The sequence below is a fragment of the Hippopotamus amphibius genome, chromosome X (genome assembly GCF_030028045.1).
Source record: "Hippopotamus amphibius kiboko isolate mHipAmp2 chromosome X, mHipAmp2.hap2, whole genome shotgun sequence".
NCBI lineage: Eukaryota > Metazoa > Chordata > Mammalia > Artiodactyla > Hippopotamidae > Hippopotamus > Hippopotamus amphibius.
In genome coordinates, this window is record NC_080203.1 from 82,310,587 (window position 1) to 82,454,765 (window position 144,179).

Here is a 144,179-nt window from a genome sequence, read left to right on the forward strand (position 1 = left end):
AATCATTTTGACTAGGAGCCTCTGTTTCCTCAGCTATAAAATAGGAGAGAAGCTCCTCTGTCTAGGGCAGTTGCAAAGATAAAGAAGTATGTGAGAAAATACTTTGTAAACAGCCAAAGAAGTATACACATATGAAAATTATGATTTGCTTATGAACCCATAGGTTTATTGTTATCGTACAAAGAGCACAAGTGGAGCTGTCTGAAGACCTGGCTATTTCAAGCCTAGCAAGGGGCTTTTCCATGGGAGTGAGGGACCCAGTTGGGGGGGGGACTCTCCTTGCTCTAGAGCCAGGCTGGGTCAGGTGGGGAGGAAAGGAAGGGAACTTTGGTCAAACTGTGTTTCTGGGATTGAAAAGAGTTGGGTTGGGGACCCTTCATACTGCAATAGACAGGGAGGGACTAAGTCCCATGACACTCCTAGGCCCCTGTATCCTGTGGGGCTCCTTAGCCCTGTTCATTCCCCTCCCAAGATGGGGCCAGGACTGACTCCTCAGGAGGTGTTTGCTCAGGAAGCAGTTCTTCCTCATTCCCTGACTTCCTGGACTTAGCCACCTTCCCAAGGGCTCTTGCTTGGGCCTGTTACTGACCCACTGCCTTTCTAGGTGACTTTGAACTGCAAAGCACAGGAGTTAAGAGAGTAGACTCCGGAGTCAGACAACTTGATTTGAAGCCCATCGCTGACACTTGCTAACTCTGTCATCTTGGGAAAGTGGTCTATCTGCTTTGAGACTCATTTCTTCCATTTGTAAAATGGTTGTAAGTATAGTCCCTACCTTATAGGGTTGTTTTGAGAAATAAATGGTGGTTTATATAATAATACCTAACTTCTTAAATGCTAGGCACTGTGCTCAGCACTTCTTATTTTTCTCAAGTTACAAATGAAAGAAATTGAAGCACAGAGAGATTGAGTCACTTGCCCAAGGTCACACAACTAGCAAGTGGCAGAGCTGGATTCCAATCCAGACCATCTGGTTCCAGAGCCCAAGCTTGCATCTGCTTTGCTGGTTTGGTGAATGTCCATCATTCAATAAATGATAATTATTTTTATTGCTGTTAACAATCATAATCACTTGTGAAAGGGCAGAATCCCAGAGGAGCTAAAATCAGAGCCTAGAACAGTGATAAAATTTTCATGCCTCTCAGGGATCCTGTGCAGCAGTCCTTGCATTGTACAGAGGAGGAAATTGAGTCCCAGGAAGGCAGAGTGGCTTGCCCAAAGATATACAGCAATTGAGGGCAGAGCTGGGGTCTATCCTTGTTCTGTTGACTCCCAAACCCATGCTTTTTGTACCCTCTCATGCCTCTTTCCCCAAACCTCAAGCCTAGAAACCACTGATAGAATATAAAGTAGGGATACAAAGGTGTTCCAGAAGGTGCAGTAGGATGGGGTCCCCCAGCCCCTCCCCCTAGTACTCACTTCCCACTGGCACATCTATTGGGGACACATCTTTAGCAGACTGCTGATGTGCTCCTACACTAGGTGGACATTATCTGACACAGTCAGGGTAATCCCATAGTACATGAAAATGCTATCCTAAAAAGATACCAGAACTGTAACATGAGCCTGGGGGGTGGAAGAAAAGGAGGGGGGGTGGGGAAGAAGGAGGAGGGAGGGGCAGGCTACCAGGAGATAAGGAGGGATCTCAAGGCTCCTGGAGACTTGTAGAATGAGTCACTCTACAAACAAGTTCCCAGAACCAGCAAAATGCCAACCCTCTTCAATTGCTCAGCCCACTACCACACACAAAGATAACATGTGGACAGGCAGGACTCTGACTGAGGATGCATTGGATGCACAAGCCTGGCCTTGGTTCTTAAAGGAAAAGCCACAAAGATTTAGCAGTATAGTCACAGGTCCAATTTTGAGGGGCAGTGGGGAGTGCCATGGGAAACAAATTGAACCTAGTGTCATAAGCTCTGGCTTTGCTTGTCCATTCCTGACCCCTGCACCATGGACACACGTGGACTTAAGGTAAACTATCTAACCTACCTGAGTCATGGATACCTTATTTGTAAAATAGGCTGAGGATTATCTTTCTCCTGGGTCTACAGGGAGGATTAAACCAGATAATGTCTACAAAAGTCTTTAAAAATTGTGAAGTGATCTATAAATCCAAAGACACAATGATGGTGAAACATTCCAGTCTCAGGTTTAAAAAAAATGCTGAGTCTGTTTCCTCAAGAAGTAATATCGAGTCTGCCTGCAAGCTTGAACTTCCCAATGTGTAGCAGGTTGGTGAGAGGAAAGCAATAAGAGAACAAAGGTGATCAACTGTTCCAGTCTGCCCAGGACCAAGATTTTTAATACTAAAACTGGGAAAATCCTGGGAATGCTAAAATTGGGAAAACCCTAGGGAAACCAGGGCAAGTTGGTCACCCTAAAAAGAACCCTGGCCAGAAGGTCAGGAAGAAGAAAGCAGATGAACATTTGAGTCCCTACTGTGTGCTGTGTACTGTCTAGGCTAGGGGTTGCCAACCCCCGGGCCATGAGGGAGGAACTGGGCACACAGCAGGAGGTGAGTCTAGAAAACAAAATTTGACCTGTGTTTATAGCTGCCCCCCATTGCTCGAATTACTACCTGAGCTCCGCCTCCTCTCAGATCAGTGGCAGCATTAGATTCTCATAGGAGTGCGAACTCAACTTTGAACTGCGCATGTGAGGGATCTAGATTGCACGCTCCTTATGAGACTCTAATGCCTGATGATCTAAGGTGAAGCCGAGGCACTGGGGAGCAGCTGCAAATAGATTATCACTAGCAGAGAGGTTTGACTACACAGGGACCATAATAAATCAATTGCTTGTAGACTTGTATCAAAGCCCTATCATTGAGTGGCAAGTAACAATTAAGCTGCATCTGGTGGTAGGCTTTATAAGTGGCAAGTGAGTTGATGTAATTCAATTGTACAGCAGCACCTGGTGGCAGGGTTTAAATCAGAATCTGACACTTATTTTAGTTGGCGCATGGCTCACCCATTATTTTATTTACCACTTCCATCCGCGCCTCTTTTCCACACTGCACACTTGTCTCAGTCACATTTTTGGTAAGCCCACAAGCTAACCCTAGCCAAAATGAGTAAAAAACAAACATTGCTGGAGAGCTTCTTTGAAAAGGGGGAAAGACCCAATGATGAGACAGCAAAAGACTCTAAGACTGCCAACAAAAAGAAAGCTGCATTTAAAAGAAAATACCGTCATGGGAGGGAGGGGGTATAGGGATATATGTATAAATACAGCTGACTCACTCTGGTGTACCTCAAACCTGGCACAACAGTGTAAAGCAATTATATTCCAATAAAGAGCTTTAAAAAAATAAAAGAAAATACCAAGAGTCCTACTTAAATTATGGGTTCATTACAACAGATGATTCACATTCTCCAAGCCTGCTTTGTATAATATGTGGCAACCAGCTATCCAACGAAGCCATGAAACATTCAAAACTGCTTTACCACATGGAGACCAAGCACTCTGCATTAAAAGACAAGACTTTGGTGGTTTTCAAAGGAAAAAAAAAAACATGAACATAAAGAACAGAAGCAATTACTGAAGGCCACCACTTCATCAAATGTGTCTGCACTGACAGCATCATTCTTAGTGGCTAACTGCATTGCTAAAGCTAAGAAGCCCTTTACTATTGGTGAAGAGTTGATCCTGCCTGCTGCTAAGGTGCTAAGGACATTTGTCATAAACTTTTAGGAGAGGCTGCAGTTCAAAAGGTGTCACGTGTTCCTCTTTCAGCTAGAACCATAACTAGATGAATTGATGAAATAGCAGAGGATCCCGAGGCACAATTGTTAGAGAGGATTAATGAGTCACCATGTTGCGCAATCCAGGTTGAGGAGTCTACCGATGTTGATAACAAGGCAACAATGCTGGTTTTTGTGCAATATATCTTTCAGGATGATGTGCATGGGGATATGTTATGTGTACTTTTGCTGCCAACCAACACCACAGCTGCAGAACTATTCAAGTCTTTGAATGATTACATATCAGGAAAACTGAATTGGTGATTTTGTGTCAGTATATGCACAGACAGAGTGGCTGCCATGACTGGACGGCTTTCTGATTTCACTACTTTGGTCAAAGAGTTCACTTCTAAATGTGAGTCATCCATAGAGAAATGCTGGCTAGCTGAAAAATGTCACCTGAACTTAACAATATTTTGAAGGGTGTAATTCAAATTATCAACCACATTAAAGTACCTGCCCTTAACTCACGTCTGTTCGTGCAGCTCTATGAGGAGATGGACCAGAACACACATGTATTTTCTTTTTTTTTTTTTTTTTGGCAGACGGGCTTAGTTGCTCCGTGGCATGTGGGATCTTCCTGGAGCTGGGATTGAACCCGTGACCTCTGCATTGGCAGGCAGATTCTTAACCATTGCGCCACCTAGGAAGCCCAAATGTTAATCAAAGACCTAAGATCCTTGTCTTTTTTTTTTTTTTTGGCACATGGGCTTAGTGGCTCTGTGGCATGTGGGATCTTCCTGGAGCAGGGATTGAACCTCTGTCCCCTGCATTGGCAGGCAGATTCTTAACCACTGCACCACCTAGGGAGCTATTTTCTTATACACAGAAGTTAGATGACTTTCTAAAGGTAGATCACAGGCCAGAGTTTGTGAGTTACAAGAGCCACTCCAGAGATTTCTTTTAGAAAAACAGTCACCACTGGCAGCACATTTCCGTGACACAGCAGGCGTCACAAAACTTGCTTACTTGTGTGACATATTCAACTTGCTCAATGAACTCAATCTGCCACTTCAGGGGAGAATAACAACTGTGTTCAAGTCAGCAGATAAAGTGGCTGCATTCAAAGCCAAACTAGAATTATGGGGCTTATGAGTGAACATTGGGATTTTTGACATGTTTCAAACACTAGCAGAGATTTTGAAAGAGACTGATTCAGGGCCTTTTTTCTCTCAGCTGGTGCATGACCAGCTATCTCAGTTTTCAAAAGAGTTTGAGCAGGACTTCCTAGGTGGTGCAGTGGTTAAGAATCTGTCTGCTGATGCAGGGGACATGGGTTCGATCCCTGCTCCAGGAAGATACCACATGCTGTGGAGCAACTAGACCCATGTGCCGCAACTACTGAGCCTATGCTCTAGAGCCCATGGGCCACTACTATTGAGCTGATGTGCTGCAAATACTGAAGCGCAAGTGTCTAGAGCCTGAGCTCTGCAACAAGAGAAGCCACCACAATAAGAAGCCTGCTCACTTCAAGGAAGAGTAACCCCCGCTTGCCGCAACTGGAGAAAGCCCATGTGCAACAACAAAACCCAACACAGCCAATAAAATACATAAATAAATAAATAAATTTATATAAAAAAAAGTTTGAGCATTATTTCCCAACCACAAAAGACCCCCAAACTGGGAAGAAATGGATCTGAGGCTCATTTGTGAATAAGCCAGGTGAATTGACTTTGTCCATGCTAGAAGAGGATCAACTGCTTGAGAATGCAAATGAGGATGGCCTTAATAGTATGTTTGAGACAACTTCAAATCTCCATATGTTCTGGATTAAAGTCAAAGCAGAATATCCTGAGATTGCCACAAAAGCACTGAAAAGCCTGCTTCCATTTCCAACATCCTATCTTTGTGAAGCCGGGTTTTCTGCAGTGACAGCAACCAAAACAAGATTATGGAGTAGAGTGGACATAAACAACACACTTCAGGTGTCACTGTCTCCCATCACCCCCATATGGGACCATCTAGTTGCAGGAAAACAAGCTCAGGGCTCCCACTGATTCTGCATTATGGCGAGTTGTATAATTATTTCATTATATATTACAAAGTAATAATAATAGAAATAAAGTGCACAATAAATGTAATGTGCTTTAATTATCCCAAAACCATTCCTCCCAGCACAGCCCCCCCGCCCCGTCTGTGGAAAAATTGTCTCCCACAAAACCGGTCCCTGGTGCCAAAAAGGTTGGGGACCACTGGTCTAGGCATTTTCCTTTGTATTCAAATTCCAGCCACTTACCTTGGACAAGTCTCAGGGCCTCAGGTGGGATAAGACCTCTGAAGTCCATCCCAGTTTTAACATTATAGGAATCCTTTCCTTCAAATTCAGGTGGCATTTGAAGCCCAGGCAGGTAAAGCCCACCCAGTAGACTGGAGGCAGAAGAGTATGGCTGTGCCTCCCAAACCACTAACCCTGATCCATCCCACTCTCCCTTCTCCCCTATGTTACCCTTCTCTAAGGGATCTCTAGTAGAGCTGTATTCACATTGGTTGAACTCCTGCTGGAGTTCTGTCATCTGGATTTTCCCCATGAGCATCTGCAAGGACATTTCATCAATCTGAGAAAACATGTTTAGATCTCAGGAATCAAGGTAGGCTAGAGAGGGCCTCACAGGTGTGTAGGTCAGCTTCCTGAAGTAGAGTGTAGGGATGGAACCTGGGGCTGATGTATGATGGGGAGGAGGCTTACTTGGAATCCTAGCTTAGCTCAACTGGGAGCAGTTTCAAAGGCCCTCATTTTAGGATGGGGATTGAATACCAGGACTGGGTAGCTAAGGGCAGAGGCAGAGTAGAGTTTTGGTTGTCTCAGGAACATAGCCTTGCCCTAGGCACAGGAGATGGAGATAACCTGAAGTGGCCCAATATCCATTCCCAATTTTCTAGACAGCGACTTCAGGGGTAGCTCTATTTCTCCCCAAAGTTTACTGGCCCAGGACCAGCTGAACCTTCCCTAAAATGAATTCCTCTCCCCAGACTCTCAATGGAAATGGCCCCAAACACCTCTGGACATACTTTTCCTCCCTCTGCTTCCTCTGGGCTGGCAGATCAAGGCCCTATCCATCTCAGCTCCCTGTCCACCATCATCCCCACTCCCCAACCTGAGTCCCAAGGGCCAAGAGTAAAGAGGGGGCATAGTTGGGCAGTTTGCCTGGGAGTATTACACCCTTAGGAGCAAAGATGACAATTTAGGCTTTTTTTAACTTATTTTTTTCTTCTTTTCTATTTCATTTTCTTTTCTTCCCTCCCTCCCTCCCTTCCTTCCTTCCTTCCTTCCTTCCTTCCTTTCTTTCTTTCTTTCTTTCTTTCTTTCTTTCTTTCTTTCTTTCTTTTCTTTCTCTCTCTCTCTTTCTTTCTTTCTTTCTTTCTTTCCTTCCTTCCTTCCTTCCTTCCTTCCTTCCTTCCTTCTTTCTTTCTTTCTTTCTTTCTTTCTTTCTTTCTTTCTTTCTTTCTTTCTTTCTTTCTTTTCTTTCTCTCTCTCTCTCTCTCTTTCTTTCTTTCTTTCTTTCTTTCCTTCCTTCCTTCCTTCCTTCCTTCCTTCCTTCCTTCCTTCCTTCTTTCTTTCTTTCTTTCTTTCTTTCTTTCTTTCTTTCTTTCTTTCTTTCTTTCTTTCTTTCTTCCTTTTCCATGCTGTGCAGCTTGCAGGGTCTTGGTTCTCTGACCAGGGATTGAACCGGGGGCCACGGCAGTGAAAGAGCTGATTCCTAAACACTGGATTGTCAGGGAACTCCCACAGTTTAGTCTTTCTAGGGGAGGACTGGGCTCAGGGAGTGAGGGATAGTCAGTGGAGTTAGAAACCTTGGGCCAGAGGCCAGATCCTGCCATTTACTTATTGGCTGGATGGACTTGGGCAAATCAGTGGTATCTCTCTGAGTCTCAATTTCTTCCTCAGTAAAATGGGAGGAATGACAATCCATTAGCTTAAAAGTGTTGGTGTGAGCAACAAAGGTGTAATAGACATGGATTTTGTAAATTGTCAATATCTCTATATACTTTTGGCATTTATTTGTTTCTCCCTTCTAAGTCAATTGAATAGAACACATTGGTTGAGTGCCCACTAAGTGCCAGGTACTGTAGGAACTACAAAGATGAAGAAGGCAGGATCCCTGAAGATACCCAAAGGCCAAACATTATGTCAAGGTAGTGGAACTATGGATATTTTTTCCTTCTTTTCTCTATTTTCTACATTTTTCCTATAATATGGTTATTTTAATAAACAAATGATAAGCTAATATTGGTTGAATATCTACTATGTGCAGAGACTATGCAGGGCACATTCCACACATTATCTTATTTGATCCTTGTGACAACTCAAACCCCTGATAGGATTGTCACAAAGATTAAATAAGATTCTTACAAATCTGTTAAATAATTTTACCAATACAGATTTGTATTTGTACTGGACCAAAGAGGTTAAGCCACTTGTTGAAGATCATACAGCCAATAAATGAGCTGTAGAGCCAGAGTTTCAATCCAGCCAGACATGTCAGATTCCAAAGCTTGTGCTCCAAAGCCAAACCTACCCTCCAGGAGTAACCACTCTCACGGGGTAAGTGAAATATACAACACACTCTACTCTAAGACTCACTATGTTAAGTTCCAGAAAAAAGGTACAAATTTCTGTGCACACAAAGGGGAACAAGAAGTAAACTCAAATGGGATGGGTGTGGTGAAAGAAAGAAAGAAAAGAACAGAAAAATCTAAAAATAGCTTGGAACCAGCCCTTTAACTGGAAATATCTAGGACTTCTTTAAGCATACTGATGGTAACCTAAGGAAAGAGGTAGGTCCTTAACAATCAGAAAGAGCTTGAGGGCTTAGTCCCTAACATCTGGTGGCTCATTCAATTGTTAATTTATTTAAATACTCCCTAAGCACCTGCTCTGCTGTGGGTTAATGTTGTGGCAGAGATGAAAAAGGATTATGACAGTTTCTGATCTTATTTCAAGTCTAGCTGGAGGAAGAGTGGCAAAGATGGCAGAGCAGAGTTCACCTCCTCCCATGGGCACACCAAAATTACAAACATCTAGAGAGCAACTACTGATTAGAAAAACTGGAAGACTAGCAGAAAAGATGTCCTACAACTAAAGATATAAAGAAGGAACCACAGCTCTATGGTTAGGAAGGGCAAAGACACAGTATAGTCAAGACCCACACCCAAAGGTGGATGACTCACAAATGGGAGGATAATTGCAATTGCAGAATTTCTTCCCAAGGAGCAAGGGGTCAGTGCCCCACATCAGGCTCCCCAGACTGCAGGTCCTGCACCAGGAAGACAAGCCCCCAGAACATTTTGCTTTGAATCCCAGTGAGACTTAATTTGGGGAGAGCCAGATGACCATGGGAAAGAGAGACTCAACAATTTTTTAAAATAAAAAAATTAACTTTAATTTTTTGGTTGTATGGGTCTTAGTTGCTGCAGGTGGGCTCCTTAGTTGCAGCACAGAGGCTCCTTAGTTGTGGCGAACTCAGTTGCGGCATGCATGTGGGATCTAGTTCCCAGACCAGGGATCAAACCCCAGGCCCCTGCATTTGGGAGCACAGAGTCTTAACCACCACACCACCAGGGAAGTCCTGAGACTCCACTCTTAAAGGGCACACAAAAAATTTTGCATGCTTCAGGACTCAGGGCAGAAGCAGTAATTTGAATGGAACCTGGGTCGGGCCTACTTGCTGATCTTGGAAACCCTCCCAGTGAGGCAGGAGGCAACTTCAGTTCACCCTGTGGACATAGATAATGGTGGCAGCCATTTTGGGAGATCATTCCACCATGTGGACACTGATGCTTTCAAGTGCCATTTTGGAAACTTCCTTCTAGCTTATTAGCACAGAGACTCAGCCCTGCTCACCAGCCTTTCTGCACCAATACTGGGACACCTCAGCCAAGCAACTGTCTAGGCAGAGACACAGCCTCACCCACCACCAGGCTTGCTGATTGAAGACCCCTTGAGCCCAAAGCCATCCTAGGAGCTGGCTCTGTACACCAGAGGGCCCAGGACTTGGTCCCACACACCAGTGCACTGGCACAAGCACCAGGACCCCCAGGGACCTGCAGCCAGAGACCCTAGGACATGGCTCCACCCACCAGTGGGCAACCACTAGCCCCAGGACTACCCTCCCCCACCAGTAGACTAACACCAGTCCCAGTGTCCTGCAGTCAGAGACCCTAGGACCAGCTATGGCCAAAAGTGGGCTGGCAATAGCTCCAGGAGCCAGCCTTACACACTAGTGGAAGGGCACCAGCCCCAGAATACCCAGGACCACCACAGCCCTGCAGCCTGCCATACTAGGACCTAGCCCACCCACTAGTAGGCCAACACCAGCTCTGGGACACATTGTACCTCTCAGCAAGCAGCACCAGGATCCAATCCCACTCACCAGTGGGCCAACAGTAACTTTGAGACACCCCAGACCCTGCAGCCAGCCATGTCAGAAACTGACCCTGCCCACCAGTAGGCCAACACTAGATCCAGGACCCCCAGCCCTGCAAGCACCTACTTCAGAACCTTGCTCTGACCACTAGTTGGCCAGCACTAGCCCAGAGATTCTCCCTCCTCAACAGAGCCCCACAACCAGCAGCCTCATGACCAGACCCTGCCAACCAGTGGCTCGCAACCTCCACACAAGGCAGAGGCTGGCAACCAACCAGACTGGGGACGAGCCACACCTATCAGACCACCTACAGTAGTCAGCCCACCACAACAGAAAGACCTACTTAGCCCAAGTAGGGAGCACCCCTAGAGCATATAGCTCTGGTGACCAGGGGGGAGTGTGCTGCTGAGTTGCATAAGACATCTCCTACAGAAGGCCACTTCTCCAAGGTCAGGAAACATAACCAATCTACCAGATACACAGAAACAAAAACAGCAAATTAAGCAAAAATGAGTTGACTGAGGAATATGTTCAAGATGAAAGAACTAGATAAAACTGCAAAAGAACTAAATGAAGTGGAGATAGGCAATCAACCCAAAAAGAGTTCAAAATAATGACAGTAAAGATGTTCAAAGAACTCAGGAGAAGATTGGATGAACAGAGAGAAAAGTCAGAAGTTTTTAACAAAGAGTTAGAAAATGTAAACAAGAACCAAAGATGAAGAATACAATAAGCAAAATGAAAAATACACTAGAAGGGATCAACAGTATATTAAATAATACAGAGGAATGGATCAGTGAGCTGGAAGGCAGAGTAGTTGAAATTATTGAAGCTGAACAGAAAAAGAATGAAATGAAGACAGTTTAAGAGACCTCTGGGACAACATCAAGCACATTCATATTCCCATTATAAGGGTGCCAGAAGGAGAAGATAAAGAGAAATAGGCAGAGAACATATTTGAAGATACAATAGCTGAAAACTTCCCTAATCTGGGAAAGGAAACACATCCATGTCCAGGAAGTACAGAGAACACAAACAAGATCAACCCAAAAAGGACCATACCAAGACAAATTGTAATTAAAATGGCAAAAATTGGAATCTGCCTGCCAATGCAGGAGACACAGGTTTGATCCCTGGTCTGGGAAGATCCCACATGCTGCAGAGCAACTAAGCCCATGTGCTACAACTACTGAGCCTGCACTCTAGAGCTCATGAGCCACAACTACTGAGCCCATGTGCTACAACTGCTGAAGCCTCCATGCCCTAGAGCTCTTGCTCTGCAACAAGAGAAACCACCGCAATAAAAAGTCCACACACTGCAGCAGAGTAGCCCCTGCTCGCCACAACTAGAGAAAGCCTGTGTGCAGCCATGAAGACCCAACACAGCCAAAAATAAAATAAATAAATAAATTTAAAATAAAATAAAATAAAATGGCAAAAATTAGAGGCAGAATATTAAAAACAGCAAGGGAAAAATAACAAGTTATGTACAAAAGAAATCCCATAAGTCTATCAGCTGATTTTTCAGTAGAAACTCTACAAGCCAGAAGGGAGTGGCATGATATATTTAAAGTGATCAAAGGGAAACATCTACAACCAAGAATACCCTATGTGGCAAGGCTTGCATTCATATTTGATGGAGAGGTCAAAGTTTTACAGACAAGCAAAAGCTAAAAGAGCCAACCAAACCAGCTTTACAAGAAATGTTAAAGGGACTTCTCTAAACAGAAAAGAAATGGCCACAACTAGAAACAGGAAAATTAGGGAATTCCCTGGTGGTCAAGTGGTTAGAACTCCATGCTTTCACTGCTGAGGGCATGGGTTCAATCCTGGGTCAGGTAACTAAGATTCCACAAGCAGTGTGGTGTGGCAAAACAAACAAACAAACAAACAAAAAACAGAGAGAAGAAAAGAAACAGAAAAATTACAAAAATTACAAAAGGAAAAATCTCACTGGTAAAGGGAAATATGCAGTAAAGGTAGTAAATCAGCCATGTATAAAGCTAGTAGGAAGTTTAAAATCATCTATATCTGAAATAAGTATTTAAGGGCTACACAAAACAAGAAGATGTGAAATATGATGTCAAAAAGAGTAACCATGGTGTAGGAGCCATAAAAATGAAGTCTTGTTAAAATGTGCTTGAACTTGAGAGATCAACAACTTAAAATATTCATATATATATATGAGGGTGAGTCAAAAATTATCCACACTCTGGGTATACTAAAACTTCTGTTGGCCGCACTGTCTTATCAGCACTTTCCATTCAAGGCTACTGTTTCCCCAGTCACTGCTGTGCAGTGTGAATGTGTTATATCAGTTCAGTTGTAACTGTGGTGTGAACAAAAATGGATGCCCCACTTGTGATTTGCATGAAAGAAGAGCAGTGTGCAGTGATTAGCTTTTTTGTGGTCTGAGAGTGTGCATGTCCGCACACTTCTGCCCACACTGTCAACACTCTGCAAAAACTTTGTTTTGAGGTGTTAAAGCATCCTCCCTATAGTCCTGATCTTGCTCCATAAGACTTTCACCTGTTTGGTCCCCTGAAAGCAGACCTACGAGGATGAAGGTTCACTTCTGATGGAGAAGTGAAGACAGTGGTGCATTCGCGGCTCACAGTTCAGCCTAAAACATTTTTAAATGAGGGAATATGAAAGCTTGTTGACAGATGGACAAGGTGTATTCAAATGCAAGGAGATTATGTCAAAAAATAATGTATTTGTCTTTTCTAAAAGTTAATTAAAATAAATTCTACAGCCAGAGTGTGGCTATGTGCAGTGTGGGGAATATAGTCAATAATTATGTAATATTATTGTATGGTGACAGATGACAACTAGACTTATCCTGGTGATCATTTTGAAGCATATAGAAATAGCAAATCACTTTGTTGTGTAACAGGATCTAACGTAGTGGTGTAGGTCAAGTATACTTCAAAAACAAGCAAACAAGGGACTTCCCTGGTAGTCCAGTGGGTAAGACTCCATGCTTGCAATGCAGGGGGCCCGGGTTTAATCCCTAATTGGGGAACTAGATCTCGCATGCCTGCCACAACTAAGAGTTCACATGCCACAACTAAGAGTCCGCATGCTGCAACTAGGAAGTCTGCATGCTACATAATAGCCCCCATGCCACAACTAAAGATCCTGCATGCTGCAACGAAGCCAAAATAAATATAAATAAAAAAACCAAACTCATAGAAAAAGAGATCATATTTGTGGTGACCAGAGGTGGGTAATGGGGGGAGGAAGAATTGGATAAAGGTTGTCAAAAGGTATAAACTTCCAGTTATAAGATAAAAAAGTACTAAAGATGTAATGTACAACATGATAAATATAATTAACACAGCTGTATGTTACATATGAAAGTTGTTAAAAGAGTAAAGCTGAGTTTTCATCACAAGAAAAAAATTTCTCCATTTCTTTAATTTTGTCTTTATATAAGATGATGGGTGTTCACTAAACTTATTGTGATTGTAAGTCAAATCATTATGCTGTATAACTTATACAGTGTTATATGTCAATTATATCTCAATAAAACTGAAAGAGAAAAAGTGTAGCCGAACAGACACAGTGACTTAAACAGAGAATTATAAAGCAATGCAAAAAGGCAAAGGTAAAGATATATACCCATGATATTAGCAAAGTACCCAGGCTAGTAGAGGGCAGGGGAACTTCCCTTTAACCTAGTCACACTCCAAAATTGGTTTTGGAGTACGGAAGAGGACAGGGGTGGAATAGCTGGGATGTGGCTTATGGGGATGGTTTACTGCTCCCAAAATGAGTGGCTACAACATACCTAGAGGTTCCAGAACTCTTAGAATATCATGGAACATAACAACGATGTTAATAGAATCTATCGGCTGAGCACACGTTCAGTGTATATGCCAGGCACTAAGCTAAGCACTTTACCCACATTACCTCATATCATCTTACCAACAATCCATTGAAGTGAGGATGATAGCCCCAATTTGCAGCTATATATAATACGTGTGTCTAAAATCACAACCCACAGCACACATGTCCAGCGGAAAAAAAAAATGGAGAAAAGCTGCTTGAATCTTTCATCTTAACACATGTTGATGACCTGTGGCAGTAGTTTAATAGAGATTTATGGAAGTAAAAAAAACACAAAGAAAAGTCAATTATTTAACTTAGTTATGTCAACCTAGGCAAACGAATTACATTCAGGATTACACCTGGCAGTGAAAGCCACTGATACATTGGTCATCTCACCAATCCCTCTGATGATCTGGTTTCCTCTGTCCCCACTCCAAGGCTGTACTGCTGGGGCTGGGCACTTGAGTGAAGATACTGACCTTTCCAAGTAGCAGGGAATCAGCAGACTGCTCTCTAGCTCAAGGTATCACATAGCCAGACTCCTAGCTAGAACTTTCAATCCCTTTGTCTACACCAGGGCTAGGGTAGTGTTCAGAAAGTAAAAAGTCTTCTGAATGATAATTTACATTCCAGCAGCTGTGGGTTCTAGTGCCAGACTTAGTCCCCAGCTTGCTGAGTCATCTTACGCTAGGCCATTGGCCTTTCTGGTCATCACTGCCTCCCCTTCTCTAAGCTTAGGAGTTAAACTGGCTGATCTTCTAAAGGTCCTTCCAGCTACAAAAATCCATGCTTCTAGGAGAGTTTGCCTCAGAAGTTTTAAGTATGAGTGAATCTATGTGAGCATGCTTCCTCATCCTTTTTGAAGTCTCTCTGGCTAGCCAGAGACCAGAAGGTAGAAGTGGGAGGGGGAACATAATTCTATGTCAGCCTTGGACTTCAGAGAGGAACAAGTAAAATTGTCTGAGAGTGGGTAGTTCCTACTAGGCAAACAGCAGCACTAATAAATCCGGGCCTTTGATCAAAAAATACTCATGGAAAGAAGTGAGTGGCTCAGATTCTATTGTGGGTACTAGGAGCAAATGCAAGTCTGTTTTCAAGTTGCTTAGGCTAGGGTAAGGATAGCTGTTCAGGACATCAAAATGCAGGCAGGAAGGAGAGCAGAAGAGACAGCATATTTTCCAGCAATTAGCAGAGAAAGCCCCAGACTTCCCTAAAGAAAATTCCTCATCTCAGAAAAGAAAGCTTCCTTTCAAAAGGCCTAGCAAGAGCTTGTGATGCCAGACGACTAAGCAGACATTTCCAGGGGCAAAAGTTTTTTTTTTTTTTTCCCCCAATAGGGGTTTGGGTAGAGTGTTGAGGATTCCTGGGAAATGATAGTGCACTGAGGAAATGTAAGCTCTAGAATGGCACAGTGGATTTGTTGTGTCTTTTCTGCTTCAAGTTACCCCACTCACCTCTCCTACCCAACCTCCTCCTAGTCAAAGCAATGCCCCAAAAGGAGCCAAGACAATCTTACAGATGCCTCTTCCTGGGGCTCCCCCATTCCTTATTATCATCTCTTTACCCTTGGAGATTATTTTTCTGATTTAGAGTATATTCTGAGGAGGGTCATTCTAGTCCACTTCATGCCAAAGCCTTTGGGTATGATATGTTCAGAATCATATGTCTATACTCTCATTATCAAGTTACTGGCTACATCTTGGGCCAAGGAGTTAGAGAGAAGATCCCAGAGTGGGGTGGAAGGGAGTCTGTATCATCCTCCTGGATTTTTGGAAGGCCTGAAACCATTTCACGACCTTTGAGTGAATTTAACCAAATGCCTGTGTCTAGACCATCCTACTGCACTGAGTCTTTGTTACCTATCCAAGGAAATAAAGATACTACTTTTGTAAAAATATTGGCTTGGCCAAAAATTTTGTTTGGGTTTTTCTATAACATCTTATGGAAAAACCCGAAAGAACATTTTGCCAACCCAATATAATAAACAGAAACCTCAATTAAATGGAATCAGATGACCAGAAAGGGGAGTTCTCACACCCTATGACATAGCAGAGCCCAACAGGGAGAAAAAAAGACTCCCTTTTCTTGCCTGGCAAGAACTCAGCCAATGAAGTCATGGGGCTGTTTGTTTACTACAGCCCTCCTAATTTCCTTCCTCCCTCCGTAAAAGAGTTCCCCTCATCAATTTTGCTGGGGACTTGCATGTGGTTCACCATGGCTGCAGACCCCAAATTGCAATTCTTTGCTGATCAGGAATAAAGGTTTTTTTTTTTTTTTTTTTTTTTGCTAGAGAATTAACTGGCAGTCTGTTTTGGATCAACACTTCTGTCACAGGCCTCTTTGCCAGGATTGAGCAATTCATGTAAAGTGCCCAACACAATGCCTGACATGTAGTACATACTGGTGGTGTCTTTTTAAACTAGAGTGACATCCTGGTTTGCCCAAGACTTTCCTAGTTTTAGCACTGAAAGACTCACATTGTGGGAAACTCCCTGAGTTCTGGCAGACCAGAATGGTTGGTCATCCTATTTTTAATCCTCTCTTCTCAACTCTCCAAATGGAGGCACAGTCTAACCATTTAACATCCTCATTTGTTTGACTCACAAACCAATCTACTTTTGTATTTCTCTAATCAAAACTCTAAAAATTTGTAAAAAATATACATACATTCAACAAATTACAATGTTCTTCCAATGTCCATTCCACCTAATAACTCTGTGTTCCAGGACAGTGCTTCTCAACTGAAGTGATTTTACCCACAGAGGGTATTTGGTATGTCTGCAGGCATTTTTTGTTGTCACAATCTGAAGAGAGAAGAATGCTACTGGCATCTAGTGGGTGAGGGCCAGGGATGCTGCTAAACATCCCACAATGTATAAAGCAACTCCAACAATAAATTATTTGGGTCAAAATATCAATAGTGCTAAGGTTGAGAAAGCCCGGTCTAGTGGATATTAGTATTAGCTTGATAGTGCCACAAATAAAGACTCTGAGGTTGAGTGAGATAAGTAGCTCTAGGTCAAAATGCTGGAAAGTGGCACATATAGGATTCAAACCCACACTTGTCAACTCTGGATCCAGTTTTCTTACAATATTGCAACACTCCTGAGAAATGTTTTGTTTCTCACCTCATTTGAGATTATTGCATCCCTGGAAAGATAAGTTACAGTCTTTGTTAGAGATGGGAAGATGGAGCCTCCAAAACTCAGGTTATTAGCTCCTCAATAAATTTTAGCTTGTACCCTATGGCCTACCCATGCCCCCCCCCCACCCACACACACAACACAAGGCACAGGATATGATGGCATTGAAGGTTTGGTCGTTGATGGGGACCCCTGAGAGGCCTTGAGGTGAGTAACAGCTGGGGACCAGGGTGGTGGTGCAGAGGGAAGAGTGAGAAGTCCATCCTGGCCATAATAGGAGTCAATTATGGGAAGGCAGCAAGCCCATCTCTCCAGCCTCTTAGCATCCTCAAGAATGTCTCCAGCTCCTGATTCTAAAACTAGTTCCCAAGAAAGGCCAAATCTTGCACTATAGAGCTTATATGGGTGGCCTGTTGAGATAATCTAGCCCCAAATTCTCATTTTACAGAGAGAAAAAATGAAGTCTAGAGAAATGTCTGGCTCACTTTAAAGCTCTTTATTGGAATATAATTGCCTTACACTGTTGTGCCAGATTTTGCTGTACAACAAAGTGAATCAGCTGTATTTTTACACATATCTCCATATCCACTCCCTCCCGCAACTCCCTCCTACCCTCCCTATCCCAGCCCTCTAAGTCATCACCCATCCTTGAGTTGATCTCCCTATGTTATTCAGCAGCTTCCCACTAGCTGCCTATTATACATTTGGTAGTGTATATATGTCAATGCTACTCTCACTTGGTCCCAGGTTCCCATTCCACTCCCCCCACCCCATGTCCTCAAGTCCGTTCTCCATATGTGCATCTTTATTCTTGCCCTGTCACCGGGTTTATCAGTACCATTCCTTTAGATTCCATATGAGTGAGTTAGCATACGGTATTTGTTTTTCTCCTTTCCTGGCTTACTTAGCTCTGTATGACAGTCTCTAAGTCCATCCACCTCACTACAGATAACTCAATTTTGTTCCTTTTTATGGCTGAGTAATATTCCATTGCATATATGTGCCACATCTTCTTTATGCATTCACCTGTTGATGGGCATTTAGGTTGCTTCCATGACCTGGCTATTGTAAACAGTGCTTCAATGAACATTTTGGTACATGTTCCTTTTTTGATTATGGTTTTGTCAGGGTATATGCCCAGGAATGGGATTGCTGGGTCATATGATAGTTCTTATTTTAGTTTTCTAAGAAATCTCCATACTGTTTTCCATAGTGGCTGTACCAATTTACATTCCCACCAACAGTGGAGAAAAGTTCTCTTTTCTCTGCACCCTCTCCAGCATTTATTGTTTCTAGATGTTTTGATGATGGCCATTCTGACCACTGTGAGATGATACCTCATTGTTGCTTTGACTTGCATTTCTCTAATGATTAGTGATGCTTAGCATCTTTTCATGTGTTTGTTAGCCATCTGCATGTCTTCTTTGGAGAAACACCTATTTAGGTCTTCCAACCATTTGTGGATTGGGTTATTTGCCTTTTTGGTATTAAGCTGCATGAGCTGCTTGTATATTTTGGAGATTAATCCTTTGTCCATTGCTTCAAATGGCAAATATTTTCTCCCATTCTGAGGGCTGTCTTCTTGTCTTGTTTATGGTTTCTTTCCCTGTGCAAATGCTTTTAAGTTTCATTAGGTCCCAGTTGTTTATTTTTTATTTTATTTCCATGATTCTAGGAGGTGGGTCAAAAAGGATCTTGCTTTGATGTATGTTGTAGAGTGCTCTGCCTATGTTTTCCTCTAGGAGTTTTATAGTGTCTGGCCTTACATTTAGGTCTTTAACCCATTTTGAGTTTATTTTTGTGTATGGTCTTAGGAGGTGTCCTAATTTCATTCTTTTACATGTAGCTGTCCAATTTTCCCAGCACCTTGTATTGAAGAGGCTGTCTTTTTTCCATTGTATATTCTTGCCTCCTTTGTCAAAGATAAGTTGCCCATATGTGTGTGGGTTTATCTCTGGGTTCTCTATTCTCTTCCATTGATGTGTATTTCTGTTTTTGTGCCAATACCATACTGTCCTAATCACTGTGGCCTTGTAGTACAGTTTGAAGTCAGGGAGCCTGATTTCTTCAGCTCCATCTTTCCTCCTCAAGATTGTTTGGCTATTCAGGGTCTTTTGCATTTCCATACAAATCATAAAATTTCTTGTTCTAGTTCTGTGAAAAATGATATTGGTTTTTTGCTAGGGATTGTGTTGAATCTGTAAATTGCTTTGGGAATTATAGTCATTTTCACAATGTTGATTCCTCCAATCCAAGAACATGGTGTATCTCCCTATATGTATCATCTTTGATTTCTTTCATCAGTGTCTTATAGTTTTTTGCATACAGGTCTTACGTTTCCTTAGGTAGGTTTACTCCTAGGTATTTTATTCTTTTTGTTGCAATGGTAAATGGGAGAGTTTCCTTAATTTCTCTTTCTGCTCTTTCATTGTTAGTGTATAAGAATGCAAGGCATTTCTGTGCATTGATTTTGTATCTTGCTACTTTACTAAATTCATCGATTAGTGCTAGCAGTTTTCTGGTAGAATCTTTATGGTTTTCTATGTATAATATCATGTCATCTGCAAAGAGTGACAGTTTTACTTCTTTTTTTCCAACTTGGATTCCTTTTATTTCATTTTCTTCTCTCATTGCTGTGGCTAAATCTTCCAAAACTATGTTGAATAATAATGGTGAATGTGGGCACCCTTGTCTTATTCCTGTCCTTAGAGGGAATGGTTTCAGTTTTTCACCATTGAGAACGATGTTGGCTTTTGGTTTCTCATATATGGCTTTTATTATGTTGAGGTAATTTCCTTCAATGCCCATTTTCTGGAGAGCTTTTATCATAAATGGATGTTGAATTTTGTCAAGTGCTTTTCCTGCATCTATTGAGATTATCATATGGTTTTTATCCTTCAATTTGTTGATATGATGTATCCAGTTGATTGATTTGCCTATATTGAAGAATCCTTGCATCCCAGGGATAAACCCCACTTGATCATGGTGTATGATACTTTTAATGTGCTGTTGGATTCTGTTTCCTAGTGTTTTGTTGAGGATTTTTGCATCTATATTCATCAGTGATATTGGCCTGTAATTTTTTTGTGTGTGACATCTTTGCCTGGTTTTAGTATAAGGGTGATGGTGGTCTTGCAGAATGAGTTTGGGAGTGTTCCTCCTTCTGGATACTTTGGAAGAGTTAAAGAACGATAGGTGTTAGCTCTTCTCTAAATGTTTGCTAAAATTTGCCTGTGAATCCATCTGGCCCTGGGCTTTTGGTTGTTGGCAGATTTTTAATTAGAGTCTCAGTTTCAGTGCTTGTGATTGGTCTCTTCATATTTTCTATTTCTTCCTGGTTCAGTCTTGAAAGACTGTTACTTTTCTAAGATTATGCCCATTTCTTCCAGGTTATCCAATTTATTGGCATATAGTTGCTTGTAGCAGTCTATCAAGATTTTTTTATTTCCGTGGTGTTGGTTGTTACTTCTCCTTTTTCATTTCTAATTCTGTTGATTTGCATCTTCTCCCTTTTTTTTTCCTGATGAGTCTGGCTAATGGTTTATCAAATTTATTTATCTTCTCAAAGAACCAGCTTTGAGTTTTATTGATCTTTGCTATTGTTTCTTTTATTTCTTTTTCATTTATTTCTGATCTGATCTTTATGATTTCTTTTCTTCTGCTCACTTTGTTTTTTTTTTTTTCTTTCTTTTTTTGTTTTTTGTTTTGTTCTTCTTTCTCTAATGTTTTAGGTGTAAGGTTAGTTTGTGTATTCAAAATTTTTCTCCTTTCTTGAGGTAGAATTGCATTGCTATCAACTTCCCTCTTAGAACTGCTTTTGCTGCATCCCATAGGTTTTGGGTCATCGTGTTTTCATTGTCATTTGTTTCTAGATATTTTTTGATTTCCTCTTTGTTTTCTGCAGTGATTTCTTGGTTGTTCCATAATGTATTGTTTAGCCTCCATGTGTTTATATTTTTTGTTTTTTTTTTCCTGTAGTTGATATCTAGTCTCATGGCATTGTGGTCTGAGAAGATGCTTGATACGATGTCAATTTTCTTGAATTTACTGAGGCTTGATTTATGCCCCAAGATGTGGTCTATTCTGGAGAATGTTTTGTGTGCACTTGAGAGGAAAGTGTATTCTGTATTTTTTGTATGGAATGTCCTATAAATATCAAATAAGTCAAGATGGTCTAATGTGTCATTTAAAGCTTGTGTTTCCTTATTTATTTTCTGTTTGGATGATCTGTCTATTGGTGTAAATGTGGTGCTAAAGTCTCCTACTCTTTTTATATTACTGTCAATTTCCCCTTTTATGGTTGTTAGCATTTGCCTTATGTATGGAGGTGCTCCTATGTACATAGATGTTTCCAATTGTTCTATCTTCTTCTTGATTGATCCCTTGATCATTATGTAGTGTCCTTCCTTGTATCTTGTAATAATTTTTACTTTAAGGTCTAATTTGTCTGATATGAGTATTGCCACTCCAGCTTTCTTTTGACTTCTATTTGCATGGAATATCTTTTTCCATCCCCTTACTTTCAGTCTGTATGTATCCCTAGGTCTGAAGTGGATTTCTTGTAGACAGCATATATAAGGGTCTTGTTTTTGCATCCATTCAGCCAGTCTGTGTCTTTTGGTTGGAGCATTTAATCCATTTATATTTAAGGTGATTATTGACATGTATATTCCTATTCCCATTTTCTTAATTGTTTTTGGTTTGTTTTTGTAGGTCTTTTCCTTCTCTTGTGTTTCCTACTTAGAAAAGTTCCTTTAGCAATTGTTGTAAGCTGGTTTGGTGGTGATGAATTCTCTTAACTTTTGCCTGTTTGTAAAGCTTTTGATTTCTCCATGAATCTTAATGAGATTCTTGCTAGGTGGAGTACTCTTGGCTGTAGGTTTTTGTCTTTCAAGACTTTAAGTGTATCCTGCCACTCCCTTATGGCCTGCAGAGATTCTGAGGAAAGATCAGCTGTTATCTTTATGGGTTTTTCCTTATATGTTATTTGTTGCTTTCTCTCTTGCTGCTTTTAATATTTTTTCTTTGTGTTTAATTTTCACTAGTTTGATTAATATGTGCCTCAGTGTGTTTCTCCTTGGATTTATTTTGTATGGGAATCTCTGCACTTCTTAGACTTGATTTACTATTTCCTTTCCCATGTTGGGAAAGCCTTCCACTATAACCTTTTCAAATATTTTCTCAGATCCTTTCTTTTTTTCTTTTTCTTCTGGGATGCCTAGGATTCGAATGTTGGAGTGCTGAATGTTGTCCCTGAGGTCTCTGAGACTGTCTTCCATTCTTTTTATTCTTTTTTCTTTTTCCTGCTCTGTGGCAGTTATTTCCCCCTTCTCTCTTTCAACTCACTTACTTCTTCTTCTGCCTCAGTTTTTCTGCTGTTTATACCATCTAGAGTATTTTAAATTTCAGTTATTGTGTTGTTCCTTACTGTTTGTTTGCTCTTTAATTCTTCTAGGTCCTTATTAAATGTTTCTTGTATTTTTTCTATTTGGTTTTCAAGATTTTGGATCATGTTTACTAACATTACTCTTGTTGCCATGTAGACCTAAATCAGACTCCATGTTAGATCTGTTTCTTTGACTTTAAACTTTGATTTTTGTTGCTTTTGTTATTGTAATCATACATGATGGCCTGCCTCAGAGAACATTGCCTCTCAGCCTGAATGTTGAACTAAAGTGCCTCTGTTCAGGTCACAGGCAGACAATTTGCCCTGACTACCTGTGTGAATGGCTGAAATTAACATATGCCCTCACCAAGGCTGACCATTCCTGGAGATCTTTTATAAGACTGATTGCCCTTTATCTTTACTTCCTCACAGCCTCTCCCTCTCTATTCTGCTCTTTAATTTAGTCCTTCATGGCCTCTCCCTCTCTGATTCCATAAAACAAACTGGCATCCAGACCCCAATAAGATGGTTTTTTTAGGAGACATTAGTCTGTCATCTTCTCAGTTTGCTGGCTTTCTGAATAAAATCATATTCCTTGCCGCAATACCTCATCTCTGATTCATTGGCCTGTCACGCAGCAAGCAGAGTGAGCTTGGACTCGGTAACACTCTGAATTCTTTTTCAGGCAATTTGTATATTACCTCTTCATGTATTTGGTCTTGTGGGTTTTTAACTTGCTCCTTTGCCCACAAGGTGTTTCTTTGTTTTCTCATTTTGTCTAGTTTATACTATTTTCAGTTTCCTTTCCCTATGCTGCCTAATAGTAATTCCTCTTGTTTCTGCTTTCTGCCCCCCTGTGGTGGGGTTGGTCCAGTATTTTGAATAGGTTTCCTGGTTGGAGGGTCTGGTATCTGCTTTCTGGTGTATAGATCTGAGTCTTTTCCCTCTGATGAGCATGGCCATGTCAGGTGCTGTGTTTTAGTGTATCTGAGAGCTTAAAATGGTTTTAGGTAGTCTGTGTGCTGATGGGTGAGTTTGTTTTCCTGTCTTATTTGTAGTTTGCTATGAGGTATCCATCACTGGCAGTTGCAGGCAGTTGGGCAAAGCTGGGTCTTAGACTTTGATAGAGGCCTCCATGAGAATTCTCTGCAGGTAATCTTCCCTGTGGCTGAGGACTCTCTAGTGGTCTAGCGCCCTGGACTTGGTGCTCCCTCCCCAGATCCTCCAACTTGACTTCTGTTCAAGGAATCCATACTCCAGAGGTTGCTCATCCTGGCAATGAAAGGGATTAAGAAAGACTATCCAAGCCCCAGACTAATGGCAAAAGGTTAGGTGAAACAAATACTGAATCAAGGAAACACGTACGTGCCTAAGAAACACAAAAACCAAACCCAATAGAATATTAAGCACTAGAACAACCTGAGGAAAGTACCCCAGAATGCAATGAGACAATCAAAGAGAAAACCAACAATAATTCAAAACAAACAAAAAACAAAAGCAAGAAAAAAAACCCCAAAAAACAAAAAAACAAAACCTGGGAAATTGTGAAAATGAGGACCAAATGTAACAAAGAGCTAGAGAACAACCAGAGAGACTGAAGATCCACAAAATGAAATCAGTTATAATTAGAACTAAGATAAAGACAAAATCTAACAACAAAAACCAAAGGATTGTGTCATCTGAAGAATAAAGCAAGGAAACAGAGTAGACCAATAATATTGATTAAAAATATAATAAGATAAAAAAATAAAAAGGGACAGAATACAGAGCAACAGGAGCATAGTATGACTGGAAATATATAAAAAAAAAAGAAAAATAGAAATATATTAAAGATAAAGAAGAAAAGAAGACAGGGGAGATAAACTCAGCACTACAAAAAAGCTAGCCAGAAGTAGAAATATATAAAAAGACTAAAAATAAAAATAGAAGTAGAAAAATATAATAAAAATATGCTATAAAATGCAAAGATCCCTTAGGGCTAAGATTGTAATTAAAAAAAAAAAAAAGCTAGAACTGACCACAGAATGGATTAGATCAATAGAATTAATAATAATAATTCTGTTTCCATGGGGTCTCAGCTCTAAGTGTCCTTGTACATGCCTTGATCCTCAGGCTACCTTCACCTCCCCACTGTCCCTCTTCTGCCTCTGGGTTGGACTCTGGACCTGCTCTGGGTCCTATGGGGTCCACTTACGCTCTGATGTGACCCAGTTCCTGTGTGTGCTTGCTCCACATTCCACAATTCCCAGAGTTAGTACTTTTTCATTTGTGGGAACATTCATCACCTACTCAGATATTCCAAAGACACAGGGTCTACCTGACTGATAATGGTGATTTAGTCTTCAGCATGTATATCTGATTTAGTCTTCAGCATATTAGAACCTCTTCCTTAGTCCCTCTGTCCCTGGTGTTCAGCTTTGATTTTGTCCCTGCTTCTGCATATGGACTAACTGCCAGAGTCTGGTCCTGAGGCTGCCTTGGAACTCTTTGGGTCTGCCTCAGTGAGGGTTTCCTTTATTGTTCACCTGCAGATGCAGGTGTGTGAGGAGAGAGAGGCTTTGATAGTGGCTCCCCTCCCTGCAAGTGACTCAACAGTATCCCCCTGCTTGGATCATGGGAGCCCTGGGGATGATGCCGAATATGCAGGGATGCTGGTGGCTGCTTGTATAGGAAATCTTGCCTTAGTGTGGTTCTTTACTGATGCCTGGCACAAGACACCTAATGGGCAGCCCTTGGTGCCTTTTTGCATTACTCTGTGACCAGCAGAGCTTCCTTTATTGTTCGTCTGTATAAGTCAGCGTGTTGGGAGCGAGAGGGTACAATAGTGACTCCTTCCCCTGCGTGTGAGTCAGCAGTAGCACCCTACCTGGGTTGTGGGAGCCCTGGCAGCAGTGGCAGTGCCTATTGCAGAGGGAAGCTGGTGGGCTTGAGTGTAAGCAGAATGTCTCCAGAGCTGGGCCACTCTGCAGACTTCTTCTGGCTCTCAGCTGCAGATACACAAGGCCAGTCCTGTCAGGTGGCTTTTTCTATCCCTTTTCAACTGCAGCAGCCATGCCCAGAGGGTGCCTCCCTTTGTTCATCACAGGCACTGAAAGAGAGACTACAACAGTGGCTCCTCCCCCCTGCTTGTGACTCAGCAGTAGCATGCCACAACCATGGCCCCCCAGCTTTCTGCAGTAGGCATTCTGCACTGCAGATTTCTTCCCTCCTGTCCCCTCAGCCCATCTCCCCACAGCCAACAATGTTTCCCACCCTGAACCAGTTCTCTGGTTTCATGTTCCAGCTCCCACACCCCCTGTACAGCTGTGAACCTGTAGCAGGAATCAGCAGTGGCAGAGAGGACACCAAGCCTATAAGCAGGAAGTAATGTTTACTGTACCTGCACAGGCTCAGGGGATTCATATCTAAAGGCTGAGCCCCAAACACAGCAGGGCATCCCCTTATATACTTTCATTAAACTCCTATGCATTGGAATTTTTTTGTCTCCCAAATAAGGTAACAAGCAAAGGATCGTATATCCTGATTGGGTACTTCCCTTCTATGGCCTCTGGGCCATTGCTAAGTTACAGAGTTAGGCAGGAGTTACATAGCAACAGATTTATTCAGGAACCATGCAAGAGTGGCTTCAGAGTTAATGGGCACATAAAGATAATGGCAGGATCCAACTGCATTCCTTTCTAGTTGAGTTATGGCCTCTGGGCCCTAGTGTTACTTTGTTCTGGGGCAGCTCCCACCACAAACCCACGTTTCAGTCCGGGGCACACATAGCCATGGTATGGACCCTCCATATGTTTCTCACTCTTTCCCATCTGCCACAGATTGGCTGCTTCACCCTCTTTGGACAGTCCCAAATGCCTCCCTTCTGACCCAGGGAAATTTCCCATCAGATAAGGGAGGTTTCCCAGAATTCGGCAATCTCTCCTCTGTTTCAGCTCCCCCCACCCCATGGTGTAGGACCCGTCCCTTTCCTTTCTTCTCCTCCTCTTTCTCCTTTTTTTTCCCCTCTGTCCTACCCAGTTATGTCAGGATCTTTGCAGTCCTTTCTGATGTCCAAGGTCTTCTGCTGGTGTTCAGCTGGTTTTCTGTGGGAATTATTGCATCTTTTGATGTATTCTTGATGCATCCATTTATCATAAAGGGATGAACAGCTAGAGGAAGAGGTGGAGGGTGAGGTCCAGGAGGCTCCCCAGTGCAGGAGCTTCTCTCTCTGTGGAGTCTGGAGTGAATCACTCTCCCAACTCATGGGTGGGTTCCTCAACCCCAAAGCTCTCTGAAACCCTAAGGTTTTTATGGAGCTTCCATTAAGCACAACTTTTTAAATCCTTGACCTTAGGTGACGACCTGGCTCACTGTTTTGAAAGGGAAGAGGGACAGGAATACTAGGGTATCCTGCCACCTAGTGCAGAGCTCATGTCACTGCATTCTCTGGAATCCGAGGCTTGCAAGCCAAGCAGGCCCTTCTACATTAGTGCTGAGTGCAGGCCAACATACCTCCTTACATCTCTGTATCCTTAATTCTCACCCAGCAGACTCTCAATAAACTGGAATTTGATGATCCTGAGGCAGACGTTAGGGTGTGGAGATGGAGGAATATTAGAAAGGAAGGGAGCTATAGACACTTCCCCTCCTGCTTCTGACATTTCTTTTACACTGTGGTCCTGGACTGCTGACTCTCTCTCATCTCAATCCCATCTCTTGGCCTCACTGCCTAGCTCCCATTTTCCCAATGCCCTCAACCTTCTTCAATTTGTCCTTTCTAAAGCTCCTAAACCTCAAGGCAAAGAATTAACGTTAAATACAACATTTTCTACACCCCAGCTAGCCACTACACATACTTCTGTTACCTGCCGGGCACCAACAGGCATCTGAATTTGGGACTCCACTCTACCCTGAGCCTTTATTCCCTAAGGCAGGCAGTCAAATTTAGTATTCCAGCCATATATTTCTTGCTTACAGAGAAAACACCTAGTTTATACCAGTAGTTTTAGAAAGAAGGTCTCTAAATCAACAATTTCACCACTACCTGGGAACTAGTTAAAAATGAATAATATTGGACCCCACCCCAGATCTAGAGTCAGAGATTCTGAGAGTGAAGCCCAATAATCTTGGTTTTAACCAGCAGCCCAGGTGATTCTGCTACATGCTGAACTTTGAGAACTTCTGCCCTGTACCCTTAGGTTAGTCTTACAAAGAAGTAGAATGGTATCATTTTAGGGGTACTAGGAAGTAGGACCACTGAGAACAGTTATGTTTTGCACAACTCCAGAGGCTACCCTTCATGTAGATGTGAATGGTGCCATACAGAGATGTGCAGTGCAGACCCGCTAGTAAGGATGTTATTCCTCTTCCTGTCTCCAAAAGAAGTTAACAAATAAAAAACCAAGAACAGACCACCACACCTCCTATTAGCCCTCACAGTGATGTTCTAAAGCTGATTCTAAAGCCAATTGTGTGCATCTCTTTCCAAGTCTGCGCTCAGTGATTTCACACTGGTAACTTGAAATTGGCTATGATGAAAGTATTTAAACCACGAAAATCAGCAAACAGTATAATTCAGGGTTTAAAAAAATTTTTAAGATCTTGTTTACCTTTCCTAGCAGAGCCTCCAGGTATACCTGTATGAGTTATGTACTACAACACTGCTTCTCCAGCAAATCTATACAAGAATATTATTGTATCATAGTTCTTAGCTGCAAATCTATACAAGAATATTATTATATCATAGTTCTTAGCAGCAAAAATGTTGGAACAAAGTGAGTGCCTAGCAATAGGTAATGGCTGAAGAAATTACAGTACCTTCCTGACAGGGAATATTATGCAACCATTAAGAAGATAATTGTAGCTGTACCAGATGACTTGAAGAGGTTTTAATGAGATATTGTTGAAGGCAATACACAGAAAAGTCTTTATTGCATAGTCCTATTTTGGAAAACAAATGATATGTGTATCTATGCATAGCAATGTTTGGTTATGTGCAGGGAAAGACATATAATAGCATATCAACATGGATTATGGGAATGATAGGAAGGAGGATTCCCACAAAAAAAACCATTCCAGATATCCCCAATATTTGTATGGTCGGATTTATATAGCTAATGACAATTTACATATCCTATAAATATAAACCTGTTTGGAAGAATATAATTAAAATAATATAAAATTGGGAGGTGGTGAGTAAGCATGGAATAGTATAAAGGATCCATCTGGTGTCACATTCCCCCAAGTAGAGCAGTCACCTAATCCTGGTCAGTAGACGGTCAGGATTTAACAATTCTTAGCTGCTTGATGGCCAACCCCCAAGCTTTGGCTTTCCAACCTAATATATAGTTCAACTGCTAGCAAAATAGGGCACTGATGGGTCATTTAACAAATGTAAAATGAGACACAGAAAGATGATCAACCAGAAAACAGCTATTTTATTTTTGACTCTAACAGCGCCAGCCCAGACAAGGAAAGCTGGGTACTTCTTCATGGTCCCTCAGCTTGTGCCAGGACTAGACTCCTGAGCACCAATCCTTTAGGATTTAGCCCCCTACAAACCCTGTATTTATTCCCTAATATTAGTAGGAATAAAGGCAGGGGTTTTGAAACTTTTCACTTGAGCGATGTCTCCCTTATCTTTAGCACTTTTCCTCCAATGTCTGGTAAATAACATTCATTCCTAGTATTTAATCCCTTCCTCCTATTCCTTCCCCTGTCAACATTACCAATGTTTCATTCTAAATTCTAGATCAAACCCAGTCTTCAGAGGCCTTCTCTGAACTCCTTGTTACTTGCTTATTCCTGTATCTTTTTTCTTTTCTTTTTTTCTCATAGCTCCTGTCATTACCTGGAATTATATCACACAGTATTTGTTTTCTAGTGGGTTGTCTCTACCCTTTCACTAGAATGTAGGCTTAGGGTATAGAGAAAAGGGAACCCTCTTGCACTGTTGGTGGGAATGTAAATTGATACAGCCACTATGGAGAACAGTATGGAGGTTCCTTAAAAAACTAAAAATAGAACTACCATATGACCCAGCAATCCCATTACTGGGCATATACCCAGAGAAAACCATAATTAAAAAAGATACATGTACCACAATGTTCATTGCAGCATTATTTATATCACCGTAGCCAGGACATGGAAGCAACCTAAATGTCCTTCAACAGACGAATGGATAAAGAAGATATGGTACATATATACAATGGAGTATTACTCAGCTGTAAAAAGGAATGAAATTGGGACATTTGTAGAGACATGGGTGGACCTAGAGACTGTCATACAGCGTGAAGTAAGTTAGAAAGAGAAAAACAAATATCGTATATTAACGCATATATGCCGAATCTAGAAAAATGGTACAGATCAACTGGTTTGCAAGGCAGAAATAAAGACACAGGTGTAGAGAACAAACATATGGATACCAAGGAGGGGAAAGTGGGGTGGCAGGTTGGGGTGGGATGAATTGGGAGATTGGGATTGCCATATATACATTACTAATAAGAAAAAAATCAAATTGTACACTTTAAATATATGCAGTTTATTGTATGTCAACTATATCTCAATAAAAGTTCTAAAAAGAAAGAAAAAAGAATGCAGGCTCCCTGAAGGCCAGGACTTTATTCTGTTTACTGCTGCATCCCCAGTACCTAGAACAGTACCTGGTACATATAAGTACTCAATATTTCTTCAATGAATTATTGAATACATGTATATCACTTAGTCCTCATATTCTATGTCCTTAGGATATTTGCAGTTCTTCCACCAGGGTAACAAAAGGCTCTGAAGAAACTTGTGTCTGGCATTTTGGAGCAACTTTCACTTTTTACTCTCCTAACTGTGCAGCCATGGTTCAGGCCCTTAGAATAGGTTCTTTGTGGTTTTTTGTTTTCATATCTGTGTGGTAAAATTCATTTAAAAATTATTTAAGAAATTTGCAAAGACAGACAAAAGTAGCTTTAACAATTATCAACGTAAAACCAATCTTGTTGCATCTATACCCTCTACTCTTACCCACCTCTTTTATAATTTTTTCACAGCTTTAATGGGGTATAATTTTCATACAATAAACTACATACATTTAAATTGTAATATTTGATGAGTTTTGGTATATGTATACACTCATAAAACCATGGCCACAATCAATATAATAAACATGTTAATCACCTCAAAAGTTAGAACAGTGTTTTTTTAACTGCAGGTTACAACCCAATAGTCATTTGTGGAATAACTTCTGGGATGATTGATGACAGAAAATTCTGGATAGCCCTGGAGCCTCATTTCCTTTCTTTTATCAGCTGCTTAGCTTAGAGCTGGCTGTGCTGTACTGAGCCAGTTGCAGAAAGACAAGGCCTTTGGCTGATGTCAGCATTCCTGTCAAACTAGGCTTTTCTGAGAGGGCCCTCAGTATGCTGACCTTGGCCCTGGTCCTGCACACTCCCTAGCATTGTTCCCGATCTGGGAGATCAGTGATACATTTCTGGTTACTTAGAGAAACTAGGTGTCACTTTAGCCCCTTTTCCCAGTGTGGAGGCAGAGCTTGTGTTCTTTTGGACTGCTCACAGTGGCACATTCAGCATGCAGTCCAAGCAGACCCCTCTTTGCTGGGACTTTGGCCTTGGTGCACACAGAACATTCGTGACTGGCCTATGTCATGGAACAAGGAGAGTTCGGGAGACTGTGTGTGTTCTACTACTTCTTGGCTTGCTTGTAAGTGTTTCCCCAATAAACCCCATCTTGATCTGTACCCTGCAGAATATCAAAAGCTGGTTCCCCCAAAATTATCTACACAGCCTGTTGATAAGAGCAAACAGAGTTTATTGCTTACAGGGATAAAGGAGAACTCCAATTCTGTAAAGCTTTAGTGGAGGTGTCTCAGACGGTGGGAAGGCAAGGTTAGAACTAAAGAAGTGGAAGTTTAGTTTAAGGTAGGTCTTTCAATGCAGGGATTTGATTAGAATTATATAAGGATTATAATATAATAATCTAGGATTGGTGGAACCAGCAAGACAAGGATTTTGAGATGAGGGATGTAGAGACTCTTAAGGCATTTCAAAACCTGCTGTTGTTTTCCATTGGGGAGTTAGTTGTTGGTATTTTTGGGATGTTCCTGTAATGAACCATTTGCTGAGGCAGAGGGGAACCCTGGAAAAGTAAAGTCATGCTAATGAAGACAGTAGAATAGCAAAATCATGTTAGCATAGACAATAAGATGTGTTTCAATTCTCAATGTACAGGCTAAGTATGGGAATAGAAGGTTTTGGTTCTCAGGTATTAGTGGTGTATGTCATGACATCCTTACATGACAGTGATGACTAGCAGTTTTCAAAAAAATGAAACTAAATAATCTACATTTGAATTGTACCTAGTAAGGACGAGAATTGCTTTGTGGAAATTTTGCTTCAGCTATATGTGTGAAGTGAGTCATGAAGTGAAATCTGTCTCTTACAATAGATGTGGATCCAGAAATATTAGAAAGCTACTGCCTTAGAGAAATGCTGACAGACCTCTAAAAGATACTCTCTTTCAGCCAGCTTGCATTGCTGCAATCTAAACTTTCATGCTAATAGTAGAGGAGCATCTAGCCTTATTAGGAAGAAATACATAATCTAAGAATTGGAACAGAGTTCGTATCCAGGTAGATTAAGGGTTGAGTGGGAACTTTGAACCTATAAGGCTGTCCGCCATTTTGGCAGAGAGCTGAAAGAAGCCAAGTTGCTACTGCAATACAAAATACGGAGGCTAGACACCAATAACAACTTCCTATTGTGAGCATTGTTTAAGTATAAAACCAATCCTTAAGCAGGTATAGGTTCCCATTTGACTGAGATACAATCTATTTAGTCAGGGGACAGGATAAAATGAACTATGGGGTCCCCTTCGTTGGGAAGATATTATGATTCTAATGAAAATCTTACAATAGAAGCAGGCAGTTAACCTGAGATGTGTTCTCTCGCTATTACCTCCCAGAGCCTGATACTGAGTATTGTTGGATAGAACAATAAATATGACACAGTGGTCAATGAAGGGCTTCCATTCTCAAGTGGGTTATACTTCTCTGAGGAAATTCTGCCACTTTATGGCTTTAGAAGGCTGGAGATTTTTGGAAGGAACATTAGCCCCTTTCCCACTCTGCCCTGAAATTCCTCAGAAGGTTCCATTCCTATGGATAAGGGACTATCTTCTCCATTTAAAAGGTAAATTCTCCCTTGCCCCAGAAGTTTAGCTTTTCAGTTTGTTTTTCCTACTTTTCAAAAAGAGGCTTGGGTTAAAAACAAAGTTTGAGAAAAACTGCAATACTACCTTAGTAAGAGCTGATGTGGTTTATTCAGGAATTCATTCAGTAAACAAGGATTAGGCTGATTGAAGCCCTGAATTTCCCTGCTTTTGAAGCTTTCATGGTCTGAAACAGATCTGTAAACAGGTAAATCATAGCCCATTTCTGAGGTTATGGAATACCTGGACTTCAGAGACATACATACCTGAGGGGGAATTGCATTTCCCTCCTTTCTTAATGGTACCATTTTAAGCCATGCAGCTGAGCTTTGGTTTTCTCATCTATAAGCTGATGAGAATAAAACCAGCTTCATAGAAATGTGAGGACCATGTGAAAGATAAAACACACAGGGCAATTAAGGAGATGACTTTATTCAGGCTATAGCCATAGGGAGAAGGCTCAAAGATAATAAAGTAAATTTAGAGTTTTACAGAGACAAGAAAACAAAGGAGTCATCACAAGTCTATGGGAGTCATGAGGAAGTATGGAGATGGTTTGATCTCAGAATATGCAAGGGCAATGTGTTACTTTACAATTAGCATCTTTTTTAGAACAAGAAAGGGTGAGGGAGTTTCTCAGCTGCGGCTGCTTTCTTGGAGCCCAGGGCTCAGGCAGATTTTAATAGTATTAAGCACTTAGCATAGGGCCTGGCCCTTGGTAGGCATTCAGCAAGTATTTTTTTCCTTCTCTTCCTCCAATAGAAGGATATACAAAGTGGTGTGGTGGTTCAGAGAAGGGCCTACCATGATTTACTCTGCTTGAGAGAACTAGATTTGACAAAGGATGTTAAATCTTAAAGGATGAATAGTGGTTTGCCAAAAAGAGGGAAGAAAGAACATTCTTGATAGTGCTAATGTAATAGACAAAGGCATAGAGGCTTACAGGAGATTTGCATATTCAGAGACCAGCTGTAACTTCAATGTGGTACAGGGAATAACTGAACATGAGGTAGGTTAGAACCAAATTGTAAAATCCCTTCAAAAGCCATTTAATGACTGCCATTTCTGGAAAATAGTCCAGAAATTTATGATTCTAACAAGATTAGGTTCCAGTTTATGAGAACCCCTTCCCTGATGTGGAAGGGATGGAGGCAGGGAAACCAGTTAGGAAGGTAGTACATGACCCAGAGAGGATCAAGGCCTGAACTAGAGCAATGGTCATGAAGATGTCAAGGAGAGGACTGAATTTAAAAACTAATAAGCAGAATTTACTAGACAGATTATGTAGTTGTGGGGAAGGTCAGCATGGAGGTGAGGGAGGAAGTGGAATAGTAGAGGATGATGTTGTTAAAAGCAGTATAGGTTAATATTTCAAGTGCTTACAATGTGCTGAGCACAGTTATAAGGGCTCCACACTTATCTCTTTTAATCCACATAAGAGTCCTATGAAGTAAGGGCTCTTTTATTCTCCATTTTTAAAATTAATTAATTAATTTATTGGCTTGTTGGGTCTTTGTTGCTGTGCACGCGCTTTCTCTAGTTGCAACATGTGAGGACTACTCTTTGTGTGGTGCGCGGGCTTCTCATTACGGTGGCTTCTCTTATTGTGGAGCACAGGCTCTAAGCACATGGGCTTCAGTAGCTGTGGCTCACAGGCTTTAGAGCGCAGGCTCTAGAGCGCAGGCTCAGTGGCTGTGGTGCCTGGGCTTAGTTGGTCTGCGGCATGTGGGATCTTCCTGGCCCAGGGATTGAACCCATGTCCCCTGCATTGGTAGCTGGATTCTTAACCACTGTGCCACCAGGGAAGTCCCTCCATTTTTAAACGAAGAAAATGAGGCATACAGAAGTTAAATAACTTGTTCAAGTTTTTGCAGATAGTAGGTGGTAAAGCTAGAATTCAAGCCCAAGCTTTCTGAGTGCAGAGATTGAAGTTTGGATGACTGTGTGAATAGTGTTGCCATTTACTAGGATTGAAGGCGATTGGATGGGGCAGACTTATGGGGAAATATTTTAGTTTTGGACAGGTTGATAGTGAGTGCAATGATTAAATGGGTTTGGAGCATCACAGAAGGATTAGGATCAGGGCTGGAGACTTGAAGGGCATCAGCTTATAGGTAGGTGCTCAGTAGGGGCGTTAGGACTGCCGTAGGTGAATGGGATGCACAAAAGTGAGGGTGGGTAGAGGAAGGGAAATAGTGAAACATATAAGGGGAAGCAGTAGCTTGAAGACAAATTTGATCCGCTTTAAGATTTTACAAGCAATGACTTAGACTTGGAGAGTGCTCACTGGTACAGTTAGAGGTATACTGCAACATCAAATGTCTAGGGATTCTTAGGATTCTTGAGCATGTGCTAGGATAGATTCCATAGTGCCTGTGGTAGGCTGAATCCCCACCCACCCCCAAGACATCCACATTCTAATCCCTAGTACCTGTGAATATTACTTTATATGGTAAAATAAATAAAAGAATGCTATTTTATACAGTAAATAAATTTTTAAAAAAATTTAATTGCAAATATAATTAAATTAAAGATCTTAAAATGGGGAGATTATCCTGGATCATCCAGATGGGCCCTAAATGCAATCATATGTAGTAGAGGGAGGCAGAAGGAGCTCTTACACACACCGAGAAAAGGTGAAGTGAAGACGAAGCAGAGAGACATTTGAAGATGCTGCTCTTGAAGATTGAAGTGATGTGGCTATAAGCCAAGGAATGCCAATAGCCTCAGGGAGCTGGAAAAGACAAGGAATGGATTTCCCCCTAGAGCAGCCAGAGAGACTATGGCCCTGCCAGCACCTCGATTTCAGCCAAATAATACTGATTTTAGACTTCTGACTTCCAAAACTGTGAGATAATTTCTGTTGTTTTAAGCCACCAAGTTTGTGGAAATTTGTTATAGCAGCCACAGGAAACTAATACAGTGCCTCCTCAAAGCTATCACTACTTAGACTTGATCCAATAATTCCTAATTCTCAATAGGTCTCAGACCTCATTTGCCACATATTAGATATGGTACTCTTGTTACATGCTTTGGTCAAGTTTTCTTGGAACACATGGAATAGGGAGACCCTCAGATTCATGGGGAAGGAATGGCGAAGGATAGGGCCCTTTTACCTGAAAAGTACTATCCAAAAATAACCTATAAACCACCAAAGTGTTCATGAATGATTCCTGCAGACCTGGCAGCTCCTCTAACTGGATTTGATCTTAAGGGGTCATATAAGCCATATCCCCGTCTTTGCCTGCACACTGCTAAGATCCTGAACGTGGAAAAGGTATCTGGTTTCTGGAAGACACCTGGCCTACTGTTTGGCATGGCTACTCAGGACAGAGTAACTGTCATTCAAGATAGTTGGGCAGACTAGATCTTGGGAGAAGCTGGCTGGAGAAAGAAGCACATATGGGGAATGGACTGCAATTTATTGCTGTAAAGTGAAAAAGAGTTACTCCTGGCAATGCTAGTGTTAGCAACAGTTCTCACTCAAGTGTTAGATTGGGAAATAATTTCTGTGAGAAAGATTGGGGCAGAGTCTTGGACATATTTTAGCCAACCCATAAAATCAAAAGGGCTTCATAATATTGCTTTCCCCTACAGAACTCCAGAATCCTAAGGAATTGTGCAGAAAAATTAAGTATACCTTTTGTGGATGTTGAAACCAACATAGCAGTGGAATGCTGGCAGAGTAAAATCCTACAATTTGAAAAAGAACCTAGAGATCACTCATTCTAAGCTACTCACTGTACAGATCTGAAAACCAGGCAGATTTCTTTTAACCCAACTTTAGATATTTAGATACTGGAATATTTGCTCTGCAGACTTGCTTTAGAGTCCATAGTGCTTAACTGGGCCAGATGCTGATTCATGGCAATGAAAACATAAGCGCATTTGCAGTACACTGGACGACCACAATCCCTTTCCCGCCCGCCAAGGAGCACAAACTAAAATTCCTCCTGCAGTCCAGACATATCCCTCCGGGTCTGGGACAGAAGCGCGTTAGTAACCAGGAAATTAGCGGAACCTTGAGGCTGAACGCTTGCAGTTGGTACGGTTGCTTAGAGGAAAGAACACTTCCGGTCTGCGAGGCCGTTCAGCAACTGGTGCTTCGGTTGGCCTCTAGCTCTAGCGTTTCGATTTGTCACGCTAACGCTGGGAGGCGGGCTTGCGTCGGGGTCACGCTCTCCCATTGGCTGCTGCTGCGGCGGCGGTTTGGAGTGAGGGTAGCACGTTGAGCTGGAGGCTGCTTGGAGTGCGGCGGCAAAAGGCCTGGCATCGAGCCCGGTGTCTGGTGGGAATCCGGGATTGAGCCAGGCCTGGGTCCCCGGGGGATGGATCGCGTGTGGAGTGCGTGGTGCGGAAAGTGCCTCAAAGAGAAAGGGTCGTCGCCACTCTGGGCCCAGCGCATCGTGGTCGCCTGGCTCAGTAGGGCTGAGTGGGATCAGGTGACGGTGTATCTGTTCTGTGACGACCATAAATTGCAGCGGTACGCGCTGAACCGCATCACAGTGTGGAGGAGCAGGTAAGGCAGCAGGTTTAGACCTCCTGCCTGCGTGTTGGTGGCACTTCATCTCTTCCTTTGTAGGATTTCCTTAAGGCCTTATTATCCAGCCTTCTCCTAAATGCCTAATGGTTCCCTTACGCATGGTTTGGGCATTGCTTGTCTCCCAAGTGCCCGGGGGAATGTCGCAGCCAAGCTCTTGCACTAATCCCTTTTGCGGAAAGAAACGGGGTGTGCCTCAACAGCTCTTTTGTTAAATCTGTGAGCTTTAACCCTTACCTTCTTTCATCTTGGGGTGGGTGCTGAAGGGACAGCTGTGGCTGAGCCAGCCAAGGCTTAAGGAGTAGCACTCTAGAATGGATTTCTGATTCGAAGTAGGAAGGGTAGGGGGAGCTTGCCTGCAAAACCATGTTTGAATGGGGCGCTGCAGTCCAGTTGGTAAGATTGACATGGGAACAGACAAGGGGCTAATGTCTCCAAGAATAAGGTCTTTGCTAGCTGAATGAGTTGAGGGTTTCAAGGTGAAAGAAAGGGGTGTGTACACATTTAATTTTTGATGGGTTGTGTAGCAGTTAGATATCCTGTGTATGCCCTAACCAGCCTCTTATATCCTGTATACTTTTGGATTCCTGGGACATTACCCTCCCTCTTCCAGCTTCTTGATTTTTGTCTGTTCACACATGCTTGAGCTAGTATATAATTGCAATAACCTACAGCAATCTAGGTTCTGAGGTGGAGGGTGGGCCAGTGTAAAGAACCTTTATGATGGTGCTGGACTGTGGCCCTTTAGGTTAGGCAACGAACTCCCCCTGGCAGTGGCTTCTACTGCTGACCTGGTACGCTGTAAGCTCATGGATGTAACTGGTGGCTTGGGCACTGATGAACTTAGACTGCTCTATGGCATGGCATTAGTCAGGTAAGACCTACACGGGTAGAGGTGTGTGTGGGGGTGGTTTTTTGAGGGTGGAGGGGGCGTGGGGGTAGCATGCGATAAGCAAAGTTTGGCTTTGGGTGCTACCTGAAGCAAAGAGCCTTGTGTGTCCCTGTGTATGGGTCACCTTGTGATTGCTTGACAGCTTTTGTTACCCCCGTTAACACACATTCCTCTTTTTCCTGAGAGCCTTCTCTCTTCCGTTTTTCTTTCCCTCTCTTTGGAATGTAGGGTCAGGGTGGTTCAGACCAAGTGGTCTCTATGGGTCTTTTCCAGCCTTGACAGTTTGATTTGTTTTCCTCCTTTTACTCTTTCACCCAGAGGAACTTTCCTGAATGGTTCTATGTCTTTGGCCATGCCTTAATGTGGGTTTTATAATCCTACCCCTATCTACACCTTTTTCCCATTCTCTCAACGAACACTGAAAGATTGCTGAATTGTGGAAATGGAGACATGGGCCAGGAGTTCCTGACTTATAAAGTAACTCAGAGTGGGTCTAGCTGTCTCATGTACATCAGGAAAAATGTTGCCTCTGAGTTTTCTCATCTGTCAAAGTCTTTGCTTAGCTCATATTGTTCTCCTTGTCTGCCTTGAGGTCCTCCCTAGTTCTTCTTACCTTCTCCATTGTCCCTGTATCATTTGATGTAGTTCTTTGTTCTAGCATTTACAACATATTATGTTCTAGCGTAATATGTTACATTACGTCATGGTTATTTATCCTAGACTGAACTCTTCAAGGCCAGAGCAGTATCTTATTCATCTTTATGGCTTCAGTACAGGGCAGAGTCTCAGTAAGTGTTGGACTGGATGGAACCATTCCTGCTCTGGCTGACACCAACCATAAGAACAGGACAGGACAGTCATTGGAAAGGTTGTGGAAATGCAAGGTGTCAGTAACTCAGCAAGGTGTTTTGAAGCCCCACTCGTTTGAATAAAACAGTTACTTGGGCTGTGCCACTTATTTCTCCCCCAAACTCAGGTTTGTGAACCTTATCTCGGAGAGGAAGACAAAGTTTGCCAAGCTCCCTCTCAAGTTCCTGGCTCAGGAGGTGTGTATGATAAAGTGACTTTGCTAAATTTTCTCTCCTCAGGAGGGCTCACTAAATGGGGCATGGGGTGATGTGGGTACAGTCAGACTAGCTCATCACACCACTGTCCACCAAGCCCAGCAAGAACCCCAGAGCCTCAACTTCCAGCTTGAGAGAAGCAGACTTGTTCCCTTGCTCATGGCTGCTATCTTCAGTGGGCTTGGCCTGCCCAGCTTGCTGGGAGTGGCCCAGGTGAGGCTGAGGCACCCAAACGCACCACTGGATGGGGACGGAGAAGAGGTGGCAGTTAAAGTGCCTGCCCTCTGGTTGTTGACAGTCTGAGGGAGGAGACAAACTCAGCCAAGCAGGGTGAAAATGTGAGACATTCCTGCCTTGAGTGAGTATGTGAGGTGTGTAGAGACCCAGATGGCAGGCAGGTTCTCAGCCATCAAGAGAAGCTTCCTGGAAGAGGTCTGAGAGAGAGAGGAGGGTGGAGGGTACCCTGGGAGAGGAACTAGTACAGACAGGGCAGAGGGAGGCTGAAGAAGGTGATTGTTAATGCTCATTTACAGGAATCTCTTCATTGGAGGAGGGTAGTTGGTGGCTGGGGGAGGCGGGTGTCTTCTGGTTTTCAAGATCACCTCCACAAAGCATAAAAAGAATCAGGAGACCTGGTGCCACTAAGACTGGAACCTCCTCTCAGGACCTCAGTTTCTCTATCTGTAAAATGGGGAGAAGCCAGGCTAATTCATCTCTGTGGCCCTTTCTGCTTTAATAGTTTCTAATTTCTGCACTCACACCCTCCACCACAATCAGGTGAACATTCCGGATTGGATTGTTGAACTTCGCCATGAGTTGACACACAAGAAAATGCCCCATATAAATGACTGCCGCAGGGGTGAGTCCCCAGGGAGTATACCTGTCACAGTTAAGCCCAGAGGCCTGGGCTAGGTGGCACTGTGGGGAGAGAGAGGAAGAGGAAGGTCTTCACCTGGGGTCAGAGCTGAGACTAGGGTGAGGCAAATGAGGCATTTGCCTTGGATACAAACTTTAAGGGGTCTCTGTTCTCGCACTTGCTAGCACCGTGCCATTTTTGGCATCCCATCTTCAAGTCTGGTATTAGTTTTTTCTAGGAAATGTGTGGGTGAGTGGGAGGAAGCAAAGAACAGGGGGATAACCCAGAGCAAGACGGGCTGCTTCTAGATATTTGAGATTTGTGCCTTCTTGGAGCCAAGCCTCTTCCCTGGGGCTGGGGCCTGCTAGGGGCTGGTTGCCTGTGGCTGTTACTATGACACTGTCTTCCTTCCTCCACTCCTTTAGGCTGTTACTTTGTCCTGGATTGGCTCCAGAAGACCTACTGGTGCCGCCAACTGGAGAATAGCCTGAGAGAGACCTGGGAGTTGGAGGAGGACAGGGAAGAGACAGATGAAGAAGATCAAGAGGAAGATAAGAACATTGTTGTTGATGACATCACAGAACAGAAACCAGAGCCTAAGGATGAGGAGAAAGGTGCAGAGCTGGATGTCAGGGCTGGTGGAGACAGTGAAGGCAACAAAGAGGTTGATCCACATTGGCAAAAGGCTCTGAGACATAAAGAGTTGTATGGTAGGTGTCCTTGATGCAGAAAGGGGTCCATGAGCTTGGAGCACTCGGGCTGATGGTTGACTCTGGTTATTTCCCTGGCTCAGCATTTCCTCTGGGGTGGTGGTGAGGCTTAACTTAAAAAAAATTACTGTTACAAATCATCTTCCTTGAGCCCTGTGAAGCAGGAGAGCCAAGAATTCTAATTCCCAATTTACAACTCATGAAATGAGGTGAGGGGGCTCAAAATTCTATCAAGGGGAAGATGAGATGAAGCGAGAGAGTAGCACAGACATATATATACTACCAACTGTAAAATAGATAGCCAGTGGGAAGTTGTTGTATAACAAAGGGAGTTCAACTCGAGGATGGAAGATGCCTTAGAGGACTGGGATGGGGAGGATGGGGGGGACTCGAGGGAGGGAATACAGGGATATGTGTATAAAAACAGATGACTGAACTTGGTGTACCACCCAAAAAAAAAAAAAATTCTGTCAGGAACAAGGCACAGTGCTGGCTGCTTTATTATGGCTGTTTCCCTATTCTGTTTTCAGAAAGAGCCCGAGAACTGCTAGTATCCTATGAAGAGGAGCAGTTTAAGGTAAGAAAGTGCCCTTGACTTGGCCTGTTCTCACCTGCCCCAGCCGTTTCTTCCCTCTTGCCAGCTACCTGAGAGAAGTCCTGAGAAGGAAATTGAAAGAAAAGTGGCAAAGCTTGGAAAGCTCTTCCAAAGCTCTCCTTGGAAAGAGGGGGGGTAGTAGGAAGGAGACAAGAGGAGCAGAGTCCAGTTGGCTGATCCTTCACATCGATGGAAGTTTGTGGATGGAAATTTGTGGATAATCGGCCCCCACTGGGTGGTAGGGAACAACTGGGTTTAGGTGGTTGCATAGACCTGCAGTACTGCAGCTGATCAGCAGATGGCGTCCAGGACCCTTCCTAGATCAGGTGAGCTTGAGGGGTGCTGTTTTAGAAGGAAGGGAGGTAGCTTAGAAACCATTCAGCTCAACCCTTCCTTTTCACAGATGAAGAAACTGAAAACGTGGATGAGTGAAGGGACTGGCCCAAGGTCGCATATGCAGTTAGTGATAGAACCAGGATAAGAATCTGGGTCTCCTGAATCACTTTCTTCCATAACTCATTGCTTCCTTTTACCCCTTGGTCCAAGGGTCTCTTCCCAACTCCAACCAAATTGCTCTCATTGGATATCTGTGTATTGGATTATCTGTTTATTGGGAGCCACGGGGAATTTGGGGGATGGGAAGGGAGGAAGAGGAAGAAGAGAAAGTCTGGAGTTGGAGGGTCGGGATGTTTTTAGTTGTAGGGCCAGTAGGGACATTGTGCAAACCCTGCCATGTCCCCTGAAGGGAGGTGCTGAGAGGTCTCATGAGAAGGAATCCTGGAGGGGTGGGGGAGGTTTACCTGGCTGAACCAGCCTTCTGATGGGACCCTCTTTGCTGGCAGGTGCTGGAGAAATTTCGGCATTTACCTCAGGCCATTAAGGCGTGGAATAACCTGTGTCCACCTGTAGAATGCATCCTGGCAGAGCTCAAGGGAATTACATGGGAGAACAGGTGTGTACCTAGGTAATTGGGGGCTGCTTACTCTCTAGGGTAGAGTGTAGCAGCCTCACTGAAATTGGTTTTCATATCCCAGCTTGCCAGCCTCTGCTGTAGGAAATCCCAGGGATAATCCTGAGCCCTAGCTGGTGACCCTGCATTTCACATGATCCTCTTCCCCAAGCCCTGCCAGCTACCAGGTGGAGTTTGCCTACTCTGAGTCACTGAAATGGCCAGAGGCAGGAATGTCTATTGTCATCCGTTCCCTGGCCAGCTTTGTTCCTTTTTGTCCAGTGCTATGTGGAGCTCTTGGCAACTAGGAAAAGCCCTTAATCTTTTGCTTTTTTACTGCCTAACTCTTGTCCGAGTTTGAGATAAAAGATATATGGTAGGCACTGCTGGTCTCTTTTGAACTGCTATTGGAAAGTATCAGCATCCCCTGGATAGTTGTGGTTGAGGGAACAGAGGAGGGGCCTTCCCAGGGCCTGGATCCTCTAAAGACTAAGTCCCCACTGACCTACCCAGTATGGCCATGAACCTTATTTTTTCCCCTAAAGTAGTACTTAGTTAAATCCAGAGCAGGCAGTGTCTATCCATTCCTTTCCTCCCTGACTCTTTGGGGCTTGCTATCTAAATTCAGCTGGAAAGGGCTTTGGGAAGAGGTTGGAAAGAATCTGGGATGGAGCAGAGAGTATAGGAAGGTGTGGTAGTTGGCAGGGTGGCCCTGTGTGGGAGCCTGAAGTGCAGGTTAGGATTGTCCCTGGCCTCTTCTTTATTCCTGGGATACCAATAGTTCCAAAGATGTTTTATCAGGGTCTGCCCAGCCTAGGCTTCTTAGCTGTACCCTTCAGCAAAGAGGTGAGTGGTGGCCCCCTCAGTAGCTGGGAAAACTATCCTTTTGCTGTACGGTAGTGTCTGCCTGGTCATGCTGAGCAGGCAACTGCCTGACTATTTTAAGTGTTCTTCCTGGATACTGACCTGAGGAGATGGGAGATGGATAGAAGGACAACTCTTTCCCTCCTCGAGCCTGGTAGAGGGAGGGATCTGAGTATGACAACTCTCCAGACATTGAGACACCTTGGGAGTCTCAATGTCTGGAGGGTTGTCACCTTGACCCAGTCAGCTAGGAGAGCCTCTCTTAGGGAACTGCTGGCTCTGGAGGAGACAGCTGGCTGTTGCTGGTTTTGGTTTGAGCTAGATGGGGATGAGAGAATACCCCTATAGCTTATATTTTCAACCTCTATATCTTAGTTCTGGGTTCTTGGGGTCCTTAGGAATGAGGATAATATTGATATTTGGCCCAGCAATTGAGTCCCAAAAGTTTCTGCTTCTAAGATCTGAAAGAGGGTAACCAGGGAGAAGGGGAGGGATATGAGACTGGAGGACTGTCTAGAGAAACAAAGACTGAGCAGGAACTAAAGTCTAAAAGCCCTTGACCCTATGACCTCAGGCATTTAACTCCTTTGTGGGCCTGGGACTTTTCTTCATCTGTGCTTTCAGGCTTGTTCAGACACTGCTGCCCTTGTTATGGGCCTTAGATTAGCATGTGCTTGGTAAATGCTTATTCAAAACCCACTGATCCCAGTCTTCGGCTCAGCCCCTGACTCAGGAGGATGAGGCCTGCGAGCCAACTGTCAGCTATCTTTTTCCCCCTGCTGGTTTGGCCATTTGAGTCAGAGGCACAGCTGCCTTGGGAGTGGGTAGGGGAGTAGAAGAGGGTCTTCTGCCTGCTTCAGTTTACTAAATGTAGTGTCCTCTTGCTCCAGGGAGGCTGTGCTAGATGCTTTTCTGGATGACGGCTTTCTCATCCCCACATTTGAACAGTTGGCAGCTTTGCAGATAGACTATGAAGGTAGGATCCTGGAGGTTCACTGCAGCCTCAGGGTACTGTGTATCCTGGGCAGGAACACCAGGGGTGGGCTGGGTGGCCCTGGACCAGGGGGTAAGAGCTGTTTCCTGCCATTCCATAGTTACTGGAAGCCCCTCTTGGCTGAGCAGAACATGTTGCCCCACTAATTAGTTGTTGGGCTATTCTTAGGTGGCCTGGAATTGGGTGGGGTGAGGTGAGGTGAGGTGGGGTGGGGTGGGGTGGGGTGGGGTGGGGGTCTTAATGCTGTTATTGTGCTATGTTAATTGTGATTTAGCTACTTGCTAGAGAGCTAGAACAGCAGAACTGGAAGGGCCTTGTGAGGTCATCTAGTCCAACATCCTCATGTTACAGATGGGCAGACTGAGGTCCAGAGAGGGGAAGGTACTGACCCAAAGTCACACAGTGAGTTATTGACAAAGCTGAAGCTAGAACCAGAGCTCTTTTTCTTTTATACTCTATTTTGAGTCAGTTGTTGTTTACCAGATACTAACTGGTTTCTCTCCCTGCTCTTCTACTGTCTTCTTTCCTCCTGTTCTGTGGTGGCAACTCTGTTATTGTTGGTGGGGACCCTCTTCTCCCTCTCTCTCCTCCCTTTCCTCCCTTCCTTCTTTCTCTCTCTCTCTTTTCCTTTCTCGCCCTCTTCTCCCCTCTTCCTCTTCCTTCCCTCCCTCCTTCTCTCTCCCTCCCTGCCTCCCCTTTTCCTGTCAATGGGTGTTTCTCACAAACCAGAAAACGTGGACTTGAATGACGTCCTGGTGCCAAAGCCATTCTCTCAATTCTGGCAACCCCTGCTCAGGGGCCTGCACTCCCAGACCTTCACTCAGGCCCTGCTGGAGAGAATGCTCTCTGAGCTGCCAGCCTTGGGGGACACCGGGATCCGACCCACCTACATCCTCAGATGGACCATTGAACTGATCGTGGCTAACACCAAGACTGGTGAGGGAGACTAGCCCTAGCCCCAGGGCTTAATGCAGCCCAGGCAAAAGCATCTGCCACTGTCCTCAGCTCTCGACTGAATAGCACCAGGCGGACACATCCCTTGTTAAAGGTTTAGGTCTGCCCAAGAGGGTCCTGCAGCAGCAGTGGACAAATCTCCCTTCACCTTTTTCTTCTCAGAGCCAAGTAAACTGGGCTGGGGCAAAGGGTCCTGAATGCTTTGAGCAATTGGGAGGTACAGAATGGGAGTCGGAGTCTGGGGGAACAGGGAGGGACAGAGCCAAGCTTTTCGAGGTGCGAGATTGGGTGGGGGGCCTTCTGGTTCCTTCTCCTCAGGACCTCTCTTCTCTCTCAGGACGGAATGCCCGCCGGTTTTCTGCAAGCCAGTGGGAAACGAGAAGGAGCTGGAGGCTATTCAACTGCTCTGCCTCCCTTGACTGGCCCCAGGTGGTTGAGTCCTGCTTGGGCTCACCTTGCTGGGCCAGCCCCCAACTCCTTCAGCTGTAAGTTTCTTGAATTCCATCTGGTAAGAGGGTGAGACCCTGCAGGCCTCAGGGCTGCACAGTCCTAGAAAGGCAGAGTTGGATGAGCCCTTGTAAGGACACCTAGTCCTGTCCCCTTCCTACTAACAGATGAGAGAATTGAGTCCCGGAGAGGGAAGGGGTAGGGTATTCTTGCCTAAGATCACAGAGCTTAAGACGTGGCTGAACTGAGTCCAGTATGAAAATGGACAAGACAACCCCCCTAGTGCTTAGTACAGTGGCCTGTACAGAGTAAGTGCACAATAAATGGTAGCTGCTGTTTGTTATTGAATTCTTCTGACTTTACGCCCAGTGCTGTCTCCATTATCTTCCTAAAATATACCTCTCATAGATGCTTAACAACCTTCAGTGGCTCCTTATTGCCTTCCTAATGAGGTCTAGGCTTCTTAGCCTGACATTCAAAGATCTTTAACGTATCATGATAACCATACCTCCTGTGATTCTCCTTTACCCAGTCCACTCTGGGCGTTATGGTCAAACTGAACATTGCACTTGTTCCTGTAAATACCTGTGGTTGTCTCCCTTTCCTTTTTTCTGTCCTTTCCTGACCCCGAGCCACTTCCCTCATACTCATGGAAGGCTTTAGCACCCAATTCTCTTCCTGCTTTCTGGGGCAATGTCTGTTTCATTTGAGTGACCCATCTGACACTGCAGCTTCTCACCTCCAGTGACCTTCATTCTCCACTACACTCAGCAACCCATTTCCATCACTCAGAGCTATTCCACCTCTGAAAGCTTACGTCCCAGCATCCTATTCAGTGACCATAACCTCTTGTCCTACCAGTTCTCACCCTCGCATCCCACGACATCTGCTCTTTGCCTGCATCCAGACCTCCATCCCTCCATTTCTTACCTGCCTCAACTTTGCTTCCCCTCAATCCTGTCTGGTTGATCACTTCAGCCACTCGTCATCAGCACCCTCAGCTCTGCCCATCCTTTGGCATATCTGACTTGCAAACCCCTGAGTTGGCATTGATCCTCCCCACTCTGCTTCTCCCACTCCTCAGCCCGGGTAGCTGAGCTCTGCTGGAGAAAACCACATAGCCCTGCGGATTGCTGCCACTGCAGAGGTATGATTTTTAATCTCGGGCCAGGCCTCAGTTCTGCTTCTCTGAACTTTTTCTTGTTTTCTGCCCACTTTCTCTCTTGTTCCCTGACTGTTCAAAATCCTTACCACTCATCTCAAGGCCCCCCCCACTCCCGTTTCACCCTAGTTTCCTCGAGCACGTGGAGGCCTCCAGCAGGGCCCCCTCAACCCGAGGTCCAGCCCTCGTGAACTGATCTGCTTCTACACTCAACGTTGTCGCCAGTCTCAGGATGAGGTGGCCTTGCCCAACCTCAAAGCCTACTCTTCCATCTGTGCTCTGGAGTTACCTCTGCCAATATCACTGGGGCCTAACCCCAGCCTCTCCCTTGCTCTACTGGCTCTTGCTCTTCAACCTGTGAACAGTGCCTGAGTTTTTCTCATCTTTAAACAAAATAACAGTGACAACAACACAAGCAAAAGCACTTTGACCCTGCATCCCTCTGTTGGGTTATCACTAGCTTATCCTTCCTCTCCTATCATAACACCTCAAAAGAGTAGTCTGCACTCAACAGTCTCATTTCCTCACTACCTTCTTACTCCTCAACTTGCTGTAATTTGGCATTCACCCCCAGAGCTCTTTTGACGTAGTTACCAAATCCAATGGGCCCTTGTCCATTGCCTGTCTATTGCATTGATGCTGTTTACCACTCCATCCTTGAAATGCCTGTGCTTTTTTACTAGTTTAAAAAAGCTGTAATGTACCAAGCCCCAAATCTATCTAGTCCATGCCTTTCCCTCAAGATTCAACCCCCTGTATTTGATTGCATGCCAGATATCTCCCCTTGGATGGCCTCCAGGTACCTTACTGTGACTAAAATAGCATTGGTCATCTTACTGTCCACCCCAGCCCCAAAGTGAATTTCCTCCTCTGCTCCCTCACTTGGTGGCAGCACTATCTACCCTGTCATGTTGATTCAGGTACTTCTCAAATCTGAGATTTTGTCTTGCCATATCTATTTCCCCTAGTGTCTCCTTCCCTCTATCAGTATAAGCTGTTCAAGGGCAGGGGCTCTGCATTAGCCATCTGTGCCCCAACACATCGTGTAAGTCCAGGCCCCAAACAAACCTAAGTAAATGTTGTTGAATTAAACTGTACTCTGCTGTCTCATTGCCAGCAGCGCTGTCTGTAGTGGGAGCTGATTACATGCTTGAGTAAATGAAGTGGGAGTCTGGGTGCTAAGACCATCTTAGTCCACTGATCCTTCCCATGGAGTCGGAAAGTCTTTATTGAACCCTAATGACATTTGGGGCACAGTCGTATCTTATAAGTAACTTATAAGGGAAAAAAAGTAGCCTTGTTGACAAAGTCAGCTAGTGCAAGACCTCCAGGAGATGGGACTGAATCAAACAGCCAAATCTCCAGATGTGTGTGCTCTAGACTGGAAGTGATATGGATGGGTGGGAAACTGGGAGGAGAACCAAAAAGTCCTAGAGTCATTTGAGCAATTCCAGCAAGAGAAAGAATAAAGGAAATTTCAAAATTCTGAAGGAACATGGCATGTGTATATAATGGGGGGAGGGAATGAAAAGAGCAGCATGGAGGGGTTGGATAGGTGACCTTCAAGGTACTTTCCAATCCTAAGTGCCTGCAGAGTGGAAGCTGCTGGTCTTGGAGAAGTCTGGACCACAGAGATCTCCCAACCCAAGCATACCAGAGGGATGCGACACATGCCAGCAGTAACAGCGGCTCACTTGGGTACGATTTCTTGTGCACAGATCCTGCCTTTCCCAGATAATCAGTGAATCTCGTCCTAATTACCCCATTACACAGATTGGGAAATGGGATTGCTGCTAGTCAGTAGCAAGTCTGCAAGTCAGAGCCGGGACCAGAAACCAGAATACAGATATACTGTCCTTACTCCTGTGCTCTTTCTACAGTGTTCCATTAGATTGCACATACAGAACATGACTTTTGTTTTCCCCAGAGGAAAAATAAAAGATACCACTGGTAGTTAAGTGTTGGACATGGTGCTGTGTTTGTAGAAGCTTTTTCATTTCATTTGACACAGCAGTCTTTGGAGGTGGAGATACTGATATACTCCTATTTGACAGATAAGGAAGACACTGAGGCTGTGAATAGTGTGAAGTGACATTCAAAAGTCATATGATTTGTTGATGGTGGGACAGGGATTTGGGCCCAGGGCTTATGAGTCCAAAGTCCACCTTCCTTCTACCAGTCTGATCTGTGACCTTCTTAGTCCTGATCTGTGACCAGCCCAACCCGAGGAAGGAGGTGGATTTTAAGATTCATTATCATCCCTGCACCTCAGTGGTCAGACTAGACAGCTTGAGAGAGCGGGTGGGTAATAATAAACTGTGGCAACATGGCATCTTGCCAATATCAAGTGCCTAGGAATATTTATTATTAATCATACTAATGGACCACGCTGAGAGGAAAGAGAGTTTCTCTCTGGCTTTTCCTCTTAGTAATAAGGCTGGAAGCTTTTTGAGAGCTTCCCCAAGCCAGCCAATATGAATTCAATCTGAGCCAGTGCCATCTTGGAATATGAAATTAGCCCTGCAGAAAGGGTCTCCCACTCTCCCATTGGAGTCACTAGCTCCCAGCCCTGCCCCCAGCAGCCAGTGACCAACAACCAAACCTGTGTGGCCAGTCTGCCTGTTGGGCCCAGAGAGAAAACAGCCCGCTGAGCACATGGCCCTTCTTTCTGTGAACCACCCACAATTCAAACTTGATACACTTAGAAGGAAACTATCCATCCATCCTACGCATGCCACCAGCACTGACCAGGTGCCTGCTAGGTGCCCGGTTCTATGTGAGGCTCTGCAAGGGTACTCACCCTCTTCGTCCCCAGGCGCTCTCCTTCCCAGGCTCTGTATTTGTTGGTGGTTTTGCTGTTAGTACCGTCCTTTGTGAGCACGATGTCATTGTCTTTAACTCTCCTCTACCTGCCCTCTACCATCTGGTCACCAAGCCCTGCTCTCTGTCTGTCTGTCCTTCACAGCTTCTCTCCCTCCCATCTCCACTGCCAGTTCCCTAGGTCAGCCCTCACTGACTTTCCCTGGTCTCCCTGACTCCAGGCTGCCCCACCCAGGCCATCCTCCACATGGTCACCATGGTGATCTTCAAAAAGATCACCGGAGCCTTCACCTGTGCTCAGAGATGTCAGATGACCCTCTTCACCCAACACACACACATAACATCTGCAGGCTTCTCTTGCTCCCACAGCTCCTCAGCACAGCCCTTCCCCTCGAGCCAGGCTACTCTCACCGCGTGTACACAGCCTGGTGTGCTGGCTCTTGTCTCTGCATGAAGCCTTCCCTTGATCTCTCCTGCCCTCCTTGTGCTTTCTGCCTCCTGCCAGCTCCTATAGTGCCCAGGTCTGCAGCGCTCATCTGGCCTCCCTCCCACATCCTGCTTTGTCTTGTCAGCTGCTGCTTTTTTTTTTTTTCCTCCATTCCAGGCTGGGCTGTAGTTGCGCCCCCAAAAGGGATCACACTTTGTGTTCCATGCAGAAGGAGCACAGCCGACTTCCAAGCATATCTTTGGAGCTCAGAATAGATTGCTCAGCTAAAGAGAGGGATCTAGTCTCATGTCCAGCCCTGCAGGCCTATTGGCTAGTTTGTGTATTTACATAGCATTTCAGTACAGATTATAGCTATCATTTATTGCTTGCTCACTATGTGCCAGGTACTGTGCCAGACATTGTATGTGAGCTATCTTATTTACTCCTTTCAACAACCCTCTAATTATGTGCCATTATTGTGCTCATTTTACTGAGAATGGAAGTGAGCCACAGAGATGAATTATAGAGCTTGTTTAGGGTCCATGGTCCTGTTGTATCTGTGTTCTGTCTGCTCTACTGCACTGCCTTTCAGCGGCAGGTCTGGAAGCTCACAGACCAAATTCAAACTGGAATTTTGGTGTATGAGGTGACTTGAGATTTTGAATCTTTCTTACTCCATCCTTCCCTTTGCTCAGCATCTTCAAAGCCATGGGGCAGGTCCTGCCAGATGAGGAGCAGGAGAAGCTGCTGCGCATCTGTTCCATTTATACCCAGCGTGGAGAAAACAACCTGGCGCAGGAGGGCTCACAGGCTTCCCCCATTGGGAAGTCTCCATACACACTGGACAGCCTGTATTGGAGCCTCAAACCAGCTGGCTCGAGCTCTGGGCCTGAAGGAGAAGCCCAGCAACAGGAGGAGCGGGGCAGCCTTAATGATGTCAAGGAAGATGAGAAGGAGAAGAAAGAGGCCTTGGAAGACCAGGTGGAAGAGGATGATGAAGAGGAGGAAGAGGAAAATGATGACCAGAAGTGGGAGGAGGAGGAAGATGATGATGATGACGATGACGACGACGACGACGACGAGGATGAGGACGAGGACGAGGAAAACAGGATGGAGGTGGGGCCTTTCTCTATAGAGGAAGAGTCTCCCACTGCCGAGAATGCCAGGCGCCTGGCCCAGAAAAGAGGAGCTTTGCAGGGTTCCACATGGCAAGTTAGCTCAGGTAAGAAGCCTGATAACCGCTTTTTCCCACATCTATCTTCCCTCTCTGGCTGGCTCTCTTGAGGCTTCCCTTCACCCTAGGAAAAGAATGGAAAGTAGCAAGAGGTAGCCATCATTAGCAAGTCTGTGAGGCAGCCCGGTGTGTGGGTGACAGCTGGTTTCCCTCCGCCTTAGGATGGAGCGTGTGAGCACCAGGGACTTTAGCACTGTCATGATGCAAGCTGCAGAGAGCACATTCAGAGGGGATGGTGTGAGTGTGAGCACTGGGGAGCACAGCAGAAAGCTACAGGTAGGGGGTGGACATATGTATGATTCTGCATGTTTTTCATGTGCAGTGATCAGCAGCAGAGAGCCAGAGAATAGTGCTTTCTGTGTATATGTGAATGTGTATGTACACGTGGAGGCTGGGTGGTGATGGGACAGGATTTTGCTGTGTGTGAGAAAGAAAGAACCCAGGGATATTTAGAAGAACTATAAATGAGATCAGAAGGGGGAGAATAAGGAGCAGTACAGTTTTGGGGGGAGCATACAAGTTAGTGAGACAAAGCCAGGAGGGAGCAAGGGGTTTGGATGATAGGTGGGGGAACATGAATCTGCTCCTGAGGGTGGTTTTTTGAAGGCTGTCATTTGGGTTGGGGAGCAGGAACCTTAAGGCAGGGGAACTCCGAAGGAATGAACAGTCTGATGTGTGTGCATGGGCATGTGTGTATGTGTACACACTGGAGGCCGGGGTAGACGTGGGGCACAGCCCTTGTGATGGAGCCTGGGGGAAGGAGGGAGGGAAAACAGTTGGGACTGGGTGTGGTGTGGGGTAGGCATGGTGGGGAACAATAGGAAGAGAGGGGGAAGGCAGTGAAGGAGCTTAGGGGGAAAGTGAAATCTTTGTCCTTATATGGACATATGTATGGAAGGTCTGGGGCATAAAGGCCCTGAGTGCTAGGGATAGGCGAACATGCTTATGTTTGTGTGTATGTGAATGGGTATGTGCCTGCATGTGCTGGACAAACCAAGGCACAGCAACAGAGAAATCTCTTGGGGCTTGGAGGGCTGTGCTTGTAAATATCCAAAGGGAGGGGCAGTGACTCAGGCAGAATTGTGTGTATGCGTGTGTGTGTGTGTGTGTGTGTGTGTGTGTGTGTGTGAGAGAGACAGACAGAGAGAGGGAGAGGGGGAGAGGGAGAGAGAGGGAGCGTAGGGGTTGTGAAAAGAGAAAGTGTGAAGTGGGCTGTATGTGCACCTGTGCATACATGCACACATGGTCATGTATGTTTTTGGAAGAGGAGGCAGGGTTGCCAAGACCCATGGGGACCAGGAGGCTTGTGTATGAGGGAGAGAAGTAGAAACAATAGGTGGGGGAATATGGAAAGGCCTGAGAACAGGCAGTGAAACAGCCATCTAGAGATGGCCTGTGCTGTTACTGAGGGGACATGTACAAGGGTGTCAGGCTAGAGAGGCAGGGGCAGTGATGTAGACAGTGTTGGCAGTTAGTGATGGGGAGGGAGGATGGTTAGGTCCGTGACAGACATGGGGGAATGGTCCCTGTGTACAAAGGTGTCTTTGTATCCATAGGGCAATGCAGGGTGTTAAGAGAGTCACAGCTTCCTTCATGTAAGAGAGCCAGGGGTGAGGCAATGGGCAGGCAGAGGTACATCCCTTCCTGAGGGGGCTCTTTGAGTAACATAAAAATCTAGTCCAGGGTTGATACTTTCCAGAATGCCAGGGGCATTATGACAGGGAGAATTCTTTGGGTACTAGGGAGATGCAGGAACTGGAGGTCAGAAACTGGAGCTACTTGGAGAAGCTCACCAGTGAAGGCTTTGTTTGAAAACATTGGATGCACTAGTGTAAGGATGGGGAAGGGATTTAACATAATACTGTGTGGAGGGTACTTAAGTGATAGGACAGAGTGGGTGGGGAGTGCCTGACATGGTCCATTCCGAAGTGGAATGTGTCGGGAGGTGGGGAGGGGTTGTGAACGTGGAAGGGCTAGGGCATTGAAATCTTTCCCCCCTTGCTGTTACTTCCTCGTATGTGTATACACATATGTGGAGTTGCAAGGACTTTAAGATTTCTTGTTTGTGTTCCTGTGCATGAGAAGTATGAGAGGCAGGGAGTAAAACTGGAAACATTCATTGAGTGGAGGGTTTGGTCTGTGTGCTTATGTGTGTTTACTTAGGCATCTGTAGGGGGTGGGGTATGCAGACATAGCCTTTCCCTGGAGAAGGGATGTTCTTTGTGTGTGCATCTGGGGCAACAAGACCTTGCAGGGGGCAGGGAGAGCATGATACCTCTGAGAGAGTGTTCATCCTGAGGTGGTATGTGGTCCTGAATATATACCTCTGAAGGCAAAGCCATGAAGAAATGATATGATACTCAAACACATTGGGGGGGGGGGTGGTTGTGCATCGATGTGTAGGATATCTAGGTCATTCAGATATGCAGAAGTATCTTTGAGTTTGGGGAGGAGGTGCGGTGGGAATTCTGGGGCATCCAGACTCTCCAGGATATCAGGGTAGGTGGGCTTGTGCACCCATCTGAGAACTAGCTCATCAGCCCTCTCTTGCCTCCTACCTTTGCTCCACAGAATATGTACGATGGGACACTTTCCCCTTAGGCCGAATGCCAGGTCAGACCGAGGACCCAGCAGAGCTTATGCTGGAGAATTATGACACCATGTATCTTTTGGACCAGCCTGTGCTAGAGCAGCGGCTGGAACCCCCAACATGCAAGACTGGGTGAGTGCCTATGGCAGCAGGATTTCTCACCCCTTTCTCTGCCTCCCACAAGAGGGAGGGAGGGAGGGAAGAACATAGAGTGGGGTGGGTGGGGGAGGTAACTGTCCCCAGTCAGGGCCTAAATGAATGAAATGTAAGCTCCAGTCCTTGGCTGGGCCCTTGCCAGGACTCCCAGCCCCTAGCTTGGGTGGGGTGGGGTGGTGCAGTGAGGCAGCCACACACAACTGGCTTGGCATCCCTCTCAGATTGCATCTGGTTTGTGTGTGCATGTGTGTGTGCATGTGTGTGTGTGTGTGTGTGTGTGTATTCATGTATTCTGGGAAGGGAGAGGGCCATAGCTTTTAGCAGATTCTCTAAAGGATCCACCACTCCTAAAAAGTCAAGAACGGGTGCTCTTATTCAACTTCTTCATGTTCCTGAGGAGAAAACTGAGGCCCAGAAAGGGGAAGGGATTTGTTCAAAGGTGCACAGAGTAATCAGTAGGCCTCCCTGCACTATCCAGGCATCTTGGTAGCAAGGCCTACGCAGGGCTCCATGCTGTCCCTCGAAACTCACCTCTGGATCACAGGCGTAGGAGCCCTTGGGTCATCAGGGAGCCAGGAACCAAGCAGCCCTTGCTGAGGGGCTCTGCTGGTAACACAAAGGAGCCTGTCCAGAGGGCCTGTACATTCCGGAATGCGGGGCCATTGTGACCAGGACAATCCTGTGAGTACCAGAGAGAGACCTCTGTGGGCCCCTGAAACAGTCTGTCCCTGTGCTGCCTGCCCACTTCATGGGAGATGAGCCCCTCTTCCTCTAGACATTCAGAGAGAGGGCTATTGAACCCAGGGACCCCAGCAGCAGGCCAGGCCCAAGGCAGTGTCATGGACTCTCGTAGGCCAGGGGCAGCAGGTCTCTTGGAGAGGAGAGGAGGCAGTGGGGGAAGCCAGGTGGTCTGTAGTTGGGAGTGGGGCCCACATGTCTGAAGAGAGACCTTCTCTCCCTTGGGTAAGGCTGTCTTGATAAACATCAAGGTATCAAGGGTGAAGTTTGGGCAGGTAGGGCTGTTAAATCCAGAAGGAGGCCCAGTCCCACACCCCCTGTAGTAGGGAGATTTCCTCAGCTGGAGCCAGCATGCCCACCCCTGCTCCTTGTCTCAGCTCCACCCTGACTTGGCTGTGTGGCCTTGAGCAAGTCCCTTTTCATCTCTGAGCCTCAGTTCCCTTGTCTGTGAGATGGTGAGTGATGGGAGGGGATGGGGCTAGATTATCTCTAAGGGATTTTTTAGCTGCATTAGTGTAACCATGGATCTGCCTGAGAGGAAGGATGATGGCTTTGCTCTGAGCTGTCACCCTTATCTACCTGGAGGGACTTTTGACCTGTAGGAAGCAGGGGAAGCAAGAATGTTCTGAGCAGAGCCAGGGAAGAGGAAGGCAGTCTTCTCCCTAGGGCAATTTTGCAATCCTGGGATGGGAGCTGGGCCTAGCCCTGCAGCCTAAGCCTGGCATTGGGCCCCTTAACCAGCTGTTGGGGTGGGAGCAATCCAGCCCAGGGTCCCCTGGGCCCCCAAGATTTAGGGCCTTAGAAGAAAGCCTATTAGGGCAGCCACTTTCAATACCTTCCTGGGGGTGGGGTGGTGCGGGTCTCCCTTTCCTACCTCAACCTAAATAGCTCTGCTTTAATCTGGTTTATGAACTAGGGTTCTATATAAAGTTTCATTTGAAAAGTTCCACTCCTTCTCTCTCTCCTCTCTCAACTGAGGGAAGGGCAGAGCCACCCCTGGGGTCCATCTTGAAGTGGTTTCTCAGATGTGTTCCAGTCTCCTTGTAAAGCCAAGCAAGAGGGTGGGCCCTTCCCATAGACGCACCCTTCCCATAGACGCACCCTTCCCATAGACGCACCCTTCCCATAGACGCACCCTTCCCATAGACGCACCCTTCCCATAGACGCACCCTTCCCATAGACGCACCCTTCCCATAGACGCACACACAATCAAGCATCCTTAGCCCATCCAGAGCCTAAAGCTGCCTCCTTACCTGACTGACCTCGTCTCTTCCTTCTCTCTGCAGCACTCTGGGCCTGAGCTGCAGCATTGGCAGTGGCAACTGCAGCAATGGCAGCAATGACAGTGGCAACTTGGACAGCCTTCTTTGGAGCCAGGGCCAGCTGCATGGACTCAAAACTGGCCTACAGCTCTTCTGATTCCTGCTCTGGTGCAGGTGTTCATCCAGTGCTACTGGGGCAACAGCCCACCCTCCCCCATTCCCCCAGTGCACCTAATACTCCATAAAACAAGCTGGGAGACAGCCTACACCAGCCATATCAGCTCAGCTTTCCATCACAGTAGAATTTTGAATGTTTTGTTTTGTTTTGTTTTGTTTTGAAAAACAATAAACAGGCAACTGTTGTTTTGGTGTTTGTGAGATGAGGGGTTGTGTGCCTCTCCCTTTATTCTGGGGGCTCCAGAGAAGATGGGATCATAACAGAGTGGGATCTGGGTCCAGTGCCCCTTTTATGCCTTTTCTCTGACTCAAACCTTTTTCACTCCCCTCATTGAAATGTAGTGTGGGGCCAGCTCACTTGGAAGCATCAGGCCCCAGAAGAGGCTTCGTTGGCCATAAAGCCCAGCCAGCATCAGGGGAATCTGCTCAAAACTTCCCTGACAGCTGGAAGACCCAGGTCTTCCTGTTGCAACCCAGCAGGGTTCTGCCTCGTTTCTCTGCCTGCAGTCACTGGGCACTAAACAGCAGGTGAAAGCCAAAGAAAAACTTTTCTTTGTCACTTTTCTACTCTTTTGCCTAGAAAAGATAAAGTGGACTTCCTTGTGGTGTGCACTGGAACAGAGAAATGTCTTAGGGTCTGACCCACAGCTTTTCTTTGGTCACCCAATTCTTTCAGACACTCAGACTGCCTACCCTATCAGCCCTGAGCTGCCAAGAGACAGCGATGAATAAAATATGTTCTCACCCCTCAGAGCCCTCTGCCTGATGAAAAAGGACAAAGTCCACTGATTATGATAACTTGATGCCTTTGCTAGGTGTCTTAAGAAACCCCCTGTGTACACAAGTCCTTTGTTTTTCTCACGGTGGTATTTCCAGGGTGGTGGTTGATTGGCTACAGTATTCCCCACCCCAACTCAGGAGAGAGTGGGCATCTGTGGGGCCAGTTTGGGTCCAGACAAGGCAAAACATTCCAGCCAAGATGCTGGCTCCAGGAGTGGCTGAGCCAAGGAACAATGAAAGGAAGGAGTGGGCATATGCTATAAAATGCCAAGGAGGAATTGAGTGGAAATGTCCTGCCAGAGCCCAGTCAAGGGTTTAAACGAGTTAGGACACTAGGCAGTCCCCAACACTTTTTAAAGGATATCCTAAATATCTTTGTGGGTATGTGTATGTAATCATTTTTCTAGAGCTAGTTCACAGATTTAATCAGAGGGGTCCATGAGCCCAATAGCCCAAAAGGTTAAGATTTCCTGTTCCGGGTGGACCCAAGCACCAGGCATGGGCATAGCAGTCTCCTGCACAGGTTAATGCAAAGTCACTTTCCCTCCAACTCTTCCCTCCTGCCAAATGCTGTCTTAGCATCCAGGAATGTCAGATCTGACAGAGACCTCAAGGAGCATCTAGGCCGCATCTAGTCAAGGGATTTGCAAATGTGTATTCTGGGATGCAGCCTCAGCATCTGCTCTATGAAGATATGGGTGTTGCAAACTCTTGGTTCCTCTCCAGCACTTCTCTAAAGCAGCCTGGATTTTTTTTTTTTTTTTTATCTTTATTGGAGTATAATAGGTTTACACTGTTGTGCCAGTTTCCATTGTACAACAAAGCAAATCAGCTGTATTTATACATATATCCCCATATCCCCTCCCTCTTGAACCTCCCTCCCTTCCTCCTTATCCCACCCCTCTAGGTCATCAGCAATCATCAAGTTGATCACCTTGTGTTATGCAGTTGCTTCCCACCAGCTATCTATTTTACATTTGGTAGTATATAAATGTCAATACTACTTTTTCACTTTGTTCCAGCTTTTCCTTCCCCACCTCCCCATGTCCTCAAGTCTGTTTTCTACCTCTGTGTTTTTATTCTTCCTCTACCACTGAGTTCATCAATACCATTTTTTTAGATTCCACATATATGTGTTAGCATATGGTATTTGTTCTTCTCTTTCTGGCTTACTTCACTCTGTGTGACAGACTCTAGGTCCATCCACCTCACTACAAATAACTCAATTTCATTCCTTTTTATTGCTGAGTAATATTCCATTGTATATATGTGCCACATATTCTTTATTCATTCATCTGTCTATGGACATTTAGGTTGCTTCCATGTCCTGAGCAGCCTGGATTTTTATCTATTGTTTATGTATTGGTATTGTATATAAGATTTTGTTTTTCACATTGGGCTTTGCTGCTAAAAAAAGTTTGGAAATATAGTTCTAGTCTAGCCCCCCTCATCTTACACACTGAGACACTAAGGCAGAGAAAAAGGGAAGGGATTTGCCTAAGGACACAGAACAAGTTAGCAGCTTGGTGTAGATCCTAGTTTCTTGTAATAGCATCACCTGGGTATATGTTAGACATGAAAATTATTGAACCCCACTCCTGACCTGGATCAGAAAGGTTGAGGGTGGCCAGCAATCTGGTATAACAAGTCCTTCAGATGATTCTGATGCATACTAAAGCTTGAGATGCTCTGGTATAGAGGAAAAAGCTACCCAAAGACCTATGTTCCAGGCAAGCTCCAGCAGTTAATGAGAACAACCTTGGACAAATCATGCCACAGTTTCTTCAGCTGTGAAGGAGGATATTTGCCTCATGGGCTTGTAAGGATCAAAAAAGATAATAGACCTGAAACTGTAACAGGGAAGAGCCAAATCTGGCTCCATGTTGAATCTGTTTCTTTTACTTTAACCTTTGCTTCCCGTTGCTTTTGTTCACTAAAAGGATATTATCTATACACAATGGCCTGCCTTGGGGAACACTGTCCCTCTGCCTGAATGTTAAATGAAAGTGCCTCTGTTAGGGAAACACCCTGACCCTCTCCACATGTGGATGGCTGCAAGAAAGAAGAAATTAACACATCCCCTCCCCAAGGCTGGCCATTCCAGGGGATATTTGCAAATCTTATGGCCTTTTTACTTTACTTCCTCATCTCCTCCCTCTCTCTGTTCTAGAAAAGAAACTGGCATCCAAATCCTGATAAGACGGTTTTTTTGAGACATTAGTCTGCCACCTTCTTGGTCTGCCAGCTTTCAATAAAGTCATATTCCTTGCCTCAACACCTCATCTCCAATTTATTGGCCTGTTGTGCAGCGATCAGACTGAGTTTGGACTCAGTAACAATTTGGCTTAGCCAGCCAGGAGTGTTGCTGCTAGTGGCTAGCCAGCCCTCATCAGGGAACATTGGGGCAAGACCCTAGCAGCTACCAGGACCATTTGTCCTGAGGATCTTCCCTTCAAAATTCCCTGAAGCAGCACTGGCTACTCCAGCACTTGGCAGTTGAAGTAAGGAACTGACCAACTTCTATGAGTCCACAGACTCGATTTTATAGGTTAAGTCTACCCAATTCAGGAACCAGTTCATTTGTTTTGGTCTTGGTCTTGGTCTTGTTGTGGTTTTGTGTATCCTTTTGTGTTGCAAGTCAATGGACTCGATTTTGTAGGGTAAGTTGCTCTGGTGTGCACACTGGGAACATATTCCCCTCTCAATTTGGACTTTTACATTATGGGATAAGCCTGTTTGTTTGATTGGGGTACCTTGTTGGAGGGGGGGATTGTTGTTGGACTCTACCTGATTTGCAATTGGTTCATTGGGAACTAGCTCATTGGTTTTGTAGGGAAAGTCTATCCAATTTGGGAACTAGTTCATTGATTTTGCAGGATAAGTCTACCTGATTCGAAACTGGTTTGTTGGTTTTGGTTTTGGTTTTGTGTGCATCAATGCTAGAATTTGTTTGGGCCTTTTGTGTTGGAATTTATTTGTACCTTTTGTGTTTTGGTGTCATCAACCTTAAAAAATGGGAACTACTCCATCAATCCTGAAGGAGAGCCCTTTGGGGTGTATATTAGACAAACGGGCAAAACATAGCCATGAGCTTATGATTAAAAAAGACATGATGTACTGTTGTAGTAGGGTGTGGACCCAATATTTAAGATCAGAAGAGCAATGACCCCTGAATGGCTCACTCAGTTACTATATGATCTCACAGTTAGAAGTGTTTTCCAAAAGAGCAGGCTGCACTATGAGTTGTTCCAACTACCCCCACCCCCATGCTGCCATCATATTCACTGCCTGCCATTTCCCCTACCCATGGGTATCAAATAGAAGTTTCTATGCCAACCCCTGGAGCACAGGAGCCTGATTTAGTATTACCACCTAAGACCTGACAGGGCACCCAATTTGGATCAGGAACCACTTCTGCAGCAGGGCAATCTCCCTTGCACCAACATCCTATAAGAGGCTGGGGACTCCCTTAAACTCAAGGCATCTGATTCTTATTTCCCTACAGGAGCCCTGGGTAACTTTGACAGTGGGGAACAAGTTGATTGATTTTCTAATAGATACCACTTCCAAAACCTTCCCTATTTATCTTAAGAGGCTTATAAATATTAAACAAAGGGGAAGCAAAGTCATCCTTGGAAAAACTTGCCTGTATTTTGAGATGTAAATGTCCTATCTGGTCTTCTCAGGAACCCTCATCTCTGCCATCTTTTTAAAATGCAAACTTTTAAAAGAGGGTAAAATAATTTAGAAATTGACTTGTCAAGGACAAATAAAAAACCTAAGTGTCTTTTTCTATAATAATCCAGCCATCAAGACAGGTGAGCTTGATTTGTTTCATCTGCCAGAAACTAATTTTAATTCAACCTCTTTTTGTAAACTGATGGGTTTTACATTGTTGTACTTGACTCAGGGCTGAAATTTTGAAATGAGAACTATGATGTCTCTCTGTTTGCTGTGTCCTTGTATGTGTCTTTTTCTTTGGATGCCATTGCTGAGGTTGATTTGTGGATGAGCTCTATTTAATTGGCTTAAAGGAGAGTATGTGCTTATAAACCAAACAATACTAAATCCAAGAAAAATTAAGGTAAATGAGTTTCAGGTTCACATGAACTGAGAAATATTCAGTATTAAATTAATACCTGGTATTAATGTTTGTTTATCTAATTAATATAGACGTTAGAGTCATCAACATTAAGTATAATACTTTTATTGTGCCTAGGTTTAATATAAACTAAATAAGATCTTGTTACATCTGTTGCAAATTTGTCAGCAAGGAAAGAAAATGCAAATGAGATAAGAGCTTTAGGTGAACTTTTTAAAATAATTATCTTTTAGGAATGTCTATCTAAAATGAATCTCTCCAGATATTTGACAACTTGAAAGTTAGAATTATGCTAAAATAAGTTAAGTGATGGGAGATTTATGGAAAGTGGATCTGAGAAAAGAGTTTTGTACATGGTCGGGATTGACTAAGTTTAAAATAAGTTTGAGTAAATGAATTTTAAAAGTAAGCTGGTCCAAATCTTGAATTTGGTTTTTCTCTCTGTTAAGAAGACAGGGTTTCTTAAGATTTTCAACAGCCTTTGATAACAGATTTTAAGTTTTTTTTACCTTTTAAGTGATCTACATATGCTTTTGAAAACTTTTATTTTTACTTTGGCTAAGTGAATAACTATTGTTTCACAGTGACCTACGATATCTGACTGTTTTAAACCCTTTTGATATTTTTTGACAAAACTTCCCAAATCAAATTATAATAGAAGATGGTTCAAGATGGTGGAGTAGAAGGAGGTGTGCTCACTCCCTCTTGCAAGAGCACTGGAATTACAACTACCTGCTGAACAATCATTAACAGAAAGACACTGGAACTCACCAAAAAAGACACCCCACATCAAGAGACAAGGAGAAGCCACAATGAGACCATAGGAGGGGCACAATAGCGATAAAATCAAATCCCATAACTGTTGGGTGGGTGACTCACAAACTGGAGAACAATTATACCACAGAAGTCCACCCACTGGAGTAAAGGTTCTGAGCCACATGTCAGGCTTCCCAACCGTGGGGCCTGACAATGGGAGGAGGAATCCCCAGAGAATCAGAATTTGAAGGCCAGTGGGATTTGATTGCAGGAGCTCCACAGGACTGAGGGAAACAGAGACTCCACTCTTGGAGGACACACAAAAAGTAGTGTGTGCACCAGGACCCAGGGGGAGGGAGCAGTGACCCCATAGGAGACTGAACCAGATCTACCTGCTAGTGTTGGGGGGTCACCTGCAGAGGTGGGGGTGGCTGTCTCTCACCTTGGGGACAAGGACACTGGCAGCAGAAGTTCTAGGAAATACTCATTGATGTGAGCCCTCCTGGAGTCCACAACTAGCCCCTCCAAAGAGACTGTAAGCTCCAGTGCTGGGTCACCTCAGTCCAAACAACCAACAGGGTGGGAATGCAACACCACCCATTGGCAGACAAGCAGATTAAAGTTTTACTGAGCTCCACCTACCAAAGCAACACCCAACCCTACCAACCACCAGTCCCTCCCATCAGGAAGCATGCACAAGCCTCTTAGATAGCATCCTCCACAAGAGGGCAGACAGCAGTATCAAGCAGTATCAGCAGTATTTCATTCTGTGGAACTGAAAACCACAGCCACAGAAAGATAGGGAAAATGAAAAGGCAGAGGACTTTGTACCAGATGAAGGGACAAGATCAAACCCCAGAAAAACAGCTAAATGAAGTGGAGATAGGCAACCTTCCAGAAAAAGAATTCAGAATAATGATGGTGAAGATGATACAGGACTTTGAAAAAAGACTGGATGCAAAGATTGAAAAGATGCAAGAAAAGTTTACCAAAGACCTAGAAGAATTAAAGAACAAACAAACAGAGATAAGCAATACAATAACTGAAATGAAAAATACAGTGGAAGCAACCAATAGCAGATTAATTGAGGCAGAAGAACGAATAAGTGGTCTGGAAGACAGAATGGTGAAAATCACGGATGCAGAAAAGAATAAAGAAAAAAGAATGAAAAGAAATGAAGACAGCCTAAGAGACCTCTAGGACAATGTTAAATGCACCAACATGTGCATTAAAGTGGTCCCAGAAGGAGAAGAGAAAGAGCAATGACCCAAGAAAATATTGGAAGAGATTATAGTCAAAAACTTCCCTAACATGGGAAAGGAAATAGCCACCCAAGTCTAAGAAGTGCAGAGAGTCCCAGACAGGATAAACCCATGAAGAAACACACCAAGATACACAGCAGTCAAATTGACAAAAATTAAAGACAAAAAAGTATTAAAAGCAACAAGGGAAAAATGAAAAATAACATACAAGGGAACTCCCATAATGTTAACAGCTGATTTCTCAGCAGAAACTCTGCAAGCCAGAAGGGAGTGGCACAATATATTTAAAGTGATGAAAGGGAAGAACCTACAACCAAGAATACTCCACTCAGCAAGGATCTCATTCAGATTCGATGGAGAATTCAAAAGCTTTACAGACAAGTAACAGCTAAGAGAATTCAGCTCCACCAAACCAGCCCTACAACAAATGCTAAAGGAACTTCTCTAAGTGGGAAACACAAGAGAAGAAAATGATCTACAAAAACAAAAACAAAACAATTAAGAAAATGGTAATAGGAACATACATATCGATAATTACCTTGAATGTAAATGGACTAAATGCACCAACCAAAAGACAGAGACTTACTGAATGGATATAAAATGGGTTAATAGTGGAACTTCTTTGGTGGCACAGTGGTTAAGAATCTGCCTGCCAGTGCAGGACTTGGGTTCCATCCCTGACCCAGGAAGATCCCGCATGCTGAGGAACAGCTAAGCCCATGAACCACAATTACTGAGCCCCTGTGCTGCAACTACTAAATCTGGCATGCCTAGAGCCTGTGCTCTGCAATGAAGAGTAGACCCCTCTCACCACAACTAGAGAAAGCCCACATGCAGCAATGAAGGCCCAAAACATAAATAAACAGTTAATAAAATAAAAAAATGGGTTAATAGCAAAAAAAAATTATAATAAAATTCCTTTGATCTCTAGCTAACTTTGGGTTGCTTCAAAGGGCCCCTGAAACACCCCAAAGAGAGATATTACCTAATTAGGTTTACTTGGTATGTTGAATTACATGGGAAGTGTTGTCAAATAAGTAATAAATCTTCTTAGGTTATAGTGTATGGCAAATGATACAGGTATTCTAGAGATTATATGGAGTTCCTAAAATTTGATATGTCCTGGTAAAATGTTATTAGTCATAATTCTAGTTATTATCTGAAAGTGTTGCATGTCACAGCAGTAACCAAGTTACTTTATCAATTGCATTATAAGCAGATTCAAATGTGCCTTCTTGAGTCTTTTGTCATTATAGACAGTTATGATTTCACTCTGATGCCTTTGCAAAAATGCTTCCTCTTCAAGAAAATTTATAAAAAGGACCTTTGGCTAAATACAAGTTTCTGGATTTCAGACCATAATGCTGTACTGGGTAAGAATTCTAATGGGAAAACTTATGGCTTCATAAAGCTGTTAACAAAAAGGAGGATTAGTTAAATAGGACTGAGTGAACTGGTGACTATGGTTATAATTTTTATGTTTTCTATCTGAAAAATGACTGGTTTAAATCTGTGTTTTCCAGATGTAAAGAAAACCTTGCCATTAAGCTAATTATGACTTACAGTAATTTGGTAAATTTTACCTTTGTAAGCAGAACTGAAACATTTATCTTTTTTCTCTCTATCAGGTTGATCCTGTCAGTAGCATAGGCTTGTCTCAAATATTAAGCCATGCATGTCTAAGTACACACAGCCAGTATAGTGAAACTGTGAATGGCTCATTAAATCAGTTATAGTAACTTTGGATTATAGTTACAATAATCATTGTTCTTTGTTTCCAAATTATTTGTGCTTTGTGTCTCCCTGCTGCACTATGTCTTTGTCAATGTTACTAGCTACATTACTTATATCCTGTCTATTTTATAAGATTATTGTCTCTTATAGTACCCAGTGTTTAACCAGGCCTCCAACAAAACTTCTATGGCTAAGATCTTGAGGAAGTAACATTTATAACATAAAATGATTGTAATAGTGTGATTCTAGGTATGGGAAGAAGCAACATGGGAAAATGTCTCCTGGATCATAATTAGACAGAGGATCCAGAAAATCTTTAATTACCAATACGGCCTAATTCAAAAACTAGCAACTGGAGTAGCACATCAAGAATTTTCGCCTGATCTGGGATGAGCCTCCCAGAGCCATGGGACAAAATTTGATCATGAAATGTCTCCCAAATATTGGTCAAAATCCTGACCAAGGGGAGAGGATCTGAGAAATGGAATATTTCCTGCCACATTAGTGATTGCAGCCCTCCAATGTGAGCTGGTGAGTCCTGAGGAAACTCAGGATATGAGAATACAGGCTACAGGCCTGAGATAGCTGAGATGCATATCAAGGGAGTGATTTCAGTGAGCCCAGACTCTTGCATCCTCCCATACATAGAAAAGCACTAAATTCCTTAACTTGAGATGCTGCCTCCCAGGCTTGAAGCTCTCAAAATTTGCACCGAATAAATCATAACTCTCAATTTTTAGGTTGTGAATATGTATTTTTTTTAATCTACAGGTGTAAAGGAGACACTTTCCAGAGAGGAACAAAAGAAACATTTGGAACACTGGCACCAATGGTGGACACTCCTGGAAAGATCCATCTGACAAAGCAATTAGAACGGTCATCAACCTCTCTTTCCACAAGATTCTGGAATGGACATTAGCAGTGGGGAATTGTAACCAGGAAGAAACAAATCTGACTCCATGTTGAATCTGTTTCTTTTACTTTAACCTTTGCTTCCGGTTGCTTTTGTTCATTAAAAGGATACTGTCTATACATAATGGCCTGCCTTGGGGAATCCTGCCCCTCTGCCTGAATGTTAAACGAAAGTGCCTTTGTTCAGGGAAGCATCCTGACCCTGTCCACCTGTGGATGGCTGCAAGAAAGAAGAAACTAACACATCCCCTCCCTGAGGCTGGCCATTCCAGGGGATATTTGCAAATCTTATGGCCTTTTTACTTTACTTCCTCATCTCCTCCCCCTCTCTGTGCTATAAAAGAAACTGGCATCCAAATCCTGATAAGATGGTTACTTTGAGACACTAGTCTGCCATCTTCTTGGTCTGCTGGCTTTCTGAATAAAGTCATATTCCTTGCCTCAACACCTCGTCTTCAATTTATTATCTTTTCCTGCAATGAGCAGAGTGAGCTTAGACTTGGTAACAAAATTGCTCTCTAAAGCTTTTCATGCTTTTTACTTGTAAGTGGTGTGGGTTAATGGCACAGTTGGCAGGCCTTGAACTCAGGACTTAGGTCTCCCTATAACCTAGGACAAAGTGCTTTCCCCTGGCCCTCAAAGACTGACCTAAAGATGAGAAGCAGGCTACTGGAGCCCATTTCTAGTCCAGGTCCATAGAGAGTAAGAACCAAGGGTCACTGTTGTCTGGAGTCCTCCTGAAACCTGGGATTTGTGAAGCCAGGTCTCTGGGAAGGGCTGTTTTAAATGGTAGGAGCTGGGGGTAGAAGGTAAGGGAGGAGGGTAGGGTAGGGCAGACCAGGAAGCCACCTTAGCCCAGTGCCCTTGCACCTTTTTCTTCTGACTATAGACCAGAGACTGATTAGAAATAGTTTTTGACCTGCACACATTTAACTGAGGAACAGGGTTGGGCATCAAGGGAAGGGAGCACTGATTATATTGCTATTCAACAACTACTGAGAGTATCATCCCTTCTGATAGCAGATAATTCATCAGAGATGAAGAACATTGTTCCTTCCCCTGAGGAACTTCCTGTTTTGTATGGGGTCTGCATGCCAACATGATTGTAACAGAGTAACAAGTGCTAAAATAGAGGTATTGTTCAAGGTGCCTGCAAGGCCCCGGGGGGGGGGGGGGGGGGGGGCGGGGCGGGGCGGGGGAGGACTAATAATGTCTGGACAAGGAGATGGGGCTGCTTAATAGAGGAGGTGACTTTAGCAGTGAGTCTTCAAAGGCAAGCGTTTACTAGTCAGAACAAAGAGTAGAAGGAAGGTAAAAGTCTGGAGGGGAATAAGAAAGACTATGGCATGTTGGGGCACCAGTGAAGGATCCAGAATAATTACAATATGGGTTAAGTGAAGATCATGGGAGGTCCTGAGGCCAGAGAGGTAAACTAGAGAGGGAGGGATATGGTCAGACTCTTTGATTTTCCACCTATGATTAAGGAGAAGCATTGGACATTGAATTGTTCCTTCTTGGAATTCTAATTATTTTTAACACTTCCCCTGTCCTAAAACTGTCACTGCCCTCTAAGAAAGAGAATGAATTCATTCTTCAAGGCTGTTCCATTCCCTCACTATAGTGCAAGTTCCAGAAGACAGGAACTGTTTTCTCCTCTTCAGTCTCTCTCTAGCCCAGTATAGGCCAAGCCCCTATTTGGTACTCAGTAAGAATTTGATGCATGTATGTCTGAGAAATGTGAGAGGAGGCAGCAGGAGTAAAGAGACAGAAGAGGAAAAGGATGGGTAGAGATGAGCACTCTTAGTCCTAAGAAGGATGATAAAAGAAAAAAAAGAGATACTCTCTCAGATTCATGAATACTAGCCCCTTCCAAAGGCTCCTAGGCTGGGCCCCCCTGCAGCCACTGTGTCCACCTCTGCCTTCAGAATGAGACTGGCCTGCCCCCCTGGGGAGGGGGTCAGAAATGAGAATGAGGTTCCAGAGAGGCCTAAGGGAAGAGCAGACACCACTGTGATAAAGGGCTCACTGGCCTGAAAGCAATGAGGCTTGGGGCTCCAGTCCTGGCTTTACCATTAACTCCCTGCTCAGCCTCATTTGAATCTCCTCAGGTCTTGGCGGCTAGGTTCTCATACCTATAACTTGATGGAGTCCATGCAGCTGAGCCCTCCCTGTGTGGCTTCTCTGTGAATTGTAGGGGGGTGCCAGACTGCTTCTAGCTCTGATATTCTGGCTAAGGCTTAGCAGACGGTGTCTCTGTAGCCCTGAGGCTATTCAAGGGGGAAATGATTGTTTACAGAAATAAACCCGAGCCCTGAGCCCTCCACCAGGTTCTGACCCACCAGTGAAGGCCTGGTCCAGCCCAGCCCTGTGGGAAACACTGATTGATTAGCACTTATAGCTGTGTTAGTATACAAAAATTAGAGGGCATATGTTTACTGTGACAAAATTCAAATGAACTCATTTGGGGAGATCCCTCCCCTTATAGCTTATCTCAAGATGCAAATCCCAAGGACAGAAGTCTAATTTTTTAGAATCTGAACCCAAAGATATTTTATAAAAATTTACAGCCATTATACAGTATAATTTAACCCTGCAAATGGATAACACAAACTACTATAGCTCAATGATACACAAACCAGGACTAAAAGTAGTCAATCTGCCTATGTATATAGCTAGCTACACTATGATAGATATGGAATATGCTGAGTCTTTTGGCATCGACTATTTAGACAAGCAGGTTCCCAAAATATACTGGCTTGGTTTCTGATGAGAACTAAGTGTAGTGCCATTTCAGCTGAAGATTGTGCACACCTCAGTGTCAGACCTGAGGAGAAGCAAACTAGGGGAAGGCAGAGAAGGGCTGGGAGGACACCTGAGCAGGGCTCTTTGGACAGCTTGACATTACTTTCCCTGTGCAGTTCCAGACCTGGTTCACAGAGTTAAATAAAATGTATTGAAATTGATGACCCTCAAAAAGGGTGTTTATACAAAGTTCCATATTAAAGCATAGATAGAACAGTAACTGAGCGCATCTCAAAATAAACTCTTCTATATTAGAAGAAAACCCAGTGCCAAAGGTTAATGGATATCAGTGTTTGAATTACTGTATAAAGATAATGTATTCTAAAGTAGAAACAGTGGATTTAGAAATATTCTCCTTGAAACTAACAGAGAAAGAGAGAGAGAGAGGGAAAGAGAGAGAGGGGAAGAGAGAGAGAGAGTATATATATATATAATTACTTAGAAGAAAAGTTTTGTATACCATTTCCATAAGGCATCTATCATCCTCCCTTCCATTTCCTGCACCTTAAGAGAGAGTGCAATGGCTGTATGTTACCTTTGAAAAGGCTCCTTTTCATTTGAGCTGTTACAGAAATGGTGCCCAGGATTGACCATGCCACTCCAGAGTCACACTTCTTCAGGTTGAAATAAAAATAAACAACAAAATCACAAAAAGAAAAAAAAATCACAAAATCTACAAAATCTAAGGCCTGAACAAGCACACAATTGCTATGAGTTCAGAAACTCAGTGAAAGAATTAAAATTACAAAGCACTTCTTGCAAAATATACTTCTTGAAAACCACACAAAACACTGTGTAGTAACCCCTGCTTAGTGCTTGGAGGTAAGTATCCTGAAAGACACACACTTGGCCCCAGGAAAGAAGCTTGATTTTATTATCAAGGGAACCAAAGGGGTTCCAGTGTTTCTTTGTATTTGCTGTTTTATAACTGCAGACAAAATAAAAAATGCAAAAAGTGTGCGGACCTCAATATAAACAAACCTGATTTATGCATTCATAATTGTACACAGCTCCATTTATTTATTTAGGCTGCGCCAGGTGTTAGTTGCAGCACACAGGATATTCATTGCAGCATGCAGGATCTTTAGTTGTGGCACATAGACTTCTTAGTTGCAGCATGTGGACTCAGTTGCGGTATGAGAACTCTTAGTTGCGGCATGCAGACTTCTTAGTTGTGGTATGCGAACTCTTAGTTGTGCCATGCATGCAGGATCTAGTTCCCCGACCAGGGATCAAACCAGGCTCCCTGCCTTGGGAACGTGGAGTCTAACCCACTGGACCACCAGGGAAGTCCCCAGTTCCATTTATAGATTCTTGCAGATGAACCACTAACACTGACACTTTTTTTACACAAAGTCTCTTTTGCAAGGACATATCAAATTTAATAGGCTAAAGAGAAACAATGCAATATAATGCTTGATACCGTATGCACAATAGCTGTTGCACATAGTAATAAAGAGGCCTTGAAAAATTGTCTTGTGACCCCTGAAAAGTTCCCTTGTGACCCCTGGGCTACTCCCTTGTGACACACAGTGCCACAAACATCATAGTGAAAAGTCAGTACCAAACCTAGTTTAAGATGAGTTTTGTACATTTGTTTTATATAATCAGGAAAAAAAAGAGATACAATTTGTATCAACAGAAGGTCATTTCTGGTTATTTGAGGCATTGCTCCTAGCCGCTTTGATTCATACACATTTTATGAGAAGAATGATAATTGTTTTTAGGAAATAAGAAATACATATGCTGCCTTAAAAATATCTCTTGTATTTGGAGGAGCTTGCAATTTTTTGAGTACTAAACATGAACACATTCCAGATGAATTGCAGCTGACAAGATTAATCTTGTGCTTCTCTGTACATTGTGCAGCTAGTGGATACTGTGGTGCCATTGACGGTTTTGGTAGGAAGATGAACTAACTGGCACAAAGGCAGTAGAGTCATCTAAGATTGTCAAATACCCTGATTTAGATACGGGACAGATTTAGAAGGTCCAAGAAGTTGAAAGTATGAAATGGTGTTTGTATGAAATAGCAAACACTTCACTCTTTACAGACCTACCTGACAGAAAATACTTTTACACCTCAGTATGCTGGGGGGTAGAAAAATCATAGAATAGGCGATGAATGTGAACTGTGGTTAACTGAAGAGAAACACTGAGATGAAGTTTTGATCAACTAGGACAGAGACACAAAGCCAGAAAGCAGCATGCAAGCCATTATCAAACCACCAGAAACAACCCTGACTACAGTCTCACATTCGGAGTGTTTCACAGTAAGAAACATTTAAAGGCAGTGTCACACCTTCTCATGAAGAAACAAAAGGCCAAGACCAGGCCTTCTCAACTTTCATGAAAAAACGACCATAGAAATTAGCAAGTTCCAGCTCAAGAAATAGTGAGCTGGTCATGGTTCAAAATGTTGCAATATACAATGGATTCAAAAAAGGATTCATTTAGTGAAGCTGTTAAAAAACAAAAACAATAAATGCCTCCTCTAGAGGCATTAGCTACAAAGGTTCCCACCCTGAGCAAGATACAAGTTGCGCAAATAGTGCTGTCAACCCAAAGTTCTGCCTTCTTTAGTAATGCATTTAAGAATTACCTAAGGTCAAGTGCACCCTCTTTTCATGCATTTGAAGTGTGTAACTGAGCCAGCTATTAGCAAAGATGTAGCATCCCCTTTTGGAAGCTGCCTTTTTCCACCTAGAAAATCCCCTGATTTTGTTTCCTAAAGAAATTCTGCTTCACCAATGATCGACCTTATTGCCCAAAGGGTGGATGGCAGGAGAAAGTGGATTACATGGCTGTGCATTACATTTCATCCCGTGATGTTGAATACTGCATAGGTCAGAAGTCCAAAGAGCATCCATTAGACCCTTCTTGAATGCAGCTTTTGTGTTGATCATTTAATACCAATTGAGTTTGGCCATCTCTCCTGGGATTAACGGAAGCAGATTCTGGTAGTAAACCCCTTGGTCCTGGTAAAACTCTTATGTGCTTGTCTAGCACATGCATGTACTATGCTTGGAACTTGAGTTTATCCATCAGCTCCTCTGCAGAAGAAGGCTGCAATCTGATCCTTAATTTACTGAGGTGAAGAGACTTAAAAGCTAAGAACTGTCAATAAATGTTGACAAGTAAGAAGTGCAAAGGAAATAGAGCCAGTTTGCTCTGGTGCCTAAGATAGCAAAGTTCAAATATTAGGATACAGTTTCACTTTCAAAACTAGTTGAAACTATGAAATGTGACATAAAATCAAGTCAGATTTGTGATCTATACAGCTGTAGACTAAGGATTGTGCAGAGCCTATCTTTTTTCATCACTATATAAAAGGTTATATAGAGATACATACACACTTCTCAAACTAAATACATAGTCATACATGCAATATAATTTTAACAATAGGCTTAAAATATAGCTCTATAAGCTTCAATGTGACCCTATATCTTGGTTAATAAAGATATTGAATGGTCAGATATTCATGCAATAAAATGTGCATTTACTTTTAAATATCTTTAAATATTCCTATTAAAAATCCTAAAAGGTTAATTCAACATATGGATTGATCCTGATGCTCTTGCTCTGTTAATTGGATATATCATCGATACTTTATAATATAGAATGTGTGACTAAGAAAACAGTTGGTAATGGAATCCCTTGGGGTTTCTTGCATTTAGGCCTTTCCCCTGGGTTTTGTCCTCCATTACCTGCATGGTGTAGCGCAATAGGGCATAGGACTTGGAGTCAGAGGACTTGGGTATGAGTCTTGACTTGGTCACTTGCTAGCAGTGTGACCTCAGTAAGTCACTTAATCTCACTGAGCTTCAGTTTCCTTATCTAGAAAACAAGACATTAGAAGACTTACCTCACAGGGTTGCTATGTACTTCAGTGACATAAACACTCTGTAACTTGTAAAGCGTAACAAAAATTATTAGTTACTATTATCATAGTATTAATGAATTATTGGTATTCATATTTATGTTTGTATAATGAAATGTCTTATGTCATGTCAACGTGCAGCCCTAAGCTTAGAAACAATCAAGGCTGCTAATTGCTGGGCATCTGCTGTGTGGGGATTCTTCTCCATCACTGCAAGGACGATGTTTGAAGGGAAAATATTGCAGAGGTTCTTGTAGGTCTGATACTGGTGCTCTGGGATCATATGCTCCCTGGAATCACTGCACATTCCAACCCAAGGATTCATCCAAAGCTGCTCCATCTTTTCAGGCACACTCCGTACCATGACTGGCTCATAGCATGGTTGCATGAGGCTGTTACTCAAGGGATAGGAGTGGTAGCCATAGGAGTCAGTTGCACAGGGCAGTGGGTCCCAGCTGGCATGTTGTTCCCGGCACAGAGGAGGGCGTCTTTGCCTCATAGGGTTGCTCTCATATAGGCGGGAATCAGAAATGCTATCCATCCGAGTCATCACCAGGGCACGTCCTGGCTGCGGGGTTGCCCCAGGATGGATATTGGGAGGCATGGGATAGTCTCCAGGACAGCTGGAGCGTGCTCCAGTTGTTGGGTGCTGGGCATGCAGAACTAAGTGGGGGACTGATTGCTTGTGGGGGGCTTGCTTAGAGTCCTCTGGGCCATAGCTTTGCACTCGCGTTAAGGCTTCATGGTAACCATGAGGAAAAGGCTGAAGATGGTTCTGAGATGCTGAACGATGCAGCTTCAAACTGCCTTCAGGATGAGTATCAGCTACAGCCAAATACAGGTTGCTGTAAGAGGAATAGTTGTCATTCCTGCTGTGGCTCATACAATTGTCAGGACAGAGGTTGGAATTCCGGGCATACAACCCTCGATCTGCTTCAGCCATGTAGTACTCTCGATTATGCATGCTGTTGATGTTCAATTTGGAGAAGTCGCCTAACATTGAATAGTAGCCATGGTCCCCCAAGGACTCAAACTTTGGGTATTGCTCAGTGTAGCTAATAGGGGTCCCATGGCTATTGGTAACCAGGATGGGGGGGTACTGCATGCTGGTCATGTGCTCCAACGAGGACTTCTGGTGGGAGAAATGAGAGGATCCTGGCACTGGGCTGCTGGCTGAACGGGTGTTGAGTGCACCCACTGCATGGCTTTTGGGGGGTGGGATTGTGGGGACACTTAGAGCAGTCACAAGTGAGGGGACAGAGCTGGCCTCAGGTTTACGGGCAATGGACAGCCATTCCTCAGGCTCCACAGCCATGGACCGGATGCTGGGATCCGATTGGTGCTTGGGGGCCACACGTTTGACTTCTGAGGTTATGTCACCTTTGGCACTAGACAGCCCTGTACCACTCTTGGCCAGGGTGCCTTCACTCATGGTTTTCACTGTGGACAGCTTGGCACTGATGCGGAGCTCATCAGCCACCGAACGCTGCGGTTGGTTGGCCCGCTCCGGATGGTAGTATTTGCACTTGTGGCCGTAGGTGCATTTTTTGCCTGAAAAATAATGTCTTGGGGTAAGACTCTCTTTCATAGTGGTGCAACTCTCTGTGCCAGAAGCTGTCATAACAATCTGGTCACTCAGGTTAGAGTTTTACTGTTTGGGGTTAAGGTAGAAAATTAACTGTTCATAAAGACGGGAGACAGACAACACCATGGTGGTATCACACACTGTGCGGGGAGAGGGAAGAAGTGAAAACCTGGGGAGGAAACTGCAGTGTGAAAGCTAAGAGTTGAGCCATTGAACAGCCTTTGTTTTTCTGTAATTCACAACTTTGCCTAGGCATAACCCGCATGCTGAGGCAGTGTAGGGCAGCAGCAGGCAGGGTGGCTCAGTGAAAAGAGCACCAGCTTGGAAGCCGGTCAGACCTGAGTTTTGATTCCAGCTATGTCACTTACTAGCCATGTAAGTGATTTTAGTTTCTGTGCCTCATTTTCCCATTCTGTAAACAAGGTTCATAATAATGCCTTTATTATAGGGTCATTGTGAGGATCAAATGAAGATAATGAACACAAAATACTCTATGATATGAATAAATGATAGATGAGAACAAACACCTAGACATCCTACAAATAAATGATTATCCAAAAACTGAACATTCAAAGTCACCTCAGACCAGGCAGTCCATGTCATACTGTTAGGCTCACAAACTTTGTATCACAGGGACTTGGATAAGACCATGAAAGCACTCTAGAAAACTATATTTTAAAAAGGACATGAAAATAAAGTTTGGAAGCAAATCGGAAAGTATAGATTGGAAGAAAAGGGTGTTATTAGTTGACAGAGGGTGCAGTCACCAGCCTGAAAGACACGTCCTTCTTGGGGCCAAACCCAGTTTGGCATTGCCCTTTCTGCTTCCACAGGCCAAGAGGGTTTCTGCACTTCCCTACCCCCAGAAACACTTCTCAGGACTGAGGCAGCTAGAACACATGCATCATTTTAACTAGTGACAATTATTCTTCCTTCGATTCTAGTTACCTTTTCCTCATGCAATTTCTAGGATGTTTCTTTAAATGCCTAACTGAGAATACATGAAGACACAGATTTTAACTTACAGAAAGTGGACAAGCCAGGATTTTCCCTTTGAAAGGGAAACCTTGAAGAGAAAAGCATTCACAGAGTTCTTATGTTTCTCTCAGTACAGAACTCAGTTCTGCACATAGGTACTCACCATAAGGGCATGGTTGCTTCTTGTGTTCAGGAACAATGGGTCTCTTTCGTAAAAAGTTTTCAAGGCTTGGGCCATGGCGTCCTAAAGGATCATCTGGAGGCATAAATCTGAAAGCAAGCAAGCAAGAGGTAAATGTCTTCCATTCTATTCCCTTTATCCCTTATCAGGAGTTCAGACTGTCATTACCTCTTTGCCTATACTGTTGTCACAGCCTTCTAATTGCCCTTCCTGCCTCAAGTCTATCTTCTGCTAAGCCAGCAGTTCTTCCCTTATGTTTCCACTTGAATACAAAAAAGGAATGATTTTTCCTGTGAATCATTCTCCTGTGGATTATAAGTTCCAGCCATACTGGCATGCCTGCTGCTTCCGCCAACATGCAACCCACTTTCACATCTTTATGGCTTTATTCATGATGTCCTCTTTACCTGTAATGCCCAGCAGCCCTCTTTCCTCTGTCTGTAAGCTTCATCTCAAATGTTATCTCCTCTGTGAGACTTTTTCCTATCATTTCACATAATTAAAAAAATTCTAACCATAGCACATATCATGACACATTGTGGAAATCTCTCTTCTCCAGTACACTTTGAGCCTCTTAAGGGTGAGTTCTGTTACTCATTCAGCCTTTTATCCCCAAGGCAACCAGCATAATGCACGATACACAGTAAGTGTTCAGCAAATGTTTATTATAATGAAATGAAATCTATCCCTAGTGGTAACTTGGATTTAGACTAGTCAGACCCTACAGGAAAGAAACGTACTTGTCATTCACAAAAGAATACATCAGCAACCTCTCCTCTATAAACTTCTTCCATTCTGGCTTTTCGACTTGAAGGTCCCGGTAGTTATCGTTGGATACAATGATGCCATCAGAATCAAAAGCCAGTTTGACTATGAACCGGTCATCATAGCAAACAACTCTCCTGCCCTGGACCCTTCGGGATGGTGTGAAGACAAGAATCTTTTCCTTCTCCAGTTTACGTAAGATATCTTGATCTGTTGAAATATGGATTATATGCCAATCATCTTTGGAAATTAACAGCATTATCCTCATATTACAAACACAAAAGTTGGTACTAGATTAATATATTATTTGCCCTTAGAAAGTGGTCTCTATTCCTGGCTATGGCATCAGTTTGGATTGTGACGTTAGGCAAGTTACCTTCCCCTTTGCATTCCAGTTTTCTTCCCGATAAAATGAAGGAAATAGATTCAATGACATCTAAGTTTTTAAAACCTGCCATGAATAGTGAGAAATAACACTGATATCCTAGGCTTCTTGAGGTTTGTTTTGACCTTTGGCCGAAGCACCAGGTTTTGGTTGCTGAAGAAACCAGGACAGTATGCTGAGGATATGCTTGCCAGGAGGAGAATAAAGCATCCTTCCTAGGGACTAATATTTTTGCCTTCTGCCTAAAGGAAAGCCATGACTAAGGAAAAACATTAAGTGGAAGCATGTAAGTACTGACCCTCTTTCCTTTTTAGCCTCTTAATTACTGAGGAAAGAAGCTTGAGCAGGGCCAGAATCCACTCTTAGACTGAGGCTGGGAGCCTGTTCAGCACCTGGCAGACAGCTCCATGACACAGTTCTGACAGCTATCACTGAACCTTTTAATTTTGCACATCAGGGAAGAGCTGATACTCAGAGGACTTGGGTATTTATACTCTCAAATGCTGTAAAGAGCTAGTTTCATATACTACTGTAAGTGAATGTAATGATCATCCTGCTAATAGAGCCGCATCATGACTTTTGTGGACTTTAGGCACTTTTGCCTTCATGGGTCTCTTCTTCAATAAAGAAATATTAAAAATTATACTTTGCGACTGTGTTGGTATAAACACAAATAATCCAGTTAGGTACATTATTATACATTCGTTGTTATATTCAATTTTTCCCTCTGATGTTAAAAAGAAAATAAAATTAAAACATTTACATGGGACCCTAAAAGTATCTATCATGGGCCCTAGGCACTGGGCCTACTATGCCTCATGGATAAGTTAGCTCTGAATGCCATGGGACTTTTCTCTTTTTCTATTCTAACTCCTAATTTGCAAATCCCACAATCACTTATCTGGCACAGAATGAGACCCATTGTCTACCATGGTTTCTTTAGTATTTTTGAAAACTCAGTCAATGTTCATAACAAGATTCATCCTCCTTTAGTCTGAAGTCTGTGGTCAAATAGAAAAAACACTTCTTTTTTTCAACTGTGTGCTTTATTCTTTGCTTGAAATTGAAGTCTCTATTTAACTGTCGTATGCCACAGCAAAATGGTTTATTTGGATCAGGAAGAATATGCTTTAAAATATACTTAATAAGAAAAGGTTTTAAGTATACTTAATAAATTTAGAAAATTATCTAATTTGGGAACATCAAGCTCTCCCCAAACTATCTTGCCAACTTTGCCTCTGGATGAGAAGAAATGTCTTATTTGAAATAGTACCTGTGATTGGTGCATCAGGGCGGGATTGCTCCTTTCTCCATGCAGGCACAAATACAGTAATATCTTTATGGCCTTTATCTAGAAACCAATCCACAGCAAGCTGTATTCCTCTGCAGGAGAACTCTTCTTTATTCCCATGGCTTCAGGAAGATAGAGAATGAGAGTAGAGAGGATTAACAACAGGTAGCAAAAAAAATACTCCAAACAGGCTTTTTCTTAGCACCAATGCCTTATTATTTCTTGAGGATGCCAAAAATGTATTTTTTTAAAAAAACACATCAAATTCTTTTTTATCCCATCATTACAAATATTGCCATTATTATTACACATTCATTCAAGGCCACAGATGGTTAATAACAACTCCCAATTTATGGTAGCCCTAGTGGCTATTGCCTATCATTATTTCCATTTTGTCTCATCTCTTTCTGTTTCTATTACCAACTTCTTTTCAAAGATTATGATATTTATCAGATGAACAAACAAGAGGTGTCACCAGAGGTTTAGATAAAGTTTATATTAAGTGGAGATGAATTTTAACTACATATAGTAAGCTTAAAAAATATACCATTGATAGCAAAAAAGACACAAATGCTGACTGAAAATAGTTATCACATTTAATTAAATATGATGTGCTAACAAAAGTCACAGTCTTGAAAATTTTAAGATGTGGGAAATGCTCACAATATAATGCTAAAAAAGAAAAGAAAGGATTTGGACTATTAATAAGATAATCCAAATTTTATAGAAGAAAGTCTATGTACAGTATTCCTTCCTTATTGCCGTTTCACTGTGTGTGGTTTCAGTTACACTCAAATGCAGTCCAAAAATATTAAATGGCAAACTCCAGAAGTAAGCAATTCATAAGTTTTAAATTGTGCACCTTTCTGAGTAGAGTGATAAAATCTGGTGCCATCCCATTCTGTTCTGTCCAGGAGGTGAATCATCCCTTTGTCCAGCATACCCCATCTGTGAGTCACTTTTAGACTATTGTAGTATCACAGTGCTTGTGTTCAAGTAACTCTTATTTTATGTAATAATGGCTCCAAAGTGCAAGAGTAGTGGTGCTGGCAAGTTAGATATGCCAAAGAGAGGCCATAAAGTGCTTCCTTTAAGTGAAAAGGTGAAAGTTCTTGACTTAATTAAGGAAAGAAAAAAAATTGTATGCTGAGGTTGCTAAGATCTACTGTAAGAATAAATCTTCTATCCATGAAATTGTGAAGAAAGAAAAAGAAAGTCATGCTAGTTTTGCTGTTGCACTTCAAACTGCAAAAGTTAAGATGGAAAAGACATTGAATTTTTACAATAAGATATTTTTAGAGAGAGAGAGAGAGACCACATTCACACAACTTTATTACAATGCATTGTCATAATTGTTCTATTTTATTATTAGTTATTGTTGTTAATCTCTTACTGTGCCTAATTCATAAATTAAACTTTATCATAGGTATGTATATATAGAAAAAGACACAATATATACCAAACAGGGTTTGGTACTATCCTTAGTGTCAGACATCCTCTGGGGTCCTTGGAATGTAACCCCCATGGATAACAGGGGAGTACTCTATAAAAATTAGAAAACATATTAGGAAATAGGTACATTAAAATATTAATAAAATTGTTATTCTGTGTTAGAAGATTATAAATGATTTATTTTCTTTCTTTAATTCCAACATTTTTCAAAAACATTCATTCCTCTTATAATTAGAACAGAATGCAAAAAGAGAAGATATTCCATCACAATTACCTATAGAAATAAACATTGTAAAAACTTAAAAAGCCAAACAGGATTAATTTGATTGGGAGTTAGAAGAGGGAAACTTAACAGATGAATTGGGAAAAGATATGTTTATTGTCATCATCTTAAAATCTCACAAATAGTGTACTACATTTGCACCTGGTTTGGCTGTGGAAATTCTGATCTCTTAGCATGGAATCTAGTGCTCTGACAGATACATAAACCACACTAAATTACAATTAATTAAATATCTTGGAGAGTAAAACAATTGGCATACATGTACCAACTCTATTATAATAAAATGGATATTGCCTGTCAGGACTGATCAGAAGAAAAGATCTATTTTGCTAGAAAGTAACTCAATGTGAGTTTTCTGATTCCTCTTTTTAGATTTCTCTCTTTAGATTCTTCATTTTCTCACCAGTACTCACTTAGCTACAAGGGAAATTAGCTTCAATTATATTGTTCCCTTTGGGTGAATTCATACATAATCTCAGGGGCCTCGTTAAAACATGCACTGCAAGACTTCCTACTGTCTTATCACTCTTGAGACACATGACAAGAATTTATCAAATGCCTTTGTTAACATTTCCAAACTATTAATCATGTTTAAAAGTCTCCAGTGAGTACGTGTACCATAAAACAATTATACTACTCTACTAAAAGTCAAAGCACTTAAGAAAAAATAGAAAGGAATATATATTTAACTGCCAAACAACTACAAGTTAGCCTTAGAGATATCTACCGCTGATTTCTTCTAAAAAGCTGAACAATGTGCAAATTGGGGAAGCCCATGGCTCTTAAAGGGTTAATATCACATGCACTCAGCATAAAATAGACAGGTAGGGAAGATACTCAGCTGTAATTTTTCCCACTGCTATAGTGCTGGTAAGTATAACATGAACTCAGGAAAATCATCAGAATTGCCATTACAGGGGAATTTGGAGGAAGGGGATGGGATTTCATTTCACTTGGCTCTGAGGTGCTATGAAGTGTGTCCTCCCAAATACAGCCTAAGACCAGAAGTAAACACAAGAGCAACATTAGCTGTTGGATACCCCAACTTTATATTTTATTCTGTCAAACTCCTTGTTTAAAAGCATTTTTCATTATAATAAAAGTAATATATACTTATAGTATAAAATGTAGAGAATACATAAAATATAAAGGAAAGAACACCTGCAGAATCTAACCATTTTACTATCACCCAGAGACAAACACTATTAATATTTTAATGCATCTGTATCATGACACTAATTTTTTTAATTTTATGTTTTTGATCACAATTTTAAAAATTTATTTATTTATTTATTTATTGGCTGCATTGTGTCTTCATTGCTACTTGTGGGCTTTCTCTAGTTGCAGTGAGCAGGGGCTACTCTTCAAGGCAGTGCACGGGCTTCTCACTGCCGTGGTTTCTCTTGTTGTGGAACACGGGTTCTAGGCATGTGGGCTTCAGTAGTTGTGGCTTGCAGGCTTAGCTGCTCCATGGCACGTGGGATCTTCTTGGACCAGGGATTGAACCCATGTCCCCTGTGTTAACTACCATTGGCATTTGCCATCTACCTCTACAAAGATCAAGTCATGCTGCTGCAGCTGCTGACTGTCAACGCCCACCTGAAAAGTGTTCAGGGTGGAGAGCTGAAATGAGGCACTCTGTGCTCTGTGAAAAACTGGCAGAACAGGTCTTTAGATAGTCAGATATTTTTAGAGGCCAACTTTATGAGCCCAATTCTTGTATCTCCTCATATCTAGAAAAACACTAAAATCCTTCATGGTGATGACTGCTCCTCGTGACTAGCCAGCACAAGACTAGTAGAAACCTTCTGTAAACAATTTGTGCTTGATTGCATGTTTTCCCCTTTCACCAAAATCACATATATACTGAGCTTCCCCCCTGACTCTTTGGAACAGTTTCTCAGAGCTATCTGGGATGCTGTCTTCTGGGCTGCAGTCCTAATTTTGCCCAAATAATACTTAACTCACAGCTCTTACATTGTGCATTATTTTTATGTTGACACCTGCATTGGCAGGTGGATTCCTAACCACTGAGCCACCAGGGCAGTCCCATGATGCTAATTTTTTAACATAGTAAGAATTAACACATTAAGAAAAAGTGTAAAACACCTATAACATTCCACTGAAAATATGTTAAAATCATGCCATTGGGGCATTCCATGAATTGTACAAAATGGCCAATAGGCATTTCAAGTTGGCAATGAAATCCTACATAAGGGCCCAATATGCTAACTTTATAGCTCAATAAATATTTAAAGAATAAATGAATAAAAAAAGGAAAATTAAGAAATCCTTGCAAGATGACCTGTTTTAATCTGAACCTGCAAAATGTCCTTTGCAATTTTAAAAAGCTAGGACCTAAAATCTTATCTAAAAAGCAATATAAAACCTAAGACCTGCAAGTCACAGAATGAATGTCTTAGTGATACAACAACTCACTTTGTTCTGTAAACTGGCTTAGATATATCTCATGATCTATGTCCCAAGCCAAATCTGTCTAGCAAATGGGTCATTGGCCTCTCTCTCTCTGCACTTTTTTTTTGTTGTTGTTATGGTTCAAATATTTGGGCTTCTCCTAGACTTAACAAAGGATATGGCTGCATTTACATTTGAAAGCCTTAACTCCATTGAAATGGATTCCCCCACCCCTCCCAAGAAGACAGCTCTCAGAATGAACAAACCCTTTAGGATTTTAGCATACATCAGTATGTGAATTACAGGCACACCACTATTGCAAATGTTAAACAAATGTTATCAATGACAAAGCATCAAGATTTCAATGCAGTCTCATCCAATACGCTGAGGAACAACAGATGTCAATATGTAGTTTGCCTAAGTACAAATCTTATGATAAAATTACATGAGAATGAGGGAAACAAAATAAATTCAGATTAACGGCACTAAAAAAATTCATGAGCAGACCATGGTGCTGAACTTTTGACCATGTGAAATGTGATTGCAGAATGAAAGGGACTCATCAGTAACTTTTCTAGTTAGACAAGGGAAAAGGTGCTAACAAGGACCCAGTTGGCAATTGAAAAAAATCATGTGGTCCATCATGCACTATTTTAACATGCTTCTAAAAATAAGGTTGAGCGCTGATTTTTTTTTGCTTTATTTAAATTGTGTGAGGTATCTTTAATGTAGTAAATCAACTACTATAAAAGACAAAAATTCATCTTCCTATCAACATGACAGTTTGCTACTGGCAAAGACTAGATACGTTGAAACTAATTACCTTGGTAATTAATCTATTCGTTATTCTTTACAAAAGAACTGTAAAGTGTCCTTGTAATCAGCAATCCTTGAACAGAACTCCAAAGATAAGGAAGATCTTATATCAGCATGAAGTCAAAGTTCTCAAAGAAGTCCTGGATTCTTCTCATTCCCACCTCCAAAACACAAAACACTTAAAGAAGGGTAGGTCTTGGGAAATATGTCAAATCTAAAGTGTTCTAGGTAGTCTGACCTGGTAAAAAAAATTGATTTTAGCAGATCCATACCTCTTCTCCTCAAGAATCACTCTAGTTTATGCCTATTAAGGAGGGGAGCAAAGTTACATTTTGTCCTTTGAACACAGGAATCACTCTCTGCTTTTCAATGCCCACTGCATCCTTCTGGTTACTGGAATATTGTGTACAGGTCCTTTAACTTGCTCATTGCTATGCTTCTAAATTTCCCCCATTAAAACAGGAGAGATGTCTAGCATCCTATACAGCTCATTATGATGCTGTGATTTTTAAACATACTTGAAAAACAGGGAGTCAAGATGGCAGAGTAGGAGGACATTGAGCTCACCTCCCCACACAGAAACATCAAAAATATATCTACATGTGGAGCAACTCTCACTGAAAACTAACTAGAGGCTAGCAGAAAGGCTCTTCTACAACCAAGGCTATGAAGAAAGATCCACAAGGAGTCAGGCAGGGAGAATAAGTGATCTGGTTGGGACCCACACCACTAGCAGGGGACACAGAAGAGGAGGGGGATATCATCAGTTTGGAGATATTTCCCTAGGGAGTGAGGGGTTCTAGCCACATATTTGGCACCCCAGCCCTGGGGTCTCCCACTGGGAAGATAAGTCCCCTTAGCTGGTTTGAAAACCAGTGGGAATTACTAGAGGAACTGTGAGAAACTGAGACTCCATCATGAAGAGTATGCACACACACATCCTTACTCCCTGGAACAAGGCAAAGAAAGCATATTGAAAACAGCCTGGGGCTCTGGCTGGTTTCTCACAACTGCCCCATTGTGCACTCCAGCCCTCACTGGGCTTACTGTTCCAGCTGCATTTGCTCCTGTTCTGCTTTGCACTAGGATGGAGGTGCTGTTGCTGGGGGAGAGTGCACACTTAGAGGGAATGGGACCAGCTTGGACCCAAATGTTAGGGCTTTTATTCCAGCACCTTGGACCCCAGCTCCATGCCCAATAGGGTGGTGACAACCATTGAGCACAGGAGAAGCCCCAGCTCACATCTGCCTCTGGCTCTAGCACCTCCATATCCAGCCCTACCTCCAACTAAGGTGGTAGCTGTCAGCACACCCCAGGGGAAGATGTGACCTGTGCTCATTTCAGACCCAGCTCTCCCACCAAAGCCACTGGGTGCACACAGGCTGCATAAGGACAGGTCCACACAAGGACACCTCTTCAAGATCAGAAAAAGTAACAGTTTCACTTAATTCCACATAGACAGAGAAAGTTAAACAAAATGAGAAGACAAATAAGTGTATTTCAAATGAAAGAAAAAGAACCTTGCCCCTGAAAAAAAAAAAATCCTAATGAAACAGAGGTAAATAATTTACCAGATAAAGAGAACAAAGCACCAGTAATAAGAAGGCTAACTGAACTTGGTAAAATAACAGACAAGCACAGTGAGAATTTTAACAAGGAACTAGAAAATTTAAAAAAGGACTGGTTAGAGCTGAAGAATACAGTAAATGAAATGAAATGCACACTAGAAGGAATTAATAGCAGACTAAGTGATATAGAAGAATGCATAAGTGATCTGGAAGATAGACTAATGGAAACCACCCAATAAGAACAGTAAAAAGAAAAACAAAAATTTTAAAAATGAGGATACTTTAAGGGATCTATGGGACAACATCAAGCATACTAACATTCATATAAGGGTCCCAGAAGGAGAGGTGAGAAAGAGATAGAGAATGTAGTTGGTGAAGTTATGGTTGAAAAATTCCTGAAGGAGAAGAGATTTCCAGGTACAGGGAGCACAGAGAGTCCCAAACAGCATGAACCCAGAGAGGCATAACAAAACATATCATAATCAAAATGGCAAAAGTTAAAGACAAAGAATTTTAAAGGCAGCAAGAGAAAAACAAGAGTCACATACAAGGGAACTCCCCCAAAGCTATCAACTGATGCTTCTGCAGAAATTTCACAGGTCCAAAGGGAGTGGCATGATATATTCAAAGTGCTGAAAGGGAAAAAACATACAACCTAGTATACCATACCCAGAAAAGTTATTCAGAATTGAAGGACAGAAAAAGCACTTCTCAGAGAAAGAAAGAGTTCATCAATATTAAACAGACCCTACAAGAAGCATTAAAAGGTATTCTCTAAGTAGAAAAGAAAAGGTTACAACAAGAAGTAAGAATTTTAGGAAAGAAAAAATCCTGCTAGTAATAGCAAATATATAGTAGACTTGATGGATCAACCACTTACATAAATGTTTGTGATTAAAAGACAACAATTGTAAAATCAACTCTAACTACAATAGAGTTAAGGGGTAGACATGAAGATATAAAATATGACATAAAAAGCACAAAATGTGGGGGAGGGGAGTATAAAATGTAGATTTTTAAGGATGTGTTTGAACTTAAATGACTATGAGTTTAAAACAAGTACATATAGTTATAGGTCAACATATACAAACCCCATGGCAACCTCAGATCAAAATCCTACACAAAAACTAGAGAGAAAGGAACTCAACTATACCACTAAAAAAATTATCAAATCACAAGAAGAAGAAAAGAATAGAGAAGAACTACAGAAACAACAAGGAAACAAGTAACAAAATGGCAATAATTATATATCTATCAATAGTCACTTTAAATGTCAATGGATTGATGCTCCAAATCAAAAGGTATTATATATACAAAACCCTAAAGTCTCTGCAAAAACTACTAGAATTAATAAATGAATAAAGTAAGGTTGCAGGATACAAAATTAACATACAGAAATCTGTTGCATTTCTATACACTAACAATTAACTGTTGGAAAGAGAAATTAAGGAAACAATCCTATTTACCATCGCATCAAAAAGAATAAAATAGCTAGGAATAAAGCTACCTATGGAGGTGTAAGGCATGTACTCAGAAAACTATAAGACAGTAATGAAAGAAATTGGGGAGGACACAAACAGATAGAAAGATATACCCTATTTTTAAATTGGAAGAATTAACATTGTTAAAATGACTACATCACTCAATGCAACCTACAGATTCAATGCAATCCCTATCAAAGTACCAAGGGCATTTTTTCACAGAAGTAGAACAAATAATTTTAAAAAATTGTATGGAAACACAAAAGACCCTGAACAGCCAAAATAACTTGAGAATGAAGAATAGAAATGGGGAAATCATGTGCCCTGACTTCAGACTATACTACAAAGCTACAGTAATCAAAACAGTATGGTACTGGCTCAAAAACAGATACATAGAGCAACAGAAGAGAATAGAGAGCCTAGAGAAAAAAAAACCCACACACAATGGTCAATTAATATACAACAAAGGAGGCAAGAATATACAATGGAGAAAAGACAGAATCTTCAATAAGTGGTGCTGGGAAAACTGGACAGCTACATGAAAGAGAATGAAATTAGGGCATTCTCTAACACCACATACAAAAATTAACTCAAAATGAATTACATACTTAAGTAAACCATAAAACTCCTAAAGGAAAACATAGGCAGAACGCTCTTTGACATAAATCAGAGCAATATGTTTTTTGGATCTGTCTTAAAGCAAAGGAAATAAAAATACAAATAAACAAATGGCACCTAATTAGACTTAAGAGCTATTGCACAGCAAAGGAAAAATGTGACAAAATGAAAAGACAACCTACTGAATGGGAGGAAATATTTGCTAGTGATATGACTGATATGGTGTTAAAGTCCAAAATATATAAACAGCTCATACAACTCAGCATAAAATAATCAAACAACTAAATTAAAAAATGGATAGAAGATCTGAATAGACATTTTTCCAAAGAAGACATACAGATGGCCAACAAGCACATGAAAAGATCCTCAACATTGCTAATCATCTGGGAAATGTGAATCAAAACTACGAGACATCACCTCACACCTGTCAGAATGTCTGTTGTCAAAAGACTCCAAAAAATAACAAATGCTGGTAAGGATGTGGAGAAAAGGGAGTCCTACTGCACTGTTAGTGGGAATGTAAACTGGTGTGGCCATTATAAAAACAGTAAGACGATTTTTCAAAAAACTAAAAATAGAACTAGCATATGATCCCACTCCTATGTATATATCTGAAGAGAAAAAAAAACACTGATTTGAAAAAAATATATGCACCCCAATGTTCATAGCAGCATTATTTACAATAGCCAATATATGGAAACAAACTTAGTGTCCATAAACAGAAGACTGGATAAAGAAGCTGTGGTGTATATACAATGAAATATTACTCAGCCCTAGAAAAGAATGAAATTTTGCCATTTGCAACAATGTGGATGGACCTAGAGGGTATTACGCTTAGTGAAAAAGTCAGACAGTGAAAGGCAGTTATGGTATGCTACCACTTATATGTGGAATCTAAAAAATAAAATGAATGAATATAACAAAACTGAAACAGACCCACAGATATAAAGAACACACTGGTAGTTATCACTGGGAAGAAGGATTGGGGAGAGGCAAAAGAGGCATAGGAGATTAAGAGGTATCAAGTACTATGTATAAAGTAAATAAGATCCAAGGATATATTATACAGAACAGAGAACTATAGTCAATATTTTATAATAACGTTAAATGTAGTAAAATCTATAAAATATTGAATCACTATGCTGCACACCTGAAACTAATATAGTATTGTAAATAACTGTACTTTAATAAAAAGAATATTTTAAAAAGAATTATGTAAATGTATTCCCTGCTACTGGGAACTATGTCAAATATTCTTAATAACACTAATAGCCACATACTATTGCATGATATTGCAGAAGGAGCATTAGAGTTAGATTCAGGTTTTAATATAAACTGCCATTTATTACTTGTGTAACCTTGGGCAGTTACTCAACCTCTGAACTTGAGTTGGCTCACCTGCAGGTTAAATCACATATGCAAAGTACTTGGCACAGAATAGATGATAATTGTTAGTTTCATTTCATTTATCTGAAACCAAAAGTTTAGTCCTCACTTTGCTACATATTACCTATATCAAGTGTTCTCAAGAAAATCATTTAACCTTGCTGAGCTCTAGTTTTCTAATCTGTAAAATAATGTTGCTATGAAGATTATATAGAACTATATATTAAAATGTACCTCCAGATAGCCTGCTAAGCAATTCCTGCATACAGTAATGGCATGGCTCATAATATTTTCCCCCAACTCCAGGGATGTGGGAACATCCAATACTGTGCTATGTTCTGTGGGAAAACCAAGGGAGGCATAAAACAAGATCCCTGCCCTCGAAATCAATGGGATAATCAAATAAAAAACTTGCTAGTATAAGTTATTCTAATTGTTTATGGTCTAAGAATTTTAGTGAGTTCATCAAACAATGATGGACTTACAAAGAAGTAGGCTCCTGATCACCAGGAATTTTTAAGCCAAAGCTGGATGACAACTCATTTTAGAAATATAAGAAGAGATTCCTAAGGCCTCTGACATGAAATAAAAAAATTATGAGACAGTATGGAAAAAAGTATGAAGGCACACTTGGTTCTGTATTACTTTCCTATTGCTGCTAAAACAAATGACCACACATTTAGTGGCTTAGAATAACACCAGTTCAAGAGGTCAGAAGTCTAAAATCAAGGTATTGGCAAGGCTGTATTCTTTCTGCAGGCTCCAGGGCAGAATCTGTTTCCCTTAACTTCTTCAGTTTCTGGAGGCTGCCCACATTCCTTGGCTCATGGTCCCTTTCTTACATCACCCCAGCTTCTTGTTTCTGTCATCACATCTCCTACAACTCATTCTGATCCTGCAGCCCCCCTCCTTCTTATAAGGACCCTTGAGATTACATTGAGCCCACCATAATAATACAGGATAATTCTCCCCATCTCAAAAACTTTAGCTTAATCATATCTGCAAAGTCTCTTTTATCATGTAAGAAAAAATATTCTTAGATTCTAAGGATTAGGATATGGGCATCTTTAGGGGACTATTACTCAGCCTACCATGGTACTGTAGCTCAGAGACAGTCATTGGGATGAGAAAAGTCAGAATGGTATTTGTGGTTGTAGTACACCTTGCAGGGTATGGAGATAAAGAGATGGTCACTCCTAGGTTGGGAAATGACATAAACACGTGTAGTGGAAGTAGAAATCATCATAATTTAGTTTGTTAAAGGGATTGATATAGATGCAGTAAATATGAGAGGTTCAATCAAATGGGAGGAGGGAAATATCAGATCCCAAAGTCAGACAAAGGGATCCAAATTTGGTAGAATGGCAACTTGGAGTTAGCAAGTTCCCAAGTAAGCCCCCAAGTGACATTATAAAAGCAGTACTTTCAGGATCATTTATTTAGCCAAGTAGAGGTGGGAGAGGGGACCTCAGGAGGAAAAAAATGCTAACTGGTAACAACATCTCCTCTGAAGAATCAGTGATGTCTAAGATGCTTTCAGAACACCTGAAAACAAGATGGCAACAATTTCAAAAGAGAGATAAAAGGCCAGGCAGGATCATTTTAGCTTCTGTCTATCTAGAGGAGCACAAGCCACAGACAACCAAGGGCCTCTCTTATTGTAAAAGAAGATAATTTCTATGAGTTCAGGGCAGTCTTAAAGAAAGGGAAAGAAAATATACCAGTCTTACCTCATTGCCACATTACTTCCATCTATGACAACTGGCCTCATATTGTCACTGTTGTCTATTTCATCCTCAAGAGACAGTTCAGGGCTTGCAATCTCCCTGGAGCTGGGCCCCCGAGGCACTAACAGACTCAAGTTGACTTGCCCTTCCAAATCACCTTTGTTCCCAAGTCTGACAAGCTCTGCCAATACATCATTAATAAGCGATTCTGGACCCAGCTTGTTCAGCACTGATTGAATCTGCTCCTCTGCGTAGCCCAGCTTTAAAGCAAAATCCATCTTGGTTTGATATTCTTTTTCCAAATCAAGCTTCCCATCCTGTAGAATGCTGCTCTGGGAGAAGCTTGGATGATCTAGGCAGGGTGATCTACACAGCTGGCGGTGCGGCTTAGAAGGAATCTCCTTTTTCTTCAACTGAACATCTCCAAGTTGGCAGTTGTCACTGCTGCTGCTTTTAAGGCTCATCTGTTCAGGGTCACTCTCAGAGCTCAATAATTCTTCAGAATCAGCGTTACCCTGCTCTGTGTTCTCTTGCTTAGGCTGCTGCTTATCTTCCTTGGAGGCACTCTTCTTCATTTTTGGGGTTTCCACTGCAGCGGTGGCCGTCATCCCGTTCAGTGGGCAGTCTGAGATCTATTTAGCTCTTTTTCTTTTTAATCTTCTTGGAATCCATGTACATTGGCCTTCCTTTGTGTAAAATGTGGTGATAGTGATGACACAAGAGTTTGCCTGTTTGGTTTGTTATGTTTAGATGTTACCAGTTCCTACAAATAAACACACATACCATAATCATGTTTAGTAAACTTATGGAAAAGTATTTTAGAATACAATGTTTTCTTCCTAAGAAACTACAGGTTTTTTGACGTTATATTTTCTGCTTAAAATGATTGGACTCTTGAAATAATACCAAGCCTCTTTTCAGACCACAATGGTATGAGACTGTAAAATCAACTAAAAGAAAAACAACTAAAAGAAAAAAAATATCATACACATGGAGTTTAAACAGAAAATGACCAACGGGTCATTGAAGAAATCAAAGAGAAAATTAAAAAAATACCTTGAGATAAATAAAAATGTAAACATAATGATACAAAAATCTATGGGACTTGGGCTTCCTAGGTGGTGCAGTGGTTAAGAATCCGCCTGACAATGCAGAGGTCACGGGTTCAATCCCAGCTCCAGGAAGATCCCACATGCCACAGAGCAACTAAGCCCGTGTGCCAAAAAAAAAAAAAAAAAAAAAAATCTATGGGACTGCAGTAAAGCAGTTCTAAGAGGGATGTTTACAATGATGCAAGCCTACCTCAGGAAACAAGAAAAATCTCAAATAAACAATCTAACCTAAAGGAACTAGAAAACAACAACAACAACAAAAAACAGAGTTAGTAGAAGGAAACGAATAGTAAAGCTTAGAGCAGAAATAAATGAAATACAGACTAAAAAGCAATAGAAAAGACCAATGAAAGTAAGAGCTGGTTCTTTGAAAAAATATACAAAATTAATAAACCTTTAGCCAGACTCATCAAACAAAAAAGAGAGAGAGAAGGCCTAAAAAATAAAATCAGAAATGAAAAAGATGTTACAACTGACAGCACAGAAATACAAAGAATTATAAGAAATTACTGCAAACAATTATATGTCAAAAAATGGACAACCTAAAAGAAATGGATAAATTCCTAGAAACAAAGTCTCCCAAGACTGAATCAGGAAGAAATAAAAATATAAGCAGACCAATTGCCAGTAATGAAATTAAATCTGTAATTAAAAACCTCCCAACAAACAAAAGTCCAGCACCAGATGGCTTCACAGGTAAGTTCTACCAAACATTTTATAAAGAGTTACTGCCTTTCCTTCTCAGACTGTTCCAAAAAACTGAAGAGGAGCGAGTGCTTTCAATGCTGCTTCCAAGCCAGCATTACCCTGATAACAAAACCAGACAAAGGCAATATATATAAAAAAAAAATACAAGCCACCATCACTGATAAACATAAATGCAAAGACACTCAACAAAATATTAGCAGACTAAATTCAACAGTAAGTTAAAAGGCTCACATACCATGATCCAGTGGGATTTATCCCAGTGATGGAAGGATTTTTTAATATCCACAAATAAATCAATGTAATATATTGCATTAACAAATTGAAGAATAAAAATCACCTCAATTGATGCAGAAAAGCTTTTTACAAAATTTAACACTTTTTATGATAAAAACTCTCCAGAAAGTGTGTATAGAGGTAACATACCTTAACATAATAAAGGCCACATATACCCTCTACAACCAACATTATACTCAACTGTGAAAACCAGAAAGCATTTCCTCTAAGATCAGCAACAAGATAAGTTGGCCCACTCTCACCACTTTTATTCAACACAGTATTGGAAGTTCTAGCCACAGCAATTATACAAGAAAAAGAAATAGAAGTAATCCAAATTGGAAAGAAAGAAGTAAAACTTCTTGCAGATGACATGATACTACATATAGAAACCCTAAAGACTCCACCAAAAATACTATTAGAATTGATAAGTGAATTCAGTGAAGTTGTAGGATATAAAATTAACATACAGAAATCTGTAGTTTTTCTATACACTAAAAATTATCTATTAGAAAGAGAAATTAACAAAACAATCCCATTTACAATTGCATCAAAAAAATCAAATGCCTAGAAATAAATTTAACCTGGGTGGTGAAAGACCTGTACTCTGAACAGGATAAGATATTGATGAAAGAATTGAAAACAACACAAACAAATGGAAAATATACCTTGCTCATGAATTGGAAGAATTAATATTGTTAAAATGTCCATATTACACAAAGTAATCTACAGATTCAATGGAATCCCTATCAGGGGATATGGGGATATATGTATAAACACAGCTTATTAACTTTGGTGTACAACAAAAACTGCCACAACAGTGTAAAGCAATTATATTCCAATAAAGAGCTTAAAACAAAACAAAACAAAACAAAAACATCAATGGCAATTTTCACAGAGCTAGAGCAAATAATTCTAAAATTTATATGGAACCGCAAAAGGCACTGAATAGCCAAAGCAATTTTGAGAAGAAAGAACAAAGCTGGAGGTATCACAATCCTTGGCTTAAAACTTTACTACAAAGCTATAGTAATTAAAACAGTATGGTGTGGGTACAAAAACAGACACATAGATCAATGGGAGAAAATAGAGAGCTCCCAAATAAACCAATGCCTGTAGGATCAATTGATTTATGACAAAGGAAACAAGAATATACAGTGGGGAAAAAGCCTCTTCAATAAATGGTGTTGGGAAAACAGAACAGCTGTATGTAAAAGAATCAAACTGGACCAATTTCTTACACCATATACAAAAATAAATCCAAAATGGATTGAAGATTTAAGTATAAGACCTGAAACCACAGAACACCTAGAGGAAAACTTAGACAGTATGCTCTTTGACATCAGTCTTAGAAATATTTTTTGTTTTGTTTTTGGATCTGTGTCCTCAGACAAGGGCAACAAGAGAAAAAATAAACAAATGAGACCACATCAAACTAAAATGTGCTTGCACAGCAAAGGAAACTATCAACAAAAGAAAAGCAACCCACTTAATAGGAGAAGATATTTGCAAATTATATGTTTTATAAAGGATTAATATCCAAAATATATAAGAACTCATACAACTCAATAACAAAAAAACCCCAAACGTTCTGATTAAAAAATGGTCAGAGGACCTGAATAGACATTTCCCCATGGAAGACATACAGGTGACCAACAGACACATGAAAAGATGCTTAACTTCATTAATCATCAGGAAAATGCTTCAAAACCACAGTATCACCTCAGACCTATCAGAATGGGTATCACCAAAAAGACAGCAAATAGCAAATGTTGGTGAGGATGTGGAGAAGATGGAACCCTCCTGCACAGTTGGTTGGAATATAAATTGGCACAACCAATATGGAAAATAGCATGGAGGTTCCTCAAAAAATTAAAAATAGAACTACCAGCATTTCCACTTCTGGATATTTACCGAAAGTAGGCAAAAACACCAATTCAAAAAAAAATGCACCCCTATGTTCATTGTAGCATTATTTATAGTAATCAAGATATGGAAGCAACTTAAGTGTTCATCAATGAATGAATGGATAAAAAAGCTGTGAGATATATACATATATATGTACACACACACACACACACTGGAATATTATTCAGCTATAAAAAGAATGAAATCTTGCCTTTTGAGACAACATGGATGGACCTAGAAGGTATTATGGGATTTTCCTGTTTGTTTGTTTGTTTGTTTTTTTTTGTTACACCATGGGGCTTGTGGGATTTTAGTTCCCAGACCAAGAATAAAAACCTGGGCCGTTGGCAGTGAAAGCATGCAGTCCTAACCACTGGACATCCTGGGAATTCCCTAAAAGGTATTATGTTAAGTGAAATAAGTCAGACAAAGACAGATACTCTAAGTTTCACATATGTGGAATCCAAAAAACAAAATAAGTGAATAAACATAACAAAACAGAAACAGACTTATAGATACAGAGAAAAAACTGGCGGTTGCCAGTTGGGGTGGGCTGGTGGGGGTGAGGGGTTGGGTGAAATAGGTGAAGAGGATTAAGAGATATAAATTTCCAATAATAAAATAAATAAGTCACAGGGATCTAATACACAGCATAAGGAATATAATCAATAATATCATAATAATTTTGTATGGTGACAGATGGTAACTGGAATTTTTGAGGTGATCATTTTGCAATGTATTTAAATGTCAAACCACAATGTTGTAAACCTGAAACTAACATAATAGTGCACATCAACTATACTTAAATAAAAAATGATTGGACTCACCTCATTAAAAAAAGAAAGAGAATCTCTAAAAATCCAGTGCACTATCCATTGCACTACAGAGCCATCTCTAATTCTCTACTAATTCTAGACACAAAATTTTCAACGGTGGTCATAGTGCTTTAATTCCTCACCCCCCAAAAAAATCATAGCTAAAATTAACTGTTTATCACAAAAACTTGAAGGAAGATAAACATGGCATTTCAACAGGGTGCAGAAACATATACATCTTTTAAGAACTCTTTTTTTCCTTTCTGCCAAGGAAATTTTCCAAATACCATACTATATTCTCCTTGCTAAATCTGAGCTCCACTTCTGAAGAGAACAACTTCTCCAGCATTACTTTTTGCAAAATATCAGAGTCCCCATCTACTAGGGAGACTGGAAAACCATTAAAATTGTTTTCAAGAAATTGAAGCTGGCTATAAGGCTTACAAATAGAGATGTGTGCTCCAGATAAGAAAAAAAGGGTGTGTGCACGATTATGAATTGTATCTTTTATCTACTGTAATTGTATTTATTATATTATAAAAAGGAGAAAATCAACTCAATTTGGATGAGAAACTAGAATATTTTTAAAGAACATTAATTACAGAAGAGAATTAGGGGCAATTTTATTTCTAAACTCCTTTCACCTACATTATCTGTCCCCTCAGGTTTGAGTTCTAAACTGGCCAAGGTGTTTCATTTACTTTGAGCCTTGATTTCCTCATATATGGAGTGAGAATATGGATAGTTACCTCACAGAACAAGGATTACATAAAATGAGTAAGTACTTAGAAAAGTGAACAGAACATACTAGGTTCTCAATATGTATATATGTAAAGGGTACAACAGACACCACCAGGAGTTTGGTTTAAAAAAAGAAAAGAAGACTGACAGGGAGGCAATACTATAGACCTGTGAGCACTGACAAGCTCTACAGATAGCAGCTGTGCTCACTAATTTGTAACTAGTGTACTAGGGTTTTCCACATTACACTTCCATTCATATAAACAAGAAGAAAAGTCATCAGTATTTTTACCTAAGAATGATATGGATAACTGCTCACTTATGTTAAGAGAGTCACATTTGGAAACAACATATGCACACAGAATTGACATCTCAGACCTGACATTCAAGCAGGGTACAGTGACTTCTCTAATGATTATATCACCACTCGTTACTTCAAATTTTCCCCTTAATGAATACACATAGACAAACATTTCATTGTCACTTTTCCATTAATCTTTGTTATATGAATTTTAAAACCTATTTCCTTTATAACTTCCATATGTACTACTGACTTATCTTTTATTCTATTGAAAATAATTTCTAGTGCACACAGGAAATTGAAAAATTTCCCCCTGCATTTTTTCAAATCTCCAAAGTCACTTAAAAAGACTGTTTATAAGACTAAATGTATATTTTCCTGGCAAATGAGAGGTACCTGTAAAAGACAAGTTTGACTGCTCTTAGCTAGTAGACCAAATGTCTAGATATTATTGTGAAAGCTTCCTACTCAATGACCTAAAGTAGAAGAGAAATAAATGACTTGGCAGACATAAACTTTGATTTACTTTTTAAAGCCTTAAGCAAGTTTTATTTTTATTGGAGTATTATTGCTTTAGACAGTTGTGCCAGTTTCTGCTGTGTAACAAAGTGAATCAGCTGTATTTATACATATGTCCCCATATCCCCTCCCTCTTGAGTCTCCCTCCCACCATCCCTACCCCACCCATTTAGTTCATCACCAATCACTGAGTTGATCTCCTTGTGTTATGCAGCAACTTCCCACTAGCTTTTTATTTTACATTTGGTAGTGTATATATGAAAATTCTACCCTCTCACTTTGTCCCAGCTTCCCCTTCCTTCCCAGCAAGTCCTCAAGTCCATTCTCTACATTTGCATTTTTATTCTTGTCCTGGCATTGGGTTCATCAGTACCATTTTTTTTAGATTCCATATATATGCGTTATCATTATATATGCGTTTTTTTCTCTTTCTGCCTTACTTCACTCCATATGACAGACTCTAGGTCCATCCACCTCACTACAAGTAACTCAAATTAATTGCTGTTTATGGCTGAGTAATATTCCATTGTATATATGTGCCACATCTTCTGTATCCATTCGTCTGTTGATGGGCATTTAGGTTGATTCCATGTCCTGGCTATTGTAAATAGTGCTGCAATGAACACTGTGGTACAAGTTTCTTTTTGGATTATGGTTTTCTCAGGGTATATGCCCAAGAGTGGGATTGTTGGGTCATATGGTAGTTCTATTTTTAGTTTTTTAAGGAATATCCATACTGTTTTCCATAGTGGCTGTGCCAATTTACATTCCCACCAACAGTGCAGGAAGGTTCCCTTTTCTCCACAGCCTCTCCAGCATTTGTTTCTAGATTTTTAGAAGATGGCCATTCTGACTGGTGGGAGGTGATACCTCACTGTGGCTTTGATTTGCATTTCTCTAATGATTCATGATGTTGAACATCTTTTCATGTGTTTGTTAGCCGTCTGCATGTCTTCCTTGGAGAAATGTCTATTTAGGTCTTATGCCCATTTTTGGATTGGGTGGTTTGCTTTTTTGATATTGAGTTGTGTGAGCTGCTTGTATAATTTGAAGATTAATCTTTTGAGAAATGCTGGTTGTCTGTCATAAAACCTACGCAGTTGTGTGTCATGTGTTTTTTTTTGTGTTTGTTTTGTTTTACAATGCAAACTTCTTGAGGCAAAGATAGCAGGAAAGTCTTTTCATTCAAAAGAACAGTCAGTGAGTGACAGAGACTGTGATACACCCCAGGTCTAGAAGGAGAGATTGGAACTGATCCTGTCCTCAAAGAACTCTCAAACTGAAAAAAAAATCCTGGAAATGGCCCTAAGAAATGCTGAAAAACAATTCTATAGAGAGTGATCATCTCAATTATAGTCCAAGTTGGGATAATTTTGAGAATGAAGGAGCATTACTAATAATTATATCAGAACAGTAGGCATGAACTGGGGATGTCCATGGCAAAGATGGATGTATGGTTGGTCCTTCAAGTTACTTGAAAATTTCCATTGACATATAGAAGAGGGAATGTTTGGTTCTATCAGTAGGGTGGGAGATGTGGGTGGTGATTGAAGGGATTATGAAGAATTCAAGCAGGATATAATATTTGGAGTAATTTTCTGACTAATTAATTTACATCTATTTAGTGCTGACTGTGTGCCATGGGACATGTTAGCTGTTGGGACATAAAAACAGACAAGGATTCTGATCTCATGGTGTTTATGGTGGTAGTGGTGGGAGTGGAGATAGACAACAATCAAATAATTATATAATTCATAATTACAAACTGTGACAAGTGATTAACTGTTAAAAAATATAGGGAGAGACAGGAAGATGGCAGAGGAGTGAGACATGGGGAGATCACCTTCCTCCCCACAAATACATCAAGCGTATATGAACAGCTCCTACAGAACACCTTTCAAACACTGGCAGGGGACTTCAGACTTCCAAAAAGGCAAGAAAATTGCCATGTAACTGGGTAGAGCAAAAGAAAAATGGGAAAAAAAGATACAAAGGAATCCCAAGGAGACATGCCCCTCTGGGAGGCAGCTATGAAGGGGGAAAAGCTTCCACACAGTAGGAAACCCCCTCACTGGTAGGGATGGATGGGGGGGAACTTCAGAGCCCCAGAGGAGAGCGCAACAACAAGTGCATGGAGGGTAAAGCTGAAAGATTCCTGCACAGAGGATCGGTGACAAGCAGCTCTTCCCAGATTGAGATGCTTGCCTGCTTGCCCACAGCAGCAGGTGGGGGCTGAGAGATGAGGCTTGGGCTTTGGAGGACAGACCCCAGGAGGAGAATTGGGGTTGGCTGCATGAAAACAGCCTAGGGGGGCTAGTGCTCCACAGCTAGCTGGGAAGGAGTCTAGGGACAAGCCTGGGCCTGATGGAGAAGCAGGAGACCTTTGTTTTGGGGTGCTCAAGAGGAGCCATAGGAGCTTCCTGCTCCACAAGCTCACCGGCTGCAGGGCAGTGCCTGTGTGAGTGCCACCTTGAACCATGACTGCTATATTGGAACACAGAACCTACTGCCACGGTCACCAAGGGTCCTGTGTGTAAGACAGGTCATTGTCCACACCCTTTCAGCAGCTAGTGTAGCCCAACAGCCAGTGCAGCCTGCCGCTGACAAGGGTCCTGTGTTGAGGACCAACTTCCCTGGGAGAATGCAGGGCACACCTCAGGCTCACACTGCCCTCTGCTGCTGCAAGCACTCTGCACATTTCAATTAGACTGCCACATCCCTCCCTCCCCTTGACCTGAATAAGCAAGTGAGCTCTGATCACCCTCTTTCACCCCCTCTTGCCTGGGTGGGGAACTGACTCCTGAGAGCAGCCCACATACAAAGAAGGGACCAAAACCTAAAGTGATCCCCAGGGACTGTGGGACCAAAGAAGAAAACAGGAAACAGCCACAGGGGGAGATTAAATACCCACAATTGGCTTGATAGACCCTGGATTTGTGGATTATCTGAATAGACCAGTGTTTCTGCAATTGAGGATGTAGGCTTAGGGGGAAATTGTGAACTTTGGGGGCAAACCCACGCAGGAGTAAGGCCAGATCAGAGTCTGAGCTGACACCACAGTACCCACAGCAGGTGCAGAGACCTACCTAGAAGTATTGGAGGACTTCCTGCTTCCAGGGTTGTGGCACCCTGGCCAGGAGTCAGACCTGGACCTCCAAGGCAGGAGAGCTGAGTCTAGCATGTTGGATCACCAGAGAATTCCTGACCCCATGGAATATTAATGAGCAAGAGCTCTCCCACAGGTCTTATTCTCAACACCAAGATCCAACTTCACCCAAAGGCCAGTAAGCTCCACTCCTGGATGCCTCATGCCAAACAACTAGCAAGACAGGAACACAATCACACCCATTAGCAGACAGATAGCCTATAGTCATACTAAGCTCACAGACACACCAAAACACATCACCAGATGTGGCCCTGCCCTGCCTTGAAGGACAAGGTCCAGCTCCACACATAGGAACACAGGCACCAGTCCCCCCACCAGGGAGCCTACACAAGCCACTGGACCATCCTCCCCACTGGGGGACAGACAACAGAATTAAGAAGAACTATGACCCTGCAGCCTGAGGAAAGGAGACCCCAAACACAGTAAGTTAAACAAAATGAGAAAACAGAGAAAGATGCAGCAGATGAAGGAACAAGGTAAAAACCCACAAGACAGAGCAAATGAAGAAGAGATAGGTGGTCTACCTGAAAAAGAATTCAGAATAATGATAGTAAAAATGATCCAAGATCTCAGAAATAGTATTGAGGCACAGATGGAGAAAATAAATGTTTAACAATGAGCTAGAAAAACTAAAGAGCAAACAAACAGTGATGAACAACACAATAACTGAAATTCAAAATACTCTGGAAGGAAAGAAGAGCAGAATAACTGAGACAGAAGAACAGATAAGTAACCTGAAAGACAAAATGGTGGAAATAACTGCCATGGAGCAGAATAAAGAAAAAAGAATGAAAAGAATTGAAGACAGACTTAGAGACCTCTGGGACAACATTAAACACACCAACATTTGAATGATAGGGGTCCCAGAAGAAGAAGAGAAAAAGAAGGAGTCTGAGAAAATATTTGAAGAGATTATAGTGGAAAACTTCCTTAACATGGGAAAATAAATAGTCAATCAAGTCCAGGAAGTGCATAGAGTCCTATATAGGATAAACGAAGGAGAAACACACTGAGACACATATTAGTCAAACTATCCAAAATTAAATACAAAGAAAAAATATTAAAATCAGCAAGAGAAAAGCAAGTGATAATATACAAGGGAATCCCCATAAGGTTAACAGCTGATCTTTTAGCAGAGACTCTGCAGGCCAGAAGTGAGTGACAGGATATATTTAAAGTGATGAAAGGGAAAAACCTACAATCAAGATTACTCTATCCAGAAATGATTTTATTCAGATTTGAAGGAGAAATTAAAAGCTTTACAGACAAGCAAAAACTAACAGAAATGAACACCACCAAACCAGGTTTATGACAAATGCTAAAGTACATTTTCTAGGAAGGAAACACAAAAGAAGGAAAAGACTTACAAAAACAAACCCCAAACAATTAAGACAATAGTAATAGGAACAATGCATATTGATAATTGCCTTAAATGTGAATGGATTCCATGCTCCAACCAAGAGAAACAGACTGGCTGAATGGATACAAAAGCAAGATCCATATATAGGCTGTCTACAAGAGACACACTTCAGAGCTGGACACATATACAGACTGAAAGTGAGGGGAAGGAAAAAGAAATTCCATGCAAATGGAAATAAAAATAAAAGCTGGGTAGTAATACTCATATCAGACAAAATAGACTTTAAAATAAAAACTATTCTGAGATAAGGAAGGACACTACATAATAATAAAGGACTTAATCAAAGAAGATATGACAATCATAAATATTTGTGCACCCAACATAAGAACACCTCAACACATAAGGCAAATGCTAACAGCCATAAAAGGGGAAACTGACAGTAACATAATAACAGTAGGGGACTTTAACACCCCACTTACACCAATGGATAGATCATACAAACAGAAATTAAATAAACACAAGCTCTAAATGACACATTAGACCAGATGGACTTAATTGATATTTGTAGGACTTTGCATCCAAAAACAACAGAATACGCTTTCTTCTCAAGTGCACATGGAACATTCTCCAGGATAGATCACATCTTGGGTCACAAATCAAACCTCAGTAAATTTAAGAAAACTGAAATCATATCAACCATATTTTCTGACAAAACACTATGAGACTAGATATCAGTTACAGGGAAAAAAACTGTAAACATTACAAACACATGGAGAATAAACAACATGCTACTGAATAACCAAAGGTCACTGAAGAAATCAAAGAGGAAATCAAAAAAATACCTAGAAACAAATGACAATGAAAACATGACTACCCCAAACCTGTGGGATGCAGCAAAAGCAGTTCTAAGAGGGAAGTTCATCTCAATACAATCCTACCTCAAGAAACAAGAAAAATCTCAAAAACAATTTAACCCTACATCTAGAGCAATTACAGAAAGAAGAACCAAAAAATCCCAAAGTTAGCAAAAGGAAAGAAATCATAAAGATCTGATCAGAAATAAAAGAAAAAGAAATGAAGGAAACAATAGCAAAGGTCAATGAAACTAAAAGCTGGTTCTTTGAGAAGATAAACAAAATTGATAAACCATTAGCCAGACTAATCAGAAAAAAAGGGAGAAGACTCAAATCAACAGAATCAGAAATGAAAAAGGAGAAGTAACAACTGACACTGCAGAAATACAAAGGAACATGAGCAACTACTACAAACAACTCTATGCCAACGAAATGGACAGCCTGGAAGAAATGGACAAATTCTAAGAAAAGTACAACCTTCCAAGACTGAAGTAAGAAGAAATAGAAAATATGAACAGACCAATCACAAGTAATGAAATTGAAACTGATTACAAATCTTCAAACAAACAAAAGCTCAGAGCCAGATGGCTTCACAGGTGAACTCTATCAAATACTTAGATAAGAGCTGACACCTATCCTTCTCAAACTCTTCCAAAATATAGCAGAAGGAGGAACACTCCCAAACTCATTCTATGAAGCCACCATCACCCTGATACAAAAACCAGAAAAAGATGTCACAAAAAAAGAAAATTATAGGCCAATATTACTGATGAACAAAGTTGCAAAAATCCTCAACAAAATACTAGCTAACAGAATCCAACAGCATAGTAAAGGGATCATCCACCATGATCAAGTGGTGTTTATCCCAGGAATGCAAACATTCTCCAATATATGCAAATCAATCAATGTGACACCATGTTAACAAATTGAAGGATGAAAAACTATACGATAATCTCAATAGATGCAGAAAAAGCTTTTGAAAAATTCAACACCCATTTATGATAAAAGCTCTCCAGAAAGTGGGAATAGAGGGAAAATATCTCAACATAATAAAGGCCACATATGACAAATCCACAGCCAACATCATCCTTAATGGTGAAAAACTGAAAGCATTTCCTCTAAGATCAGGAAAAAGACAAGGGTCCCCTCTCTCACCACTATTATTCAATATAGTTTTGGAAGTTTTAGCCACAGCTGTCAGAGAAGAAAAAGAAACAAAAGGAATCCAAATTGGAAAAGAATCAAAACTGTCACTGTTTGCAGATGATGTGATACCATATATAGAAAACCCTAAAGATTCTATCTAAAAAGTACTAGAGTTAATCAAAGAATTTGGTAAAGTAGCAGGATACAAAATCAACGCACAGAAATTTCTTGCATTCCTATACACTAACAATGAAAAATCAGTAAGAATAATTAAGGAAACACTCCCATTTATGTTGCAACAAAAAATAAAATACCTAGGAATACACCTACCAAAGGAGGCAAAGAATCTGTATGCAGAGAATTTAGGAGACTGATGAAAGAAATCAAAGACGACACAAACAGATGGAGAGATATAGCGTTTTCTTGGATTGGAAGAATCAACATTTTCAAAATGACCATACTATCTAAAGCAATCTACAGATTCAATGCAATCCCTATCAAGTTACCAATGGGATTTTTCACAGAACTAGAACGAAGAATTATACAATTTATATGGAAGCACAAAAGACCCCGAATAGCCAAAGCAATCTTCAGAAGAAAAAATGGAGCTGGAGGAATCAGGCTTCCTGACTTCAGACTATACGACAAAGCTACAGTAATCAAGACAGTATGGTACTGGCACAGAAACAAAAATATAGATCAATGGAACAGGATAGAAAGCCCAGAGGTAAACCCACGTGCATATGTTCACCTAACCTTTGACAAAAGAGGCAATAATATACTATGTAGAAAAGACAGCCTTTCAATAAGTGGTGCTGGGAAAACTGGACAGCTACTTGTAAAAGAATGAAGTTAGAACATTTCCAAGACCATAGACAAAAATAAACTCAAAATGGATCAAAGACCTAAATGTAAGGCCTTAAACTATAATACTCTTAGAGGATAGAAACAAAAAATAAGCAAATGGGAGCTAATGAAACTTAAAAGTTTTTGCACAGCAAAGGAAACCATATATATGATGAAAAGACAACTGTTGGAATGGGAGAAAATATTTAAAATGAGGCAACTGACAAATGATTAATCTCCAAAATATATAAGCAGCTCATGCAGCTCAATATCAAAAAAAGCAAAGAACCCCACCCACAAATGGGTGGAAGACCTAAATAGACATTTCCCCAAAGAAGACATAAAGATGGACAACAAACACATGAAAAGATGCTCAACATCACTAATCATTAGAGAAATGCAAATCAAAACTACAATGAGGTATCACCTCACACCAGTCAGAATGGCCATCATCCAAAAATCTAGGAAAAATAAATGCTGGAGAGGCTGTGGAGAAAAGGGAACCCTCTTGCACTGTTGTGGGACTGTAAAGTGATACAGCCACTATGGAAAATAGTATAGATGTTCCTTAAAAAAATAATAATAGAACTACCATATGACCCAGCAATCCCACTACTGGGCATATACCCTGAGAAAACCATCATTCAAAAAGATTCATGCACCCCTATGTTCATTGCAGCACTATTTACAATAGCCAGGACATAGAAGCAACCTAATGTCCATTAACAGATAAATGGATACAGAGGATGTGGCACATATATACAATGGAATGTTATTCAGCCATAAACAGGAATTGATTTGAGTTATTTGTAGTGAGGTGGATGGACCTAGATTCTGTCATACAGAGTGAAGTAAGTCAGAAAGAGAAAAACAAAAACCATATGCTATCAGGTATATATGGAATCTAAAAAAAATGTTACTGGTGAACTCAGTGGCAGGGGAAGAATAAAGGCCCAAATATAGAGAACAGACTTGAGGACACGGGAAGGGGGAGAAGGAGAAGATGGGACAAAGTGAAAGAGTAACATTGACATTTATACACTACAAAATGTAAAATAGATGGCTAGTGGGAAGCAACTGCATAACACAGGGAAATCAACTCGATGACTGGTGATGACCCAAAGGGGTGGGATGAGGGGGTAGGATAGGTAGGGTGGGAGGGAGGCTCAAGAGGGAAGGGATGTGGGGATATATGCATGAATACAGCTGATTCGCTTTGTTGTGCAGCAGAAACTAGCACAACAGTGTAAAGCAATTTTACCCCAATAAAGATCTGGAAAAAAAAGAAATTACCATACATAATTGTGTCACATTTATATTCTTTGGAGAAATATTAAAGTGTTCACTTAAAAAAATTATAGGGCAATATGAGTTAAGTCTTAAAAGAAAGAGCAACAATTTAATGAATAAGGAAGAATTTTGAAAGTTATAGATATATGAAGATTAATATGGTATTGTGCCTTAATTAATGCCTCATGCTTAATATTAGTTGTGAAGATGGCTAAAGGAGAATAGTTATTTTTGCAGAAAAAGGAAGGTGACTTGGGGAAAAACTTGAAAGATGATGTTCTAGCTGCTACTTACAATAGGTGTTGAAAAGAGTGTTTATCTTTCATTGTTATTGATTTAAAAAATTACAAATACTAACATACTTTGGAAAACACCTTACTTACAAGAAATTATAGGACTGGATGTAATTTGTTTTAAGAAGTTAAGGGACTTCCCTGGTGGTGCAGTGGTTAAGAATCCACCTGCCAAAGCAGAGGACATGGATTCAAGCCCTGATCTGGGAACACCCCACATGCTGTGGAGCAACTAAGCCCATGTGCCACAACTACTGAGCCTGCATTCTAGAGCCCAAGAGCCACAACTACTGAGCCCACATGCCACAACTACTGAAGCCCATGCACCAAACCCCATGCTCCACAGCAAGAGAAGCCACCACACTGAGAAGCCCATGCACTACAATGAAGAGTAGCCCCCACCCTCTGCAAGTAGAGAAAGCCCATGCACAGCAATGAACACCCAACACAGTCAATAAATAAATAAATTTAAAAAAATCTCACCAAAATTGAAGTTCTGAAAATTATTTAAAAAACAGTTGAGCTTCGTTATTAAATAACCATACATTATAAGTACAGAGCTTGCCTATAATTTGCTTACAAATATAATAAACAAATGATGCAAACATGGATTTGAATCTAATAAAGCAGACAAACAAATTCAGGCAAAAGCTGTCAAGAGTGACTAGGAATTTCCACCAAGGGAAAAAAAAAATCTTCACCTTATCATTCAGTCTGCTCAGTCCACTTTCTTCCTCCACCCCTCCCCATCCTTTAATTATGAAATCCATTCATTTTACATTTGCACAGAGTAATTTTCCAATATCAATCAGCTTCTACTACAAACCCCTCTTCAGCTTTTCCAAAATCTGCCAAACACCCTGTATGGAGCAGAAACATCTGGCCATGCCTGCTGAGCCGAAATCATTGGAAATGTTCAAAAAATCCAATAGCAATGTAGAACAGAGCCATCAAGCAGTAGCCAAGTCAAGAATAGACTAGTAAATTCTCAATTATCTGCATGTGGCTAAGCCACTTTATTATTTGTGGAGCTATTAAATCTCAAGCTGTGATCTGAGAAGGCATGTTTTGAGAGAGACTTAGGGATACCTAATTAGACAGCCGCCCCTTCCTTTCTCTTCTAGCAAGTTTTTCATAATAAAGGTATTCAAAGAGTACATGCATACCAAATACAAAAATACCCACAGAAATACAAAGGATCATAAGAAATTACTATGAATAAAATGGACAATCTAGAAGAAATGGATACATTCTTAGAAAGGTTCAATCTCCCAAGACTGAACCAGGAAGAAATATAAAATATGAATAGACCAAGTACCGGTAATGAAATTGAATCAACAATTTAAAAAACTCCCAACCAATAAAAGTTCAGGACCAGATGGCTTCACAGGTGAATTCTACCAAACATTTATAGAAGAGTTAACTCCTTTCTCAAAGTATTCCAAAAAATTTACAGAGAAAATAACACTCTGACTTCATTCTATGAGGTCAGCATCACCCTGATACCAAAACCAGTCAAAGATATCACAAAAAAAGATAATTACAGATGAAAATCAGTGATGAACACAGATACAAAGATCCTCAACAAAATATTAGCAAACCAAGTCCAACAATACATTAAAAGGATCATACACCATGATCAAGTGGGATTTATCCCAGGGATGCAAGGATTTTTCAATATCCAAAAATCAATCAACGTGATACACCACATTAACAAACTGCAGAATGAAAACCACATGATGGTCTCAATTAATGCAGAAAAAAAACTTTTGTCAAAATTCAATATCCGTTTATGATAAAATCTCTCCAGAATGTGGGAATAGAGGGAATATACCTTCACATAATAACAGACATAATGAAAAACCCACAGCTAACATCATACTCAACAGTGAAAAGCTGAAAACTTTTCCTTTAAGATCAGGAACAAGAAAAGGGTGTCTACCTGCTCTTGCCACTTTTATTCAACATAGTATTGAAAGTCCTAGCCACAGCACTCAGACAAGAAAAAGAAATAAAAGGAACCCAAATTGGAAAGGAAGAAGTAAAACTGTCACTATTTGCAGATGACCTGATACTATACACAGAAAATCCTAAAGCTACCATTAGAAAACTACTAGGCCTCATAAATGAATTTGGTAAGGTTGCAGGAGACAAAATTAATACAAAGGAATCTGTTGCATTTATATACATTAACAACAAATTATGAGAAAGAGAAATTAAGGAAACAATCCCATTTACCATCACATCAAAAAGAATAAAATACCTAGGAATAAATCTACCTAAGGAGGTAAAATATATCTTCTCAGAAAACTATAAGACACTGATGAAAGAAACTGAAGAGAACACAAAAAAGAATGCATTTTTGCCATTTGCAGCAACATGGATGGACTTGGATGATATTATGCTAAATGAAATAAGTCCGACAGAGAAAGATAAATACTATATGATATCACTTATATGTGGAATTTAAAAAGTACAACAAACTAGTGAATGTAACAAAAAAGAAGCAGACACACATATATTTTGAAAACAAACTAGTGGTTACCAGTAGGAAAGGAAAGGTGAAGGGGACAATATAAGGGAAGGGGATAAAGAGGTAAAAACTAGTATGCATAGAATAGGCTACAAGGATTTACAATATGGGAAATATAGAAAATATTTTATAAAAACTAGAAATGGAATATAATCTTTAAAAATTGTGAATTGATGATATTGTTCATCTGTAACTTACATAATATGCATCAATTACACTTTGATAAAAAACTATCTGCTGTGTGATATTTTTGGTGAGGTCCAAGTAACTGAGAAGTGATTACAGTTCAGTCATAATAAGAATACTAAGCTCTTTTCTTGGTTTCTACTGCTTGAACTGTACCACCGTTTTTAGAATTAGCTTTAAAGAGAACAAATCCAAATCTCTATTGTGTCAAGCCATCATATTTTACTTTAAAAGTGGCAAAGAAAATAAAAGTTATTATGAAACTTTAGTAATGGTAATAAAATAAGAGCAATCATTTACATTTGCATTGCATATTAGAGCTTGCCTAAGTGCTTTCATATGCATGCTCTCAATCAACAAGGCCATATCATTACCTATACAACCCACATTTAGGTTGTTATAACTTATATACTCCACCATTAATCCCCTGTGTCAAGCACATTGGCTAAAGAAGTTACACAAATCCCAGGGAAAAGCATAAAGTATAAGCTTTCTCAATGCTCGGGAGGCAAAGGGGTTTGAAACATTTACTGAGTCTCAAAATGAAAAAGTTCACATGAAAGTGATCTGAAAAAATCCAAAATCTGAATCTTACCATTTTGGTTTATATTAAATCAGTTACATACAGCAATTATATCATAAAGGAAAGAAAGACTTGCTTCACTGCTTCCTCGGCCTCCAACTGTGCCTATTTGTCCATGTGCTTTTTAATGGTGGCAACCCTTAGCAAAGAAATAAGTATAAGAGCCTATTTTCTGCGGTTTGTAAAAATGGGATTTCCCTCAGGCAATGAGAGTGTGTCAGACTGTTTTTACACTACCCTCTAAAACAAAAAGGTTTTTTCTTTCTTTTTTCACTTTTTATCTTCAATGCATTCTCAATATGATGCATGTCACACCAAAAATTGTCATCACTAGAGCTAAACACAACTGAGTTATTCAAAATTTAGGATTTCATTTCAAATCTTTGCATGATTAAATGGCCTTAATTCTTGTCCCCTGTCCCCATATCAAATGTTGAAGTTTTAGACAAAGTGTTTATAGGAAAGTAACACTTCATTGATTTTTTTTAAATACATCTTTATGGGAGTATAACTGCTTTACAATGTTGTGTTAGTTTCTGCTGTACAACAAAGTGAATCAATTATATGTATACATAGATCTCCATATCCCCTCCCTCTTGATACTCCCTCCCACCCTCCCTATCCCACCTCTCTAGGTTGTCACAAAGCACTGAGTTGATCTCCCTGTTCTATGCTGCAACTTCTCACTAGCTATCTATTTTACATTTGGTACTATATATATATGTCAATGTTACTCCCTCACTACGTCCCAGCCTCCCCTCCCCCACCATGTTCTGAGGTCCATCTGCATCTTTATTCCTGCCCTGCCACTAGGTTCATCAGTACCATTTTTCTAGATTTCATTGACTTTTATTATCTATTCACTCTTCCAGGATTTCAAACATAATAGACATACAATGATTTGATTTCAAGACCCATTATCCCTAGGTTTCAAACTGGGGCTCATTTTCGTGCTCCTTTTCACTGCCACTCATTCCATTAGGAAAGTTTTATGTCCACAGAACATCTAAAACACCTTGCGCTACACACACTCTGCTGTCCAAATTAATTAAAACCACATTGGTAAATGTAACCTTAATTTATACTGGATTCAATCTCCCATACAAAAAGCATTTCTAGTGCTCAACCTTCCAGAAGAACAAGGAAGCTGTAGGTTACAGACCTACTATTTTCTTCTTTCTGTATCAAGAAGGTCTAGATAAAGATTAGTTGAAATTCATGTGGGGAAGCTGCATCATGCACTACAAGAGATGGTCTCAGAGTGTTCAGTGAAAGTATGTTCTTTGGCCACTAGTGACAACTTTCACTAGTGTGTTCTACATGTTCCAGAGAACATGCCCACTTCCATGACTCATTGGTGAAGTTTCTTATTTCTCTCTCTTTTTTTGCTTTCTTCTCCCATCTCCCCTTTTGTCTCCTTCTCCATTCTCTTCTTTCTCTCTGTGCCATACACTCCCACCCCCAAGATTATTTTGGTAAAAGCTGTAGGGAAATGTGGCTGTGCTACACTATATTTATAGTAAATTGAAAAAAAAAATAGTGCCTGTTTTATGACTTTAATAGCAATAAACATATCTTGAGCATCCCATTCAGTTAACAATACTGAGCTTGATCTTTCTCGATTCTCTCCAATTTAATTGCTTTGAAAAATAAGTAGAATAGAGTAAATCCTATTTTCTTTCTTTTTAATCAAATCATTAGACTAAACTGAGAAAGGACCCAATGATGAGGACAATTCTGAGTGGTAACTGCAGTGTTGCAGCCATAAGGTCATCAACTTAAGTCTGGTTAGCTCCAGTGATCTCCAAGAGGAAATTCAAAGTACATTTGGAGGCAAATAGGAGTAGGAAGGAAAGGGGGAGTGGAATACTTGTAGAGGTTATTAGACTCTCATAAGCCTTAATTCTTCTTATTTTAACCAACATGCTATTTGTTTTCACTTCTTTGCTCAGAATGTTATGTATTGTTTTCTTTTCAACAGCTGCTCTGTTCTATCTCAGCAGCAGATGCACTTCTGTGGCCATTGAAGTTCATAAGAAACAGTTTTAAAAAATATTTTGGAGGCTTTCAGAATAAGGAATACTTAATAATATAATATATGTTATAGTGAATAATATGTCAATCATGTTATAACATAGGCACTTTCCTGGCTGCTCCATGAGCAGAGGATGCTGTTGATCCTTGAACGTCCCAAGCAGAAACAGCCTTCTACCATTTACTAGAGCTGTGTGAATTTAGGCAGCCATCTCACCTATGAGTCTGTTTTCTCACCTGGAAAATGGGGATATTTTTATCTTTCTGCTGAGAGGACCAGTGTGAGAGTCAAAGAAGAAAATTGGGAAAATATAAACTGTAAAATTATATAAATGTAAGATATTATTGCTGTTGGTTATAAGAGAGAGGTGTGAACCACTTAATAATAAGCAGCAACAACTGTAGTAGAATGAGAGTCAGGAGACTTCTGTGCTAGTCCCAAGTCTACCCTGACTGTGTGATCTTGGACAAATTATATTACCTTTCTGAGCCATAGTTTTCTCACCTGTAAAGTGAGAATGGTGATAGTATCTATTTCATAGGGTTTTGTAAAGATTAAATGAAAAACAGATGTGAAAGCTGTTTATAAATGGTAGCGTTCTATACCAGTTGTCCCTATAACCTATTTTCATATCTCCAGACTTGGTAGGTTGCTTCACCATCAACTATACTGTTGAAACACAATGTCAAAGTAGTATTCCTCTTGGGCTTACATTCCTCTCTTATCCAGACATTTCCAGTAGGAGGATGTCCATAAGCTGCCCTTCCACATTATAAAATCACTGTTCAAATTTGGATCTTTGGAGATAGGATGTTCTAATTTCTCTCTCTCTCTCTCTCTCTGCATACTATGTGCCCAGCACTACACTAGATACTGAGGGTTCTAAAGCAAATATCACACAGTCCCTGTAAGATGTTCACATTTTAGCAGGTAAGACAAACATGTAAACTGTCACACATAAACTCTCATAAGGTTGTTTATAAGTGCTAAGAGAATACCAAAGAGGGAATAAGTAATTCTGCTACCTGAGGCAAGGGAAGTGAAATTTGAGCTGGCTTTGAGGTTTCATCAGAGAAAAGGTAAGGAAGTTGTGGAAGACATGCTGGGCAGATGGAGTAGCAATGAAAGGGCATGGAGGTATGTAAAACCACAGTGGAGCTAGGACTAGTGAGTAATGCTCTCCACTCTCAGAATTCGCTCCCCTCTACTTCTTCCCCTGCACTCCCTCCCTCATTTGTAACAAGTCTGTCTCTCTCCCCCAGTAGACTATGAGCTCCACTAAAGGCAAGAATCATTCACATTCATGTTTGTAGTTCCACTTTTCCCAATCCCAACACTGTATATTGCTATGTACATGGTAAGTTTTCAATAAATATTTCATTAAGTGCTTCATTTCTGTACTGTTGCAGCCTCTGACATACTTATAGCATCCTGCAGTCAAGTTCACCTGATCAAAATTATAAAAAACATTTGACTTTATATCAGTTTTATATGGCCCTGACATACCTAAATAATGGTGAGTTGGGTTAAAATGATTTCTTGTGAGTCACTTATTATTTAGGGGCAATTTGCTTAAAAAGCTGCCTGTAATTGACTTTGTATTTCAGTAAACATTAATACTAATTGTTTGGGAAGCACTTCTTTCACAGTAGAGATTAAAAATATTGAAAAAAGGTACAGCAATAACTCTCCAATGTCTAAAAGTCCTTATAATTACCTTTATGTCATGAGATTTTTTTTTATTGGAGTATAGTTGCTTTACAATGTTGTGTTACTTTAGTTATGGGTGATGACAACAGGAATGGTAGAGAAAGGAACTCCCCAAACTCTTTGTCTGTAAAAGCAATGAGAACACAAACAAAAATTATTAAAGTCAACTTTTCCAGAATTCTGGAAATTAACCAAAGGCTTACAGTAATGTGGGGAGTGTTTATTCTAAACCAAAACCAGAACAAAATCACAACAACAAACAACTGGCTGAACCATGATAAGAACAGAAAATGTGGCATTTTAATTTGCCCTGTCCCCAGATCCATAGTGGTCTTGAAAGCCAACAGCCTCAAAAACACACTAGTCATGAGAAACAGCAACTTAGAAGCCAATATAGGGATCAGAATGAATTTAGAGGTCCTCCAAAGTACCATCCCCTTAGAATCATCATTATCTGATATGTCTATCAGTTCCTTAGAAAACTTGACTCATAGGGCTTGTCTTTACTTGGCATAACTTAGTGCTTGGGCATAGCGAAAAGATTTTTTCCCAGGGATGTTTATCAAAAATAATTAGAGGCTATTGTTTAACATCACAGCTGTCTTCAGTTATAATAACATTTAGGGCAAATAAGAAGCTAAAACTCTTAAAATAAAAACTGGAAACTAGATGTCTACAGGGGACAATGAAAAGCTCCCACATATTCCTGGGGATCTAGAAGGACACATGCATGTGCAGGGCTGTGCGTGTGCTCAGGAAAGTCTTGAAAAATCCTTTATTTCCCCCCTCTGGTTGACCTTAAGGCTATGCAGCAGGAGGTGAAGGCTAAGGCAAAGTTATCAAATGCCGCCTAGAGTGTTGAAAGTGTGTTCCAACATGCACACAAAGGCCCTCTACAAAGGGAGGGAAATTTATTGGTTCAAGGAATTTAATAAAATCTCTGTTGAACCATTAGCTGACAACTAAGCTATCTCAAGCAGAGACCTCAATGATCACACACAAAAAAGAATTCTGTTGAAGAATTTACAGAATTACTTCAGAAGTCACTAAATGACAACTATGATAACAAACCCTGGGAAAAGGAGGAAATCTGATTTCCAAATTTATCACATTATATTATTTAAAACGTTCATTTTCAACAAAAAAAAATTATGAGACGTAAAGAAACAAGAAAGTGTGGCCCAAGTGATATCAGCAAGATGATGGAATAGGAAGTCCCCTGCTTGTATCCCCCTTCAGCAATAATAATTTGACAGCTATCCATGAACACAAGTGTCTTTGTGGGAGCTTTGGGATCCAGACAGAAGAATGTGAAAACTCAGTGGCACCCAAGGCTGATGAGGACCACTTTTGAGAAGGCAGGTCTGTACCCAAGTGACAGATTCACCAACCATGGCTACAGTTATAGACCTGGAAACAGCTCTGTTCCCTTATGGACCTCACTATAGCCATGTTTGGCCTTGGTCTTGCCACCAGTGCTCTATACCAAGGAATCCAGGAGGAGTCACATTCGTCCATGCCTCAAGCAATAGGCCTGCAGAACTTGGTCCTGGATGTGGATCCCAAAGTGGCCCATGACCCAGTTCCAGCCTTCTCAGCCATGGTCTGGGAGCCTTTGGAGGCAAGCCCACTGAGATGGGTCAAAGTGTAGATTCTGAATCAGCCCTGTAACTGGGCTCCAGATCATCCTAGCATCAGTCTGACATTCTGGAAATGTCATATAACTCAGCTCCTGTCCCTACCAATAGCAGTCAGGGAGCACTCCTGCCTGTCAAGGGACTTTGTGGGAGTCACAGCCATCTATGACTCTGTTAGTAGTCCTCCCAAGAACCCATGGGGAGACATGACCATTCATGCCTCCTGAGATTCAGAAATGGCCCTAAAACTCAGCTCCAGCCCCTCTAGCTGTTGTCTGAGAGCAGTCTTGGCAACCCAGAGACCTGGCAGGAGACGCACCTGTCTGTACCTCCAGAGATCCTGAAATAGACTTGTAACTCAGCTCCAGCCCTTCCCAGTCATGGTCAGGGAGCACTCCTGTCTACCCACAATCCTGCTGGGAGATACATCCATTGGTGTCCCTGGAGTCAGGCCAACCAACTTTGGTCTGAAAGCAGGTGCTAAACTGACCTTATGACTCATCTCTAGCCAGTCCCAGCCACAGTCTGAGCAGTCCAGCTGGCCTGGGGAAACACTGGGAAACATACCTGTTAGTTCCCCTGGAGGCAAGTGAACCAAACTTTGTCCAACAGCAGATCCTAAAACAGTCCTCTAATTCAGCCCCAGCCCTGCCCAAGCTTCAGTTCATGAGCAGCCCTGCATTCCTAGAGACTCAATATCTGTACATGCAACCAAAGGGAAGCTTGTAGAGTACAGACCAATTGTAGAATCTGAAAAGGTCCTGTAACTTGGCTGCAGTCCCTCCCAATAACAGTCAGGGAACTCTTCTCTCTGCCAAGGTACTTTGTGGGAGCCATACCTATCTGTGCCTCTGGAGCCAGTCTACAGACATAAGACCTAGCTGTGGATTCTGAAGTAATCCTGGGACTCAATTTCAGCCCCTACCAGCCACAGTCTAGAGCCAGTCCTGCTTGTCAAGGGATCCATCCAGTGATCTGGCAGGAATCCTGTCAGGGATCTGGCAGGAGCCAAACCTGTCCATATACCTGGTAACAGACACATTGTCTGTGGACCCAACATGAAACCTAAAATGGGCCCTTGTCCCAGTGTCAACCTTACTAAACAAAGTCCTGGAGGCAGCCCTACCCACTCAAGTGCCAGACAAGATTTATGCCCAGCTAAGCATCTAGTAATAAACCCACCAACTGGGGAACCCACTGCAGACTCACCAATAGCCACATGACCCAGCTCCAACCTAGCTTGATTGCAATTCTGGAGGTAATTCCATTAGTCCAAGGAACCAACAGGAAAAGGCCCTTACCTGCCAAAACCAGTTTATAAAAACCAGGAGAGGTGTTTGCTTCTTTAAATGCACACATAAATGCCAGTCTACATGGATCACAAAGAATCAGGCAAATATGACACCATCAAAATAAGCAAATAAAGCTCTGATAACTGACCCCAAATAAATAAAATCTATTAATTGCCTAACAAATACATAAAAATAATCTTCCTAAGGAAACTCAGTGAAATTCAAGACAACATAGGCAACTAAATGAAATAAGAAAAACAATGCATGAACAAAAAGAGAAACTTAATAAATAGAAACCATAACAAACAACTAAACAGAAATTCTGGAGCTGAAGGATATAATTAAAGAGCTGAAAAGTTTAATAGAAAGCCTCAACCAAAGACTCATTCATGCAGAAGAAAGGTTCAGCAAACAAAGACAGGTCATTTGAAATTATCCAGTTAAAGGAACAACAAAAAAAACAAATAAATAAAAGAGAGAGAAAGCCTACTTGAATCATGGGATACCATCAAGTGAATTAACATTTACATCATTGGAGTCCCAGGATAAGCAAGAAAAGGGCAGAAAGCTAATTTTAAGAAATAATAGCTGTGTTTATTGCAGCACTATTTACAATAGCCAGGACATGGAAGCAACTAAATGTCCATCAACAAATGAATGGATAAAGAAGATGTGGCATGTATATACAATGGAATATTGCTCAGCTTTAAAAAGGAATGAGATGGAGCTATGTGTATTGAGGAGGATAGACCTAGAGTCTGTCATACAGAGTGAAGTAAGTCAGAAAGAGAAAGACAAACATTGTATGCTAATTCATATATACGGAATCTAAAATTGGTAATGATGAACTCAGTGACAAGACAAGAACAAGAACACAGATGCAGAGAATGGACTGGAGAACTCAAGGTTTGAGGGGGAAGGGGATGAAGGGGAAGCTGAGACGAAGTGAGAGAGTAGCATAGACATATATATATATATACACTACCAACTGTAAAATAGATAGCTAGTGGGAAGTTGCTGTATAACAAAGGGAGTTCAACTCGAGGATGGATGATGCCTTAGAGGACTGGAACTGGGAGGGTGGGGGGGAGTCAAGGGAGGGAGGAAATACGGGAATATGTGTATAAATACAGGTGATTGAACTTGGTGTACCTCAAAATAATAATAAATAAATAAATATAAAAGAAAAAAATAGCTGAAAAGTTCCAAAATCTTGAGATAGAGATATGGGCTTTCAGGTACATGAAGCTCAAAGGACCCCAAGTAAGATTAATGCAAAGAAGATTACCCTGAGACACATTGTAATCAAATTGTTAAAAGTCAAAGACAAGGAGACAATTTTGAAAGCAGCAGGAGAAAAAATGACTCATTATATACAAGGGAACCCCCATAAGGTTGTGAGGAAATTTCCAGCAGAAAACTTGCATGCCAGGAGGGAATAGGATGATATAGTCAAAATGCTGAAAAAACATTGCCAATCAAGAATACTATAGCTGGCAAAACAGCACTTCAGAGATGAAGAAATAAAGACATTCCCAGAAAAACAAAAGCTAGGGGAATTTGTCACAAGTAGATCTGACTTACAAGAAATACAAAGGGAGTTAGTTCTTCAAGTTGAAATTAAATGACACTAAGTAACAACATGAAAACATATGAAAGTATAAAACTTACCAAAGAAGAAATCAAAAGAAAAATAAGAGAATTCCCTGGCAGTCCAGTGGTTAAGACTCTGAGCTTCCATTGCAGGGGGCACAGGTTCAATCCCTGGTTGGGGATCTAAGATCCCTCATGCCATACAGTGTGCCCCCCCCCAAAAAAAAGGGAAAAGAGAAAATACCTGAGACAAACAAAAATGGAAATACAACACACCAAAACTTATAGGATATGGCAAAAGCAATTCTAAGAGGAAAGTTTATAGAATTACATAAGTTAAGAAAGAAGAAAAATCTCAAATAAAAAGCTAACTTCACATCTCAACAAACTAGGAAGAAAGAACAAACTGGACCCAATATTAGCAGAAGGAAGGAGATAATAAAGATAAAACAAGAAATAAATGAGAGACTATGAAGACAATGGTCAAAAATCAGTTAATTGTTGCTTTTTTAAAAAAAGATAATATGAAAAACTTTCAGATAGACTAACTATGAAAGAAAGAGAGTGCTCAAATAAAGAAAATTATAAATGAGAGGATACATTACAATTGATACACAGAAGTATTGATACAAAGGATTGTAAGAGACTGCTATGAGAAATTACATGCCAAAATTGGATCATATGTAAGAAATGAATACATTCTTAGAAGCATACAACCTATCAAGATTAATAATGAAGAAACAGAAAATCTGGACAGACCAATAAGGAGTAAAGAGATTAAAGCAGTAATAAAATATCTGCTGACAAAGAAAGCACGGGACAAGATAGGTGAATTCTATCATCATTTAAAAAACAGTTGTTACCAATCCTTCTGTAACTCTTCCCAAACTCGAATAGAAGGGAGCATTCTAAACATTTTATGAGGCCAGAATTACCCTAATACTAAAGCCAGACAAGGATACTCCAAAAAAAGAAATAAAATTACAGGCCAAAATCATTGATGAACATTGATGGAAAAATTCTAAAATATATGAGCACACTGAATTCAGAACCACAGTAAAAGATTTATACACCATGATCAAGTGGGATTTAGTCCTGGGATGCAAGGAGGGCTCAACATATGCAAATCAATAAATGTGATACACCACATTAACAGAATAAAGGATAAAAATCATATGATCATCTCAATAGATGTAGAAAAAACATTTGATAAAATCTATACTTGTATGATAAGAGGTAAATTAGGTATAGAAGAAAAACACCTCAACATATTAAAGGTTATTTATGATAAGTCTACAACTAATACCTTACTCAATTGTGAAAAACTGAAAGATTTTACTCCAGGATTAGGAACATGACAAGGGTGTGAACTCTTACCACTTCTATTTAACATAGAAGTCCTAGTCAGAGAAATTAGGCAAGAAAGAGAATTAAAAAGCATCCAAGTCAGAAAGGAAGTACAATGATCTCTCTTTGTTGATGACATGATCTTACAGGTAGAAAAGCTTAAAGATTTCACAAAAATCTTTTTAGAACTAATGAATAAATTCAGTAAAGTTGCAGGATACAAAATCATCATAGAGAAATAAATGGCATTTATATATAGTAACAATGAACTATTTGAAAAATAAAGAACTCAATCCCATTTACAATAGCACCAAAAACAATAAAATACTTAGGTACAATTTTAACTAAGGAGGTGAAAGACCTGTACACTGAAAACTATAAAACATCAATTAAAGACATTGAAGAAGACAAATTAATTGAATGATATTCCATGTTATTAGATTGGAAGAATTAATATTATGAAAATATCCATATCACTTAAAGTGATCTACAGTCAATAGAATCCATATAAAAATTCCAATGGCATTTTTCAAAAAAATAGCAAAAAAAATTCTAAAAATTTGTATGGAACCACACACACACACACACACACACACACACACACACACACACACAAACCCTGAAAAACCAAAGCAATCTTGAAAAAGAACAAAAGCAGGAAGCATAACACTTCCTGTTTCCATACTACACTACAATGATACAATAAGCAAAACAGTATGATACTGGCATAAAAATAGACATATAGACCAATGGGTGAGAATAGGGAGCCCAGAAATAAACTCATACATATACAGTCAACTGAATTCTGACATGGTTATCATGAACACACAATGGGCAAAGGGTTGTCTCTTCAATAGTGTTGGGAAAACTGTATATCAACTTGCAAAAGAATGAAATTGAAACCTTATTTTACACCATACAAAAATCAACTTAAAATAAAGACATAAACATAACACCTAAAATCATCAAATTTCTAGAAGAAAACATAAGAAAAATCTTCTTGATATTGGTCTTGACGATTTTTTGGTGATGACACCAAAAGCACATGCAATAAAAGCAAAAATAAGTGGTATTACATCCTTTGTATAGGAAATGATAGAATCGATGGAATGAAAAGTCAACTTAAAGAATAGGAGAAAATATTTTGCAAACCAGAAATCTGATAAGGTATTAATTTAAAAAATATGAGAAATTCATACAATTCAATAGCAAAAAAGAAACAATCTGATTAGAAAGCAAGCAAATAACCTGAAGAGTCATTTTTCCAAAGAAGACATACAGCACCAACAAGTAGATGGTAAGGTGCTCAACATCACTAATGATCAGAGAAATGAAAATACAAACGAAAATGAGCTATCACCTCACATCTATTAGGATTCCATCTATAAAAAAGGCAAGAGATAACAAGTATTGGTGAGGGTATGGAAAAAAGGAAACAGTTTACACCGTTGAAGGGAATATAAACTGGTACAGCCATTATAGAAAACAGTGTGGAGAATCATCATAAAATGAAATATGGGACAAGCATACAATCCATCAATCCCAATACTATGTATATATCCAAAGGAAATACAATTATTATCTTGAAGAGACATCTGTATATCCATGTTCATTGCAATACTATTCACAATAGCCAAGATATGGAAACAGCCTATGTGTGCATCAACAGATAACTGGGTAAAGATAATGTGGTATGTGCACAATGGAATATTATTCAGCCATAAAAAAGAAGGAAATCCTGCCGTTTCTGATAACATGGGAGACATTATGCTAAGTTAAATAAATCAGACAGAGAAACAGAAATACCATGTGATATCATGTATATGTGAAATCTAAAAAAGTTAAACTCATAGAACCAGAGAGTAGAATGGTGCTTACCAGGCACAGAGGGGAGGGGAAAATAGGGAGATGTTGGTTGTAGAGTACAGACTTTCACTTAAAAGATGAATATGTTCTGGGAACCTAATGTACAGTATAGTAACTATAGTTAATAGTACTGTATCAAATATTTGAAATTTGCTAAGAGAGTACATCTTAAGTGCTCTCACCACACCAAAAAAGGGGGAGGAGTAACTATGTGAGGTAATGGATATCTGAATTAACTTCATTGTGGTAATCATTTCACAATGTATACATATATCAAACCATCATTTTGTACACCTTAAATATATACAAATTTAATATTTTCATTATACCTCAATAGGGCTGGAGGGAAAAAGAAAGTTTGGTCCACATACAGAAAAAAAAGCAGGCAATAGAAACAACCCCTGAGCAAACCAAGATGTCAGGCTTAATAGACAAAGCTTTCAAACTGGCTATTTTAAATGTTAAAAAAAAACTACAAAGAAAACCTCTAAAGAACAAAAAGAAAATATGAGAATGATATCTTACCAAATATAGAATATTGATAAAAATATAGACATGATTAAAATAATGAAATAGAAATTCTGAAGTTGAAAAGGACAATAGCTAAAATGGAAAAAACCATTAGTGGTACTCAACAGTAGATTTCAACTGGCAGAATCAAGTAGAGCGAATTTGATGATATGTCAACTAAGATTATCTAATATGAGGAGCAGAATCTAAAAGAATAAACAAAAATGAGCAGAACTTTAGAGAACTGTGGTATATCATCAAGTTTAGCAGCATAAACATACTGTGAGTGCCATAACATGAAGAGAAATAGAAAGGAACAGAAGTAATAATTTGAAGAATGACCTAAAATTCCAAAATTTGATGAAAACCTTGAATCTACACATTTAAGAAGGTCAATGAGCTTCAAGCTAGATAAAAAGATCCACACATAGAAACAGCATTATCAAATTGTCAAACACAATCTTGGATGCAGCATAGGAAAAGAATATCATCATATACAACAAATACACAATAAGACTAACAGGGATTTCTATCAGAAAACATGGAGCCAAAAGGCAGCAGGAAGATAAATTTCAAAGTACTGAAGAAAAAATACTGTGAATCACAAATTTTACATCCAGCAAAACTATCCCTCAAAAGTGAGGTGAAATTAAGAAATTCCTAGATAAATAATGAAGACAATTTGTTATTAGCAGACCTGCCCTACAAGAAATACTAAATGGTTCAAAAATGGACACTAAAAAGTGTCTTGAATACACATGAAGAATTAAGGTTAATTGGTAAAAGTATTTAAATAGGTAAATATTAAAGCCAGTACATTGGTGGGAATATAAATTGATACAGCCACTATGGAGAACAGTATGGAGTTTCCTTAGAAACATTAAAAATAGAAGTACCATGTGACCCAGCAATCCAACCACTGGGCACATACCCTGAGAGAACCATAATCAAAAAAGATACATGTATCACAATGTTCATTGCAGCACTACTCACAATACCCAGGACATGGAAACAGCCTAAATGTCCATCAACAGAAGAATGAAGAAATACCACTGGCAAACTTCCAGAGGTAATCAATGAATTTGATAAAGTAGCAGGATACAAAATTAATGCACAGAAATCTCTTGCATTCCTATACACTAACAATCAAAAATCAGAAAGACAAATTAAAGAAACACTCCTATTTACCACTGCAACAAAAAGAATAAAATACCTAGGAATACACCTATCTAAGGAGGCAAAAGACCTGTACACAGAAAACTATAAGACACTGATGAAAGAAATCAAAGATGACACAAATAGATGGAGAGATATACCATGTTCTTGGATTGGAAGAATCAACATTGTCAAAATGAGTATACTACCCAAAGCAATCTACAGATTCAGTGCAATCCCTATCAAATTACCAATGGCATTTTTCAAAGAACTAGAACAAAAAATTATACAATTTGTATGCAAACACAAAAGACCCTGAATAGCCAAAGCAATCTTGAGAAGAAAAAAATGGAACTAGAGGAATCAGGCTCCCTGACTTCAGACAAAGCTACAGTAATCAAGACAGTATGGTACTTTCACAAAAACAGAAATATACATCATGGGAACAGGATAGAAAGCCCAAAGATAAACCCATGTACATATGGTCACTTTATCTTTGACAAAGGAGGCAAGAATATACAGTGGAAAAAAGACAGCTTCTTCAATAAGTGGTGCTGGGTAAACTGGACAGTGACATGTAAAAGAATAAAATTAGAACATTGCCTAACACCATACAAAAAATAAACTCAAAATGGATTAAAGACCTAAATGTAAGACCAGACACTATAAAACCTCTAGAGGAAAACATAGGCAGAACACTCTATGACATAAGTCAAAGCAAGATCCTTTTTGACCCACCTCCTAGATTAATGGAAATAAAAACAAAAATAAACAAATGAGACCTAATGAAAATTAAAAGTTTTTGCACAGCAAAAGACACCATAAACAAGCCAAGAAGACAACCATCAGAATGGGAGAAAATATTTGCAAACCAAATAACTGACAAAGGATTAATCTCCAAAATATACAAGCAGCTCATGCAATTTAATATAAAGCAAAGCAAAACAAAACAAAACAACCCCATCCAAAAATGGGTAGAAGACCTAAATAGACATTTCTCCAAAGAAGACATACAGATGGCCAAAAAACACAAGAAAAGATGCTCAACATGACTACTCATAAGATAAGTATGCAAATCAAGACCATAATGAAGTGTCCCCTCACACTGGTCAGAATGGCCATCATCAAAAAATCTAGGAACAGTAAATGCTGGAGAGGCTGTGGAGAAAAGGGAATCCTCCTGTGCTGTTTGTGGGAATGTAACTTGATACAGCCACTATGGAAAACAGTATGTAGGTTACTCAAAAATCTAAAAATAGTACTACCATATGACCCAGCAATCCCACTCCTGGGCATATACCCAGAGAAAACCATAATCCAAAAAGAAACATGTACCACAATGTTCACTGCAGCACTGTTTACAATAGCCAGGACATGGAAGCAACATAAATGCCCATCAACAGATGAATAGATAAAGAAGATGTGGCACATATATACAATGGAATATTACTCAGCCATAAAAATGAATGAAATTGAATTATTGTAGTGAGGTGGATGGACCTAGAGTCTGTAACGCAGACTGAAGTAAGCCAGGAAAAGAAAAACAAATACCGTATGCTAACACATACATATGGAATCTAAAAATGAAAACAAAAACAAAACGGTGCTGATGAATCTAGGGGCAGGACAAGAATAAAGATGCATACTTAGAGAATGGTCTTGAGGACACGAGTCAGGGAGAATGGAAAGCTGGGATGAAGTGAGAGGTTAGCTTAGGCATATATACACTACCAAATGTAAAATAGAGAGCTAGTGGGAAGCAGCTGCATAACATAGGGAGATCAACTCGATGCTTGATGCTTCGTGATGACCTAGAAGGGTGAGATAGTGACAAGAGAGAGGGAGGCCCAAAAAGGGAGGGGATATGGGGATATATGTGTAATATAGCTGATTCACTTTGTTGTGCACACTGGGATCCAGGGGGAAAAATCAGTGCCTTCATTGGAGCCTTGGCCAGACCTACCTGCTGGTCATGGAGGGTCTCCTAGGGAGGAGGGGGTCAGTGTGGCTCACTGTGGGGACAAGGAGTTACTGGGGAGTACTCATTGACAGGAGCTGTCCTGAAGGCTGCCTTTCTGATGCCAATACCTGGCCCCAAACAACAGTCCAAAGGCTCCATTGCTGGGAAGCCTCAGGCCAAAAAACCAACAGGGCAGAAACACACCCCCAACCATCAGCAGACAGGCTGGTTAAAGTCTTTCTGAGCCCACAGAAACCTCTAAACACACCCCTTGACACAGCTGTGCCCACCAGAGGAGTAAGACCAAGCTCCATCCACTAGTGTGCATGTGCCAGTCCCTCCTACCAGCAAGCCTGCACAAGCCTCTTAGACCAGTGTCATCCACCAGGGGGCAGACATCAAAAGCAAGAGGAACTTTAATCTTTCAGCCTGTGGGACCACAAACATAGAAAGTTAGACAAAATGAGATGGCAGAGGAATATGTTCCAGACGAAGGGACAAGATAAAACCACATAAGAACAACTAAGTGAAGTGAAGATAGGCAATCTACCTGAAAAAGAATCCAGAGTAATGATACTAAAGATGATCCAAGATTTCAGAAAAAGAATGGTGCCACAGGTCAAGATATAAAAAATGTTTAACAAAGAGCTAGAAAATTTAAAGAACAAACGAACAGAATTGAACAATATAAGAACTGAAATGAAAAATACGCTAGAAGCTTTATTCCTGGGTATATTATTCTTCTGATGTGATAGTAAATGGGATTTTCCCCTTAATTTATTTTTCTGATCATTCATTGTTCATGTATAGGAATGCAAGATATTTCTGTGTATTATTTTTTTTATCCTGTAACCTTATCAGATTAATTGATGAGCTCTAGTAGTTTCCTGGCTGCATCTTTAGGATTTTATATGTATATCATATCATCTGCAAACAGTGAAAATTTTACTTCTTTTTTTCCAACTTGGGTTCCTTTTATTTCTTTTTCTTCTCTGATTGCTGTGGCTAGGACTTCCAAAACTATGCTGAATAAAAGTGATGAGAGTGGACATCCTTTCCTTGTTCCTGATCTTGGAGGGAATGCTTTCAGCTTTTCACCATTGAAAAAGATGTTAGCTGTGGGTTTGTCATATATGGCCTCTATTATGATGAGGTAAGTTTCCTCTATGCCCACTTTCTGGAGAGTTTTTAATCATAAATGAGTGTTGGATTTTATGAAAAGCTTTTTCTGCATCTATTGATATGATCATATGGTTTTTATTCTTCAGTTTGTTAATGTGGTGCATCACACTGGTTGATTTGCAGATATTTAAGAATCCTTGTATTCCTGGGATAAATCTCATTTGATCATGGTGTATGATCCTTTTTACATATTGTTGGATTCTGGTTGCTAGTATTTTCTTGAGGATTATTGTTCTATGTGCATCAGTGATATTGGCATGTAGTTTTTTTGTGGTATCTTTGGTATCAGAGAGATAGTGGCCTCATAGAGGTTTGGGATTGTTTCTTCCTCTGCAATTTTTTGGAAGAGCTTCAAAAAGATAGGTGTTACCTCTTCTCTAAATGTTTCATAGAATTCACCTGTGAAGTCATCTGGTCCTGGACTTTTGGTAACTGAAAGTTTTCTTACCTAAGGAGACAAAAGACCTGTGCTCTGAAAACTAAGATGCTGATGAAAGTAATTCAAGATGACACAAGCAGTTGGAAAGATATACCATATTCTTGGATTGGAAGAATCAATATTGTGAAAATAACTATACTACCCAAGGCAATCTACAGATTCAATGCAATCCCTATCAAATTACCAATGCCATTTTTCACAGACTTAGAACAATAAATTTTAAATTATGTATGGAAACACAAAAGACCCTGAGTAGCCAAAGCAATCCTGAGAAGGAAAAATGGAGCTGGAGAAATCAGGGTCCATGACATCAGACTATACTACAAAGCTACAGTAATCAAAACAGTATGCTACTGGTGCAAGGACAGAAATATAGATCAATGGAATGGGATACAAAGCCCAGAAATAAAGTCACCCACCTATGGTCAATTAATCTTTGACAAAGGAGGTAAGAATATGCAATGGAGAAATGACAGTCTGATCAATAAGTGATGCTGGGAAAACTGGACAGCTACAGGTAAAATAATAAAATTAGAGGGACTTCCCTGGTGGCACAGTGGTTAAGAATCCATCTGCCAATGCAGGGGACATGGGTTCTAGCCCTGGTTTGGGAAGATCCCACATGTTGTGGAGCAACAAAGCACATGCACCACAACTACTGAGCCTGTGCTCTAGAGCCCGTGAGCCACAACTACTGAAGCCCATGCACCTAGAGCCTGTGTTCAGCAACAAGAGAAGCTACCACACTGAGAAGCCTGTGCACTGCAGTGAAGAGTAGCACATGCTCACTACAACTAGAGAAAGCCCACATGGATCAACAAAGACCCAATGCAACCAAAAATAAATAAATAAACAAACAAACAAATAAATAAATAAACTAAAAAAGAATAAAATTAGAACATTCTCTAACACCATACACAAAAATAAGCTTAAAATGGATTAAAAACCTAAATGTAAGACTGGATACTCTAAAACACTTAGAGGAAAATATAGGCATAACACTCTCTGACATAAATCACAGCAAGATCTTTTTCGGATCCATCTCCTACAGTAATGAAAATAAAAACAAAAATAAACAAATGGGGCCTAATTAAACTTAAAAGCTTTTGCAAAGGAAAGGTAACCATAAACAAAACGAAAAGACAACCCACAGAATGGGAGAAAATATTTGCAAAAGAAGCTACCAACAAGGGATTAATCTCCAAAATACACAAACAGCCACTCAATAGCAAAAAAACCAAAGAACCCAATCAAAAAATGGGCAGAATATCGAAATACACATTTCTCCAAAGACATACAGATGGTAAAAAGGTACATGAAAAGATGCTTAACATTGTTAGTTATTGGAGAAATGCAAATCAAACCACAACGAGTTTGATCTCACACTGGTCAGAATGACCATCATTAAAAAGGCTACAAACAATAAATGCTGGAGAGGGTGAGGAGAAAAGGGAATGCTCCTACACTGTTGGTGGGAAGGTAAATTGTACAACTACTATGGAGAACAGTATGGAGGTTCTTTAAAAAACTAAAAACAGCTACTATATGATCCTGCAATTCTACTTCTGGGCATATATCTGGAGAAAACCATACTTCAAAAAGATACCTGCACCCCAGTGTTCATGGCAGCACTATTTCCAATAGCCAAGACATGGAAGCAACCTAAATGTTCATCAACAGATGAATGGATAAAGAAGATGTGGTACATATAGAAAAGAAATATTACTCAACCAGAAAAAAGAATGAAACAATGTCATTTGCAGCAACAGGGATGTAGCCAGAGATTATCATACTAAGTGAAGTAAGTCAGACAAAGACAAATATATGATATCACTTATATGTGGAATCTAAAAAATGAACTTATTTACAAAGCAGAAACAGACTCACAGACTTAGGAAACAAACTTATGGTTACCAAAGGGGAGAGGGATAAATTAGGATGTTGGGGTTAACATATATACACTACTATATATCAATATAAAATAGATAATCAACAAGGAAGTACCGTATAGCACAGGTAACCCTACTCAATACTCTGTAATAACCTATATGGGAAAAGAACCTGAAAAAGAATAGATATATGTATATGTATAAATGACTCACTTTGCTGTACACCTGAAACTCATACAGCATTGTAAATCAAATATACACCAATATAAAAAAGAGAAAAACCAACTTAGATATCTTCACTGGTAAATACCACCAATGTCTTAAGGCCTCTTCCAAAAAATAAAATGGGAGGAAATACTTCCCAAATATGACACCAGTATTACTCTGACACCAAAACCAGACAATGATATGTCAAGAAAAGGAAACTACAGACCAATATCTTTTACGAATACGGGTGCAAAAATCCTCAACAAAAATGAGTTCAAGAACATAAAAAAATAGCACACCATGATAAAATGGGAGTCATCTCAGGAATGTAAGGTTGGTTTGACATATGAAAATCAATCAATGTAATATACCATATTGATTAAAGGACAAAAGCCACAGGATAATCTCATAGAAATATAAAAAGCTTTTGAATAAAATCTAACATTCTTTCATGATAAAATTAAACAGCAAACTAGGAATACATGGAAATTTCCTCAAGTTGATAAAGAATTTCTAAGGAAAACCTACAGCTAACATCATACTTAATGGTGATAGGCCAAAAGCTTTCCCCTAATACCAGGAAGAAAACAACTATTAGTACTTCTATTCAATATTGTTATTGAAGTTATAGACAAGACAATTACACATGCAAAAGAAAGAAACAACATCCAAGCTGGAAAGGAAGAAGTAAAACTGTTTCCATTTGCAGATGATATATTTTCTGTATAAAAATCTAAGAAATTAATGAATGAATGATTAGAATTAATAAATAAATTTGGCAATGTTGCAGAATATGAGATCAGTATACAAAAACTAATTATATTTTCATACACAAGCAATGAAAAATCTCAAAATGAAATCAAGAAAATTCCATTTATAATATCTTCAAAGGGAATAAAATACTTAGGAATAAATTTAACAAGTAAATACAAGATATGGACACTGAACATTACAAAACCTCATAGAAACTGAAGATCTAAATAAATGAAAAGACATCCTATGTTCATGGATTGGAAGACATTATTGTTAATATGGTGATACTACCAAAATGATCTACAGATTCAATGCAAATTCCTATCAAAATTCAGGAGTATCTTTTACGGAAACTAATCAGATGATGCTAAAATTTATATGGAAATGCAAGCCTGAATAGCCAAAACAATGTGCAAAAGAACATAATTAGAAAACTGTTATCATAAAACTATAGTCTTAATTACATTTACTAACTATGAAACTGAGAAATTTACCTAGCCTCTCTGAGCTTCAATTTTAACATCTGTAAAGTGGGGATAATACTATCTCATGGTAAAGATTAAATAAGACAAAAAATGTAATGTACTTTTTAAATTATGAATCAGTTTAAAAGTTCAATAAATATTTATGAAGTACTTGATATAGGCCAGGCATTATTTGTTATACAAAGATGTATAAATAGTCCCTGACATCAAAGAGTATACAAAATTAATGAGTCATTATAAGCGGTGTGGCAGAGTGCAAAGGAGCACAGGCATTGTAGTCACAGGCCTATGTTCAAGTCTTATTAGCTCTGCTATTCCTCAGCCAAAGGATCTTATATAATCTCCCTAAATTCATGGCACATTAGTTTCCTGATGTTAGGTAGATAGTGACAACTGTCCTACACTGTGAAAATGATTTTTATGAAGGTAAGATGATATAAAGTATAATAATTAAACCACTTTTATTATGAAAGCATATTCCGAGCTCATATACAGCACACCAAACTCTCACCATGTCTTTACATACATAAAAGCAGTAGGTGTATAAGATATTGGTATGGACACTGTATATTCAATCTCCTTTTTAAAGGAGCTTCATTAAGATATAATCCAAATACTATACAATTCATTCATTCAAATTATTTAATTTAGTGATTTTTGGTATATTCACTGATATGTGCAACCATCATCAGTAAATTTTAGAACATTTTCTCACCTCAAAAAGAAACCCCACATGTTCATAGATTAGAAGATTTAATATTAAGACATCAATACTCCCCAAAGTGATCTACAGACAAGGCAATGCCTATTAAAATTCCAATGGCATTTCTTGCAGAAATAGAAAAAATACACCCTAAAGTTCATATGGAATCTCAAAGTACCCAGAATAGCCAAAACTATCTTAATAAAGAAAACAAAATTGGAGGTCTCACACTTCCAGAATTCAAAACTTATTACAAAGTTATAGCAATAAAAACAATGTTGCACTAGGATAATGGCAGCCACAAAGTTCAATGGAATACAACAGACAGCCCAGAAATAAACCCTCACATATATGGTCAAATTATTTTCTACAAGGGTGCCAAGTCCATTAATGGGATAAAAGACCATCTTTTCATCAAATAGTATTGGAAAAATTAGATATCTACATAAAAAAGAATGAATTTGAACCCTTACCAAATGACATATGCAAAAATTAGCTCAAAATGGACCTAAAAGTAAAAGTTAAAAGTATAAAATCCTTAAAGGGGCTTCCTAGGTGGGGCAGTGGTTAAGAATCCGCCTGCCAATGCAGAGGACATGGGTTCAATCCCTGCTCCAGGAAGATCCCACATGCTGCGGAGCAACTAAGCCCGTGTGCCAAAAAAAAAAAAAAAAAAAAAGAAAAGAAAAAAGTATAAAATCCTTAGAATTAAATTATAGGGGAAAAGTTTCATGATATTGGATTTGGCAATAATTTCTTGGCTATGACACCAAAAGGATAGGCCTCAAAAGTAAAAATAAATATATTGGACGCTATCAAACAAAAACTTCTGAGCATCGAAGGACACAATCAACATGATCAGAATGAAAAAGTAACCTGTGGAATGGAAGAAAATATTTGCAAAATACATATCTGAAAAGAGATTAATAGCCAGAATATATGAAGAATTCCTAAAACACCACATAATAACTAAAAATGGATAAAAGATGTGAATAGACATTTACCCAAAGATGGAGACATAGCTAATAAATGCAAAAAAAGATGCTCAACATCATTTATCATTAGGGAAATGAAAATCAAAACCACAATGAGATACCATCTCATACTTACTATGTTCGCTACTATCAAAATACACATACATACACACACACACACACACACACACACACAAACAGAAAATAACAAGTGCTGAGAAGGATGTGGAGAAATTGTAAGTCTGTGCACTGTTTCTGGAAATGTAAAGTGGTGCAGCCACCATGGAAAACATTATGCAGGCTCCTCAAAAAATAAAAAATAGAATTATCATATGATCCAGCAAATTCCACTTCTGGGTATATACCCCAAAGAATTGAAAGCAGGCTCTCAAAGAATATTTGTACACCATGTTCATTGCAGCATACTCACAATAGACAAAAGGTGGAAGCAACCAAAGTGTCCATCAGTGGATGAATGGATAAGCAAATTGTGTTATACACATACAATGGAATATTCACCCTTAAAAGGGAAGGGAATCCTGACACCTGCTACAACATGGATGTACCTTGAGGACATTATGTTAAATGAAACAAGCCAGTCACAAAAAGACAAATACGCCATAGTTCCACCTAAATAAGGTATCTAAGATAGACAAATTCTTAGAAACAGGAAGTAGAATGGTGGTTGCCAGGGACTGTGGGAAGGGAGAAAAGGGGACTTATTGTTCAGTGGATATAGAGTTTCAGTTTTGCAGGATGAACGGCTTCTAGAGATTTATTACACAACTGTGTTTATAGGTAATAGTAGTGTACTGTACATATAAAAATGGGTAAGACAATAAATTTTGTTTTGTGGTTTTTACCACAAACAAACAAATATTTAAATAAAATTTAAAAGTTCCAATGCACATGGCTTGTTATGGCAGGATGAGAAAGTGATAGTCTATTTAAACTTTAAAAACTGGTTAAGATGGTAAAATGTATGTAATGTGCATTTAAATACAACTAAAAATAAAAAATTATATCCTGAAAACTTTAGCTTTCACACACCTATCCCCACATCTTCACTCCAAACCATATATATTCACTAATCAACTTTCTGTCTCTATAAATTTTCCTGTTTCATCTTTCATATTAATATAATCATAGTATCTGTTCTTTTCTGACTGGCTTCTTTCACTTAGTGTAATGTTTTCAAGATTCATCCATGTCATAGCATGCATCAGTACATCATCTATTTTATGGTTGAATATGTGCGGATATTCATATTTTATTGTATGGATGTAACATTTTGCTTATCCATTCACCTACTGATGGACATGGGTTGTTATCACCTTTTGGCTACTGAAAGTGATGCTGCTATAAAATATTCACATACAAGTGACTGTGTAAACATATGTTTTCATTTCTCTTGGGTATAAATGTGTGAACGGAGTTTCAGAGCTATATGGTAATTCTGTTTTTGATCACATGTGTAACTGACATATTGTCTTCCAAAGTGGTAGCATCATTTAACATTCCCACCAGCAGTGTAGGAGTGTTCTGATTCCTATACATCTTTGTCAACATTCGTTGTTATCTGATTTTAAAAAAATTCTAGCCATCCTTGTGGATGTAAAGTAGTATCTAATTGTGGTTTTGAGCTGCATTCCCCTGATGATGCCAAGCATCCTTTCATGAGCTTCTTGGCCATTTGTATACCTTGAGAAATGTCTATTCAGATCCATTGCCACTTTGAAAATTAGGTTGTCTTTTTATTATTAAGTTGCAATAGTTCTTTAAATGCCTGGAATAAATCCCAATTATTTATAATATATAATTCTTTTAAAACTGTTTCTGGACTTTGCTATTATTTTGTTGATGATTTTTATGCACATTTCATAAGAGAGATTGACTTGTGGTTTTCTTGTGATGTCTTTGTCTGGTTTTGGTATGGGGGATGATATTGGCCTCATAAAATGATTTATAGAGTGCTTCCTTGTCTTTTATTTTTTGGAAGTATGTGAAGAATTGGTATTAATTCTTCTTTGAGTGTTTGACAAATTTAGCCATGAAGCCATCTGGGTCTGGGTTTTTCTTCATGTGTAGTTATTATTATGATGATATTTTCAATTAATATTATTATTATTGCTAAGGGAATCTCTTCACTTGTTAAAGGTCTATTTAGATGGTTTATTTTTTTGAGCCAGATTCGGTAGTTTGTGTCTTTCTAGGAATTTGCCCATTTAATCTAAGTCCTCTAATTTCTTTAAGTACAATTGTCATAGGATTCCTTCATAATCCATTTTTATTTCTGTAAAGTTGACAGCAACATTTCTTCTTTCATCTTTGATTCTAGTAATTTGAATATTTCTTGGTCAAACTAACCAAAGGGTTGTTAATTTTGTTGATCTTTACAAATAACTAGCTTTTAGTCTCATTGATTTTCTCTATTGCTATTCTATTCTTTATTTCATTAATTTCCACTACAATCTTTATTATTTCATTTCTTCCTCCTGCCTTTCATTTAGTGTGCTGTTTTTTTTTTCTCCAGTGTCTTAGATGGGAGGTTATATTATTGATATGAGATTTTTCCTCTTTTATATAATGGGAATTTTTGGCTATAATTTCTCCTCTAAACACTGTTTTAGCTGCATCCCATAGGTTTTGGTATTTTGTGTCTTCCTTTTCATTCACTTCAAAGCACTTTCTGGATTTCCCTTTTTATTTCTTTGACTCATTGGTTGTTTAAGAGTGTGTTCTTTAATTTCCACATATTTGTGAGTTTTCCAATATTTTCTTGTTGTTGGTTTTAATTTTATTCCTTTGTGTTCAGAGAACATACTTTGTATTACTGTGTATGGCCACAAATATAGTCTATCCTGAAGAATGTTCCATACACACTTGAGAGAATGTATATTACGTTGTTGTTAGATGAAGTGGTCTATAAATGTCTGCTAGGTCTAGTTCATTTTTTATGTTGATCAAATCTTCGAATTCCTTATTGATCCTTTTTCTAGTTATCCTATCCTTACTGAAAGTAAGTTAGACTTTTCCATTTCTGTTTATGTTTTATGTATATTCATGTTCTGTTGTTGCATATATTTTATAATTGTTATATCTTCCTGATGGATTGATCCTTTCATCATTATAAAATGTCCCTCTTTACCTCTAGTAACCTTTTTTTAAGTCTATATTTTATGGTATTATTATAGCCGCTCAAGTTTCCTTGTGGTGCTGTTTACATGAAGTACCTTTTTTCAACTTTTTACTTTCAAATTATTTGTGTCTCTGAATTTGAAGTGTAATTACTGTTGTCAATAAAAAGTTGGAGCACATATTCTTATCTAGTCTAACCATCTCTGCTTTTTGATAGAATTGCTTAATTCATACACCTGTAATGCTTATTGATATAGTTGTATTTACATTTGCCATCTTACTTTTTGTTTTCTGTATGTCTTTTTTCTTTCTCTATTCCTCCTTTACTGCTTTCTTTTGCATTTATTGACTATTTTAAATGTAGCATTTAAATATCATTAATGATTTTTCACAATTTTAAAATTGATATTTTAATTGACCATTCTAGGACATATACATCTTAACTTCTCAAAATAATCTTCAGATTTAAACTAGCTTGTACCCAGTGATATATAGAAAATTTACTCCTATATAGCTCTATTCCCTTTTCCTCTGTTTTGTTATCATTGCTTTATATATTATATATATATTACATCTACATATGTTACAAACTCAACAATGCATTGCTATACATATTACTTTACCATCTGCATTTATGTCCTTTTCCACCACCCACCTACTGTGTACTGTTATTGTAAAAAGTACTACATATATATTATATTTGTATTTGTTATAGGCCCAACAATACATTCTATACATATTATTTATACTTTCACATTTTAAATCAGCCATGAGAAGAAAGGAGAAAAGTGGTATCTTTTATTATATATATATATGTATAGTTTGTTGATCTTGAGCCCTAAAACTTTGCTAAATTCATTTATTAGCTCTAATAGTTTTTTAAATTAATTTATTTTATCAGCTGTCTTTTTTTTTTTTTTTTTTTTTTTTTTTTTTGCTGTGCATGGGCTTTCTGTAGTTGCAGTGAGTGGGGGCTACTCTTCATTGTGGTGTGTGGGCTCCTCATTGCTGCAGCTTCTCTTATTGCGGAGCACGGGCTCTAGGTGTGTGGGCTTCAGTAGTTGCAGCACATGGGCTCAGTAGTTGTGGCTCACAGGCTCTAAAGCACAGGCTCAATAGTTGTGGCACATGGGCTTAGTTGCTTCATGGCATGTGGGATCTTCCTGGCATAGGGCTCGAACCCGTGTCCCCTGTATTGGCAGGCAGATTCTTAACCACTGTGCAACCTAGGAAGCCCTATTTTATATTTTTTAAAATAGAAATTTTTATTTTAAAGTTGTTGTAGATTATTCCATGGGGATGATTTATCAGTTTTACTTAACTAGTTTATTTATTTACCGATTTATTTATTAATTTTTTAAAATTGGAGTATAGTTGCTTTACAATGCTGTGTCAGTTTCTGTGTACAGGAAAGTGAATCCACCATACATATACATATATCCCCTCCTTTTTGGATTTCTTTCCCATTTAGGTCATCACAGAGCACCAAGTACAATTCCCTGTGCTATACAGTAGGTTCTCATTAGTTACCTGTTTTATACATAGTAGTGTATATATGTCAAGCTCAGTCTTCCAATTCATCATAACCTCCCTTTCTCCTGGGTATCAGTACCTTTGTTCTCCATGTCTGTGTCTTTCCTTCTGCTTTGCAAAGAAGGTCATCTATACCATTTTTTCTAGATTCCATATATGGAATTATATGAAACCACCATCTCCCTGATACTAAATATGTTAATATATTACATTTGTTTTTCACTTTCTGACTTACTTCACTCTGTATGACAGTCTCCAGGTCCATCCATGTCTCTGCAAATGACACAAATTTATTGAGTAATATTTTTATGGCTTCTTATGGCTGAGTGATATCCCAATGTATATATATACCATATCTTTATTCCTTCCTCTGTTTTTGGAACTCCCATGTCCTGGCTATAGTAAACAGTGCTGAAATGAACATTGAGGTGCATGTGTATTTTTGTATTATGGTTTTCTCTGTGTATATGCCCAGGAGTGGGATTTCTGGCTCATATGGAATTTCTATTTTTAGTTTTTATAGGGAAACTCCAGACTGTTCTCCATAGTGGTCATATCAGTTTACATTGCCATCACAGCTTTTGCTGTGCAAAAGCTTTTAAGTTTAATTAGGTCCCATTTGATTATTTTTGTTTTTATTTTCATTACCCTGGGAGGTGAATTGAAAAAGATCTTGCTGCGATTTACGTCAAAAAGTGTTCTACCTATATTTTCCTCTGAGTTTTAGAGTGTCTGGTCTTACCTTTAGGTCTTTAATCCATTTTGTGTTTATTTTTGTGCATGGTGTTGAATGTTCTATTTTCATTCTTTTCCATGTAGCTGTCCAGTTTTCCCAGCACCACTTATTGACGAGACTGTCTTTTCTCCATTTTATATACTTGCCTCCTTTGTCATAGATTAGGTAACCATAATGGATTTATCTCTGGGCTTTCTATCCTGCTCTATTGATCTGTATATCTATTTTTGTCCCAGTACCATACTGTTTTGATGACTATAGCTTTGTAGTATACTCTGAAGTCAGGAAGCTTAATTCCTTCAGCTCAGTTTTTCTTTCTCAAGATTGCTTTGGCTCTTTGGGGTCTTTTGTGTTCCCATACAAATTGTAAAATTTTTTGTCCAGGTTTTCTGAAAAATGCCATCGTTAATTTGATAGGGATTGCATTGAATCTGTAGATTGATTTCTGCAGTATAGACATTTTTATAATATTGATTCTTCCAATCCACAACATTGGTTTTTGTCATGTTTATTTCTTTCATCAGTGTTTTATAGTTTTCTGAGTACAGGTCTTTTGCCCCCTCAGGTAGGTTTATTCCTAGGTTTTTTGTTCTTTTTGATGCTATGGTAAATGGGATTGTTTCCTTAATTTCTCTTTCTGCCCTTTTGTTGTTAGTATATAGGAAAGCAAGAGATTTCTGTGTATTAATTTTGTATCCTGCAACTTTACCGAATTCATTGATTAGCTCTAGTAGTTTTCTGGTAGCATCTTTAGGACTTTCTATGTTAGTAACATGTCATTTGTGAACAGTGACAGTTTTACTTCTTTCCCAATTTGGATTCCTTTTATTTCTTTATCTTCCCTTTTTATTATGGCTAGGACTCCCAAAACTATGTTGAATAATAGTGGCAAGAGTGGGCACCCTTGTCTCATTTCTGATTTTAGAGGAAATGCTTTCAGTTTTTCACCATTGAGAATTATGTTGGCTGTGGGTTTGTCATATATAACCTTTATTGTGTTGAGATAGGTTCCCACTATGCCCACATTCTGGAGAGGTTTTTCTTTTTTATCATAAATGGATGTTGAGTTTTGTCAAAAGCTTTTTCCGCACTTATTGAGATGATCATATGGTTTTTAGTCTTTAAATTTTAATATGGTGTATCACATTGTCTGATTTGCATATATTGAAAAATCCTTGCATCACTGGGATCAATCCCACTTGATCATGGTGTATTATCCTTTTAATGTGTTGTTGGATTCTCTTTGCTAGTATCTTTTTGAGGATTTTTGTATCTATGTTCATCAGTGATATTGGCTTGTAGTTTTCTTTTTTGATGATATCTTTGTCTGGTTTTAGTATCAGGGAGATGGTGGCTTCATAGAATGAGCTTGGGAATGTTCCTCCCTCTGCAATTTTTTGGAAGAGTTTGAGAAGGATAGGTGTTAGCTCTTCTCTAAATGTTTGATAGAATTCACCTGTGAAGCCATCTGGTTCTGGACTCTGTTGGAAAAATTTTAATCATGGTTTCAGTTTCACTACTTGTGATTGATCTGTTGATATTTTTTATTTCTTCCCGATTCAGTCTTGGAAGTTTGTACTTTTCTAAGAATTTTCCATTTCTCCAAGATTGTCCATTTTATTGGCATATAGTTGCTTATAGTAGTCTCTTACGATGGTTTGTATTTCTGTGGTGTCAATTGTAACTTCTCCTTTTTCATTTTTAATTTCACTGATTTGAGTCCTCTCCCCTCCCACCCACCCCCCTTTTTTGATGAATCTGGCTAAATGTTGATCCATTTTGTTTATCTTCTCAAAGAACCAGCTTTTAGCTTCATTGATCTTTGCTATTGTTTTCTTCATTTCTATTTCATTTCTTTCTTTGCTGTTCTTTATGATTTCTTTCCTTCTCATAATTTCGGGTTTTTTTTATTGTTGCTCTTCTTTCTCTAGTTGATTTAGGTGTAAGGTTAGGTTGTTTATTTGAGATTTTTCTTTTTTCTTGAGATAGGCTTGTATTGCTATAAACTTCCCTCTTAGAACTGCTTTGGATGGCTCCTGTAAGCTTGGGGTCATTGTGATTTTGTTATCATTTGTTTCTATGTATTTTTTTGATTTCCTCTTTGATTTCTTCAGTGATTTCTTTACTATTTAGTAGCATATGGTTTAGCCTTCATGTGTTTGTGATTTTTACAGTTTTTTTCTCCTGTAATTGATTTCTAATCTCATAGTGTTGTGATCAGAAAAGTTGCATGATACAATTTCAATTTTCCTAAATTTACTAAAGGTTGATTTGTGACCCAAGATATGATCTATCCTGGAGCATGTTCCATGTGCCTTTGAGAAGAATGTGTATTGTGTTCCTTTCGGATGGAATGTCCTATAAATATCAGTTAAGTCTATCTGATCTGGTGTGTCATTTAAGAGTTGTGTTTCCTTTTTAATCTTTTGTCTGGATGATCAATCCATCGGTGTAAGTGGGGTGTTAAAGTCCCCACTATTAGTGTGCTACTGTTGATTTCCCCTTTTATGGTTCCTAGCATTTGCCTTATATATTGAGGTGCTTCTATGTTGGGTGCATAAATATTTACATTTGTTATATCTTCTTGAATTGACCCCTTGATCATTATGTAATGTCCTTCCTTATCTCTTTTAATAGTCTTTATTTTAATGTCTACTTTGTTTGATATGAGTTTTGCTATCCCAGTTTACTTTTGATTTCCATTCACATGGGCTATGTTTTTCTATGCCTTCACTTTCAGTCTGTATGTGTTCCTAGGTCTGAAGTGTGTCTCTTGTAGACAGCATATACACAGGTCTTGTTTTGGTATTCATCCAGCCAATCTGTGTCTTTTGGTTGGAGCCTCTATTCCATTTACATTTAAGGTAATTGTTGATATGCATCTTCCTGTTACCATTTTCTTAATTGTTTTGGTTTTTTGTAGGTCTTTTTCTTCTCTTGTGTTTCCCACCTAGAGAAGTTCCTTTAGCATTTGTTTTAAAGCTGGTTTGTTGCTGCTAAATTCTCTTAGCTTTTGCTTGTCTGTAAAGCTTTTGATTTCTTTGTTGAATCTGAATAAGATCCTTGCTGGATAGAGTCATCTTAATTGTAGGAGTACCCCTTTCACCACTTTAAATATATCCTGCCACTCCCTTCTGGCCTGCAGAGTTTCTGCTGTAAAATGAGCTGTTGACCTTATGGGGATTCACTTGTATGTTATTTATTGCTTTTCCCTTGCTGCTTTTAATATTTTTTCTTGTATTTAATTTTCTAGTTTGATTAATATGTGTCTTGGCATGTTTCTCTTTAGGTTTATTCTGTGTGGGACTCTCAGTGCCTCCTGGACTTGGGTAACTCTTTCCTTTTCCATGTTAGGGAAGGTTTCATCTATAATCTCTTCACATACTTTCTCAGACCATTCCTCTTTCTCTTCTTCTTCTGGGAACCCTATAATTCAAAAGTTGGTGCATTTAATATTGTCCCAGAAGTCTCTGAGACTGTCCTTTTTTTTTTTTTTTAATTCTTTTTTCTTTATTCTGCTCCATGGCAGTTATTTCCTGCATTCTATCTTCCAGCTCACTTATCAGTTCTTATGTCTCAGTTATTCTGCTATTGATTCCTTCTAATGTATTTTTCATTACAGTTATTGTGTTGTTCATCACTGAATTTTTTTTGTATAAATTTATTTATTTATTTATTGGGTGCTTTGGGTTTTTGTTGATGAATGCAGGCTTCCTCTAGTTGCAGAGAGTGGGGCCACTCTTCACTGTGGTGCACAGGCTTCTTATTGTGGTGGCCTCTCTTGTTGTGGAGCATGGGCTCCAGGCATATGGGCTTCAGTATTTATGGCACACAGGCTCAGTAGGTGTGGTGCACAGGCTTAGTTGCTCCATGGAATGTGGGATCTTCCCAGACCAGGGATCAAACCCATGTCCCCAACATTGGCAGGTGGACTCTTAACCACTGTTCCACCAGGGAAGCCCATCACTGAATTTTCTGTTCTTTAGTTCTTCTAGGTCTTTGTTAAACATTTTTGTATCTTCTCAATCTTTGCCTTCATTCTTTTTCTGAGATCTTGGATCATCTTCGATCTCATCATTCTGAGATGTTGGATGGTCTTTGATCATCATTACTCTGAATTCTTTTTCAGGCACATTGCCTGTTTCTTTTTCATTTATTTAGTCTTGTTTGTTTTTACCTTGCTCCTTCATCTGCAACATATTTCTCTGTCATCTCATTTTGTCTTACTGTTTTTTTTCCCTCCTTTCTGCAGGCTGCAGGGTCATAGTTCCTCCTGCTTCTGTTGTCTGCCCCCTGGTGGGTGAGGCTGATTCAGTGGCTTGTGTAGGCCTCCTGGTGGGAGGGACTGGTGCCTGCACCGTGGTGTGTGGATCTGAGTCTTTTCCCTCAGGTGGGCAGGGCCATGTCAGGGGGTGTGTTTTGTAGTGTCTGTGAGCTTATTATGGCTTTAGGCAGCCAGTCTGCTGATGAGTCAACCTGCTTTCCTGTCTTGCTGGTTGTTTGGTGTGAAGTGTTCAGCACTGGAGGCTGAAGGCAGTTGCATGAAGCCGCGTGTTAGTGTCAAGATGTATACCTTCAGGAGTTCACATGCCAATTAATATTCCTGGGCCCAGAAATTCTCTGGCTCTCCAACCTCCTGGACTCGGTGTTCCCACCCCAGATGCCCAGGCCTGACCCTTGGCTGGGGAACTGACAGTCTGCAAGCTGAGCAGCATGGCCGAAGGAAAATGAAAAAGGAAAAGAAAACAAAGAGACAAACAAAACCCAAGGCAAATATCAAAAACAAACACAAACATCAAAAACAGCACACAAAAAAGAAAAATAAAAACAGACAAACCAAACCCAAGACAAATGATAAAAACAAAGCCAGACAAACAGAAACAAAGAAACAGACAAAAAAGAAAGGAAACAAGAAACAAGAGGACAAACAAAACAACTCAAAAATGAAAACAATCAATACAGACTGAACTAACAAAAACAAAGAACAAAAATATTAAAAACAGAAAGCAAAGTATAAAAGCAAAGAAAACATAAAACAAACACACAGAAGTGATAAAAAAAGAATACAAGAAAAAACACAAAACAACAAAAAGTAAAGTAAAAATAGAAAAATAAAAAATATATTAAAATATTAAAAAAATAAAATTAAAAAATATAAAAAATAAAAATAACAACTGAACAAAATGAAACAAACAAGAAAATAATAATATTAATAAGAATATTTTCCTGGTGCCTCCACTCAGTGTCCTTGCTTTCATAGTGAAACACAGACAACCCTTGCCTCCCCAGAAGGCCCTCCAATACCTCTAGGCAGGTTTCTGGACCTGCTGTGTGCACTTGGGGGCAGCTCAGACTCTAACCTGGCCCAACTCATGCGTGTACTTGCCCTCAAAGTCCACTGCTGCTATAGCTAGACTGGTCTCAGTTGTGGGAATACTCATTTTCTACTCAGATCTTCCACAGATGCAGGATTTACCAGGCCAACTGAGTAGATTTAATCCATGACTTGTGCAGCTGCAGAGGGAGATTTCCATTCCTCTTCCTTAGTTGCACTGGACCTGGGGATCAGCTTTGGTTTTGGCCCTACCTCTGCACGTGTGCCACCCTCAGGTGTCTTTTCCCCGTCCAGGTTAGAGGGAGAAAATGCAGCAACTGATTGGGGCACACACTCACTCAGGCTTGGGAGGAGTATGGCAGCCGCAACTGGGGTATGTGTGAAGTGCTTGCAGTGGTGGAGACCAGCAGGCAGTTGCACATACTGGAGCCCACTCACTCTGGTGGGAGGCAGGGGCTGACCTGTGGGGGCAGTGGCAGCCCCACCCCTTGCAGGCTACTTAACAATGGCACCTCATTTCCTAAGCAGATCATGCTTCTTCAAGAGGCATTCCTGGACAGCCATGGAACCCCCCGCACCCTTCCCCTCAGGTTGTCTCTGTGCAGCTAACAGCTGTCCTCTCCTCAGATCTGCTCTCCCAAGCCCAGGCTTTAGCATTCAGCCCCCACAAAAACTTGTGGGTCCCCATCTCAAGCAGGGGTGCCCAGGGCTGATTTCCTAGGAGGTTTTTGCATGGGCAGTGCTCAGAACCCCAGAGCCTACAGCGGCAGAGGAGGCCTTGGATTGAGGAGCTGGCAAGCCTGCTCAGATGGGTGCCCCTCCTATTGCCCATGGAGGCCAAAGCTGATGGGTGGGGAAGGGGGTTGCAATGGTGGCTCTGCTCCTTGTATGCCACTCATCAATGATCCCTTGCTTCTATGGTGTCCCAGGCTTCTTCTGCAAACTTTCCCAGTTGTGGGGCTCCTTACTCCTTTCCCTCAGGCCATCCTTCCACAGCCAACAGCCATGCTTCAGTGGGGTTCAAGCTCCAAACCCCATTTTCCAGCACCCAGCCCCCCTCCACAACAGGAGACACATGACTCAGGCTGGGGTGTGCAGAGCTGCAGCACAGACCATGCATGCAGTTCTTTCTTTGTCCTGCCTTCCATAGACTGTCCACTGTGTTCCCCTTCAATCCCCCAAAGGTCCCTTTATGTCCCAGCTGAATTCCCCACCATGAGGGTTTTTTTCTGAGTGAGGGAACCTCTCCTTACCTTCAGCTTCCCACCAAGGGTGCTGGCCCCTTTTTTGATTCCTCTTTTTCTTTTTTCTTTCTTTCATCCTACTCAGTTGTGATGGGATTTTTCTTGTTCTTTTGTGTTCGAAGTCTCCCTTTAATGTTCAGCAGGTGCTCTGTGAGAATTGTTCCATTTGTAGATGTATTCTTGATGTACTTGTGAGGAGAAATGAATTCCATATCCTCTTATTCTGCCATCTTGACTCCTCCCTCTATAGTGTCTTTTATAATTACACAGTTACCTTTACTGGTGCTCTTTGTTCACATAGATTTCAACTACCTTCTAGGATCACTTGCTTTTATCCTGAAGAATTCCCTTTAGTGTTTCTTGTAAGATTGGTTTGCTAACAACAAATTTGCTCAGTTTTTTTTTTTATCTGAGAAAATTCATTTCTCCTTCATTTGGGAATGATAGCTTTGTTTAAGATTCTTTGCTAATTGTTTTTTATTTAAAATATGTGATAACACTGCCTCCCTGCCTCTCCTACTGAGAAGTCAGCCATAAATCTTATTGGGTTTCTTTTGTTCTGGCATGTCATTTTTCTCGTGATGCTTTCAACATTTTCTGCTTTGACATTCAGCAATTTTATTATGATATGTTAGTTTATGGGTCTCTTTATGTTTATCCTTCTAGGAAGTTACTGATCTTCTTGGATTTGTAGGTTATCATCTTTCAATAAATTTAGAAAGTTTTCAGACAGTATTTCTTTGAATATTTTTTCTTCTCATTTCTATTCAGTCTCCATTCTTTCAGTACTTCCATGGGGTTTATATGATGTGCTTAATGGTGTTCCACATTTCATTCAAGGTCTGTCCATTTTTCTTTATAATTTTTGGCTTGCATAATCTCTACTGATTGATTTTCAAGTTTTCTAATTTTTCTTCTGCTAGTTAACATCTGTTGTGCTCCTTTAGTGATTGTTTTTATTATAGTTATTTTACTTAACTCCATAGTTTCTATTTTATTCTTTTTAAAAATAATTTATATATTTGTCACATTCTCTATTTGATGCATTATACCTTTACTTCTTTAATCACACTTTCCTTTATTTCTGTGAACATATTTATAAAGATGTCTTAGTTTCCTGTGGCTTCTGTAACAAAGTACAATAGAGTCATTTAAACAATAGAAATTAATAGTCTAAAATTATAGAGTCTAGAAGTCTGAGGCTAAAGTGTTGGCAGGACCATGCTTTCTCTGATGGTGCTATGGATAATTCTGTTCCAGGCCTCTCTCCTAGCTTCTGGTAGTTCCTTGGTTTGTGGCAGCATAACTTCAATCTTCACATGGAATTCTCCTTTAATACCTTGTCTCTTTGTCCAAATTTCCCATTTTTATTAGGACATGAGTCATATAGGATTTGGGATCCATCCTAATTTAGTGTGATCTTATTTTCACTAATTTCATCTTTAAAGGCCCTATTTCCAAATTGTCACATTATGAAGTACTGAAGATTAGGACTTCAACATATAAATTTTGGGGAACACAATTCAACTCATAAAAAATGGCCACTTTGAAATCTTTTTCTGTTAAACCCAACATCTGATTGCTCTCACTGGTGATTTCTGTTTCTTGATTTTTTTTTTTTTTTTGATGTCTGGGTCATACTGTTCTGTTCCTTTGTATGATTCATAGTTTTTGTTGGCAACTGGACATTTTAGATAATATGTTGTAGCAACTCTGGATAATAGTCCTCTCTCCAGGGGCTTTTATTGTTATTTCCTTGTTTATTCATTTATTGACTGGCTGGATTATTTTAATGAAGTGTATCCCCCCACTCCCAATGTCAAGCCTCTGATATTATTCATCAAGTAGGCACAGATTTTGGTACATCCATAGTCACCCTGGGATACTGGTGGTACTGGCAGGGTTCTCTTCTCCTCTTTCCCTGACCACAATACCCAGTGGTTGGACTCCACTAATTGCTGGCTGATTGTCTTATTGTTTTTAACATTACCCTGGGGTATAAGTTGCTTTACAAATAAATCCAATCAAATTGTAGCTCCTTTTATGGAATAGTTTCTGAGGTCAGTGTTTGACATTTGTTCTCATGCTAGCAGGCCTCTTTTTAGTTGTCTTACTCCCTGTATTCCTCCTGTGAGCTTGTTGGCCTACTGTCTAGCCTGTATTTTCATTAGATCTACACATTTCCTTCCAGTTGTCCTTCACCAACCTCTACTGTTGTTGAGATTACCCTCAGGATTAAAATTCTCCTCACTTTTTTGCAAATGAAGTTAGTTCCTTTAGGAAAAGATTGCAAGCTGTTTTATAGCAAAATCTCTGTGCCAGGGCTGTGGAGCTGGAGGTGGGGAAAAATGGCAAACTTCTTTCTGACTGACATTCTCGCTAGTAGCTGAGTTCCTAGTGGTGGCAGGGCAGGAGACTGAGGTCCTTTTGACTTGCTCCTCCTCCTGTGGAACCACTGCCTCATTAGCTGTGGAATGGCTATCAGAACCCCAATATTATTAGTGCACTACATTTGAGGTAAAGCTTCTGTTTCATGAGTAGGGTGGGACAGAATAAAGGAGACC

General features: G+C 40.4%; 2 protein-coding genes across 8 annotated transcripts; one reads left to right on the forward strand and one right to left on the reverse strand.

Annotated features, from left to right (window-relative positions):
• Window positions 1-36,764: 36,764 nt before the first annotated feature.
• LAS1L (LAS1 like ribosome biogenesis factor) lies at window positions 36,765-56,290 on the forward strand. 7 transcript variants are annotated; one of them, XM_057718804.1, is made up of 15 exons: window positions 36,773-37,187; window positions 37,957-38,082; window positions 39,077-39,146; window positions 39,942-40,023; window positions 40,446-40,730; window positions 41,261-41,307; window positions 42,168-42,277; window positions 44,029-44,114; window positions 44,484-44,534; window positions 44,862-45,068; window positions 45,424-45,571; window positions 50,638-51,164; window positions 53,748-53,898; window positions 54,401-54,603; window positions 55,947-56,086. In XM_057718804.1, exons 1-14 carry the CDS (start codon window positions 36,997-36,999, stop codon window positions 54,588-54,590), a joined length of 2,271 nt encoding a protein of 756 aa, XP_057574787.1. In that variant the 5' UTR covers window positions 36,773-36,996; the 3' UTR covers window positions 54,591-54,603; window positions 55,947-56,086. The 7 variants fall into 7 exon arrangements, 5 of the variants coding, with proteins under 5 accessions (XP_057574791.1, XP_057574787.1, XP_057574790.1 ...); XR_009050361.1 differs by lacking the exons at window positions 53,748-53,898; window positions 54,401-54,603 and adding an exon at window positions 48,281-48,393 and having other exon boundaries at window positions 36,765-37,187; window positions 55,947-56,076; XR_009050360.1 differs by lacking the exons at window positions 54,401-54,603; window positions 55,947-56,086 and adding an exon at window positions 48,281-48,393 and having other exon boundaries at window positions 36,767-37,187; window positions 53,748-53,884.
• Window positions 56,291-72,457: 16,167 nt separating this feature from the next.
• On the reverse strand, window positions 72,458-89,866 carry ZC3H12B (zinc finger CCCH-type containing 12B). Its single transcript, XM_057718882.1, has 5 exons — window positions 89,262-89,866; window positions 77,495-77,634; window positions 75,812-76,046; window positions 75,054-75,160; window positions 72,458-73,878 (listed from the first exon to the last, which is right to left on the reverse strand). The coding sequence occupies exons 1-5, from the start codon at window positions 89,864-89,866 to the stop codon at window positions 72,458-72,460; spliced, it is 2,508 nt and encodes an 835-aa protein (XP_057574865.1).
• Between the last annotated feature and the right edge of the window lie 54,313 nt (window positions 89,867-144,179).

Coding starts and splice junctions, on each gene's coding strand:
- LAS1L (XM_057718804.1), top strand. CDS start 36,997: ATGGATCGCGTGTGGAGTGCGTGGTGCGGAAAGTGCCTCAAAGAGAAA. Junction 42,278..44,028: donor GGAATTACATGGGAGAACAG/GTGTGTACCTAG, acceptor CTCTTGCTCCAG/GGAGGCTGTGCTAGATGCTT. Junction 44,535..44,861: donor TACTGACCCAAAGTCACACA/GTGAGTTATTGA, acceptor CTCACAAACCAG/AAAACGTGGACTTGAATGAC.
- ZC3H12B (XM_057718882.1), bottom strand. CDS start 89,866: ATGACGGCCACCGCTGCAGTGGAAACCCCAAAAATGAAGAAGAGTGCC. Junction 77,635..89,261: donor GGAAGTAATGTGGCAATGAG/GTAAGACTGGTA, acceptor ATCTTCCTGAAG/CCATGGGAATAAAGAAGAGT. Junction 75,161..75,811: donor TATTCTTTTGTGAATGACAA/GTACGTTTCTTT, acceptor GCTTGCTTTCAG/ATTTATGCCTCCAGATGATC.